General features: G+C 30.3%; 3 protein-coding genes and 2 pseudogenes across 3 annotated transcripts; 1 reads left to right on the top strand and 4 right to left on the bottom strand.

Annotated features, from left to right (window-relative positions):
• Positions 1-14,987: 14,987 nt before the first annotated feature.
• LOC136986684 (ubiquitin-conjugating enzyme E2 H pseudogene) lies at positions 14,988-15,550 on the top strand (annotated as a pseudogene).
• Positions 15,551-20,390: 4,840 nt separating this feature from the next.
• LOC136986683 (high-energy light unresponsive protein 1-like) lies at positions 20,391-26,262 on the bottom strand. Its single transcript, XM_067284261.1, has 4 exons — positions 25,573-26,262; positions 25,428-25,496; positions 25,137-25,226; positions 20,391-20,471 (listed from the first exon to the last, which is right to left on the bottom strand). The coding sequence occupies exons 1-4, from the start codon at positions 26,260-26,262 to the stop codon at positions 20,391-20,393; spliced, it is 930 nt and encodes a 309-aa protein (XP_067140362.1).
• A 1,007-nt stretch (positions 26,263-27,269) lies between these two features.
• On the bottom strand, positions 27,270-41,939 carry LOC136986640 (ragulator complex protein LAMTOR1-like). Its single transcript, XM_067284223.1, has 5 exons — positions 41,803-41,939; positions 37,826-37,899; positions 37,297-37,377; positions 33,633-33,831; positions 27,270-27,595 (listed from the first exon to the last, which is right to left on the bottom strand). The coding sequence occupies exons 1-5, from the start codon at positions 41,839-41,841 to the stop codon at positions 27,503-27,505; spliced, it is 486 nt and encodes a 161-aa protein (XP_067140324.1). The 5' UTR covers positions 41,842-41,939; the 3' UTR covers positions 27,270-27,502.
• A 6,596-nt stretch (positions 41,940-48,535) lies between these two features.
• Positions 48,536-48,654, bottom strand: LOC136986754 (5S ribosomal RNA; annotated as a pseudogene).
• A 4,716-nt stretch (positions 48,655-53,370) lies between these two features.
• Pcf11 (Pcf11 cleavage and polyadenylation factor subunit) lies at positions 53,371-134,119 on the bottom strand. The gene is made up of 21 exons (XM_067284342.1): positions 133,740-134,119; positions 115,767-115,892; positions 101,882-102,067; positions 98,665-98,862; positions 76,327-77,567; positions 73,184-73,350; positions 72,538-72,679; positions 72,118-72,334; positions 71,890-71,998; positions 68,885-69,117; positions 67,808-68,797; positions 64,764-65,050; positions 64,536-64,685; positions 63,440-63,750; positions 63,078-63,342; positions 62,815-62,998; positions 62,656-62,698; positions 62,458-62,558; positions 62,268-62,360; positions 58,339-58,374; positions 53,371-54,962 (listed from the first exon to the last, which is right to left on the bottom strand). Exons 1-21 carry the CDS (start codon positions 133,905-133,907, stop codon positions 54,291-54,293), a joined length of 5,919 nt encoding a protein of 1,972 aa, XP_067140443.1. The 5' UTR covers positions 133,908-134,119; the 3' UTR covers positions 53,371-54,290.
• Positions 134,120-136,701: the final 2,582 nt, after the last annotated feature.

Below are 136,701 nucleotides of genomic sequence, written 5' to 3'. Positions count from 1 at the left end.
AAACAAAAAACATTGGGAGATAGCTGTACACATGCTGCAATTCGAGAGAATAATTACAAATATTTTTCGCATTATTTTTACATAGAATAACCAAAAACATGATTTTCATAATAATGATTGTAATAGTCGAGACGTTTAAGGCGTCATCCTACCGCTCTGGAGAATTCGGAATCGCTTCCAAACAAGCGATCCCAGGAGATTTTACCAGTGATCTGTCCCGGATATGTCGGGCCCCGTCCAGTGATAGACTGACTCACCGAGAATTCGATATCTGTTAATCAAATTGTGATAATTTATATAGATCTTAGATATTTTTATTTTATGAATACGGAATTTTTACCAAGCAAGAAGAGTTGTCTGTATTTCAAGTGTTTGGTCTGATTTCAGGTTAAAGGATCTGAAAAGGCCACCTGGAAATGGGAATTTTCAGGTGGCCTTTCCTTATTTTAATATGTTATATTTCACTCGAGAAAAATAAATTAACTAGGACAACGCGCGACTAGGTCGTATTGCGATAGAATTGAAGCAGAATCGGAAATAAAGAAGATATTCCTGTCCCTGTTAGGCATAAAAGTGACGATCCTTTTACCTGCCGGCCACGGGAGAGGCAATCCTTGAACTGGTCGGGTACGGAGAGACGATTCTCGCATTCGTCAACACGAAGGTTGACGGAAAGAAATTGATGGCGATTGCTTTGTTCGTGTGTTTTGTTTACGTTTCGCGCCTATTTTCTATTACGAGCATCCAATGCTGATATTATTTTTGACTCTAGGTCTAAATTCCGTTAGGCAATCTCACTGGGTACACCACAACTGGGCGATTCACAATGGACGACAGTTAACTGGGCAATCGTTCTCTGGGTGAGAGAAAATTAAAAATTTTTGCTTGTTCAGCAACCGTACGATTTGGCGGACATTTGTTTATTGTAAATATTGGTAAAATGTACATAAATACAAATATGTTTAAGACTTTTCTAACTATGAGTTAATTCCAACTTAAGAAAAGGAAATGTTTTGGAATAACGTACTGTAGAATCGTTAATTATTTTAGGTCAGAACGGTTAACAAACGACATCAAAGAAAAGCATTTCTTCGAAGAACTTGTATACTTTTACTGCTTTAATTTATATTGTATTTAATGTATACTGTAATGTACTTTTATTTTTATGTAATTGTTGTCTGTTTTTACGTATATTTGTTAATTTTGGGGTAGATATCGACTGTTTTTCGCGATTTTTCTATTTACTTGTAAAAATAAATAATTAAATACGGTATGTAATCTGTATGAATACGTTTGTTAATAACAAAATCGTTCTTTTAACTCATAATTTTTAAATAATATATCTTATGAAACCAGTTAATCGTTCTTTAAAAATATATAAATTTATCGAGTAGAAAACCAATAAAAAAAAAAAAAGGTTAATGTGTACCTAGGTAGTCCAAGATGGATGCACTTCTTGTTAAGACTACTAACGCTCCCAACTATGACTGTTGGAAGCGAAACGCGATCACGTGACACCTAAGAAAACGCCAACACCTAACTAAAATTTTTAGATTAGACACTTGTTCTACATTACAGACTACATAAAATCTAAATTAAGTATTAAAAAAAAAAAATACACAATACACACAGTGTTTACAAAAAAAAGTTTTTTACTTACGTTTTCAAAAGATGTCATTGTCTTTTCGTTCTTTTAACAGCAACACGACTGGCATTTGTTTCGGGTTGAGATGTTTTTCTTTTACTCGTTGATTTTACATTCCTATTGTTCTCAGCTTTGTTATTTTTCTTTACTTTCGTTTCCTCCTTTTTCTTTCGGGTTTCTGGGGCAGCAGGCAGTCTCTGGTTCCTTCCATACAGGGATCTTATCTGATCCTGGATATATAAAACTTAAGTGTTTCACAAACAATTGGAAACGTTTTCCGGGCTTCGTTGTATACCATTTAAACAACTTTTTGTACATAAACATATACAGATAGGAATCCGACAACTCTTCGGTATAATATTTAGGCAAATGTTTCCTGTTTTTTAAGATACCCCATAACCAGCAGCGCCGCTAGCTGTTTGAGCGCTCGTGTGCAATACCGATTATGCCGCCCCTGTTTAACTACGACTACCTATGCTGAGCTTGCCAGCAATACCAATTTGCCGCCCCCTGGACGTGCCGCCTGCGTGCGGTGCACGCCTTGCACGCCCGCTTACGGCGGGCCTGCCCATAACCTTTCTGAGTATGTACACCGGTGTTAGGTTCACAAAATTTTCTGAATGATTCACGGTCTTGTGAAATATTTCTACACCTTCTAGGTCATTTATGTGATTATAAGCCCTCCACTCATCAAAGTACACTCATCCGGAAGTACAGTTTTGACTGTACTTCCGGAATTAACGAATTTTGAAATTATCCAATTCAATGTCTCTTCACTCCTGTCGTTAACCTTATAAAGCACGGGTTATCCTCACGACACTCTCCGCCAACTACCCATTTTGTGCCCATCAATTTGCGACCCTTGTCGTATTTTCGTCTGGATTCAGTGGCGTGCCGTCATTGGAAGCGGTGGAAGCGCCGCTTCCACCTTCCAATGACCTTTCCTTTGTATTTTCTAAAATATAAATTTTCATATTTTAACGTACTTTGAATTAATTAAACTTAATATTTTATTATAACTGCATTATGTATCCTATTACAAATTTCTATACTACATGTGAAAAAACGATAAGATTGCTATTTATATTCGAATATCAGTGGCGGAAGGAATGTCGAAACCGGGTCAGCTTCCACGGCGAGAATAACTGAATGGTGTAAAGCAGCCAGAGGGCATTGGCACATGCGCTTTACAGAGCACCAACTCAGCCGGTTTAGCTGATGGAAGCTACACATGTGTAACGTTTCCAACGACCCTTAGCCACTGGGAGCTATCTGACTAAGTGAATTGTTTAAAAATTAAAAATTAAAGAGTATTCGATGTTATTTTTATGTACGTTTTTTTTGCAAAGTTATATTTAATTATAATTTTCTTTTAATTATACTGTAATTATATTGACAGATTTTCAGACATGAAGTCTTTAGAATTTTTATCAATTTTAGATGTTAATAATTTTAATATTATGAAAAACAATTTTTCCAAGCGTGTTTTAATTCTTTAAATTAATTAAGTAAATTATATGAGAAATTTTTTGATTTATCTAAATTACGTAGCGAATCGCAATATTTATATTCGTGTCCGGACTATATTGACAAGTAACTCTTAAACATTAAACATATTATAATTAATGTAGATCCGAACAAAGACGTACTAAAAGAATTATATGATTTAATATCATTAATATTTACGGTACCATCTACCGGTGGGTCTGCTGAGCGCAGTTTTTCGACCACGAAGCAAATTCATAAATTCATACATTGGCCAGGAACACTCACTCGGTCGGAGGGAAAATTGTCGTCGCTAGCGTTGCTTTCGATAGAAAAAGAGCTTTTAAATACGTTGATGGAGTCGACGACCAGCGACTTTTATGATAAAGTAATCAACGACTTGGCGGAAAAAATCACCGAATAGAGTTAGTTCATAAAAAACTAAAAAAACAAGTTTTTCTATCATTGTTTGTATCGTATCAATTTGTATTATGATGTATTATTTGTATTTTAGAACTAAAATACATAAATTGTTTATTTTTGTCATTTCCAGTATTTGTATAAAACTTTTAGGAAATGTGAGGTTCCGGACAGGTCTGTTCCACCACGAAAGACGCGAAAAAACGGTTAATTTACAGAAAAATTTATTAGTTTAAAAAAAACATAGGTAAAAGTCGTTTGTAGTCGGACACCCATTGTTTATCAATCTGCCAGGCAGAAACCGTAAATCGCGGAAGGAAGTCATCCTCTGATCGGTGGAAGATCGAATTCGTCTTCGATTTTGACGTTTCTCGCGCTCCAGGTAAGAGTCTCGTTACGTTTAATAACGAGGAACCAACCACTCGGGAAACGTGATTGAGGGAGAAAGACTAATCAAAATAGATGAAAGAAAGAACGGAGATTGATATAATCTCCGACCAATCGAGGGCACCTGGCACTCGGTTAACCAAAATGCCGTGTGTCAACGCGCAAAGAAAAAAAAAAATTCTCGTCTATTGTGCCAACCTGTAACCCGTGCCATTTCGGATTTAGACCGTGTCCCCGACTCCAACAGAGCAAGTCTACCGTGCCTTACAGACTTATCAATGCCACTGTCCCGAAGCCACCTTCGATCGACCATCGAAGAACTACATCGACGCCCAGAATGTCCAAACAGCCGATTGTCCTAAAGGAAACTATTTCGTACATAGTGTATGTTTATTTAAGTTAAAATAAACGGTTTTTATCAGATACTTGTAGTCTTTCTTTTCCGCCACCATGCACGTACGAATGGAACCTAGGCCATCACTGACGCGCAATTAACTGATTGCCCCTGGAAGTCGGCTTCTTACAGAAACACAGCTTCCCTATCATCAAATGTCACTGCACGCCACTGGGAGAAATAAATAGTTATGTATAGTGATTCGGGGGAAGATGCCTAACATTTTGCTTATGAAGGAAATTAAAGCGATAATTTGGGTTTTGGAGGCTTCTAACGAAAATATCATATTCTTGAGCATGTTTTTCAAATAAAACTTTGGAGTATATGAAAAATAATTGTATATTGTGTTTGCCATGACGACTTTTTTACTGTCTGGCATTTTAGGTATCTCACCCCAAGTATCCAGGTGAAATGCCAAATGCCATTAGGGTGTGACCGTCGGCCATATTGTATATATGTATTTTATTGTATATAGTTGTAATTCTATCTTATTTTTGCCATTTCCTCCTTCATTTGTCTATTCTTTCTTAAACTTTCCATGACCGTTATCGCCGTGGGGCTGGATTAGCAGTTCTGCGAATCGGTAGGGACAATAGCAGGTGTGCGGACTGAGGAAAAAGTGGCTAAGAGAGGGGTCACTTTTCGACTAGATACGAAGAGCGACGGACGGCAAGAGCGAGGCTCGATCGTGATTTCCGAGAGAGGAGAGAAGTGCGATAGTCGAGTTAAGAGCCGAAATATAGAGACCGGCATATTGGAGAACCGGCACTTGTGCTGATTGGGGGGTACGGCTATTTCAGAGGTTTTCTTCCAGAAAATTAATAATTTCTAGACTAATTTGACTCAATCATGTCCAAAACACGTATAATTTGTTGGAAATTAGCGATATAAAATATGCTATAAACAAAAAATTGTCGGAATACTTACCGAGTGTACCCCGTTCGAAGACGCCATTGCTTAAGCACGATGTCGTCGCGGAGCGGTACATTAGATGGCGGACGCGTACGAAGCGTGTCACGTGACATTTCTCGGTTCCCTTCGGTCACGTGACTATTCACTCGTCTTCGGCCACGCCTCGCATCTCTGACGTGTTTCCTGATAACTTAATCTTCTCGCGGAGGAATTAGCTAAACTTTGGAGACATCACGTGATTTAACCGAGCCTTTGAAGCAGTCCCCGGACTACAGGTTGATAAACTTTGCATTAGTTACGTTTCCGGTAATACCGTAACGTTCTACAACAAATCCCCCGAGTCAATTTTTAAAAACTAAAGTAATAAATGATCGAATTACTTTAAAATTCAGATGAAATTCCTGTAGTCCCTAAATTATTAAATAATTATAAAGTTGTTATCTAAATTTACAAAAAAAATATGATTTTATTTTTTCACTAAAGTTATATAACAATATTATACATATAATTTATGTAAGATATGTGACTAATTCCATATAAAGACTTTTGTTTGGAAATAAAATGTTTTCATTAAAACAATAGATGAAACGTGTATTAGATCGGTACTCAGTGTCAACACTTTATCGTTAAATAATGTACAATTAATTTTAGTACTTTCATAATATTTTCGAAAGTTCCAAATGATATCACAGAAATTCACTTGTTAGAATGAAAAAACATGAGAAATGACCTTCAAAATGAATAAAATGAACCTATAAAGGTTACGACAGTTACGTTACAGAACGTATAGTCAAAAATAATAATAAATACAAAAATTAATTATTCTATTATTTTATCATTAACTCATTTAATATGGCCAGTGACATAATAATGAGTCGGTTTCAAATTACAATATTTATTATAATTTTATATACATTATCTATTAAATTATTAATAATATGATATATATTATGATGATAAATATTAGTCAGATGCAACAAAAGATGTCTAATGTCTTCAGATAAATATATATAACTCTTATATAACTCTTATTTTTTTCTTAAGACACGAAAGAGATTAGGCTATTTAAAAGCAGAGTAAAATTATTAGTTATTTATCGAATTATCGTACGTTGTTACATGTTGATTTTAATCCATATTTAAAATCGCATGATGTTTGAGATTAATCTCAAAAGACACTGTGGCCATTTGGCCTTTTTCAGGTGCCACAAAAATACAAAACAAACCAAACATTAGAAAATTAACAAAAAAAAAAAAAAAAAGTGAACAAAGTAATTTCCTGCATTAAAACAGAAAAGGCATAAGTGATCCGTTGTAGCCAAAAACCCTTCGGAAAATTTACTTCGCCCCTTCTTCCCTCTTTTCTTTTTGGTGTATATCAATTATCATTGTTAGAATTGATTATGCAGGAAAAAGTCTTTGATTAGCAGAATCGTTGGTTTTTTTTTTCTTTCTTGTTTTCGGTTAGAACGTTCTTACTTTGAAGATCTGACTGAAAGGGTTTTTCTTATGTTTGTGTTAAATTTATTCTTGTTAGTTATTTCTTGAAAATTTCTACGTAACAAGTTCCAGTATTTTATCATTTGAAAGACTGGGTCAGTTCGTCCAATTGAAAGTTTTGTTGAGGGTTTTAAGAAGTTATAATTTAGACGATGGCAGTAGTTTTCCTTCCTGCGATGATTTTCGAAAATGCTTAGAAGATAACGTTATGCGTTTTAAGTTTTATAAATTTAAAGGAGAAAAGTATAGTTTGCTTTACGTATAAAGTTTTTATGTTGTCGATTTTTTCTTGTTGATAACAATTGGAAGTTGATTCGTAGTAATTGAATTTGATGATGGCTCTCATTAGGTGATTTTGTTGTGTTTGCAGACGGTTAACGATATAGTTCCCCATATAGTTATACCGCATAGAATTTTCGGTTCTGTACAGATGTGATATAGTCGTTTAATCGTATTTATGTTTAGGAAATCCTGTATTTTTCTGATTATGCCAGTAAACTTGGTGACAGTTTTTGTTACATTTTCGATATGTCTATCGTATTTGAGTTTATCATCTATCAAAACTGAGATATCACTTCAAATAGGTCATTCAAGTAGATATTAAAGAGGATGATGATAATCGGACGGTAATTTTTTATGTCCCTTTTAGACCCTTTATTTTTGTATATTGGTATGACCATATTATTTAAATCGGAATGATCCTTAAATATGTTAAGTATCGCACCCTGTAATATGAGATTTTGGACTCTGATATTGTTTTTGAAGAATTAAAAAATGTAGTAGCTAAATTTAAATGCAATAGGGTACTGGGTATAGATCAGATTAGAATACAATGTTTTAAAAGTTTATCTAATCAATCTCTATTAGACTTGTTTAATAAAATTAAAAGAACTGCAAGTTTCTCAAATAACTGGATTGAAATTCTATTCAAATATAAAAGAGTTGTATCGAGAAAAACTGTATCGTTTCTTTTTACGTTTTAAGTTAAGAATCTTATAATCGAGATGGGTTGATAATTATAGTTATATTTTTGTAGATTGTAAAATTTGTTATATTATGTATTTTCTCCTCGTTATGGATGATAATGTCTAATACAACACATAAATAAAATAAAAAATAATACTGAATTAATCAAACACTTTATTGTAATCACAGTTTACAAATTTACGGAAAAATTCTTAAATAAGATGATTCCATGAACTCATTTTCGGATTACCTCTATTACAACGTGAGCCAAATTTAAACTGTGCTTACGGGTACAATAATCATTAGTGCAACTGTCCCAACCACTAAAATGTTTTCTTCTCTTTGAAAGACACTGCCATTCTGATGTGGGACTTTCCTTTGTTCTTTTCTAAATGAAACAAATATAAAATACAGTACTTAAATCAAAGTTTGAGTCTTTATTCGTTTCTTTTTCGGTCTCCTTTTAAACTCTCATATGAGAAGTTCAGTACTTTCTTTCATATAGAATTGAAACATTTTACAATAGTTGCGATAATTGTCTTAATAACTATGCATTAGCATTTCTTAAATTTAGGTTAAGCTGTCCTAAAGATGAGCGAAAGTGGTCCCTATGGAACCATTTTATTTTACAATAAGCAATGGCTTATTTAAAGCTGAGTTTGTCAGATTCAGTCACTAGTTTGTGTGTTTTCTAAAACCATGGCTATTTCAAACCAAGTATTTCCGGATCTTAGTGAATTTCGAATGCAAGACCTTTTTCTTGTCACCATAAATAATAGAGAAACCATTCAGTGGGCAATGGACAACGGTCTACTAAAAAAACATCGCATTTGCGAAAACGGACGTTGTACGACAGGAAATGTGATGCGACTGGAAGAAACGGACAAAACAGACGGGTTAATTTGGCGATGTTCAGCCGGTAGGTCTTGCAGAAAGGTGGGACTTACCGCCGGGGAGCCTCTGCTGGGAAGCTTTATTTTTCTTTCTATTTTTCTTTTTCCTTCTACCTGCCGCACTGCCTCCGCGTGAGCATATAGCAGCTAATTAACTATTAAATAATCTAACGTTATTAATAAATAATTCAAAGCAATAAACTGTAGAATAACTAATTGTAAACTTAACCGCATGAAATGTAACCACACTAGTAATGCGGAATTATAAATTCACCTTCAAACACTGAGTAAACGCAACTATACATCACACAGGACTACACACCTGTTGGAGACTGTGTGGTGGCTACTTGTCTTCTGTCCATAACTTGTTTTTTCTCCCCTGCCTTTTATTATTTGTTATTTTTGGTTCTCCCTAGCTGGCTTAGTGGAGTTTTTCCGGGTTTCCTCCACTATTTTCCCAAATGGGAGCCAGCTCTCCTGCAAGTCCTCCCGGAAGGCTGCTATAACAACCCTCATAGGGTGTTGCATTTCTCCCTTTCAAAATTTTCTTCCAAATTTTGTTGGGCACCATTATCACTGGACTGCTCACTGCAGCTTTCTTTTCCTCAGCTGCTTTGAGTCATCCAAAATACAGGTTAGGTTTGGTTTGGTTAACACTGCATACTGCAACTTTCCTATCCAACTTTTTTCTCCTTGACTTGTAAATCTTGGTAAGTATATTAGCACAAACAACTACACAACATACAGAATAAAGCTGAACACATAACATATAACACGTAAATTATGAGCCCTCACAAGGGACTAGTTTTTCTTATGAGCCCTATACGGGACAATTATGAGCCCACCTAGGGACACCTTCTACTAACAAACGCAAACATATCCCATACATGACACTCTGGGGCCTTTTTATACTCTTCTTTGAGTGGTAAAGGGCCTTAAACCACAAAAAAAAAAAAAAGTATAGTTATAATAATCATCATATTTAAGAAGTAATTACAATAAAGTGTTTGATTAATTCAGTATTATTTTTTATTTTATTTATGTGTTGTATTAGACATTATCATCCATAACGAGGAGAAAATACATAATATAACAAATTTTACAATCTACAAAAATATAACTATAATTATCAACCCATCTCGATTATAAGATTCTTAACTTAAAACGTAAAAAGAAACGATACAGTTTTTCTCGATACAACTCTTTTATATTTGAATAGAATTTCAATCCAGTTATTTGAGAAACTTGCAGTTCTTTTAATTTTATTAAACAAGTCTAATAGAGATTGATTAGATAAACTTTTAAAACATTGTATTCTAATCTGATCTATACCCAGTACCCTATTGCATTTAAATTTAGCTACTACATTTTTTAATTCTTCAAAAACAATATCAGAGTCCAAAATCTCATATTACAGGGTGCGATACTTAACATATTTAAGGATCATTCCGATTTAAATAATATGGTCATACCAATATACAAAAATAAAGGGTCTAAAAGGGACATAAAAAATTACCGTCCGATTATCATCATCCTCTTTAATATCTACTTGAATGACCTATTTGAAGTGATATCTCAGTTTTGATAGATGATAAACTCAAATACGATAGACATATCGAAAATGTAACAAAAACTGTCACCAAGTTTACTGGCATAATCAGAAAAATACAGGATTTCCTAAACATAAATACGATTAAACGACTATATCACATCTGTACAGAACCGAAAATTCTATGCGGTATAACTATATGGGGAACTATATCGTTAACCGTCTGCAAACACAACAAAATCACCTAATGAGAGCCATCATCAAATTCAATTACTACGAATCAACTTCCAATTGTTATCAACAAGAAAAAATCGACAACATAAAAACTTTATACGTAAAGCAAACTATACTTTTCTCCTTTAAATTTATAAAACTTAAAACGCATAACGTTATCTTCTAAGCATTTTCGAAAATCATCGCAGGAAGGAAAACTACTGCCATCGTCTAAATTATAACTTCTTAAAACCCTCAACAAAACTTTCAATTGGACGAACTGACCCAGTCTTTCAAATGATAAAATACTGGAACTTGTTACGTAGAAATTTTCAAGAAATAACTAACAAGAATAAATTTAACACAAACATAAGAAAAACCCTCTCAGTCAGATCTTCAAAGTAAGAACGTTCTAACCGAAAACAAGAAAGAAAAAAAAAACCAACGATTCTGCTAATCAAAGACTTTTTCCTGCATAATCAATTCTAACAATGATAATTGATATACACCAAAAAGAAAAGAGGGAAGAAGGGGCGAAGTAAATTTTCCGAAGGGTTTTTGGCTACAACGGATCACTTATGCCTTTTCTGTTTTAATGCAGGAAATTACTTTGTTCACTTTTTTTTTTTTTTTTGTTAATTTTCTAATGTTTGGTTTGTTTTGTATTTTTGTGGCACCTGAAAAAGGCCAAATGGCCACAGTGTCTTTTGAGATTAATCTCAAACATCATGCGATTTTAAATATGGATTAAAATCAACATGTAACAACGTACGATAATTCGATAAATAACTAATAATTTTACTCTGCTTTTAAATAGCCTAATCTCTTTCGTGTCTTAAGAAAAAAATAAGAGTTATATAAAGAGTTATATATATTTATCTGAAGACATTAGACATCTTTTGTTGCATCTGACTAATATTTATCATCATAATATATATCATATTATTAATAATTTAATAGATAATGTATATAAAATTATAATAAATATTGTAATTTGAAACCGACTCATTATTATGTCACTGGCCATATTAAATGAGTTAATGATAAAATAATAGAATAATTAATTTTTGTATTTATTATTATTTTTGACTATACGTTCTGTAACGTAACTGTCGTAACCTTTATAGGTTCATTTTATTCATTTTGAAGGTCATTTCTCATGTTTTTTCATTCTAACAAGTGAATTTCTGTGATATCATTTGGAACTTTCGAAAATATTATGAAAGTACTAAAATTAATTGTACATTATTTAACGATAAAGTGTTGACACTGAGTACCGATCTAATACACGTTTCATCTATTGTTTTAATGAAAACATTTTATTTCCAAACAAAAGTCTTTATATGGAATTAGTCACATATCTTACATAAATTATATGTATAATATTGTTATATAACTTTAGTGAAAAAATAAAATCATATTTTTTTTGTAAATTTAGATAACAACTTTATAATTATTTAATAATTTAGGGACTACAGGAATTTCATCTGAATTTTAAAGTAATTCGATTATTTATTACTTTAGTTTTTAAAAATTGACTCGGGGGATTTGTTGTAGAACGTTACGGTATTACCGGAAACGTAACTAATGCAAAGTTTATCAACCTGTAGTCCGGGGACTGCTTCAAAGGCTCGGTTAAATCACGTGATGTCTCCAAAGTTTAGCTAATTCCTCCGCGAGAAGATTAAGTTATCAGGAAACACGTCAGAGATGCGAGGCGTGGCCGAAACGAGTGAATAGTCACGTGACCGAAGGGACCCGAGAAATGTCACGTGACACGCTTCGTACGCGTCCGCCATCTAATGTACCGCTCCGCGACGACATCGTGCTTAAGCAATGGCGTCTTCGAACGGGGTACACTCGGTAAGTATTCCGACAATTTTTTGTTTATAGCATATTTTATATCGCTAATTTCCAACAAATTATACGTGTTTTGGACATGATTGAGTCAAATTAGTCTAGAAATTATTAATTTTCTGGAAGAAAACCTCTGAAATAGCCGTACCCCCCAATCAGCACAAGTGCCGGAGAACCCCGATAATAGAGAGAAGAAAGGATAGTGAAGAAAGCCACTATCGTCGGATCCAGGTTCTACACAAAGTATCGATACGTATCCGCCGAAAAGGAGAAAACCCCGGGTGAATCATTCCTTCATTTCTTCTACCTTTCTGCTGTCCTATCTTTCTTATTTTTCCTTAATATTAAGTTAGATTTAAGCTAGATTTAAGTTAGGTTAGTTACGCGTTTACGAGGGACCGATTGTTACGCGCTTAAAAATTAACACACCTCGAATTGTAAATCAGTTGGGATTCCTTAACAACAAGAACCTTATTTGTTCTAAGTGGAATAAAGAAACATTGTTTATTATTGTAGTCGTTGCAGTGTCCTTTTCTGTACGTTTCATTCGCGGGCCGTACTGCCACACTCATATAGAACACCACAAGGGTAAGATAACAAATATAATTGCATAAAATTAACCCTCGAATATCTTAACCAAATTTAATTTATTGCGTATGTAGTACAAAGCACTTTATAGTAAGTGTAACAGCACAGCATATAAATATTGTTAAGTTCCCGCCCGTTCTAACGTGCTCTATAACTAGATGAAAGCTATTTTCAGTCCAAAAACCTTTTTGAGAAGTCCCTATATAATTTCTATGCATATCCTGCAATAAAACGAGAAAACAAAATTTATTAAAAATAGGCATATTGGAATTCAATTAACAAAAAATAGGAATGTTACCCCAAGAAAAATGTGGCATCTTTCCCATTTGTCGGGGTAAGGTGCCTAGTGGAGTCACGTGTTCTAGCATGTCCGATCGAGATCGGCGGTAGCTCACAATGAAAATTTTAGAACCTTAACTCACACATTAATTGTTTTTAGCATGTTTTAATAAATTTTATTTTAACTTTTAGTTTTAAAATGATTCCAGAAACATTTCACAACAAAAACTTCGTTCTTATCTTGCTTTTATTCTTCTCAGATGTAGAAAATGAGGTAACGGTAGCCAACTACAGGTTTCCGCACTCATTATTGGCCCAATGATTCATCATACAAACACATGACAATATCTGACGTCACCGTTTGAAAATATCAAAAAGTAGGCATCTTCCCCCTCTTACCCTTACCCCGAACCACTGTATATGTTACAGTCAAAACCAGTTTTTAGTTAGGATGCGTTTTAACTAGTTGAAACTAGTTTATACTGGATGTCTTTGTTAAAACCCGTTTTGTCTAGTTAAAACTAGAATTTATTGCTAGTCAAAAATGAATTTGAGTTAAAACTAGTTTTAATTAGACAAAACGGGTTTTAACAAAGACATCCAGTATAAACTAGTTTCAACTAGTTAAAACGCGTTCTAACTAAAAACGGGTTTTGACTGCAACATATATATTAATCCAGCATTTTTAACATAAACTACCAATTTGTGCTTTTGTATGTTTTGTATAAAAGTTACATTTTACATTTTTTTTCCTCTAAAATATTTAAAATATTTTAAATTATCGATATTTTATAATTTTTGGTAGAAGTTACTTTTAGGACATTTATTTATTTGTAAATCAAAATACCTAAAAGTAACTGTTTCCTACATCGCATGGATTTGGGAAAATCATAAAGAATTCGTCCATATTTTTTTCAGAAAACTTTTCTTTTACACCAAGGATGAAAATCAGAAAAATGAAGTCGTCGTTTACTTGAAATGTTCACAATAAAAATAATCTACAATCAAAAATATGTACATGTATGTCGTTTTATAAATTTTAAAGCTAAAATCCATTAATTTTAAACGAAAGAAAATAAAAAGAAACAAAAAGGATTGTTTTTTTTATTAATTTAATCATCGACGTCTGATAAAAACGATTTTAACACAGCTGGAAAAACAAACCAATGATATAGCCCGTTTCAAATGAAATGAGTTATGCCATTGGCTTGCTTATTCAACTGTATTAAAGCCTCTTTACCAGGGTCAAGGTTAGCAGCCTGCCGCCCTGGGGGACCCGGGATCGAATCCGGACGGGTCGAAAAATCCCCAGGAATTTTTCGGGGGGTGGTCCGTCTGGATATGTCGGTCCCCGTCCCTCACCACCCGGCCGCCCCATTGTGGGCCTGGCCGAACCCATAATGAGCTTGCTGTAAGAGGGCCTCTTAGTGCCCACTGGGCGGAAAGAGTTACAAAAAAAAAAAAAAAAAAAAAAAAAAAAAAAAAAAAAAAAAAAAAGCCTCTTTACCAGGCAACGCGCCTATAGATTGACGCTAGTTTAAAGATGAGCGTTTAGAAGCGATCCCGGTGGCAGTGGATTGAACTATTATGCTGCACCAATTAATTCTGATTTTCCGACCAATCTATATCTCGTAGTCTGCGATTAAAATCAATTAAATTGTTGAATAGTGAATAATGAGAATTGTGAAGTTGCAATCGATTATGTCCGCCGAGTTCAATGCTATTAGTTGTTTAAAAAAGCTTGACATAAATAAAAAAATTTAAACGTGTTTTTTGCAGAAAAATAAAAAAACTTTGTTGACCTTTTTACAACTAAGAATTTTTTTTTTGGCCAACGAGAGCATATTTAAATGTAATATAATAAAATAGTATATAATAAAAATTAAACGTAATAATTTAATAAAACAAAGAAATATATAACAAAATAAATCCAATTGTTTTAAAATGGCTACGCGAGACAATAAAAACCGAATGAAAATCGATATAATGAGGCTTCTAAATAGTAAATTCGAAGTAAAACAATCGGATAAAATAAATGAACTGGCTGTGAAATTTTATGGGCCGAAAGAATCACTTTATGAAGGAGGAGTGTGGACAGTTAATGTGTATTTGCCCGATGATTATCCATATAAGTCGCCTTCGATTGGATTTGGGAATAAAATTTACCATCCAAACATCGATGAAGCATCGGGAACAGTTTGCTTGGATGCAATTAACCAAAAGTGGACACCCTTATACGATTTATCGAATATATTTGAGTTTTTCTTGCCTCAACTTTTAATTTATCCAAATCCTTCCGATCCGTTAAATGTGGAGGCCGCTTATGTGTATACAAATTCTCTGCAAGATTACATAAATAGGGTAAAGGAATTTATCCAGAAATATGCTAATGAAGAAAACGAACAGGAAGAAACTAGTAGCAGCCAAAGTTTAAGTGATATTTCTGATGATTTAGTAGAATAAAATTAAAGACATCGGTTTTTGGTGCAATATAGGCTTTCGTGTACAAATCAAAATTAAAATGATAAAGTATAATAAATAAATGTGTATAATATTGCTGTTAGTTTTATTTTGCATTTAAATTTTAATACAAGACTTATTAAAATTTGTCGTTTCTATCCTTTGAAGCTTTAGAAGACTTACATAAAAAATATAACGCTTTTCGAGTCTATTTTTTCATCCTTTTCATAGTCCAACTCAGAAGTAACAGCAAATTGGCTTGAAGATATAACTAAATCTTTGTTAAAACAACAATTATAGATTATTAAAAAATTTACACAAAGTTAAAAATGATCAAAACGCAGACCTTTTATTTTAGGATTCGGCGCTTTCACAATAAAACAATGATAACAATTTTCCACAATATCTACTGTGTCTTGTAGCCATAGCATTTTAACCGTTTGGGCTCTGCGCTGATTATTATTATTATCAACTCGTCTCGATTATATATATAGATATGTAAAACCTATGCAAATACTAAAGGTACTGTACTTAATTATAAATCCGGGGTTCCACAAGCTATGAAATTTAATATTTTTAAAATGTACATAGATAAAATTAAAAATAGGACGAGTCAATTACCAAATCGAGAAATAAAAATAGAACAAGTGATAAAAATGTTTTTAGTTAATAGTTATCCTTAAAAAATATTAGAAAAATGGTTAAATTGGATTAGTAGTAATGTTAATAAAAATAGAAAGTTTGAAAAAGATAAAAAATGTGTAAATTTAGTGTATATATATATATATATATATATATATATATATATATATATGTATACCTAAAATACTTGAGAGTTAAAAATATATTAAAAGGAAAAATGAATCTAATACCCGAAAAAATAATTTATTTAAAAGACATTTATTAATATATCACAAATACAAATATTTACTGTCTATGTCTGTAACACAAGTGTCCTATGAACGGAGCTTTTCTACGTTAAAATTCATTAAGATCAAGTATCTCGCAAGAAAATCTAGAAGCCTTCGTGTTAATGTCAGTGGAGGCTATTTTAAATGAAATAGATTCTGATGATGCCATTATTATTATTGCTCAACAAAGCAAACTTCTAAATAAAATTTAATGTTCTAGACTTGTGCTTATTGCAATTTTTGTCAATGCTGTATTTTGAATATATTTAAATATAAATAGAAAAAGACATTTTTTTAATTTATGGGCTGAATCGGTAATAATTTTTTCCACTCAAAAATTTCAAGGCCAGTCGCCCCTGTTTGCAATAAAATTTTTCAAATAAATTACAAAAAGTACATATAATATCTACGTTTACGGAATAAATTACTGAGAAAAAGTTGCAAAATTTTCACTATAAATACATAATTCCTGCTCAATTTCCCGCTACCCGCAATTTGAAATTTTCCCTGAATGATCGCGAGCCTACTTCTTCGGGAGGATGATTGAGGGGTTAGACAGACTGCAAACAGGACACACACATACAGTACAATGGAACCTCGCTTAACGAGCAAAACAAATTGTAAAAATTTACCTCGCTTAACGAGTGATGAGGAGAGGGAAAGTCCCGAATTGTGCGCATGCGGCATGCTCCATCAGTCTGTGTTTAGCACTCGTTCTGCTAACATCTTACAGTGTCGCTTGTGATCTCATATTTTTCCAAACTTCTGTTCATACATATTACTTATAAACATCAATAACCATAGCCCGTTATATAATAAACACGCCAAACGATATGCCAAATTCTTGGGTCATTAAATTTAATGACCGATTCTAAATTAAATTTTAGAAATGTCTGAATTAAAAATTAACTATTTATAATTATTAAATTTAATACGAGATGGAAACATAACTGCCTACCTCTAGTCAAATTAATTAATTTCTAATATTTAATTATAGCATTTACATAACCCAAGAATTTGGCATATCGTTTGGAGTGTTCATCAAACATATTAGCTGTGATTTTTTTTTTGTTTCTGCAAATCGAATTCTCGTTCCAGGATGGTTCATTCCATGCTAGAAGAAAAGACGATGATGATGATTCACGCTCCTTAAGAGTGTATATTGTACAATTTTTTTTGAATAAACGCATCATCAGCGCATTTTTGAATAAACTAATCCCCAACTGCTGAAATAATGGGGAATTCCACACCAATGAATTCAACAAGGTATGCCTCTCACATAGCTCTTTCCAACTCTCTCTCAAACATCTTGAGCTGGTGGAAATACATAAAGCACCCACAATAACACTACTATTAATTTTTGCGATGTTGACTCCTTCCCTACAGCATAGAAGTCTTTGTTTGAACTATAAATCTTACTATCCTCCCCGTCCCCTTTCTCTTGTCACCTCCCCTCTGCATGCGTTTACATTGTTTCAGCAGCTGAGGATTAGTTTCCCTGGTGATGCCTGTTCAACAAGGGCGAAAATGTTTGCATGTATTAAAAAATTGCTGGATTACAGGTTTTTAGAGTTTTTAATTCAGGTATGACCAGTTTTAAGTGGTAGTATTGTATTATTTAAATTTTATTCTTATTGAATTATGATTTGCTTACAAACAACAATATAACATAATGACAGTTTCAACGTACACAGTATTGAAAATATTAAGATTAACAAATCGAAATAAAAAACTAAAAACATCTATGAAACTGTTTTTCTTTTGAACTTTTCCTAATCACTCATTACAAGAAAAAGTATGGCTAATTTAAGGTATCTTGTATAGCAGGGGTGGCAACTTTTGTGTACATAATACAGTATCTACTTTTGATCTTAAAAATGTGTTGCGATCCACTTGTTGTCATAGGCATAGTCTAAATGGAAAGGGGGAGGTGTGAAATACATACTATGTTTATACACTGTGTTTCAGTAGGAGGTGCACTCCCACGAGCTATGGGTAGATAAGCAAAATATATTCAAAGCTATTTTTTTATTTTTTAAATCACTTATTAAGTTTTTGAGATATAAGACCCAAAAAAATAAATTTCCAGACCCAACTTTTGATATTTGCAGCTACGAGTTCATTCCATACAGGCAGTACCTAAAAAAATCTTTCAAGATAGATTTTTAGTAACTTAAAATATAATTTAATTTATCAATTGCAATGTATAAGTTGTGGTACTATTCGTAAATATGAAAAAGTTGTTATAAAAATGCACAGTATGGCTGATAATTTGATTATAAGATTTTCTTTCGCAATTTTTCTGTGGGCCAGGAAAATTTATCATGGAAGAATGATATAAGATTTTTAGACTTATTCTTTGTTAATCTATCAATCGCAAGAGTGCATGTCGTACTGAAACACCCTGTATATCTATCTAGGTAAAAAACAACATAATTATTTAACGGGACAAAAAAAACTCACATCCAGGAGAATTAAAACAACACGAGTACATTAAATTAAATTAATGAACAACATCAAATTATTAACAATATTTATTAATTAAAATTAGCTATAGATAAAGACAAATTTGGAATTTATTTTATTACCTTAATAATAATAATGGGAGAAATAGTAATAATATTGTTAATACCTGTACTAAAGAAAAGAAGCTACCATAGTCATACGGTAGCTTCTTTTCTTTAGTACCAAATATTCAAACTAAATGGCTGTGTTTTTCTATGAGTTGAGTCATAACTGCATGCATACTGTTGTGTTTGTGTGTTATGTTCAAGCATTGTGTTTGGTTACAAGTGTAACACAAAGTAAAGACATCACAAGTGATCGACTTGTTGGCCACCCCTGTTGTATAGTGAGAAATTTCTAAGTGAAATGAAAATTAGCATACTGTAAAATTTCAGTTACAATCAACATCACATCATCAAAAGTTGAAATGTGTAAAATGTCAAAAATAAATGCATCTATTTATAATATTTCTATCTAACATGTTTTTTAATACCTAAGTAAAAAAATTTGAAACATTCTGTGAGGACGAAATAAATATTTCTGTAAAAATACCATTTGTTTCAAATAAGTCTCTGCAGAATATGATAAAGAAATATATTGATTTTAAGTGGTCTTAATTCAGAAAATTTTTTAGAAGTGATGTAAATAATCAGCTCAGCATACACAAAATATATATAATGTTGCATTTTTTTACACAGAAAATATGTTATTCTTCAATTTGTCATGAATTCTTGGACTAGTGATACAGTAGAGCGTCGAAAAGTGGAACCAATTGGGGACTGGGGTCCTTCCAGTTAATGATTTGTTCCAGTTTCCGACTTTGTACGAAAAAATACATTAACCTGTCCGATGTTCAAATTTTTCTCCGTTGCGTATCGCTTCCTGTTGAATTTTTCTCCGTTGCGTGTCGCTTCGTGTTGAATTTTCGTCGATTTTAAGCCTAACGAAAATTTTTATAATAATCATCGAGGCTATCGTATCGTTAAAAATTATTTCTACATTTTGTACAAACAAAATAAATATATTAAAGAATATAAAAAACATGAAAATTATACTTTAGAAGTAAATTTAGTATCAAAAACATTCGATTCAGCACGACACAGTCCGACTGAAAATCGTTCCACTTTCCGGCCATTCCACTTACCGACGTTCCACTTATCGACTCTCTACTGTATTAAAATTATGTAGAATATAACACTATTATTTTTAAACAATTTAGAAATCTTACTTAAATACTGTTGCAATCTATTATTAGCAATTTAATAAATATATTATATCCTGCATTATATTTAATAAATCATTTGAAAAAAAGAAATTAAAATAAAATACAAAATGATGCATCATAAATTTCAAAATTTTTCAACAAATCTTTCTTGCCATTTGATTTAATGAATTTTAATTGAAATATTCCAGCAAGAAAATACTTTTTAGGATTCGGATTTCTTCTCACTTTCAGGTTGTCGAAATTGCAGAAACAACAAAAAGTATGTCAAGATTGCACTGAACACCTATAATTAAAGAGTAAAATAAATTAGAAATAAATTATATTAAACATTAAATTTTTTCCAATTTTTTTGATCGAGTAAATTATTAGATAAATTCTCAATTTTCATGTTACATTTAACAAATTGAAAAAGATGTAATATAATCTTAAAATCTAAAAAAGCATTAAAGATAATCCAAATCATGAAATTTAATAAAGTCATCTATTGCTAAAATTTCAAGTACCTGATACAATTATTACATATTACTTTATAAATTACTGGAAGAAAGATAATTAAGCAAGCATTATTTATGTTTATAATATCTATTCCATCTAATACCAAATTACTTAATATCTAATCATCAATAATAGCAAATTTATAGCCTGATTAAGTTTGATTGAGTAGCAATGTACCGGGTTTCAAAAAGTTTATTATAGATATCTATTATTTTATCAGATGGCCTCCATCACAGTATTGAGAAATTTACATGGGCTGGATAATCAAGAATTTCGTAACTTATGCATGCACACAGTATTTGACAATCAAACAGAAAACTTGTTTAGGAAAAAAGTTATGTTGCATCAGATGGGACCATAAATCATATTATCATATACATGTCAGGCAAAGTGTTAATTGCTTATCCAAATTTGGTAATTGGACCCTCTTAATTGTGTGGAAATAATAAACATAATTGAAGAGACAAGAGAAGATGAGCAAATTCCTGAATAAATCCTGTAAACTTTCAGTGACAGTTCATCCAATTGAAAAAAGTGGAGAATTGACCACACTCTTTTCAATTGGTGACAAGGGTTGGTGGGGAAATTTGAGACAAGATGATGATTTACAACAGAGCCTTCAGATAAAAAATAGGGTTGTTGCCATCCTCACTGCTTTCTATAAATCAACCCAGACAGTTTAAATTGAAGTTACCAACCAAGGAGTTTCATCCTCACAGATTAGATCAAGTCCTCTCAACATCTGCTGAATTATTTTCCAATGAAAACAAAAGAGAAAGAAATCTTGTTGCCTAGTTCAAATCACCAGAGGGAAATGGATAAGTTATTTCTGCTTCAACATTCCAGTAATAATCCAACTTTGTGCAACTGAAAAATTGTTTCATTTGGAATTTTGTGATATAGACAAGATAATTAGTTAAATTAAAATCTGTTATTAAAAGAAAAGAAAGTCAATCTTCTGTCTCCCTTCTTCTAATGGTCATGCAGTTACTGTAAAAAAAGGGGGGGAATAAGACTTACATAATCCAAGTTTGCCAGTTTTTGTAGGTGTTATATATTTATGTCATAAAAAAACCCTATGTCAATAAATATAAAGTTTTATCTTAATATGAAATTAATAACAAAAATTTTTTAGCAACTTCTAGATAATTCTTTTAAGAAATTTTTCAATTTTATTTTTTATTTACTCTGAGGATGATATTAATTCATTCACAATATTTTTGTTTGCACTCAGAATCAGAGAAGATATACATTATAGCAAATAATTGAAATGAATGGCTTCTTTTAAACAGATGTGCTTATAAAACAATATTCTCTCTTGATTAACAATATTATCCTTGTAAGAATTAAGAATTATGATCTAGAATTGACAAAAACTATTAAAACTGAATAAAAAATTAGTTTACTTGAAATTAATAATAGTAAGATTCAAATGAAAAAATTAAATACAGTCAAGCCTCCGAACAATGGCCATTTTCTGTTCCTATCAGTGCCATTGTTCAGAAATTTGACTTTGTAGCAGAAACAATACATTTCAACTAAACTGTTACGATTCACCATGGTATGAGGATCAAGGAAAAAAAGCAAAAATTTTAAAATTTTCTAAGCCTAAAGTCACAACTTTTGATAACATGATACATTTCATCTTTTGGTGAAATCATACCAACTTTCTCATCTGATACATTAATCACTTTTCTCACAATCAACTCCAAAGAAGCATCATCCTAAAATCTGATTGGACAATCCAATCTAAGAATACTACAGTTTAGACTGTTTTTAAGGGTTGTTTTCTCTGATTTGTCAATATGCCTGGTTGCCTATTCTATTTGAGAGTAGTCACATGTTCACCTAGTTTTCAAGATGCATGTCTCCTTGTGGAGTAACCAACTGTTCTTTAGATCACTTGGAGTTACTGAATAATCACTGCTGACTCTCTGGCTGGTTTGTTTCTGGACTCATAGAGAAGTCATCACAATCTGCCAACCACATAAGACATACATTGCCTTGCTGAGGCACATTAATTCCCCTTCTGGAGAACAATAATCTTCCATCAAACTCCTTCCAATCTTCTACAAGAGAATTGTCAGCATAGTACCCAATGTAAGACCTTTTGTCAGATACTTTACTTTGTCAAGGACTAGGTTACAAGGACTGTTTCCCACAACCTAGAATTGGTTTTTGTAATTTTTTCAACGAGGATTCCATTTTTAAGACATTTAATTCATCTCTGCAATGATGACACATGGCTTATCAATTGTAACTCTCTCTATGCATTAAAAATACAATGTGCATGTGTTGTACAGTCTAAAGTGCTGTCAAAGAAATGTTTTATTAAACGATTAACCACGTTGAGTGACTCTTTCAACTATCTCATCATTTCCTTCTCCACCCTCTTACCTTTGTCTCCCATTATGTTTACCACTCAAGTAGCAGGCATAAAGTACAGTACATGGTGTAAAATATTCCAAATATACTTACTTATACTTGGTGACCAACCTTAACTACATGAAGAAAAGTTCCAAAGAACCTCACAATGTTATTTTATACTAATCATAAAATTAACAAGTTATATTAAATGAGAGAATAATCTTAAAACAACTTTAGTTAGTTTTTTTTATTAATGTTTTGAATTGACTTACAATTTAAAACTTTGTTAATATACTCATATAAACTGTATTTTATAACTCATTATAATAAAAATTGAGAAATTTTAATTGTATGCTTTACTGCATACAATTAAAATTTAAAAAGTTTTGCTTAACTTAAACTAAAACTTAACCTTTTACTTAAATTAAAATTAATAAGTTGTCTTTCCTAATCATATAAATACAGTGGAACCTCATACTTCGAATGCTTCAGAGTTTGAACTATGCACAGTGAAAAACTTCCAGCAAGGTGCTTAACTTTACTGGCAACATTTGGTGGCATCATCTGTTATGACATTTTATTAAAAACTTTTTATTTTTAACTGTTATAAAATGACTAAAAGCTTAATTTTGAAGGTAGAGATGGGTTTTATTAAAAAAAATTGTAAATGCTAACAACAAGTAAAATCATCATTAAGTCCAATCCTACTGGAGCTATGACACAATTCCCTTTATCTCCCCATCCCTTTACCTTTAATCACCAAAATTTAATAGCTTTAATAGCTAATACACAAACTTCCCTGCAAAATTTCAGAAATTTTCAATAAAAGACATAAGAGTTATTAAGCTTCAAAAAGGATGAACAAACTTGAGTCCCCCACACCCAACAAACCCTGAATATTTTTTGTATTTCTTGGCATTTCAAGGTTCCCCTGGTCCAAAAATGTAAAAATTTTGGGAGATAATTTTTTTACCAACTACAATACTTTCCCTCTGTTCTATATATAAGAGTTGGGAACTAAAAATGTGGTTTGATACAAACACAATCTGTTGTACACCCAAGTTGTCTCTCGTTCTTGTGTTACATTTGTGTGTTTTCAGTGTTTTCCATTTTATTTTTGACGTATTTGGTTAAATATATTGTGTGCTATTCATAAAATTTAATAGTTTTTCCTGCAGTTTTTCTTCTTTTCTTTGTTGACAGCTTTTGGACATCCTGTACATTTATATTCTTTAGTACAAAATTTCCTGAATGGAACTTTTTAAGCCACATTTGACATGTTCAAATGTGGCTTAAAAAGTTTAGAAGCATCTTTCAATTTCACTTTCCACTATTTCTAATGAGAAAAACTGATTTGGGCTTTGAATGAGTTGGAGTTCAAATGGCTTCCTGCTGTGAATTAGCCTAAATTCAAAGTATGAGGCATCACGTACTTAGGGTGCGTCTATACAGATGCGAACAAGCGAATTTTCTGAGCGAGCAAGAATAAGTGGCGAGAAGAGGCAAGACGCGATAAATATCAAAACCTGTCAGATATATGCGAGAACCAGAAATTCGCTCTCGCCAGCATTATTTTTTGCTTTACGCTTGTGCATGGTTTTCCTTTGCAAAAACTAAATCACTCGCAACCTCTTGCTCGCTCTAAATTTGTGTCTGCAAAGTCGCACCCTTATGCATTTTGAAAAATTAAAATGTCATTAATCACTCTAATGAATTAATCAAAAACTTATCAATAAATGGATCTCTCATATTTTTGTATACTTGATTCATCTTGAGTTTTTGATTTAGTTGAAAATTTTTTAGAATGACTTGTACATTTTTGGTGTTTTATACACCAAAAAGTATTTTTAAAATTGCTTTATTTTAAGAAATATATTATAGCTTTTAAGCAAATTAAAACATAGTTTAAAGTTAGTTATCTACAATCTAATTGCAATGCAACAACGATAATGTTTTCATTTGCAAATTCATCCATACTTTGAGCTTACAGCAATTGATACATTACAAGCTTGATTTAAATTTAAAGATATCTAATTAACTTTTTAAAAACCTTTAATTTTCTTAATAATATATTGTTATCATTTACCTTTAATATGACACCTTTGGTTACAACAAAAAAATCTAAGCATGTTAATCCAATGTTTGGTCCATTTAGTTTTTCTAAGAAAAGTGTCACCTGGAAACAGATAAGATATTAAATAAACTAACAAAATTAAACAGATAAATCATAAAAATCAATTTTTACATCACACTTTTACTCTCTTTAAAAAAATAATATTGAGAGAAACTTACATCTAATTCAAATTGTTTTAACTTTAGAAACTTTAGAAAATTTTCTAAGAAATATATTTTAGTTACATAAAGGATCGATTCTTACTTGCATTTGATGCCGCCTTGGTAATTCAAATCTTAGTAATTTATGAACAACATCTGATGAATCATGAACCTATTATTATAAACAAACAAAAATTGATTAGAAGAAAATCAATTTTCAGAAGTTTCAACTGTTAAATAAAACTTACCGAGATTGTTACTGAGGCTGCGTAGAGAGAGATGATGGTTAAATTCATAATGTCACCAAATGCCCAAAGTCCAATAATTTCTTTTAAATTTTTAACAATAAAAAATTGATATAATAAGAGACAAGATTCTGGAATGCAGACAAGATAATTTATGAAGATATAGACAGAAAAGAATTCATCCATCGACCAGATCAAATCACAAATTTTTTGATGTCTTCGCATAACTTCTTCTAATCTTTTTATTACCTCTTCCACACTACTCATTTTCTCAATATCTCTAGCAATTTCATTCAAGCGCTCAGTTGTTAAATCACAAATTAACATGAAATATATTGTACTTATAACAGTTATGCTTACAGCATAAACTGTTATTGTGATAAGTATTGCATAAGCAACATGAACATTCATATCATCCCATATTTCAATGCATTCATTGTAGATAGATAGATAGAATTTTACTAAACTTGAAATGAAAGTTGCTGCAATTATAGGATAGAGAACAAAACAATAAAGTTTTTGAGTAGTAGCAATAGATTCCATTTTGTGAATTCTTACAGAATCTGGTCTACTACCTGTATCTTCCCATAAGGTAATGAAAATTTCTCTCATGCGCTTACTGCGTTTAGTAAAGCCAAATAAAACTATAATCATAGCATTGCAAAGAGTATGACTGCAAATAACAATAAACATATTACTTATGCTAGACTCAGAATTTTTTTTAATGAACAAATCAACAACTTCAAGCTTAGGTTTGTTAAAAGATAGAGTATATATCTGATAAGCAGCAAAGAAAAAGAAAAGCCAGAGAACCCAACCAATTATGCATGTATTTAGAATTTCAAAGAATCGGCTGTTCAGTTTAAAGATTCTTAGAAATTTTTTTGATTTCTTTTTAATTTTCCCATCCTCTCTATGTAATATATTTGAAAGACCGAGGAGTTTCATAAAAAATACAACCGGATAGAAAAGCTTCCGCCAATCTCTCGAATTTGTTTGCAGACCAAGCAAATCTTTTTTGGGCATTGTAACATATAATTTAGCATTCAAAATAGAAAAGTTATTGTGCTTTGCATTAGTGGTGAGGTGCTATCTTGTTTAATATATAGAAAAAATAAAAGTAAGTCAACTTTACCAATACAAGAACCGTCATATCTGAATTATTTTATCATTCTTAACTTTATATAAGATGTATTGATTTTCTAAATCAACTGATTTATTGATTTTTGAAAAAATCAATACTTGATCAGTGTGCATTTTATTTAATTAAATATTAATTATTGTAAGTTAATTAGCATTATAAAAACTAAAAATTCAGATTTAATTAGCAATTCAGTTAAAAACTAATTATTTTAATATAATTTCATTTTCTTGAATTGTTTTAATTTCAACTTATAAATATTATATAAATATTTTTAAATAAAAAATCAAATTTAATTTTAATCCACTTTAAATTGGTTTTTCTAAAATTTGCAAATTATTTTGATGTATTTAAAGTATTTAAAAAAAAATTATTTGTTTTAGTATTTATGAAGGTAAATCTCATTGTTACTGAATAAATATTCACTAATGATGTGAATATTATTGTAAATATAAAAATAACTTAGCAATTAAAAACTGTATTTTCTTTTTTTTTAATTATCAAAATATGAGAACATAGGGTTTAAAGAGAATATAAAATATAGAAAGTTATTGATAAATTTAATTCTTACAAAACTTTTATTTTACAATTTTTCATTAATAAAGAACCTTTAAGGTATACAAACTGTACATAAAAAACTTTAATATAAGCTCTGTATCTTATATTTACATTTGCAATTATTAAATTTCATTTGACCAGAACAATAGGAACATATATGAACCAATAGCTGACAGTCATCTAAGTTTCTTTCATGCTACTCTCAAAACTTTTACTTCTTCCATTATTCTAAAATTATGTTAAAATAAAAGGAACTACTAAATCTTCTTTGTGATCAATTTTAATTTCTTTCAGTGCATTCAGTGTCTTGTCAACGACATTATTCATCTGGAAAATAATGAAAGATAAAATTCAATATATATTCACACACACCAGCAATAGCAGACTTACTAAAACTACTTTTTAAAGACAAAACAAATATTTTGCAATGAAAGTATAAGAACTGTGTTTGTTTCAAAGAAAAATACTAATAAATGATAATTTATCATTATTTTTCATCAATTTTTAAGAACTTTTTAGAATAAAAAATAACTATACAAAATTAAAAATCCTCTCAAACACCTAAAATTGATTAATAATACATAAATTAAATAATAATATAAAATATGTATAAAAACTGAAAATTAAAAATTAACTCCTGAACTAATTTCACTCTACTGAAAACAATTAGCTGAAATGTTGGATCAACTGTAATGTTGTCAGGAAAGATAGAATATGCATCATAATAAGTGATATTTGTTTAATTTATTTTGAAGTATTTTTATAAGGTTAATTTAAATTTAATAAAAATAAAAGTGTAATAAATTTAAAGTACTTGAGTCAACTTAAACTGCAGTAAAAACAGATTAAAAATCCTTTTAAGTAAAATAATTTTCACTTCTGAATTTTTATATAAACTTGGGATTGGCCTCATGAAATAAAACAATGAAATACAAGGATTATCTGCCACAGAAATGCTATCAATGTGTATTTGTAATTTAGTAAAATGCTATGTGAAATGAAGCCAGCCAATTGGTCAGGCATGAACCCTGAACAAACTACTAGTGTTCAGTGGTTTTATTCACTCAGCCACTGGTGGCCCGAAATTTTAAAAATAAATGTGTTCTTTCATTACAAATTTTTGTAGATAAAGATTCTTATTTATCCAGCACAAAGGGACTGCTTTCTTTTATTAATAATTTGCTTTACTATTATTAATTTAGTAAAATGCTACTTGAAATACATTAATGTTGAAATAAAGATAAAAATTTTCAAATTTCATATTATTACACACAACATTACATACATACAGTATAGTATTATGTTATGCAACATTATGAAACAAAATTAAAAATTATTATACTTCAATAGTAAATTCAACAACTTAATAAAACACCTAGTATTGCTGAGAAAACTTATTTAATCACAAACATTTTCAGCCTAATGGAATAGGCCATCTTCAAGTGACAGGCAATCGAACGTATTTCAAAATTGTATTAAATGGAACGTTCGAAAATTACAAATTCAAAATTAAAGCAAAAATAAATCTACAAATATAAATACTAAATATTATGAAGCCATAATAATATAAATAATATTCATAATAACATGAAATAAAATAAACAAATGAAATAAATGAAGTAAAACAAAATAAAATAAATACATAAAAGATATAAAAAAGTGTTAAAAAGGCATCGAATTACAAGGGGCAGATAGGGACTAAAGAATTTGTATGTTTTGATTTTTCATTTATGAAGAACTTCCATGCCAAAGCTAAACCCTCTGTATCTCTTGCATTAATACAGCCGTCCCTTAGTTTACTTTTGTAGATTTCCATTTTTTCATGTTGTAAAGCTATGATGGGGATCATACAGTCTTGAGAATAGATGTTTCATTCCATTTAACAACTGAAGCTTCTGCTTGCACCATACATGACAAAAGCATGTTACAGTTCCCTTTATTAACGTCATATTTGTGTTCTTTAAGCCTAATAGCTAAATTCCGTTTTGTTACTCCAATGTAGTCCTTCTTAATCCCCAGTTGCCGGTTTTCAAATGGAATCTTATATACCCCCACTGTTTCTTCTTTTTTAAGAGAGAGAATATTATATAAGTTAGGGACTCTTTTACAAAAGAGCCCCTAACTTATATAATATTCTCAGGAATGACAAGGACAAGTTTGTCAGGTATAATATTCTCAGGAATAACAAGTTTGTCCTTGTCATTCGTGATTGTCCTTATATAAGTTAGAGACTCTTTTACAAAAGAGCCCCTAACTTATATAATATTCTCTCTCTTAAAAAAGAAGAAACAGCGGAGGTGTATAAGATTCCATTTGAAAACCGACAACTGGGGATTAAGAAGGACTACATTGGAGTAACAAAATTGAATTTAGCTGTTAGGATTAAAGAACACAAATATGACATTAATAAAGGGAACTGTAACACAGTTTTGTCATGTATGGTGCAAGCAGAAGCTTCAGTTGTGAAATGGAATGAAGCATCTATTCTCAAGACCAGGCTTGGCCAACCCAAATTGTTTCGCGGACCACTTTGATCACGTGTAACATTACGGTGGGCCACAATTTAGGCAAAGATGCTTTTAAAAAAGTAAAACAAATAGAAAATGAATAAGATTTTATTGTTATACCAAGAGTTCGTACTCGCACTTACACATTATAACAATGACACATGCAAATTTTCATTTATTTAATTGTTTTGATATACACATAACGGGAAACAAAAGTTTTAATAGATATATAATATTGCTTAGCGGGCCACATATGGCCCGCAGGTTGGCCAGGCCTGCTCAAGACTGTACGTCCCCATCATAGCTTTACAACATGAAAAAATGGAAATCTACAAAAGTAAACTAAGGGACGGCTGTATTAATGCAAGAGATACAGAGGGTTTAGCTTTGGCATGGAAGTTCTTCATAAATGAAACATCAAAACATACAAATTCTTTAGTCCCTATCTGCCCCTTGTAATTCGATGCCTTTTTAACACTTTTTTATATCTTTTATGTATTTATTTTATTTTGTTTTACTTCATTTATTTCATTTGTTTATTTTATTTTGTGTTATTATGAATATTATTTATATCATTATGGCTTCATAATATTTAGTATTTATATTTGTAGATTTATTTTTGCTTTAATTTTGAATTTGTAATTTTCGAACGTTCCATTTAATACAATTTTGAAATACGTTTGATTGCCTTTCACCTGCAGATGCCCTATTCCATTAGGCTGAAAATGTTTGTGATTAAATAAGTTTTCTCAGCAATATTAGGTGTTTTATTAAGTTTTTGAAAGAAAGCTGGGTTGGATATTTAATTAATTATTAGTAAATTCAACAGTAAACAAAATACGAAATTTTACATAATGCATTCTAATATTAAGCATTTTTGAATTTATGTTTCTATATTAAAAAATATAGAAAAATAAGTTCTCTATAAAACAGATTATTATTCATTTTTACACTACAAATAAATTATATTAACATGACACATTTAAATAATGTGATCTTTAGTTTAAATTTTGTAAAAATAAAATGTCAGGGATGATAATAATGTGATAAGGAGAAAACTTTTAAATTCCATTATAAAGGACAAAATGTAAAATAAATCACTTTCTTCATTTATATATGCAGCAAATAATTAAACTGTACAAAATATAAATTTAATTAATAATAAGGTTTTAATCAGCTTATAATACAAAGTCAAACTAACCAATGCAGTAACTCAATAAAGTAAACACACCTTTAAACCTTTAACAGTGAGTAATGGTTTGGCCTATTAACTTAGTCATGAACATTTACATTTCCCCATCTTCAGGTACATAAGGATAAAAGATAAATGCTAGTATAGGATAGGTAAGACTGGATAGACCAAACAATCAAAGAGACTTAGATATTGGCGGATGGTGTTTTTGAATGATTTAAAAAACTTGCCAGGCAGAGAAAAGGCAATCTTGTCCTGCTATTTAAACATATATTGATAATGGTATTGTTAAAGATTTCATAGTTTTTATTATACTGGCACGAAAAGGGAAAGAAAGAGTTCTAATGCCTCGCTGCCTGCCAATCTACTTTGTTTCTGGGAAGTTCAACAAATAAAGATAAAATAATACTAGACCTTCCCCTTTTGATATTGTCCTTACATTTAGTGAATTTTTGGTTGATGAATCTGGAACTATAGCCTACTTAAGCTGTTTTGATGAATGTGTAATATGGTAGGTGTGTCTAATATTTTGTATTTGTGTAAAAGCTTTTAATGTATTATGTTTGCTTTTTAAATATGTAGTAAGTAGTCTGTCCATATTGCGACCTGATGTTGTAGAAAGTGGCCAAAACTACGAGTATCATCTGTAAGTGTTGTATCTTTAAAAATGTGCTTCCTGTTCTTTTTCAGGTTTACAGCTTAATCTTGTATGGTAATAAAGCCTTCTGTCTCTCCAAACAAGCATCCCAGAGCCAGCAATTTGATGAAGTTTGTCAATAAGGTCCTGGCTAAGATCATTAAGATGGATATGTGGTTTTTCCATACCCAAGACTGCTTTATGTATCTGTGTCTTTTAGTATTGTCATGTCCAGGTCAGTTTTGTATAGTTTAACCACATATTGATATAAACATGTATTGAATAAAAATCAATATATGGTTAACAGGTTTATATAATTGCAATGATTCTTCTTTTTTATAGAATAACTTTGGCAGTATCTGTATTTGTTTGTAGTGAAGATTTAAAATATCTATATAAAACAGCTCCAGTAATCCAAGTAATTTAATTAAAAACAGACAATCTGCTGAAATTATAATAAGGCTAAGTTAATAATTATTAACTTAGCTTTATTATAGCCTAATAATTCAGTAAAATGGCTGGTTTTGATTTAAAATATCTGTAAAGTTTTGCCCTACAATGTTTTACTAAAGTTTGTTTTACAATGAAAAGTCAGCCTTTCTATGAACAACAGAATGTTGTTTATGTTTTGTTCTATTCATGTTTTTCATTAGAGAGGTTCTTGTTCTGTGTATCCAATGCATAACTCTAAAGAAATGAGTACTGGGATGACATGTATTGATTGCTTTAAATGTGTGCTTTGCAATTAATATATAGATATATAAATATATGATGATAATCATATCTGTTTTTATAAAAAAAAAAGAACATACTGATTATTTATTATTACTGACATTTATCATCATCATATTCATCTTTACACTTTTCATCCCTTTTATCAAAGTTTCTGGAAACTTGTAAATTCTCTTTTAATTTTTCAGTTGATGTATTCATCCAGTAAACGATTTTATACAAAATGATGTTAAACTGTCTTATTCATTGCTGATTGGCTGAATCTAATTTACACAATGAAATTTAAACATCTAAATCATACTCAAGTGTGAGATTTAAACACTCATTTTTTTTCTAGGTCATGCATATGCAGTGCCAAAAGCAGTCAAATCATGCAGCAAAATCACTCATGTGGATGCTCAGCTTAAATGATGGTGATTATAACATACAGATCTTTATGGAAGCAATTGGAAAAATTATCAGAATATTTTTAAATATACAAAATTATTATTGAAGAATATTCAAGAAGAGTTAAATATTATATTAGCAATTTTTACTACTTTTGCAATGGATAAAACTATTTACAGATCATCCAAATGCCAACTTTGCAATATTTAAAATATAAATTATATTAGAATTCTTTCATTAAAATGCTAGAAGGGTACACAAAGAGAAATAACTTCTGTATTAACAATATTGATGTCTTACATGAACAATTTTGAAATTATAAAAATATAAAAATTGGAGTGTTTAAAACAAAATCAAATAATGTAGAAAATATTAAAATATTTTGATATATTTTAATCAAAATTATTATTATTTTCCTATTATTCAAGAATTAAAAAAATTATGTAAACAGAATGTTAAAAAAACACATTTAGCATTTATATAGAAAATATTATACACTATAGAGTAAAAATCTTAGAAACAATTGAGTTTTTGATCTGTTTACTAAAATATTAACCATTTCATATATTGGTATTATGACTGACTTACTGACTTCTGTGAAAAAAAAAAAATAATAATAATAATAATAATCTTAAGAAATCTTTATCTTAATATTTACAGAAGTGAGCCACATGTTCTCCTTCCATTTCCATGTACATATGGCACCTTGTTAGAGTCACAAACTCTCAAAAATTCTAGGTATTGAATTATTTATCTTAAATGATTGTGTTTTCAACTTATGTTCAACTATACTGAGGGTTTTACTCAGCATAGTATGAAATATCTACAATATAAATGCTAAATGCTTTCGTTCAACATCTTTTCTAAATTTAATCAAATATATTTCTTCATTTGAAATAAATTATTTACCATTTCTTTTTCTACTGGTGAAACTGGATTTTTTGATAAAACTTCTTCAGGCACAGGAATATCTTCTAATAAACAGCTTTTCTTATTTGATGTAAATGAAGGCACTGTTGAACTTAACCTCTGAGTATATTTTTCAGCCTTATCCATAAAGTCACGACTCTCTTCCATTGATTTTAAAGCTGGTACATCAATTACATTTCTGATAAAATAATTTTAATATTTATTTTCTTAATTATATTAAAATTTTATAACTTAACTATAAATATAACATTTGTGTACAAATTTAGATACACTAAATGATTATATTAAACTTATGTATACTATATATCATAAAGTTGTTATCTCATGTTATAATTTATGATCAGTCAGTATACTCATAATTATGACTCAAGCAGTCTAATCTTGTTTTTTCAGGTGTATAAAGTCAAATATATTATAATAGAACTTATTACATCAAGCAACTAATTATTACATGAAGAAATATATAACTTTTTATATAATATTTTCATTAATCAACACTCCAAAAACTTATTTTAACAGCAGCAGGAGATTAATTTTTATGTGGATAAACATTTTCAACCTAATTATAGACGTGCTTCAGATCTTAAATTTTTTGTTCTATCTTGGAATTTGAAAAAAAATGACATATTTCAAATTTTGAATTGTGTCCTATGTTCTTAGTATAAATATTTACAAATTTAAATCAATTTTATGTAGATATTACAATTGAAATGAACATTTAATAAATTTAAATGAATATTATATAAATTTATGCAGGTTTTATATGTATACTTTTGTAATTAAAGATATTCATTTTCTTGGGTTTTGTTTAGATCATCATAAAATGTTTGCCAGGCACTTGAAATCTTCTCAATTTTAAGGAGAAAGGTAAGATTATGGATATATATAAATAACCAAACACACCAAAAATAAACTAAAAAGAAGCACTTAATACACACAAGCATAATGTAAGAGATGACTTGGGCACACAATAGATGATAGCATTTATACAGTGACAATTTATTTTGACTGCATGCACAGTTCAAATGTAAAATCAAAAAGTATCATTCAGCTCTAATTTCTTTGGAATTTAGTGTTCAAACTTTGAAACATTCAAAGTATGAGGTACCAAAGATCAACAACTGCCGAATTATCGGGCTAGCAAATGGCTATAGTAATATTAATAATTAAAGTTAATTTGCTACTAGAGTTAGGCGTTAGGCGCCATCTCTTGCTAAATTTAATAATTAGAATTTTAATTAAATAATTTAAATAAATTGATGACCGTCGATGGTGGTACGGTAATCTTATATCAACTGGAAGGGAAGATCGGAGCGAAGGTCCGGGTAGCGTAACTGGTAACGTGTCTGCACGGATAGCAGAAGTTGCGGGTTCGAATCCCGCTTCGGGCCGATTCTTTTCTTCCAGTTAGGCCTAAATTTATTTAAATTATTTAATTAAAATTCTAATTATTAAATTTAGCAAGAGATGGCGCCTAACGCCTAACTCTAGTAGCAAATTAACTTTAATTATTAATATTACTATAGCCATTTGCTAGCCTGATAATTCGGCAGTTGTTGATCTTTATATGTAACGGGTTAGTTGTTGTTTATTTATATATGTATGAGGTACCACTGTATGTTACTTCTAAATTTGCATATGGCAGTGAAGATTAATTCAAACACTTGAATGGCATGTTTAGTAACTGTAACTTAGCATCTTAGGCTGCATTCACACTGCCAATGAACATGACCACAGATTCTAAATGATAATTGTTGAGGCAAATGCACCCATCTCTTTCTGTAGCATGTCACTGCATACAGTTGGCACCATTTTACATTGATCGTCAAAAGAGTCATGTGCAAAATGATCACGTAATTGTTCCATTGAAGAATTTTGAACTTTTGTAGAGAGAGGTCTTCTCTCTCCTCCTTTTTAGCAGCTTTAAATTTCAGTTTGTTAACATTAAACATTACACATTTGTTCCAATACAACTCGAAAATAATGACAGCTTGTCTTTCATCATTTTCGTTCAGCATCAAAGCACATTCACATTGTTCATTAGTTTTCACCTTAGTTCATGCACAATCTACATTAGGCTTAGCATCATTCTGCAGCTTTCTATGCTTTTAGATCAGACTCACCTCTGTTTTAAAATTAGATATGCAGAGTAAAATGTTAAGTTTTTGACTTCAACAGAGAAATTTATTACGTTTGTTAAGAAAAATATTGAAACGTTGATGGTAATCATAGACATTCATATTGAGAGAAAAACAAAGTGATTTCCATGCTTTGGGTTCAGGAATTTAGACTATTTATTAAGCTTCATAAGGTCTCTTTCTTTAACACAAGAGATTAGCAGTTCCTCCATCTTTGTTCAAAGAATTGTGGGAAGTTCATGTTGATTGACCAATTCCATTACAACAATGACAAATGTTGAATCTTGGCTAACTTTAGAATGATGAACAACTAAGACGAAAGGCCAACAATAATGACTAGAGTGAACATTTTACAGACAAAGACAAACAATAAAAAATTGCTTTTTGTCATTGTCGTCGGCAGTATGAATGCAGCCTTACTTTATAAAAAGTTCAAAACCCTTGCTTATAAGGAAACCTCTCTCTCTTCTTAGTTTTCTTTTCACAAACATTTCCAAAATTTAATTTATTTGTAAGTTCCCAAACCATTTTTGTATATTAATAAAATAATACAGAATTTGAATATTAAATTACCATATGATTAGTTTTTCTAATAGATATAATATACTGTTTTATTTCTACAAAATTTATATCACTTGTTCATCTATACAACCTCGCATAATGAGCAAAATAAATTGTGAAAAAATGACTCGCTTAACGAGCGGCCAGGAAAGGAGAAGTCCTGGATAGTGTGCATGCTCCATCTAGCACTCATTCAGCTAGCATCTTAGTGTCATTTTTCCAAACTTTTTCCAACACATACTACATATAAACATCAATAACCATAGCCTGTTATATAATAAACACGCCAAACGATATGCCAAATTCTTGGGCTATGTAAAGGCTATAATTTCATATTAGAAATTAATTAATTTAACTAGAGGTAGGCAGTTATACTTCCATCTTGTATTAAATTTAATGACCAATTTCAAATTAAATTTCAGAAATGTTTAAATTAAAAATTAATTATTTATAATTATTAAATTTAATATGAGATGGAAACAACTGCCTACATCTAGTCAAATTAATTAATTTTTAATATTTAATTATAGCCTTTGCATAGCCCAAAAATTTGGCATATCATTTGGTGTATTTATCGAACAAATTATCTGATTTTTTTTTGTTTTCTGCAAATCAAATTCGTATTTCAGGTTGGTTCATTCCGCGCTAGAAGAAAAGATGGTGATTCATGCTCCTTAACAATATTTATTGTATAATTTTCTTTGAATAAACATTACACATAAAATATTTGAGTATATTTTTCGGCGTGGAACGCATTATTGTATTTTACATTAATTTCTATGGGAAAAATTGTTTCGCTTAATGAGTGTTTCACATTACGAGTAAGACTCTGGAATGAAGTATGCTCATTAAGTGAAATTCCAATTTTGTGGTTCAAAAATGATATTTCAGAAAAATAAAAATTAAATAATTTTTTCTCAATTATTATAAAAATAACAACTTACACTTCTACTTGTTTCACAATTCTGCAGAGAGTATCATCATCTGACTTATTAGGAATATTTGACATTTTTTTATCAGAAGTGCTAAAAAAACAAATGCAATAACACTGTATTATTATTTTTAACTTTTAGAAATAAATTTATAAGATTAAACCAAATTCTTTAAAAATACTTTCAGCACATCTAAAACTGAATGCTGCAAATTGTCATCATTTTCAACATTATTCATTAAATTGAATTAAATCACATTGAAATCAATCAGCATTGGTGACTGAGGAAACAATGCACCAATCCGACTATCATGAATTATGATACTAATTCAAACTGAATTTGAGTTTTGAGCTATCTTATCAATAGCAGAGTCTTTATTCCATAGTTATTAGAATATACAAATAGAATACTACTAGATAGAATTGTCATATTTAAAAACAAAAATTGTAAAAGTAATTGTACCATACATGAAAGTTTGATTTTTTTTCTAGTACTCTTATTTTTAATTTAAACTTTACTTCTAAAAGAATATCTACTTTACCCATAATGTTTTGTATCTCCACCACTAACAGGATTTTCTAACAATCTCTTCCTTTCATCTGCAGCATCTTCTATCTTTAAAAATAACAAAATTATTGTTAATTTAATTGTAAGTAATAACTATAAATAAATCAAGTATATATATATATATATATATACTTGATTCATTATGTATATATAAGTTATTAATAAGGTAAAGGCATTAAAGCTTGACAATGCATTAATGGTTGACATTTCCAAGATATTTTCTTGAGAGAAAAAAAGTTTCTAAGAAAAGAAGTTGTTTCTGATGTATTTTGGATGCTGATTTCAGAAAAAATAACCAAAAAATTCCATCACATACAGTTTTTTCACAATATGAAATTTTTGGTTTTCAGTCTTTGTGTTTTTATGAATATACAATTAACATGTAATTTATTTTTGTTCGCCAAAATTCATTTATATATATATATATATATATATATATATATATATCTTATTTTGTTATTTTATAATAAACAATTAATAAAATCTAAAAATGTTCGATACACATAAATAAAAAAGGAAAAAAAAGTAATAAAATAGTGTAGACAATGAGATGAAGTTCATTCATTCTGTCACTTCCTCTTAAAACAGACAGCACTTACTTCATGCATTTCCTGGATTATCTGCAGCCAAAGTGAAGGAAGGTGTCTTTGTGGGTCCAGATATTCGAAAACTTATGAAGGATGAAAAATTTGAAGCATGTATGACAAACGTTGAAAAGGAAGCTTGGAGCTCCTTTAAAGAAGTTGTTAATAAATTTCTAGGAAATTATAAGGATCCCTTCAAACAAATTGTACAAATTATGCTTGAAAATTTCAAAAAATTAGGATGTTCTGTCAGCTTAAAAGTTCATTTCCTGATGTGTCATCTGGACTATTTTCCTGAAAATCTTGGTGCCGTCACCGAGGAACATGGCGAAAGATTTAAGCAGATGGAATGCAGATACAAAGGTAGATGAAACAAGAACATGATAACAGATTACTGCTGGTCACTACATAGAGAACAGCCGCAAGTTACACACAGAAGATCTGCTTCCACACAGAGTTTTCAACACAAAAGAAAAAGGTACTACAAAGCCTTAGAAACTTGACTTTATGCAGCCATTGCTGAATATCCAGAATCATATGCTTTTGTACTAATGACAGTAAACGACTCAGTAATGTAGATTCTAAATATATATGTGAGTATTAAAGTAATTTTTCACACAAAACTTCTTACTTATTACTTTGTTTTACTTCCCAGAAATGTATTTACATGATATATAAAGCATTATTTTTCTAAATTTTCAAATGCAGTTTTCAAAAAACTGTTATGTGATGGACAAAAACGAATGACATATTTGAAATTAGCATACCAAAAATAAAAGTCAATTGCTACTTTGCAAAAATATTTGTTCCCTGAAAATTTGCAGACCTGTGTTATCTATATTAATTGATGTTAATGATTAAATGTCAACTATTGATAGTCCAAATGTCAACTTCTAGTGATTTTTGTTTATAGGTTGTGTCAACTGATAGAAGGGGTTGCACTGTATAGTACAAAAATCACTACTTGGCAATATTTTTAATAAAGTAGTGATAAGAACCCTAGTCATCTTATTTCAACATACAGTATGAAATTGAATTACAAAGCATGCTTCAGAAAACAGCAGAATGTCAAGCTCCCATGCAATGGGAGTCATGTGCAGCACATATCTAGTGATGTCATAATGTCACATGGCATGTTTAGACAGGAAAGCAGAAAGTGACAAAAACTGAAAGCAGTTTTCATGCAATGCTACACAGCATTTCCAGATTGGGGATTTATTTTATTGACTGACAGAAAATTTGAAAAATTTTTTTAAGGTGACATTTCAATTTGATCTTCTTTCAGTAGACTAAAAGATAAAAATTTTGACATGACAGAACATGTTTGGTTGATTGCATATATTATCATATCACACACTATCCATGTGCCAAAATTCATCAAAGTTGATGGGTGACATAGGCATAATACTCCTTGTAATTATTTACTGATTTAAATTGATCATCAATAGTTTGTTTATAGTTGATTCTCAATAAGTTTAATTTTATTAATTTAAATCTTTCATTAAGTCAAATTTTATTTTCATTTGGATGAAACTTCCATAAACTCAATATAATTTTTGTCTCAAGTCAGGATAATTTTGTGTGCGCATTTTGTTAATTCAAAATCCAGCTTTCAGTGAATTTATTTCATATCTAATTTTGTATTTTCAAGGGAATAGACCATATTAAGATAAACTTTAAGTAAAAACAATCATTTAACTATGAGGTAGCATCAAAAAGTTCCTGGACTTTTTGATGCTACTTGTTTTAATAAAACAGACTTTAGGATTAAAAGCTTCTTCGTAAGTTCATAAGCAAACATTAAATTAGTATTAGGATATATTTTCTTTTACGAATTTTATTTAATCTGGCTGATTGCTGATAAGATCTTTAATTAAAACCTCAAATGTTCTGGATGTGATCTTAAATTTTATTTTTATAGTTGTCCTTTATGAAATTGTAGATTCTCAGCTCTCCGATTTTTTACTAGTTGAGGTATTGGTGCATTTAGGACATTTGTTGTCTTTGATGTTTGTGGTTAGGTTTTCCTGCTGTTTTGTTGTTGAGAATGAGAGGGTTTACTCCAATGTTGGGATTTGATTGTTAGTCTTTTGAGAATGTGTGTTTTTGTCTTTTTTTTTTTTCATTTTTCTTTTTCAATTAATCTTTTTTTTTGTTTATTTTATGGGGTTTTATTTAGTGCTATGTCTTCTTTTTGTGTTGTTGGGATTTTGGTGAAGGATTTTGTTTTATTGTGTCATGTTTAATGATTTCTTTGTTTGATAGGATTTTTATCCTGTTCTTTTTTTTTATAAGTATTAAGTTAATAAAACAAATAGTCTTCAAAGCTGTGAATGATGTGAGTCATGCTAGGCTGATTTGAATTTTTAGATTTGTTTTTATTATAATAAATTATATCTATGTTCCAAAAGTAAAATTAGCTTTATCATCTTTGAGAGAGGAATGTGAACAAAATACCTAATTTTAAGAGTTCCTTCCATAAATTCTCCGAGTTGATACATCAACTCAGAGCTTTGAATTATATATATATATAATTCAAAGAATAAATTTCATGATATATATATATATAATGACGGAAAGAAATTTCATAGGCAAAATATGTGTTCTAATTGAGTCTAGTAATTCCAGAGATTTTAATTTTCTAATAACCACTGTAGTTAAAGGCATATTCCTGAAATTCAGAAAAAATAAAGAACATAAGAATACATTATTCTTTAGTCACTTATCCAAATAAACCACATTTTAATTTTTAAATAAATTCTATAATTCATCACTAAATCTTGGTTTAATATTCATAATCAAAAGCCCGATTTTTTTTCTCATCAAATAACTACAAACTTGTTTTAATGAATTTTATATTTTCACAAATTTTCTAAAAATATAAAATTCATTTCCAAAGCGTATTTATTAATAAAATGTATGAAGAAATTACACAGATATAATTATAACTTAAAATTTAGAATTAATTTAGAAACCTTTCGAAAAGATTGGATTAAATTCAATTTAATTCTTTAATCCTTTAAAGTTACGAAAAAAAAACAATGCGATTGCTTCATTGGCACGATAAGCAAGCTTAAAACTGTCCTAATTATTAAAAAAAATAAACAACTTATCTAGTTTTATTTGAAAATAATTGATTACTATACATAAGTTACTTTAACAACATACTATTAATTAAGCTTGTACATTTTAAAGGCTGAAATCATTACAATAATTCAAAAATATGAAGTTTTTTATGACAATCACGTGGTTTCTCATATCAGATGTTACGTTATATTTGACACCGACAACAAATAAAAGCATTGACTTTATATGAAAAGATTTTACTTGATTCTGTTAAGAAAATAATTATTAAAGATTCGATTACCTGAGACGCTTCCTCCTCTTTTGTACAGCAAGATCCCATTTTGTATCTCTCAAACTTCGATCAGCTGATTCACGTGATGAAAGAGTAAGAAAAACGCAGCAGTGTTGCCACATTACAAAAGATTCTTCAATTTTTTTTTGTTTCTTAATATTTTTTTATAAAAGTAAATTAAACATTTAGTATATATATATATATCCAATGCCATAGTAATATGTTAAGAAAAACAAAATAAGGAGCCTAACTCTTCATTTCAACATTAAAACATAACTGATTAACTTAGTACCCAAAATAATCAGTTTCTATTACAATGTAATGAAATTTAACCATATTGCTAATAACATTACAAATCAGTATAAACGGGCAATTATTTATAGTGACATCGTCACAATGGAGGACTGCAATTTTCAATCGTTTTTAAGGAAGGCATAGAGAGTGACGAGTCCTCTTGGCGTTCGACGTTACTTTCTATTCTCCTCGCGAGGTCTGCCTCTTCGTCCTAGCTCGCGAATGCGTCTTTCGTCTTTCAGAAGTCGGAACGGGGAAGAATCGGAGGAGAGCGCCGCCGGTTTTGTTGCTGTGGGTGGCTGCGGTTCCCTTGGCCTAGGCGGTGATCCTCTTCGATTTTCCCCAACTCGTCCTTTGCACCCGGATTCGACACTTTTCACCGGACATGACCTCTTTACTCGGACGTGGCCTTCTCTTACCCGGATGTTCTCACGGACTTGTCTCCCGAACGTGACACTCGATCGACGACAACGGATTTGACCACCCGGACTTGACACGTTTCTTCACAGGACGCGACATTCGGCTGACCTTTCTTCCCAAACAGCTGTTACGAGGATTGAGCTTCCAGTTGAGGTTAGGTTAGGCTAGGCTAGGTCCTTCGCTCTCCTCATGACACTGTTCGGGAAGAAAGACTATCTGATAATGTTGACCTTAGATAATAAATGAATGAACTTCTCGTTTTCTCACTGTCTTTGTGTTTTGTAGGAACATTTGGGAGGGAGATACTTCTCACTTCCCAACTTTACCACCAAGAGGACCAAGTGGCCATTTATCGTACAAATGAATATTTTCCGAAATCTCCGATGGTAAGAACTCTTTCGTTTCATTTTTAACACATGTTATTCTCGTATCATAATTTACTGTTTTTCTGTTTTTAGACATGCCGAAGACGTTCTTCGATCACACACACACGCACGGACATAACATCACTGTACACGAAGATATACACCGTTTAACCTTTGCTCGAATTCTCGAATTCACGCACTTACACGTCAAGCGCCTCGTTCTCTGTAATTCCACATAATGAAACAACCCGAACACTCGCGTCCGACCCTTGGGTCCTCGTCGCGGAAAGTGGAAATGCCAATTTTAAAGATTAAAACACTTCAAATTGGCGGCCGAAGGGTCTCTGGTAATCACACATCTTACATGGATTAAATGGAATTTTACACATTCGCATCAATAATCGCTTTGTGATGAATTTTCCTGTTACTAAATCTCTGTAAATTTATTATGGTAAGAAATTATTTGTGCACAAATCTCGCTTGTATTTCAGTTTTGCTAAATCTTACTTAGGATCATCATTTAAAGATCTTCATGCTCATCGTATATTTCATCACACTTGCAATATGGCAGCTGGGGATTTTTTGTTTTTTTGTTTTGTTTTGTTTTGTTTATGGAGGGCCTTTTTAATCTTATCCATTGTCGGTTTCTGAAGATCCACAATTTGGGCTGCCGGACTGTCTTGACACACTAGGTACAGATCGCCCCGGGTTCTTCAACAGCCCGAAATTGATGTCAGAGCGGTAGACTGAAGTTTTAACAGCTCAAACATCCGGCCGTCACTTTGCTATATCAGGTGTTGAAAGTATAACAAATAGCGACACTTCCATATAAACATTTTATTATTGTACGCAGGACACTTGCACATAAATTGTGTTTAGTTGGTCTGCAATGTACCATATCTCTTACACAATATATTATTTCGGTGAGAAATTGACACCATTTTGTTCACGGCGCGTTTTAGGATCTTAGTAGCCAATTATTTCTAACACGACCGGATTTCAACAAATCTAACCAAACTTGGGCCAAAGGTTATACATATAACATAAAGAAAAGATGGATGGGAGGCCGACAAAGTCTCGCTTGGAACGACTCGGGGCCGGTTTTGGTAGGTACGCAGTGCGTGCATGAACGCTGGCGGCCGATAGTGCACTAAAAAATATAATTTTTTATACTGTAAATGTAATAATCAACTGGCTCCTGCCGGTCGTTATCTAACTCCTTTCGGGGGAGAATTTTTTGAATGATGTATAGTTAATCTGCACATGCCACCCCTAAGCTTTCTATATTTGGTCTCGAGTTTCATGTATCGAACTCCGTTCTCGAGATTAAGGAATTTATAGGTCTACATCTTTTTTTTTTTTTTTTTCAAATTGCAGCCCAATTTAAATAAACAAAGAGATGTGTTGTTAATTTAAATAAATTTTTATATACACATATTCATATACTAAATAAGAAAAATTTCATTTTAATTTGTAGCTTGTATTTCACGAAGGCGCAGAAAGGCGCCTATTGTCAACGGGGAGGTTTGATTTGAACGGGTCGGTCGTGGGATTTGAATTTACTCGCGTTCAGCATTGATAGGGGCGGTCAAATATGTGTAGCACGCAGGCGGCTAACAGTCCAAAACATGTCCTGGTGGCGTCGACAAGAAAAGGTCAACATCCGCCTCCCACATATTGTAGTATTTTCCATTATCAGAAACAGCTACCGTGAGAAACTAAATTCATTCCACACTAAATAAATGTTCTAAAAACTGAAATAATTTCCTCAGGCTACAAAGTATTGATTAATCATACCATTTATCTTGGCTCCAAGGGTGATCACCTTAAGCAGGTCCTACTGTCATATAAAATTTCAAATTATATGCCTGCAAAGACTTCAACTGAGTATAAGTTTATTAAACGTTAACTAAATATCTAATCAAAAATATTAGTGATGTAACGAATATTCGGTTACTACCAGGTATTCGGCCTATTTTTCACTATTCGGCCGAATACCGAATACCTAAAAACAGGAGTAAGAAATAACGAAAACACAGTGAATTAATCATTTTAGTAACTTTTATTAATGCTGAACATTAAACTATAATTATTAAAGTTAATAAGAAATAGCATCTAACTCTAGTATTAAAGCGCCCTCCAGCTGCTTAACTAAATTACAAAGGTAGACAAAATTGGGGTTTCTATACTTGAAGTTTATTGTTTTTCCGGTTGTAAGAGACATGATAAGATCGAAATTTCTATTCATCTTTATACGAGAATATTAGGTTTTTGCGTACATATTGACGTTAACATCAATGTACGAGTATATGCAGGGAAAATCACGCAATTTGGCCAAACTCTTAATATTAACTTTCGTGGCAACGCAACAATAAAACTCTGTGTACTAACAAATTGTCAGAGTTTTATTGTTGCGAGCGGTCGTTGATTGTTAATGCGAACGGTTGGATTTTTAGTTCGTGCGGTCAAAATTTTCTCGTTTCGAGTGTTTTTCTCAGTTTTGTTTCGTTTGCGTCGATTTTATCGGTAAGTACAGACTACGATGTTTCTAATTTTACGTATTTTTTGAACATTGTTAAGCCGAATATCACAATTAGTGCCAATGATTTTCCGACGAATCTCTATTTCCATAACAATTGATCGGTCTTGACAGAGACGACGGACGGGGTCTTTCCACTCATTTTCACTCTTCGTTAAGCCCAAATCCAATGGAATCTAAATTAATAAATACATTACATTGGTATTAGCGCGCTATAGTTTATATACGCATCATATTCCATATGATATTTGCACTGTTATAGTGTGAACTTTAATTAAACAGAATAATTCGAGATTATTCGTCTAAATTTTCACAAATGTTTTGTGTTAGGCAATGGACAGAACTGTACAATTTGTAGAAACTGATTTCTATAGCGAACATTAAAAATCGTTTGAAAGTTAAAATTACTATATTTAACAGAGATTTTATTATAATATTCATTTGTGACTTTTCGTTATAATTAAGACGATATTTTTAAAATTATTTTTTTCATTAGAAATCTTACAATTTACATAAAATTAAATTAACAAAACGAATACGAGTTGTATTTTCATAATAGTCGTTTCTTTCTTTTGCAGAATGGAAAATTTCAAGCAATTAAAGAAGTGGCGCACCTCGGCAGATGGTGAGGAGGAGGAGGAAGGCTCTTCGTCGTCTTCCGTTCCGTTTCCGGTGATTCGGGTGCTCCCGAAAGATGTCGAGGAGAGCGGAGAGTGCGTCAAACGGGTGGTCGTCATTACTCCCGACGATAGCGCCTCGACTGTGGTCGACTACCTGGGACTGCGATACCCGGAAGTTGCAGAATGGACGGTGGAGTGTCGAGGGGAGTCCAAAGTGGTCGTGGAAACATCCGTCGAGCAGAAGAAACCTTGGTGGAAAAGGCTCTTCTTCTGCTGCATAAAGTGAATCTTCTCTCTTCCGAGATCACTTCCACCCACGTTCCACTTTTCACCGGATATGACTCTGCCACCCGAATACGACTTTGTCACCCGGAAATGACGTTTCACCCGGCTACGACTTAATTTACTGGACTTGACATTTCATCCCTGATTGGGTTTCTTCGTTTTCAATTGACGGACAGACATTTCTGCACTGGTTGTACAACTTACTTCGATTAGATTAAAGTCTGATGATCTGCAAAGTGACAACCAAAACATAAAGCAATGTTTTTACCAGCTCAAAGACTCTGTTAATTGTCTATAAATGGACAAGGCAACTTATATTGTACGGACATTCACACTGTATTTAAACCGGTGTTCGACTGTCATTGTAGTCCGAACCAGAATTATAATTACTTCAACAATTCAATTTGTAAATCGAATTGTCTGAAGTGTATATAAACTTTCATATTTAATAAATTTTAATATGAAATTTAATTTTAAAGATTGGCTATTTATCAAAATAAATATTAAAATTGCACACTTTTAGATTCATTAAAACGTTTCTACTTTTATCAATATTTATTTCCATCCCTGTCATCGTTTAGGTTTACAATAACGTGACTATTTTTAATATAGAAACGGGCGATAAAGTAATTAAAATGAGTACCATAGTTTTGCAATGAATTGGAAAATATCGGGAATTCACCAACAAAACTGCTCTCCCGCTTTTACAACGCCGAATTAGTGAATTCCGAAGCAAAAAGGCCGTTCTGCAGTATCGCAGTCACACAGCGCCAAGTGGAAAATTCACTGATACACGAATCAAAATTGCCGATCTCTCCCTCTATTAAACGTCTGTAGTAAATGTGAATATCTCGTTCGAAAGATACTTGTTTTCTTAGGTAGCGTGCAAAATTTCGGGTTTTTCTGTAAAGGGATTGCCGAAATATAACCAGTTGAAAAGTGCAAAGATCTCCATAAAAGCTGTAACTTTTCTCTTTCTTATTCATTTGGCGGTGCAGATGCTCCTAGAGAAAGAACACCGCTGGCTCTAGAGAGGTCATATTTTAAACTTAAGCCTTTCTCGTTATCAGTGAGGTGCTGGCGAAACTTGCGGGTGGATAAATCAAACTTGGCGGGGTCCTATCCCTTGCTTTTATCGCTTCTTAAAATAAAATTAATCCGAACGAATGTTGTTGTTCAGAATAACAAAAGCTCAAATTTATGCAAATTAAACTTTTTTGTAGCGATTACACTAACAGCATATTGTGGGTGGCCGTCGTGACGCCCAGCGCCCTCGGAATTGTTGGTCGTAGCTGCCTCGGGTTTGAAACTACAAACTATAGGGATTTCGGAAGTTCGTAGCTTAGCAAAACCTTATAAAGTAAATCGTAAACGTTTGTAAATTAAACGGTTTCCATAAGCGCTGTAAAGTTATGCCCGATTTTAAATTAAGTTTAGGCTACTATCCTTTACAAAAGTTATAATTTTGTGTAACTTACAGATACCATTTAAACATTGTAAATAAAAAAGAGTTTATTAAAAGATTGCGGCCTGAAATTTACTGCAAACCAAAATTTTCGCCATGGCAGTATTACCGTCGCTCTCCCTCCTATATGCTTAGTATCCAGCAACTATATACAAATTCTATTTAATTCTAAACCCACATTATTATTTCACATTTAATGACTTGTGTATTTTTAGTAAATAAAAAAATATATATGTGGGGTTTAGACGAGTAACATTCCTAAACCGTTAAGATTTACGAGGGTTGCGGGGGAGACGAGAACGACAAAGGGGAGAAGTGGGAAAGACGACAGTTGGTGACGGCGCGAAAGGAAGAAAGAACGAATGACGTTACGATGAAAGGACAAAAGACGTTACGAAGAAGATTATCGTTCTATCAAGACGGTTGCAAGACTGTTGTCAATTCTGGTTCTCTCTATTTTTATCTCAATCACTATTCCCTCATATATAATAGGCTATTGCTTGATTTTGATGATAGCCGAAGTATGTTCTTTTACACGTAATAAACGCATTTAAACGCGTTTATTACGTGTAAAAGAACATTTTTTAATTGATACTTACCGAGAAGTTTTAAAACAATGTACAGGAAGCTAAAGGTTACAGAAAAGAAATGTTTGCTTGACATAATGTATTAAAGAAAAATTACTGCGCCAAGTGATAAATTTTATTAGACGAAAGAAAAAGAGATAGGTCGAAGAATGAAAGTAAAAGAATAGTGACAGCAGCACCCGGTATTCTCAGGTCGTCTCCGCCCCAAGTACTGAGCGGGCCCGACGCTCCTTGATTTCGGTGATCGGACGAGAACCGGTATTTTTAGCGTGGTATGGTATCTGCCCGAGACAAATCGCCTGCACAGTATCACTTATGCATATTCGTACCCAATTTGCGCTTCGAATATAGCTTTTTGTCCTTTTTCCCATCACGTTTTACTTTAAACCAGGTTTTCTTAAAGCGTTCGATATTACATCGACGGGATCGATGGGGAAAAGTTCATTAAAAATTGACAATATCAGTCAATTTTACTAACTTAATAAGACTTATTATATATGTAATATTATAAATAATAAACAATCTAAAAATCCCACTAGCAATTCTTTTATTCGTCACAACGTCGGAATGTTAACTTTTTCATTTATTTAATTTAAAATCTCCAAACCAAATCAGTAGTGGCTTGCCCCTGTACGTCATACTTTACCTTTAACAATAGAGTCATCTATCTAACTGCTTTAAGGAAAAAATTTTTCAATTGAAATAACGCGACTTCCGGTTTGCATCGGAAGTTCGTACATACTTGGTACATAGTCGGGGTCTCCTGCTGCCTCTAAATTTCCGTATCTGATCTCGTCTTTCATCTATCTAACTCCGTTCTCGAGATAAGGAAAAGACAGGCGGAATTTTCTGATTGCAACTCAATAAGCGTCTAGTTTGCTTGTCCTATTATAATTACGTAGCTTAACAGTAAAATAGAGGGTGTCAGTAAACTCAAACAGTAAACTTATCACAAAATTCCCCTAAAAACGGTATTGAACTTATAGAAAAAATAAACGGTATTGAACAGAAGGGAAGTCGCTATCTCCAGTGTGGAAGATACATAGTATGCTCGTTGCTTAAAGTCGTAATTCAACGAAGCATTTCTGCTTTTCATTTATTTAAGTATAACTCACCTCTAAGTGCATCAGAAGACCATTGAAATTAACAATAGGAAATAAATTTTATAGTTAATAAGGAAAACGTGTTTTAAATTTCTTTTATTCACCTAACACGACGCAGTACTTGTAGTCCAAATAAAATATCAGCGTAAAGCCGTAGTCACACCTTGCGATATCCAGCCGCGCAGGCAACTGCAACTGTTCTCGTTAATTAGTTTGTGTAGTTATGGCAACGCAACGCTTGGGCGATCTGCCTTTCGGGAGGTCTTTTTTAAGGGTAACTGGCCCCTATTCAGGTGTTACAGACGTAGAGAAAATCCGGAAAACTCCACGTGGCCAGCCCGTCCGAGCGAGGCGCGAACCGACCGAATTCCCGGTGTTCAGGAAACGAAGACCGTTTGGCCACTGGTAGGCCCTCGTTAATTAGTGGCCCTTCGAAAACCGGCGCGACTGCAACCGTAACTAGAAACAAAAAGTTTGGCGTATTCAAAATATCTGCGCGCAGCCAGCCCCTCTGTTCAAAATTTCAGATAACTTCCGGTAGCTGCCAGCGTGCCTCCAGCATCTTTTTCGGTAATCCATTCACCAGCAAACAAGATAGCAGCCACCACGAGGCTCGTAAGAGCTCTATTTTGAGTTGACAATTTTGAATTTAATTTACTTTTTGATAAATAAACCCTGAATAAATGAAATAAGTTTAAAAATAAATTTAACGTAACGCGGAAGTCCCATCATTCACCATTTTTGTTGTTTTTCTCTCCCGAAATTCCCGGCAGTCAGCGTTTGTGTTCTGTAGAAAACGCCAGCGGAACGTCACTTCCGGAAGTATCCCACTGGATTGATGCCGAGATTTTGAATACGCCCAATGTGACTATGATAAGACGTGCGCAATATGCGCTTGTTGCAGTTGTGATCGTCTGCGCGGCTGCAAATCGCTAGGCGTGACCACTGCTTTACATAGATACTTTCGGATTAGAAAATCGGAGAGCATCAAAAACTACTGTTAATAGAGGCCAGGATGCCAGATAAATATCTTTTACTATAATCGTGTTCCGCGTTGAATAAAAAAAAAACTTCATTGACATTGGCTAAATAGAAATTGAGAAAAGTGAGATCGAAGGTTTTCCCAGCAGCAAAAAATATACGGATGAAACACTTTATAGGAAGTGCGACTACACTGCCTATGGTAAATAAACCTAACCGAATGTTTTCTTTGCCATTTTTATGTTATTCTTTATCTTTACCCTCTCTTTTTCAATGCCAAGTTCGAAAGATAAATGCCATAATCTGAGGGGAAGAAATCCCCTCAGAATATGGCAGTTTGTTCTACAGATTCTGGCTTCAAATACGCCGCTAATAGCAACAGAACGTTGCCGCTCCAGTTGGATATTATAACTCCATGGAACACACGACCAATTACCAGCACTAGGCCATTGGTGGAGTGCAGAGCCCTCAAACCTGTAATTTTGAAAACACTAGTATCATAGCTAAAAAAGCTGACAGCCAAAATTTTAATCGAAATGTGATTTTGACAGTTTTAATGGGATTCTTTCAGTGGTGGACTGGCTCACCGAGAAATTGGGAATTTTCCGGTGGACCGTTTTACTTGTTAGTCGTTCCTTGTTTTAATAAAATGAAATGTAGTATACATTCTATTCAAGAAAAATAAATTAATAAAAAGCGCTGTCTCCCTATCCATTGTATTAAATTTTAAAAACGTCATATTCCAATTCAGGCCATAAGCCACCGCGGTACGGTCCACATGGACAGACATTTGGCTTGTTGCAAACACGGTCTATTACTTGAAATTTTAAAATGACAGCTTCAGGCTCGGACGTGCGCGATTTGTCATAGCCTTGCTTCGTGGTTTAGTAGTTTTAAAATAGACAGATGAATCTTGAAAAAATGAATACCGAAATCACACCAGAAAGTTTGTTCTCTTTTGAAAATCCACTTTTCACCTAAAATTTAATGTGATAAATTAACTGGAAAAATGTGATAGTCAGGCGAATACGTCGGTAAATAAAAAGATAAAGATATTCCCCGTTTGGATATATGCAATGTTTCTATAAGACCAATCAGAATGGGAGAAAACACATTTCATAATACAAACTGTATTTTTACTCTAAACACCCATCTTTTAGTTCTAGGTATGTGAGATGTGTAGACGATTACCCCGAAAGTCCTGGAATATTTCGACCCGTTCGGATTAAACTAGGGAACCCCCAAAGTGATAGGCTGTCACCTTAAAGGAGCTTTTCAGAGAAAAATTATTAAATTGAAAGCCAATTTTATATACAGTAAGACCCCGCTTAACGCTGATTCGATATAATGCGATCTGCTCGAAGCCTTAAAAGCTCAAAATTCACGCTGATTTAAATTATCGCGGCATTTCATTGATTCATATATAATACGATTATTTACGAACACGAACCAATCAGAAAAAAGTGGCAAAAAGGTGTACTTTCCTTAAATCTATGTTTGTTAATTTTGGAAAAAATATAACATCATCGATAACATAGGCAATATCGGCTTCGCTTGGCAAGAATTAACTGATAAATTGCACGAACGAAGTGTGGAAGAAGTTATGGCTGAAGATATCCAAGAATTCTCAACGAGAAGAGCCTAATCAATACAGCAGGACTAGATGTAGACGAGCAGGATATTGAGAAGTTACAGCAGGTTTCTGATGAGAGCCTTACCAACGAACTTCAAGAACTGGCAGAACAAGGAATTCACATAGAACTGGAAAATAGAGATTCTGAAAACGAAGAACCCAAAAGATTTTTCTACAGATTTCCTTAGTAAATGTTTGATAACGATAACCGAAATCGTTGATCAAATTGTAGCGAATGATCCAGATTTTGAAAGGAGTGCAAAAGCAGTATATTAATTTGTATAATAATATAACTTTAATAAAATTAAAGTGAAGTCTGTTTATTTTTGGTCGCGTTTTCCCCTATCCCTATTTAATCTATGTTAAAATGACCTCGTTTAACGCTTTGTCGTCTAGGAACGCATCCCCCGCGTTAAGCGGGGTCTTACTGTATATCTAAACTGGGTAAATCATCATACCTATTAAAATTATATTATTTTTAGCACATGATGTTTCCGAATAAAAATTATTAGTGTAGTCACTTCGGGACTCGCCTAAACTAATAAATAAATTCAACAATTAAGAGAAAATTTTGGTTTTATTGACAAGTATTAAGAACACGCTAAAATAATGTGTAACATGATTTATTAATTAATAAATAATTCGAGTAATATTGTTTATTAGACTATAACGATTACATCAGCCACTTGTTGGTTGAGAACATGTGCTTAAAAGACCTATTTATCCATGATGATGATGATGATGATGATGATAATTGAATTGTGATTACAAAAAGCAAAAGTATCTATATTTTAGCTTGTATGATTATGGACCTGCTAATTTTGATAACTGAGATAACATTATATGTGTTTACAATAAGTAAATTCTATATTTCCAATTAAATTATATTACAGTATTTAACTTCTATATAATTAGTACCCTCTAATTCAAACAGCAGCAATTGTTAATTAAAAATATTAAATTACAAAGTATCGTTAATTGCTATTCTTTTTCACCGATTATTATTCTTATTGCCAATTTTATCACGCAAAATTATGTAATATCCAAAATCAAATTCCATATTTTTTTATTTTGATATCTAATACTTTTTAGTGCCCACTAAGTGTTTTAATTATAAAAGTCTAACAATCGTGTAAACTTACAAAATATGCAAGAACAAGATTAATTTTTGTTACGTGTTGCTCTTTTCGTTAAGTACATATTTTCGCCCGAATATATTAATAAAACTAAATTATATATACACACACAAAACACACGAGAATAAAAACAATGAAACAAACAAAAGTATTTTCCCAAAACCTTTATTTTGAACCGTCGAATACAGGGAAGCCTGTAAAACTTCAGGCAGAATGTTGTCATCAGTTAGTATGCATTATACTCAAGTATCGAATCACGACAGGAGATAATCCCAATTATTCAATTCCATTTACAACAACACCAAGTTGAAATGCAATCGTCTAGAATCCGCATTCAGAATCTAATGCTGCTAAATATTACGAGAATATCACAATGTTATATCATGACATTTAAAAAATTTATTAGTCCATCAGTATATGATACACGCTAAGCTGTAATTGTTTAAACAAAGTCATCAAAAAAAAAAAAAAAACAAACAAAAACAAAAAATAGCAAGAAAGAAAACACCAACATACAAAACAAGTTCGTTTTTATTTGTTGGTACACAATTTTTTACAACGTTTTTTTTATATATTTACATATGATACACCATTGGTCAAAAATGCCTTGTAATGTGGATGAAAAGGCACGTTTTTTTGTGTTGGGTTGGTGTATTTACAATGTGTACAAACTCATTCACATTCACCCATTCATATAAGCAAATATATACATTCATACATATACACTCACTGGGCTCACCTACATCACAATGATGGAGAAAAGTGATGATAGTTTATAAAGATGGAAAATAACCAGACATGATTCCAAAATGCTTTTTCCTTTTCTAAGAGCATTGCATAAATTAAGTTTCAAGCTTTTTACAGATAAAATTACATATTCCTGAGACGTAACAAAAATCCCCACTCACTGGTTAATTATTCTGATGACTAGATGCAGGCAGTTACTGCTTGCAATTAAATAATTAAGCCCGTATCAGTGGACAGAAACTGGTTTCTTAAATATCTTCCATTTTTCTGTTGAGATTAAAATGTTTCTTGGCACAATAAAATTTTCACATCTCATGAGAAATTACATTATCGAACAGAGACCAGATAACTCTTTTCCTCTTTGGACTGGAGGTAAAACTTTAAATCTAGGATCGGGAGGTGGATATTCCATCTCTTTTATTTCCTCGCATTCCGTGCTTTCTGTTGTGGGAGGTTTGGCATTAGAATTGGGAGAAGCTGGTAACGCTATACTATCTGCACGAACTTTCATTACAATACCACCAGATTTAAGAATTATTTTTTTGGCCTCTGGCCTTATTTCCTCTTCTTCAAGAGTAGCTTCACTAGTCAAATTACATAATTCCATCACTGGAATGTCATTAGGTGTTTCTTCCTCAATTGAAGTTTCATCTACTTTTATTTCTTCAGAAACAGATTCTTCATTCTGTTCTTTTTCAACGTCTTCCTCTTTTTCATTATCCAATGGTTCCTCTTTAATTACAACTTCTACACTAGTTGTTTCTTTCTCGTCTGATATCGTATCTTGGTCAATTGGTTGTGTGTCAATGACACTGTCGTCTTTTTCCGTAGTTTCTTTGCTTTCTTCTTCGTCTTCTTCGTCTTTTGGTTCCTCTTTGATTTCTTTTTCAATACTATCATTATCTATTTCTTTCTTGATATTCTCTACACTTATTGCTGCTGCTAATGGATCTGTTTTGTGAACCTCTACAGGCGTTTCTGGTGCTTCGCTTGCCTAAAAATATATCATAAAAAAAGTCATTAAATTCTACAATTAATGTTAGAAAAAACAAATGCAACGAGTATTTTGAAATCCCATTATAATATTTAGTTGCTACTTTCTTAATTATTATATGAGAAAATAATAAACATCATTGTAAGGTTCAGTTTTAATTTCAATTTCTTTCTTTTGAGAATTAAATCTATGATTTACTTGAAATCAAAATAACTTATATGCCCTGGAAGTTTTTCTAATATTAGAAAATTAATATTAAATCTAAACCTTTTTAAATCATTTTAATACATATTATATCTTACTATATACTTTCTTTCATAAAATATGATATAAATACTTAAGGAATTTGATTATTATTAGTATTTAATTATTTTATCAAAAATTTTTCATTTAAATACAAAATTACAGCATAATTATCTGCTTTATTATTTTTTAAATTATGAAATTATAAACCCAGTTAAGTTTTTAAGATAACATAATAAAAAAAACAACATATACTGATTTTAAAAAAAGGAAATAAAGATTCCATATAAACAATTTAAACAAAGTGAAATTCAGACTGAAAAACTAAGTTTATTTTATATCAAAAACACGTGCTGATGGAAGAATAGAGATTCCATAGCATGTATAATCTGTTTAGTAAAAGCCCAGAATTTTTATTACTCTGTTATATTGCATTTTTTTTTCTGTCTCCCAATAACAAGTGGCTACTGTATTTCCAGTAAACCATGAATACTTGAAAAGTCTTTGGCTTCTGTAAATAATCAGTCATGAAAGATGATGTTCTTTTATTAAGATTATTCTGGATGTTTTCAGCTTCCTTCTTTTTTGCTTCCTCTTTCTTTTGAACACTTAACACTAATAAACATCACATGTGCTGCTTGTACAGTACTTCATGTTCTTGCTGTTAATAGCCTTCTCCAGTTTTTTGTTTGCTGCTTCTAACAAAACCTGTCTCATGTATTTCATTTTCTTCTATATTTTTCTGGTTTAAACTCAGCTGCAGTTCCATAATCTTCATGTTACGAACAGCTTTCTTTTGTTGTTCTTCAAAATATTTCTGTGCTCTTTTCCCCTGTTTCTCTTATTCTTTTAACTTCTTTTCATTTTCCAATCGTTCTTGATAATTTCTATGCACCGAGGAAGCTAATTTCAGTCGTCCTTTGTAATGGGTACAAGTGTGGGCTTTGGTCATACATGTTTAGTCCCTCCTTAATAATCAAAAGTGAATTAAGCATTCTTTCCAACACTGATGCTCTCTCAGGAAAATGTGCCCAGCGTAAAATTGACCCTCTCTCTCATGGAAACGAGATTTTCAATGCTGATTTTACTAATTTGGCTATACTGGGATATTTATCATTATCAGAAACTGTTTATTTTTTAATGCTTCGAGATGTGTAAACATTGATTTCAAAATAAAATAATATATTATTTGAAATATATTTATTTCAAATTAAGTAAAATAATATTTTATTAATGATTTCATAAAGAACAAGGAACTTTTTCCTGCAGATGAATAAAAACCAACTTCGTCGCAACATTGTTAACCTTTTGGGAAGCGTGTGAAAAATTTTCTAACAAGCAATCGCGTGTTGTACTTTTTACAACATTTCGAATACTTTAATTTATTTGGTAAATTTTATATGTAAATATGAATTTACATTTTTGTTTACTTTTTTAGTCTCTCAATTAATGCACAATTATAATCAGCATAAGAGAAAAGATTAAAAAATGGATATTTCCAACAAGTAATCACACATTTTATGAAAATAATACTTACTATATGGAATAATTATAGTTGTAGCCAATTTAAACATACATTTAGGAAGATATAGATGTGATTTAATGTTAACAATATGCTATGAAATCATTAAAATAACTTTATTTAACTCAAGTTTATCAAATTATTTAAAGATAAATCAAGTAAAAAATATTTTTGGATAACGTAAACGACAACAACTCCATAACCCGATTGTTAATTAAAACCAAATAATCTGCCAAATTATTGGGCTATAACAAGGATAACTAAATGGTCAGAATCAAAATAATTTGTCTAGTGGCAGGAGGTTATACTACTATTTCCTGTTAATTTTAATAATTATATATTTTGATTTTTTTTCTTTTATGTAATCATATATATTTTGAACTTAAAAGTAGCAGCAGTGTTGTCAGCTTGAGAGATTAATCCCTCCGCATAGTGTGTTTTCCCGAGCAAAAGGATTTTAGTGATTTTCATAGAAAACAGCCAAAAATGCAGGGATGCTTAAAATACTTATTTTTAAACTCCGTAGAAAGAAATGCAATGCGAAAGAGGTAGATTTTGGCAAATAATGAAAATATGGCATAAGTACATAACTTTACTCAACACTGGCTTCTGAATTTGTAATGAGAGGGATTTTTTAAGTGCATAAAGGATTCTTTTTAAATACGTGAAATAAATTTTTGTTTTCTATAACCTAACAACACTGAGCGGCAGTTGCAATTTTGAATCCCGCTCAGGGCCGTGTATTTTCTTCCAGAAAATTCTATTCCGATAGTCCGATAATTCAGCAGATCATTTGGCTTCAAAATTATTTTTGATTTATCCCACATCCTAATTAGGCACCAACATTCGTACATACAGAAAAAACTTCTGAATTTTTTTTTGCATTTCTCAATGATTCTTCAAGGTCCAAGTTCCAAAAATGTGAAAATATTGGGAGTGATTTTTTGACCTTTGCTATACTTTCCCTCTGTTATATATAAGGACAGGGAAAGTAAAAATCTGCAATGGGATTTAATCAACTTGGAAGAGAGATAAAGATACATCACCATGATTCTAACTATCCAAAATAAATTATAGGAACTAGAATTCAGTTCAAACTAGTATGATACACAGTCAATAGTCAACATAATAGTAAGCTAATTATTACCTTATAACTATTTGATCAACCTTTTTATACTAAATTAGAACATTTTTTAACATTTCAAATTTTTCACTTTTGAGATATTTAAGATTTTAAAATCTCTGAAAGTTGTTCAAGAATATCAGCAACCTTAATATAGTTTTAAAAGAAAGAATGCAATAAGAAAAATGTAAATATAAATATAATTTTTGCTACTATCATTAAAATGGACAAAACTAGAATAAATATTAGTTTGATTTTTAAAAATAATAATAATAAATTTCAAAAACTTTATAGTATTCTTCTAGATAAAAAATGTGACATATTCAGGTGTTTTCTGTAAATTACAAACTAAGAATGTTTTCATCAAATATCAAGTTTCCAATTCCATAATAATAATTTTTCAAATAAATATGTAATTAATGCATACATGCAAATAGTATTCAGATGAAATAAGAATTTCAATTGTAAAATTAAAGTTTTAATCATACCTTTTTGAAGTCTTCATAACAAAGTGGATGATAAGGCTAAAAACCAAAATAAAAAAAAAATATTTTAACATTCTGTAGATATGTAATAAAATCATTATTTTAATGATTCACAAAATTTGGCACTATAGTTGAACAAATATCAATCATACTGCTTTGTAAAGTTATCAAACTTAATTTTTATTTTAAAAACATTTTATTCAAAACAGAACAATCATCCTTTGAACTAAAAAGAACTATCTATTTAAAATTCTATATCATTTGTAAAATTCATTAATATTCCTTAAAGTTTTACCACTTCAAAGTAATATTAAAATATGTACTAATATTTGAACTAAAAACTAACAATTTTAAGAACTTTAAGACTATTTGCCAATCAAGTTTATTCTGTTTCCCTTAAGAGTCAACTGATAACTTTCTTTATATTTATTCTGTCTAAAACTGGCTTCCAGCTAATCTGCATGGCTATAGCTTTGTCAGTAATGATTTTGATAGTTTTAGATAGAGTATAAGTGTACATTTGTTTTGGAATTCTAGTGGTGCTTCTTGTTCTGATAATTGGTTTTTGCAGTGTTGAAGATTTTATTTACTTTGCAATCTATTAATGATCCAACCTTCACGGAAATCTCTTGTTGAATGTGACTAACACTGTCTGCTAAAGATTTGGAAACTGCTTCACTGATTAAACTGTTCAATATGTTGACATCATTATTGGGATGGTGAGCCAATGCACGGATAGTCTCATCTGCTAAAACAAACAGATCATTAGCAGCTTCACAAATTTTGATTCTGTGTCTTTTGAGAATAGCAGAGCTGCATTCTTCTGAACAGTTAGGAAACTATTGGACGTCGTTCTGGCTAAGTTTTTTGCAGATGAACAAGATGTCTAGGACTGGGCTCTCAGTCCCACTTTGACTGGAAAAGATGGGCTTGCGATCTTAAGGCCCTTAAAACTAACTTAAACTACCTTATAAACAAACTAGACAGAATCAAAAAGAGAAAAAAAATGAGAGAACTTGAAATCAAAATACTGCAATGCAGTATAAATAGAAAAACCCAAAAAACTTGCAAATGAGACAACCTAGGAAGATGGAACTAACAGGGGAAACAAAACACCTAATAAGAGAACAAATTACAAAGGGAAACTCACTACAATAAGCAGGAACGAGGAAAAAGCCAAATTACTAACACCAAAAAAGCTATGAAAACAACTAAACAAAAAAAACTAACCTAGTATGACCTAACTATGTCTCTAGAACCTAAAACACTAACAAACAACCCAGAAAAATTAGAAATACAGTAGAGAGTCATAAATCGGCACCCTGGTAATCGGAATCGCCGGTAATCGGCACAATTTTCAGTCAGACTGTGTCGTGCTGAATCGAACGTTTTTGATACTAAATTTACTTCTAAAGTATAATTTTCATGTTTTTTATATTCTTCAATATATTTATTTTGTTTGTACAAAATAAAGAAATAATTTTTAACGATACGATAGCCTCAATTATTATTATAAAAATTTTCGTTAGGCTTAAAATCGACGAAAATTCAACACGAAGTGACGCAATGGAGAAAAATTCAACACAAAGCGACACGCAACGGAGAAAAGTTTGAACATCGGACAGGTTAATATATTTTTTCGTACATAGACCGTAATCGGAATAAATCCCTAATCTGAACAACCCCAGTCCCCAATTGATTCCAATTTTCGGTACTCTACTGTAATAAAAATACTGCAATGCAGTAAAACCAGAAAAAGCCAAAAAACTCTAAAACTAATAGGCTGAGAAAAGCCAAAATTGGAGGAAAAACTAAACACCTAATACCCTAAGTAGCAACAAAAGAAGAACTATCTAACTTAGACTTAATTTAAGAAAAAGACTATCTAGCAGAAAACACTCTATAAACTGAAAATTTGTAAGAACCAATAAAAACGAGAGAGTAAGTGATTAGAAGCTAACTAGAAGTAGAATTAAACCAATTAAACCAAAAAAACTAACAGTTTTTGCATGGCAAAGCCAAAACAGACTGAGATGACTAGGCTTAACAGCTAAGCCTAACGAACAAAAACTCGCAAAAATAGAAAATCTCGCTATTTGAGATCGAAAAATTGATTCAAAATCGATGCAGTACCACTAATACTAACTAGAATAACAAAATCAGCAAGAAAAAACACTTAATAGATCACAAGAAATGCAAAAGTTGACCTCAGCAAAAAAGCTCACCAATACAAGCAAGAAGCAGGCAGAGGAATCTGGAATAATGTTACAAAGGAAAGCTGAGGATTTTGCCAAACAACTTGGCCATAGCAAATTTAAAGCCAGCAACGGATGGCTCAAGAACTTTAATTAATTAACAGTAACACATTATCATCTTCAGGAAACTTTGCAGTGAAATTTCATCTGTATCTCAAAGTGTTTGCAAAGAGTGAATCAAGCTCCCTTCTCTTGTTCAAGGCTATAAGCCAATGGATGTCTTCAATGCAGATGAAACAGACCTTTTCTTACCAATATTTACCAAACAGAAAGCTACAAATAAAGTACAATGTGACTGTACTCTTAGCAGTTAATCAAACTGGAAGTGAAAAACTTCCACTACTAATGATTGGTGATCTGCAAAGCCAGAGTTTCTCAAAAGTAAAATTGTTTCCTATAACATACAAATCAAATCAGAAAGCTTGGATGGCAAGTAAAATCTTCAGTGTCTGTTTGAAAGGAATCGACAAATCTATGGGTTTAAAAAAAAATTTCTTTTTTCATCAATAACTGCAATGCTCATTCCAACCTCCCTACTCTAAAAAACATTGTTATAAAGTTTTTCCCTCCAAATATCACATCTAAGCTGCAACCTCTCAATCAAGAGATCATTCAAAGCTTCAAAGAGGGATACAGAAGAGAACTGGTTCTAAACCTTCTAGAAGCCATCGATGATGGCAATACCCTTCTCACTATCAATGTTTTGGATTTTATGAAAATGATAGACTATGCTTGAAGAATGTTACAGAAAAGACAATTAAGAACAGTTTTCTAAAAACAGGGTTTAAGCAAATAAACAATGAGGAAGAGGAACAACAACAAAACACCATTGACATGGTGAAAGACAGAAATCAATGAAGTAAATTTGGAAGAGTGGATAATCGTCAAGAATATACTTAATCTAGACATTTCAGTTGAAGAGTTTTCAGATGTAAACAATTTCCTGGTAACACTCAGAACGTTGACAGATACAGAGATCATGGAAAATGTGAGAGGATATTCTGACAATGACAAATTAGAAGATCAGATAGATTCACTTAGTTATTACAACAAATGAAGCAGAAAAGACCACCGAAATGTTGAGAACTTTCCCTGAATGTAAGGAAGATAATAGTCAGGATACATTTGCAGCTATTGCTTCTTTCACAAAAAGTAGGCATCAGAAATTATTGACCAACTATTTTTGCTAATGGATGTCAAAAACGTTTTACTTTTACCTAATACAGGTATGTACTGTACATGCTGTTGTATTAATAAAATACCACACCTCAAATCAAACCTATTATTGTTTACTAATATAAACCTCTATATCTGGAAACCTGTCTATCTCAAATTTTTTTTCTTGTTCCTGTGAGATTTGAGATAGACAGGTTCAACTGTATAAAGAAAGTTATGAGCTGGCTCTTAAGGGAAACAGAATAAACCTAATAGGCAAATTCAAGACTTTATAGTTCCTAAAGATGTTAGTTTTTAGTTCAAATATTAGTATATATTTTAACTTCAAATATTACTTTCAAGTGAAAGAGCTTTATTTATTCTTTAAGAAATCTTAAATTTTACAAGTAATATAGAATTTTGAAAATATTATTCTAAGCTATAAATATTCTGAAACTTAATTTAAATAGATTGTTCTCTTTAGCTCATAATTAATTGAATACAAATATTAATTTTTTGAACCTGATCATCAACTCTAATTGCATATTTCAAATGCCATTCTTCTTCTTCTTCAACCCAAAACTGTTCAAAATGTTCTCTGCAGACAACACAGGACTAAAAATAAAAAATTTTTAATTAATGATTAAGCAAACACAATGACAGATATCTTTTATTACTGAAAATGTGAAAATTATATGAATAAAAAAATTACATTCTTCTCTTCATTGTCAGCTGCTGGAACACTTGGAATTTCAGTTTGATCAGCTATTTGAAATTGTTCTTCGTCAGCCTGTAGTTCAAAGAAGCTACGAGCTGTATAATAAAGATAAAATTTTTAAAAATCTCATTAACAATTAGTTTAACAACAAAAATCTCAATTTTAAAAGCAACAACATTTAGTTTATCTAACCTCGTTCTTCCAAATCTTCAATTTCTTCAAACTGAATCCAATCCTAAAAATAAAAACAAGTACAATCAATTTCCATCCATTTACATTAATAAATTAAAATTAATTAATTCTCTAAATTTACAAATAAGAATCCAAATAAGAGAAATACAATAATATTACCTCAACATCATAAAACCATTTCCTAGAGAATGCTTTCTTGGCACCATCTTTTTCTCTGCGATTGACTCTAAAATGCCAATCTAAATGTTGGCTGTATCTTTCATGCTGTCCTTCAGTAAACCTTAATCCACAAGATGCACATTGTGCACCTCGATACAGTGCAGTAATTACTCCATTGTAACGTCTGAAATATCAATAATAAAATAAATTTTTTGTAATTTTTAAAATTATTTTGAAAATATTAGTTACTGTAAAAGACTTACGCTTTAAGACTTTCATTAGTGAATTCTATTGGTGGGATCTTTTCTTCACTTGCTGGCTCTTTAACTTCTTTTTCCTCAGTAGATTTATTTTTATCACCACTTTCTTCTGAATTAGAAGTCTTTGACTCTGGAATGATACCAGCAGCTACTAACTTTTCGAATAAAGTCTGAACATCTAATGGAGGTAGTGCATTTGTAAATGTTGTAGAATTGGAAACTTCTGTTTTTGGTTGAATTGAGATTGCTTCAGCTATATTAACAGTTTCTGTAATTAAATGATATATATTGAGATTAAATTAAAGAGAAATAAAATTAAACTTACTATTATAGTATTTAATTAATAATTTAAAACACTTTTATACCATTTTTATTAGATGCAATTGCTTCATATGGAACTTCCTGAGAACTTTCAGTATTAAACCGTTGTCCAGATGTGGGAAACTGTTGAGGATATGAAGGTAATGGTGGTCCTAAACCTAATGATGACGAATGTTGATTAAGATTAGCTCTTAAAACAGATGGTGGAGCTGGCATATCTGGATTTCCCATTAACATAGGTCTAGGAAAGTTATCTTGATGAAGACGTATAAGCTGTCTTGGACCTAATCTTCGATGAAGACCAAATCCTATTTGTTCTCTAAGAGGAGATGAACCTCTCACTGGAAATCTAGGACTAAAATTTAAAAATACATAAATATTAAATTTCAATCAAATTTTAGTTGTAAATTTAACAGTTTATAATACCAGATTAGGAGGTAACATTTTTATTTTTAATACAATCCAAAAGATTCGCTAGTAAAATTATATATATATATATATACTGTAATTATCATATAAAATATATTGCTAAGATTATATTTAATTTAACGAAAAGTATTATTTGTTTTATGAGAAAGTACTGTTTCCGTACTGTTGTATAAAGTATAGTATAAGTAGACCATTTACTGGAATCAATTTTTAATTATATTTTACATATTTTTAATTGTTTTTAATCAGAAATGACATGTCATAAGCATAAGATAAGACATTTTGTTTCCCTTCAAATTAACCATTACTGCAATAGAAAATAATTGTGACATGACTGTTAACTACAAGTTACTGCTATTATATTTTAATTTGTATTATACATTTAATAATATTTTAATATTGAAAAGTTAAATTTCATATAATAAAAAATGATTTCTTGCTGTTTCAATACTTATGAAAAATGCTAATATTTTAGAAATGTCCAAAAATCCATTCTTTTCTGAACATTAGTCTGAGAAATAGATCGCAAGGATTTTAAATTTTTTACATAATTCTAAAAAAAATCCAATTCAGAAAAATAACTGTCAAATTCCAAAAGAGTGTTTCAGAAAAATAAATAGTGAATACTTTTAAAATTTTTTATATGCTATACTATTTTAAATGTCTTATAAATCACTTATCAAAAAATTTATAAGAATTTTTTAAACATACATATTGTGATATGGAGGACGAGGTGGTGGACCTGGTGGAGGCCTAGGTGGAGGAGGAGGAGGTGGACCCTCACGATAATATGTTGGATATTCCTCATGATGAGGTGGACTTTCCCAGTTTGGTCTAAATGGAAGACATCTCGGTCCACGTCTACAAAGATCAAAGATATGTTATTTAAAATAATCCTAATCAGTTTAATAATAATTTTTGAGAAAAAGTTAAACCTACTTAAAATCATCTCTCCAATCCCATCCATCACTAGCATGTCTCCTATCTGGCCAAAGTGAATTTCTGTTAATTTGTGAGGCCGATATCCATTGGTCTTTTCCATAAGGAGGTTTACCTGGAACAGGGTGTGTGGAATGAGGTGGAAGAGGATCATCTCTTCTTGGACCCATTAATGGTTTAGGAGGATGAGGATATTCAGTCCATCTATTCTCTCTTAAAACTGGCCGTCTTTCCATCACTCCTTTTCCATATTGACTTGGTTCATTCCAATCCCACTGTCCATGTTCCTATAAATTAGTTAAATAAAATTTATTAGTTAAAACTTATCTGTGTAAAAAATTTATGACACTAAAAAAAATTAAGATCAAAATTTTATAAATATCAAAACTTAATCCATCTTAACAAAAAATTTAAAATGAATTAATAATAATCAGGTTTATAAATAAAAATGTAATAAAGACATACATCTCTATTACATCTATAACTGATATAAATAGATATATAACATATTAATACATATTTTTTTTCTTCTTTTTATAATTAAACAAGTTAATTATAAAAATAAGAAAAAATTATGTATTAAATTATGTAAATTAGAAGATAGGTAAAAGAAAAAGACAAAAATTCAGTAAAAAATGTAATAATATAAATTTATGTAAAAAGTACAATAGATAAATATAAAAAAGAAATATTTTATTATATAAATGCTTTTAAAAAACAAAAAAAAAATTTTTTTTTGATATGTGAATGAGATTAAGAAAAACCTGGTGGAAACCAACATCACCAGTGAAGGCCAAGTGCTGTTCGGTGCACTGTCGGGAAATTTTAACTGTAAATATGTGTATTTTAAGAGAGAATGTGTATTAGTTAGCACCTCTTTACTAAATGTCTTAAGGAAAAACATATGTTGTAATTTACCATTACATAAAAAATTTTGTAATATAGAAAATACATGTTCATATTCTATTATAGAGCCAACAGAAGAGGGGCGTATGCCCAAAACACGTAATGTGTAAGGTATTCCTGAATAAAGAGTGACATTAACAATACCCAGTTTCTACCTATGCACCCAGTTGTAAAATAAAGAATAATTAAAAGAAGTCACAGTTTTGGAATAAGTCAACAATAATATTTTAATCTGATATTATAACTTTAATACTTTGTTTTAATATTTTTTCAAATAAAGCACATATATTTGAAAGCATCCTATTTCCATTGTAATAGTCCACCCTTATTGATTATCTGCACAATGTTCTATAGGCTTTTTATTTAAAAATTTTATATATTCTCTGCAGACTACACATGTGATAAGTAACTGGTAATTATGTAACTCATATTCACTACCCCAGAAACAGGAAATCATTAGGGGACATGCTCTCATTAAAACCAACTAATTATTAGAATCAGCATTGCCATGCTGCTACTTTGTGAGTTTTTCATGATTTGGGAATTAAAAATGGATTGTGAGAAATCTTTAATTTTGTATTTTTCAATTAACTGGAATTTAGTTTTGAGGAATATCTGTTACTAGGCAAGTATAACTGCTGTTTTAAAATGAGGTCCAAAATATTTTATCTATTTTAATCTAAATCTGTCCATCAGTTAGCTAGATAGCTGAGCAGTTAACGTATCAGCCGACCACTCCAGAGATATGAGAATGAATCTGAACAGGTTGAAAAATCCCAGGAATTTTTTGGAAGGTGGTCTGCCCCAGATATGTTGGACCTTGCCTCTTACCACCCGGTCATCCCATTGTGGGCCAGGTCAAACCTATGATGGACAGGAAAAAAACTCTCTCTTAGTGCCCACAGGGTAAAAAGAGTTTTAAAAAAATTGCTCTGGTGACAGGATCTCATGATTCTACTTTTAGTGACGTGAAGAGATACATAATGAGAGTGCTAATAAGGGAATGCATCAACACAATTAGACAATAACAATGATAAATTTGATAGTCAAAATTCCAACTGTTTCCAAGACATTTAATGTGAATGCAAAAGTGATTTCAAATAAAATAACTATTGGTCAGAAAAATTTTTTTAATTTAATTTACAAATAGTCAACCCTGAAACTGTATTGTGATACTGAATTTACTAAATTTCCTATAAGAACTGATTAGTCCAAAAACACTTGCCTTGTCAAACACCATTACAGTAGAGCGTCGATAAGTGGAACGTCGGTAAGTGAAATGGCCGGAAAGTGGAACGATTTTCAGTCGGACTGTGTCGTGCTGAATCGAATGTTTTTGATACTAAATTTACTTCTAAAGTATAATTTTCATGTTTTTTATATTCTTTAATATATTTATTTTGTTTGTACAAAATGCAGAAATAATTTTTAACGATACGATAGCCTCGATGATTATTATAAAAATTTTCGTTAGGCTTAAAATCGACAAAAATTCAACAGGAAGCGATACGCAACGGAGAAAAATTTGAACATCGGACAGGTTAATGTATTTTTTCGTACAAAGTCGGAAACTGGAACAAATCATTAACTGGAAGGACCCCAGTCCCCAATTGGTTCCACTTATCGACGCTCTACTGTATTTCATAAATTTCTGTTCAATGAATTGCCATCCAAAACAATTCTAGCATTGTCAATGGTGTTTGATAAGGCAAGAATTGATTTGGACTAATTATTCTTGTAAGAAATTCAGTAAATTAATTAAATTTTTTGCTTATAATCTGCACACCCTGTTTTGACACATTTTAGTAGATGGTCCATAGATTATTGCTGTGAGAATAGGTTAATACATCTGAGAGTGAGGCAGTCTAATACTTATGGTCATGGGTGGTGGTAATTAGTCCAATAATAATCAGGTATAAAAGTAAATGTTTCTGAATGACTGAAAATATATATCAATGATTATTTTGAAGTGAAAGTGTTTTATTTAGTATTTCATTATTTTAATGTAGAAAACAAACCAATAAAATATTAATATAACATGACAATTATTTGCCATTTCACTTTAATTAAAATTCAATTCATATAAATCTATATTTCAATAAATTATTCAAAAAGATTAATTATTAACATGAACTTACTTGTGAATCCCATTCGATATGACGTGAACTCATTGTAACATCTCTGTCATCCTTCTTAACTGAACTAGCCACACTTGTTTCTATTCTAGATGGATTATCCCACATTCTTTCTTGATTCCAATATGGAGGAGAATCTCTGTAGCTACTATGAACAGTAGTTGGATATCTTTCATTAACAAGTCTTTTTACAGAACTAACAGGACTGTTTTGCATTCTTGTTTTATCTACAGGTTGTTGGGTAAATTCTTTCTCATCTAAATGTGTGTGTCGTTTTTCTTCATTCTGTTCTGAATGTTCTCTTGTGGACGGACTTCTATTAGGACTACTACTCTCTGCAGTCAAAAGCACAGGTCTCCAATCAATATCTTTAAAACTTGAGACTGGAACTTCTTCTTTGGAACTTTCTCTATTATTTTGGAGATCTTGATTAATACTAAGATTTTTTTCAATCATATTTTCTTCTTTCTCTGCAACAGATCTCATATCTATATCATGTGATATATCTTCAACCAAAGAATCAGATTTTCTAAAATCTTGATCTTTATTAGAATCTGATTTCTTTTGTTTTTCAGATCTTAAATCAACATCTTTATTTACAACAGAATTATTTGAATTTGACTGCTGACTATCAGTTTTCGAATCTGATGATTCAATTTTATTTGACTCTCCTTTTACATTATTTACTTTCTTTGATTCACTTCCTGAAGATGCCAAATCCTTTCCTTGCTTATCATTTAAAAATGCAAGATCTTTTAACAGATCTTTTCTAGATTCTTCACTTATTTGAACATTAGGTGGTGGACCTTCAAGATGTATTGTATGAACTGCATCATCTAGAAACAATTTAATTGAAGGTCCTCCAAAACGAGCTTCATATGGATAATCATCAATATATAATTCTCTAGATGGGGCTCCAAATTTTATGGTGTGTTTTTTGCCTTCAATTTCAAATTCCTTAACTTCACCACCAAATCCTAACAACAGAGGTTCCTTAAAAAAGAAAAGAAAAATTTGTAAAGAAATAAATGTACTGTATATTATAATGTATATATATGTATATCAATTATAAAGATTTACCATATCATCAATGAATACTTTTTTTGGAGCTCCTTTAAAACTAATCTCTCTAGGATCATCATTTTCCATCATGATTACTCCAGTTTGACCGACAAAATGAATCTTTCTCAACTGTTTGTCTATCACAATGGACCGTACAGGAGGAAGTGAAGATTGATCTTTTAACTTTTCCTCTTTAATGACTCTCCTTGTTTTCTCTTCTTGCATCACATCATCAGAATCATCTTTGACAGCTAAACATATATAAATATTACATTTTAAAAATATTTTAAATAATATGTTTCCAGTTTAACTTTTCTGGCAATTTTTATTTGCTGATCTAATCAACTAAAAGAAAAATCTTTATTTAAAAAGATGATAAAGCTAGATTCTTCAAATAATAATAATAGTAGTATGGTAAAGGAGGAAATTTATAGAAATAAGTAATTATACATGAAAAGATTATTATTATAATAAATTTTTGACTTATAAAAAGATATTAAAACATGACAAAATTCACACTGTTTCACTATTCAAGTTTAGTAAATATTTCACTGGTCAACAAGATTTACAATAACTATAGACTAAACTGGCAACGAAAAATTCTTGCCTGTTTTAGTCTAGAAATCTAACAAAAAACTAATGACAATAACTTATTGATGATAGAAAAAATATCTGCATTTATTTATTTTTCTTTCATTTACTTATTTACACAAATGTATGCTTTATACATATAGCCCTTAATTTACACGAAAAATTGGAATATTTTTAGGAATAATAAAATAGGAATATTTATTGTTTTTTTGCATTAAACAATCGTATTACTTTAAAATCACTTAAAATTACTAAGTAAATCATGATCAATCTGTGAATTTTCATTTTTATCTGGTGATAATTAATACAGGTGGCTTACATCTTTTACTGACAGCTGCAGTTTTTAAAAGTTAAAATTCTGTGGCTAACTTTTAAAACTTTTATTTAATATTAGTTTTAATTTTTACTTTACAAAATATTTCAAATAAAAATTTTAAAATTAATATTAATTGTTTATGTGAGGAATTACTATAAAATGCAACATGGAAAAATATGTTGTGAAATACTCCAAAAGAAACTGAGCAGGGCTACTAGTATAATGCCAACTGGCGTAGTTAAATTTTAAAACATTTTGCAATTTTAAAAATGTTATGTTGATGTGAATAAGATTTTTTTTCAAAATACAGTGAAACCTGTATAAACCAGAATAACATGGTATTAAATTATTTTTAGTATTTTTTCTTCTTTTAAACAACACCAGATAAACTTACATTCACTTTTTGTAGTAAAATCACTTTCACGTATGTAAAAAGACTATTACCATATTTAATTCAAAGTGATTCCAAATAAAGATGGAGGTATTTGAATACAAAAATTAAGAACTATTCAATTACAAGAAGTTCTCACTGTTCCCAAGAACTTGTTCTAGGTATATAAATACTAAGTTATTGGATGAAATCCTTATGAGCTTAACCACAACAGCTAAAAAGCCAATTCAAGAACCAAGAACTAGATGTTTCATCATGCTATTGAAATTTCTAACTGCACTACAGTAATACAGAGACAAAGTTATTCTGTGATCTCGCTTCTCAAGAAATTTTGGTACCCTAACTAGTCATTTATTCAATCTGCAATTATCAGCATGTTTATCAACTTGTTCTTTGGTATTATTTAGTTACTAACTATTCCATACATGGCAAATTGGCAGCACTGTGTTACCTTATTTTCATTGTTTTCAATATATTACATTTATTGCTTGTTCTTCAGAACTTGATTCGCAGAGTCATTTAGATTATCAAAAGTTCTCAACTCAAAGTATTTGATTCTGTCCCTGATTAATTCCAACAAAGAGTAATATTAACAAACTCCTTAGTCCATATGTCCTCTTTTTTTGTGACCTTCATTTCTCTGGTAAGGTTCAAAATCATTCTCAAAGTAGTTTGTCATGCTCTGTGATGACTGTTATAACTGGAGGTGAATTTATTTATTTGCACACACATGAAATCTTAATTTTCTGCTTTATTCAAGTTATTCAGGTTACATTATTTACACCCAAAAACTTCTTCCATTTTGCATTGGACAGATTTCAGGCCTATAGTAAAATTTAACACACAAAATCACCCTGTTCTGAAGAATTTCATTTCGACTGGTTTCTATTTTATTCAAGTTCTGCTTTAGACAGATTTTATTGTGTATTCTTGTATTCTTCCTAAACCCTCACAATTAAATTTTACACCCTCAATTTGAGGGCAGGTGTTAATGAATAAACTAGTCTGAAAATAAAAACAAAATGCAAAAATTTACAAATAATTGTAATTTAAATGGTGTAAGTTATCATTCTTCAATGTTCATTGTAATAATTTTGACTGTGTTTAATTCTATTAAATTCTAAAAAGTCTAATTACTCTAGAATTTTATTATTATTATATAAAACATAATTACCCTAAAACCTAGAATACAGGGCCACATCATATATAAAGTTATATTTGTAAATTTCATTGCGTACATAAGATTGCCATTTTCATGAAAAACCTGATTACTAGTAAAAATTGTAACTACAGTAAAATAAACTGATAATAACACAGTAATATACAGGTAAAAATACTGAGTTTAAAGCTTTGTGAAAATTGGCAAAAATGACCAATAAAATGTTGTACACGTAATGTTAGTAAATAGAACAGTGAGATATACATAAATAATGTTATTCCTAATGCTATTTCTTTCCTATTGGTTTTTATTCTGGAGTCATACCCAAAAACTTTGGCTATAAGTTGAAACCTATATACAAGAACAGCTCATCCATGTAAAAGTCAACATTATTTTTACAACTTTCACTTTTGTGGCCTATAGCCAAGGTTTTAGGGTATTTTAGATTCTATATATTATTTGCTTAATATTTTCTAAATTACTAAAATATAAAATATATTGGATAAAGTTATTCAACTCATATATGCTATTAGAATTGTGATAATTTAAACTTTAATTATTCTTACTAAAATTTCCTTGTGGTCGTTTATCATTTATAAAATCTGTTCTTCTTGATGTTTTATCATATCTCTCATTTAAGAATTCTTTATCTGGAATATTGAACCTAGCAAAATTCTAGACAAAAAAGTAATAATTAAAATTAGTACAAAAATTATATTTTAAAATAATATACTTGTGCATGTTTTTATACATTTTGTTCTGAAACTCAAATTATAAAGATACTTAAAAGTTACCTTTTTAGGCAAAGATTGAAAATCATCCAATCTTTTACGATCATAAAGATTCTCAAGTTGAGCTCGTAAATCTTCATACTGTTCATTGGTCATTCGACCTGAATGTAATTGTTGTTCTGCTTGACGTAAAATTTCTTTTTCATTCGCTAGCATCAGTTCCATTTGAGCCTTTACTTGCTGTTGATCTCTTCCAAACTGATTATAATGACTTTTAAATCTGAAATATATTAAGATTATTAAGAATATTTTCTATTCTAATTCTGCAATTTATTTCAGTCGAGAAATATTTTAATGCAAAAGTCAAAATACTGTATAGTTATAGCTTAATATTGTTTCAATTATTATATTTGTATAATTTTTCAAATACTGATATTTATTATTTATAAAAAATGAAACTAGTAATAATAATAATAAAATTACCTATCAAAGCTACTTTGCTTAAAAAATCGATCATTTCTCATTCGACTACGACGTGGCCTGCCAAGACTATCATAACCATACATACGCGGATCACCGACATGAAAATCAAATCTTTCTTCTTGTTCTCGCTCTGACATTTTATCTATAAAAAGTTTTAAAACAGTATAATCAATTTATTATTTTGCTCTAAAATAAGGTATTCAGAAAACAAATTTCGATGTGTTCTTAGATTTATGACTATGTATAAGAGTAGAATCAATTTGTAAACTAGAACATGGATATCATCTGCTGTCAAATAGTTATTTTTTCAGAATTATTACAACTCGGAAAAATTAAATAGAAAATAACTATAGTGTGAATCAATTTTAACTCAGAATTGGAATTTGAAATGGACATATAACTTGCCCCGCCACATAATCCACATTTTTTTATTTATTATTATTTTATTATTAGTATAATTTGATATAGAATAATGTGCAGGTTATTCCATATCAAATTAGACTAATAATAAAATTTAAAAATTCTCAATTTAATAATAAAAATTATCTATTAATTTATTATTATATGAAACTTCTGCATATATGTAAAACAAAATAATTAATATGTCTTGTCAGATTCAAATAATTTTATTACAAAAATATTTTACCTATTGATCCATCCATATTTTCTCTAGATGGCCTCAAAGGACTCTTAAATTCATCTGGATGAATAGCTTTGTATTGTGCCCAACCTTTTTGCTTAACATTTTTGTCTAGATTTATATCAGACATTTGGGAAATTTGTCTGTAATCCTGATCTTGAATTCCAAATAAACTGAAAAGTAATGAAAATGTTTCAAGTTAGAAATTAATATACACATCACTAATTTCCATGTATCATTCTCATTTCAATTATATTATTATTATGTTTTTATTCGAAATCAAATATAAATCAATTAACATAAAAGTGTTATCATACCAAATATCAAATTTCTTCTGTGTTATTTACAGGACAAAAATAACTCTTTAGTTTAAAATTTGTCAAGAAATGTTTTGAGTCTTTTATGAAAATTTTAATAATTAAAATTAATTTTCAATTTGTTTTAGTAACAGCTAAAAAAATCCTAAAAGTAGGATTCAAAATCCAAACGTTTGTATACTGGAAGCCATATTACTAAAATATACAATTTCATAATATTGTTATCAGGTTTACAGTAATCAATCCTACAATAATTAATTCCTGTAAACTGAAAAGTCCTGTTTAAATCTTATTCTATGTTAACCATTTAGACAATATTAAGATAAAAGAAAAATTCTAATTATTAAAAATTCTTATAAAATAATTTAACCTATCTTAAAAGAAAATTTTAAAATAAATAAATTTTTAGCCTAGAAAAAGCAGAGAGAAAAGTCAATAATGTTAGTAACTTAGATTAGTTATTAAAAAATTAACATATTTCAATAGCAACACAAAAATTTTAATGATGCTCTTAATGTAAGAAATATAAAAATAATTAGAATACCATCATCTCATATTATTATTTAGTTGTTCATTTAACAATTATTATAAAACTAGCAGATAGGCCCGGCATTGATCGGGCAAAAGTAATGATAGCGAAGATTAAGATTATTATGTTATAGTCAACCTTTTCCTAAGATGCAAGAATTGAGTTCCCCTGTTTCCAGACTAATTAGAGAATTTTTAGGTGGGTTTAAAATATTTCGATTTCCTGCAAAAATGAAAATAACTGCATCTGCGTCTTGCACGTCGCTTTCTCTTAACACTTCCATTGTTGATGGAAGTGTTAAGACTTAATCCTGTCCCCCCCCCGTGGAGAGGAATTTCGAAAAATCCCTTCTTAGCGTGCGTTCTCATGACGTACCCTAACTGTGTACCAAATTTCAACTTTTAACTCCTAACCATTTGGGCTCTGCGTTGATTATTATTATTATCAACTCATCTCGATTATATATATAGATAAAAACATTTCATTTTCAGTTCATTTAATTTCACAATATACACTTATTGACAAAAAGTTATGCACCAAAATAGAATCATTTGATTCCTGCAAAACAACATACATTTATGTTTCAGACAATTATATAAGTAACTACAGTTCGGGTCTGATTGTATGTCAAGTAATGACACCAGAATGCCTGTAAATTGCTGTCCTATAAAAAGGCTTATAGAAGCTCATCATGTTCAGAGTTTTCATTTTACTGTTGTTTGAAAGTCTTCAAATGTACAATGTTCTTTACTGTACAACACAGTAAAGAACATTATGCACAGCTAACAAGAGTTTAGGAAAGCTAGGGAAAACAGAATGACTGTTGTGCCAAACTTTAAGCCATCTGGCCATTCTGATCTGATTGTCAGGTGGTGTTGAAGAAAGTGGATACCACTAGAAAAGGTAACTCTAATTGTAAGACAGCAGTAACAGCATCTGACAGAGACAGGCAGAAGTCTCTCTACAAAATCCTCTCTCTTCCTGTACCATTGGATTCAACTAGCAGAGACAAATTTGCATGCAAGACAATCACTACGCATCCTGTCATTAGCATGTCAACATTGCTGCCTTTGTTTGTAGTGATGCTGAGAGAGAGAAGCATGGACTGCTGTGAACTGGCAGTACATCACCTTTAGTATCAAATCCCAGTTCTGTTTGGGAATGAACCACCATGTTAGAATGTGGAGGACTATTGATAAGTACTTCAATCCCACCTTTGCTATTGACCAGCATACTACTTCCAATGCTGGCTTTCTGGTCTGAGAGAACCAGCTTGTGTGACGGTCACCTCTAGTAGTGGTATAAGAAACATTGTTGAAATGGTGGTATACCCAGAAAATTCTGTACCCCCATGTCTTGCCTTTTATAGCAGGACTAGCCATTTTCCAACAAAATAATGCTTGGCCTGCTCAGTCTTGAGATTTGTCATCCATAAATCATTTGTGGGACCAGATAGGGACACCAACATCAGCCATCTATGAGTGTAATGGGTTTGCAGCAGCAGTTGCAACATCCACATGCAAATATTACAGAAGGTATATAGGCACCATGGGCCTCCATGCCCAACCTTATCACTGCATTTATCTAGGCAAGAGAAACTCCTACAAAGTTACTAAAGATTCCTTTAAACTGCAGCATTGTTGCATAAGATATTGTCCTTTGTAATAATACTGTAATTACCGTATTTTACGGACTATAAGACGCACTTTTTTCTTCAAAAAATTGCCTCCAAAATTCAGGTGCATCTTATAGTCCGTAGCGTCTTATAGGTATTTTTTTTAAAAAATTGCTTAAAAATTAAGGCGCGTCTTAGTCCGTAAAATACGGTACTTATTGTCGTCATTCACATAAATAAGGTTTTTATATCAAATAACCTCTTTCTTGATGTATAACTATTTTGTCAATGAGTGTATACAAGTTTCTTGTATTTTTATATAAATAACATTTTATAAAGTTAAAAAGCTGTTCTCATAAATTCAACATTTGTTGATATATTCATAATTTATAAGTAAAAGCATCAAGTTCAAGCTCCTCAAGAATTTAATCTTAATTTCAAAAAGTTTTTGATAATTAAAAATATTTATAATCAAACTGTAAAATAAAAGCAAATTTAAATGCAAAATATTGTTTCTACAATGAACGTGCAGTAGTTGTGATAAAATAGGAGGGCATTATAAGTTTAAAAAATTTTCTAGAATAATAGATTATTAAACATTTAGTTTTTTTTATTACAAACTATAGATACAATTATACTTTTTCAAATTTTTATAAATCTTAAAACTTATAAATTAAATATAACTTACTTATCTAACCTTCCTTCTTTAGCTTTTTTAATTGGTGGTTCTTCTTCATTTTCTTTACTTTCTTCATCTTTCAAAAGTTTCTGATCTAGTTCTCTCTTGCTTACTGATTTATGTCCTTCGTGTGATAGCTTCTCAGTGTTACCGGATAACAATCTTAAATCAATATCTCTAGTTGTTTGGTCTTTTGTACAGGAGTCACTTTTCTTCATAATCACATTTGATTCACTTACTCTATTTTTTACTTCTTGATTAAGTTTAGATTTATTAGATGATTCTTGGTTATTTGATCTTACATTATCTGATCTTTTAGAATGTTTCTCAGTTTTCTTTAATGGTGAACGTGATCGCTCTCTTTCAGAAACTTTTCGTGTTTGTTCATTTTCATCAGATTTAATAACTTTTGATTGAGATTTTGTGCTTCTGTGGACTTTTGAATTATCACGTCTTGAATTTTCTTCAGCTTCCCAATTATTTTTGGCCATTTTATCCAAATTCCGCCTCTTTCTTGTTTTGGGTTCAGAATGTTGAATGTTACTTATTTCATTTTCATTTACTCTATCTTTTTCTTTAATTACACTTTTATTTATATTTGCTTTGTTTTGTGATATTTCCTTTTTCTCTCTAGACAGTTTATCATCGTCGTGTTCAAAATTCTTCATCTTTTTAGTAGATGTATTCTTCTTCCCTGAAGAAACTTTCTTAGGACTTATATTTTTTTTAGACATATCCTCATTGTTTTTCACATCTTGGCTGTCATCCTTTTTTACTTTCTTCCCAGAGATTTTTGAATTCTCACTAGTCCGTAAATTAGTAACAGAATGTTTAGGAATATTACTTTTACCTTCAGACAATGATTGAGAATTCATATTTTTATTCCCATTAGTGCATTGTGAAACAGAATTTTCAGTTGATGAAGAAACTATTTTCGTAAGTACATTATTGTTATTACTATTATTATTTAACTCAGATTTTGCAGGAAAAGATGGTAAAACAGAATGAGAAGAACCAAGTTTCATTTGCGAATTAGGTGTATGAGATGTATTTGTAAAATTCATTTGATTACTTTGAGGGTTTTGTAATTCTGTGCCTATCCTCTGTCTGTTTCCAAATGACATACCAGTAGGTGTGGAATTTTGACCAATAGGTGAAGCTGTTGTGCCAGGAGTCATCTTATGTAACCGTGGATCTCTTAAACTAATTCGTGGATCCAATCTAGTTAAGCGTGGATCAACAGAACGAACCTGAAATGGATAAGTTAATAAGAATATATGTTTTAAATGCATTATAGTGCATAAAAAATAAATATTAAATATAGAAATAGGCATTTTATTAAAAATTAAAAAATTGCAAATTTTCTAAATATGGTAGCAAACCATTTGAAAATAAAATGGTTGCATTCTTCTATTGTTGAGTATTTTTCATGTGATTCAGTTCTAAATGGCATGTCCTAGAAGAAAAAAGAAAAAGGAAAATTTTGATAAATTAGTATTATTTGATGATTAACACACTATAGCTCAAGGGCAAATAGGCTATACACCCTATACAGCAATATTACCAGTTGAATGGATCAATCGATGAATTTTTGTTAATGTATAATTTCACTGTATGTTAATTTTCAGTGTTGAAGAAAGTGTCAAGATTCTCATTGAAACTCATATTTAAATGCATATTTTAAAATTGAATGTTATAATATAGAATTAAATATGTAAATTCCACAACTGGATTTATAATAAGTCAGCATTACCAAGTTGATTTTAAATGTTAATACATGAGTAATTCCTTCCTGTCCTAAGTATTTTGTCAAATCTGAAGACAAAACTCAGTAATGGCAATTAAATGAATTTATACTGATTTTGGATTCTGTTAATTTCTTTTTAGTCTTTAAAACAGTTCATAATTCCTTTATAAGTATTTGTATGTATATGTGGTAGATTAAATAGTTGGAAAATAGAAGCGTAGAAATAGTGAAATTTTTAAACATTTAAAATTTACTATCATGAAATTTGATACCAATGAAAACTAAAATAAATTATTACTGCTATTACTGTAAAATAATTATTTTTCTCCTCTAAATATTTAATATAGCTGAAAAAAAAATTAGTTGTAAATATCTTGGGAATCAAAATCATTCTCTGAATTTTGAGAGGAATGAATGAATGTAAAGAAAAACCTGGTATATAAACAAATTAAGGCATTTTTATAATGCTGTAATGCACGAATACAAAATTTATATGAAGTTCAATTAACACACTAATCCAGTTAAAGCAACTGACATCTAATCTAAATTTTCATTAAGAAATAGTTTTTATGATCATTAATACAATGATCGTAAAAACTATTTAAAATATTTAAAACTACCGGTATAAAATATATTCTTACAAATTTCCATAGTGTATATTTAATTAATAAATGTAATTTATTTTGTAAGCATTAAAATAATTTGTTATTTTTTGAATGTAAGCAACTTATTAACAATTATATGTATTGTAAATAAAAACATCAATTAATGCATCAATACTTTGTAAATTTAGTAAATCTAAATGTCTATTTCTGATGTAAACAGTGTTGTTTTGTTGCAAAACCAGATAATTAAATAATTTCTTTTACATGTTAAAAATTAAAGCATATTTGTTCTATGAAAAGATGTATAGATTAATTACATTTCTTTTCGAAGTGACTATATCTTCAAAATATCAGTTTTACTAAGTTTTATGATGTATAAGCAATTTCTAATAATGCATTGATATTGTATATTCCAACAAATTGTATTAATCCTGTTTTTTTGAGAGAATAGTAATAATAAAAACTCTTAGAACTTTTTCATGTTGAAATGATTTTCATGCTAAAATTAAGAAATTATTATTGAAAGTTAGATGAATCAAAATAACATGTCTAAAAATTATTTTTTGATAATTTATTCCAACTCATCAATTGTACTGTTTGACACTGTATTTTGAATTGATAATGTCAGTTAACATCTATTTAACATACCTTCAATTATGTTCAGTTTTTTAACTTTCTTTAATTTAAGAAAAGATAGTTTTTGAAATAAGTATTTTAAAAAATAAATTTACATAAATTACTCATTGTCTTTCAATTTGTTAATTGGTATATTTTTTAAAAAATTTAAAGATTAGTGAACAGTCTTATATTTGTAGCATTGTGATAAATATAATGAAGTAGGTTTTGTTTTTAGCATTTACTTCAGTTAAGTGATTTTAAAAATTTGCTTTTTTTTTATGTTACTTATATAATTTAAATAACGTACAGTTTTGCAATTACCAATACATAAATTATAATTATTATTTCTAATGAAACTGTTGACCGCTACATGGATCAATGCTGAAATATCAATCAACAAATACAACAGTATGAGCTTCTTTATTTTGTTTTATTATTTATTAGTTAATGAATTATATTTATTTCAGTTGTTAATGCTGAAATAAAATTCTTTATGTGAATTAGCTAACTTTTAAAATTATTTGTAAATTAATAGTTTAATTATATTTCTGTTTTAAGTTATACAATAAATATCAATTATATACGCAAGAGATTTAAAATTTTGACCTTTTAAGAATTATATATTTATTTATTAAAACCAGATAATCAGATATCTGTTGCATTGTTTATATCAGGGGTCACCTAACTACAGCCTGCAGGCTGGATCCAGCCCACGAGGTCAGTTTATATGACCTGTTGTTGCACTGTGCCACAAATAAGCTAAAATATAATTATTTATATGGAAATATCATAGATTGTAGATAAACTTACTATGTAAAAAAATTAAAATAAGTGTAAGTAAAAATGCCAAAATTGGTCCAATCTGATTTTTGCATCTGACAGTAATATAATTTTTAGATAAATCAGTGAAATAAAAAATTTGGTGACTTCTTGCGACTTTGGATGTCAGAGCACTTTTTGTATAAGTACCTGCAATAAAGTTTCTAAGGAAAGCAATTATGAGCTTGCTGCAGTGATCGTGTTTGTGTATTGGTAAATAAATATGTTGGTCGTCTTTATTTTTTGTGTATTCAGTGTGCTGTATCGAACAAAATGGTTATACAGCCCATATTTGACATTCTCTCAGTTATCTGGCCCGCTGTGAAAAAGTTTGGTGACCCCTGGTTTATATAATAACAATAGATTTAAAATATAGGAAATGAAGGTGTTATATTCATAGTAATTCATGGGCACCAGTTTTTATATGATTTGAGCAATAAATTTGTAAGCTTCCAAGTAACAAGTTTATTTAAAAAACAAAAAATGCAAAAACAATTACAGTCAAACCTGTTTTTATGCAGAGGATAGGACCAATAGAGTTTTTAAAAATTTTACAGGAGTCAATTATGTTCCAATTTGATTGAAATTTTCATACACCGCACAAAAAAAATCGCACAAAACAAATCGCACAGAAAAAGACCGCACAAAAACAGGTTTGACTGTAGTTTTGTTTATATTTTTATAACTATTAAATGGAAAATTTTGTTTCCATAGAACAATATTCAAAAATAAAATATTTTTTAAAGAAAGCAATCAAATCAAAATATGAAATTAATTCTTTTAACAAAAAAATTTATTTTACTAATCTATTTATGCCATTGTACTGAATAAAAAAAAAAGCTGCTACAAATATTTAAATCACTGTTTTTAAAGCTATCTGCATAGAAAAATGTCCAGGTCAATTAAAAAGTGGCTAATCTTTTTCAATATTCTAAGATATATATATGTGTAATCTTAATATTAAATTACTATCTATTAAGTTTAAAATAAATATAAAAATTTCTGAACTAATTTTATTGTGTTTATAATTTTTTGATGGATATCACTGAATAAATAAAAATAATATTTCACTATCAAATTAAGTTATGAGATTTTGTAAATTTTTTAAAGAGCAAAAATTTATATTTTATTTTTTATAAATATACTGTAATTTAGTATTTTTTTTTAAATCCATTTATGTTGTTTTAATGCTTATCAAATTAATAAATAATGCATGTATTATAAAAATTTTATCTGCAATATATACGTAAGTAGAAAATTAAACAGAAATGTAATTTAGGGTCAATTTATATTATCGTTAAATGTTGAGTAAAATATTTTTTAAGTAGTATTTGGCTAAATATATGAATTTATAAATTTTCTAAGCAAATTTCTAAATCTATATTAATTTTCCTAAATAAAAAACTTTACTTTACATCAAAAATAACATGTTAGATAATTATTCAATTAATACTACAATATTTAACATATCAATGTTAAAATTTTGTAATTCTGTTATTTAATTCTGTACACTTCTACACAAACTTCTGTTTTCAAAGGTAATTTAAATACGAAAATCTTATAAATTTTAGCATAATATAAGCTTCTATATAAGAATTGAAAAATAGTTCCTACCAGAAACACTTCATATATGTTTAGATGAATTTTCTGTAAAAATTTTAAATTTTTAACAAAAAAATCTCATAAACAGTACTTTTATAAGTTTTGCTTAACCTTTCTCTTTGGTTGTAGGTAGATTTTGGCTTTAAACCAGAACAGAATCTATCCATGACTAATATAACAAATATGATCATTAGAAGCTGTTTTTAAAATTATCTTCAAATAGTAACAAAGAATTTTTCTTAATTCTTTTTTTTTTTATAGTGATTGTTCTCTTTAAACATAAATAATGTACTATTTATTATTTTTGAAAAAATTAACAATTTAGCATTTATATTACACTACTAGAACATTTTGAGGCAATGACAATATTAACACGAATTTAATAATTTAATTCTTTTTCTTTCAAAAAACTAATAATTTTATTATATCCATGAAAGTTAAACTCTTTACATTTATTCTCTTGTTTGTTCTGTTTGTTAAACTTAATAGCATAATTCTCAATAGTGAGAGAGATGCTTTTACCTAAATAAAAAAATTTTTTTTTTAACTGAAGAAATTTTCTCCAGTTAAAAAATAGAATGTGTAATTAATAAATAATTATAAATTGGTAAATTTAAATAAGTAATATTAAAAAAACAATTTTAATAAAAATACATTTTAAAAATTTAGAACAGATTTTTAAAAATAAGCTATTATTAAAAACTATGAAATTGTGAATTTAAGAAAGTAAGTAAATAAAAGTTGGTAATTTAATTTATTCGGTAAAATTTGGTTATTTAATTTATTCAAGCGCATTATCATTATTGCTGACTGTTTTGTATTATTTATCATATTAAAATACAATAATTTAAAAACTTAAAATGACCTCAAAATAAAGATGAAAAATATGCAGCTTATAATTAAAATGTTCAATAGTAATAGTAGACGAAATCTGTACTGATTTAAAAGATCAATAATTTAACATAAAATTGTCTCGAGTCACATACCGAAATAATCATTACTGTCATAATCACGTACTGTATTAATTGTTCTAAATCCGATTTTAAGTTATTTGTAATAAATAAGTTGAGAAAATGAAAGAACACACACAGAAGCAAATTTTTATACTTTTTTATTATATCACTGTTCTTAGTGAAATAACATTGTAACAATAAATTATAAGATTGACAAATATTAAAATTACTGAAAATGAAGAAATTCTAATTATAAAGTTTTAAAAAAAATTATTTCTTATAAAAAATTTAAACTGTTGCTTAATTATTTAGATATAACAAAATAAAGACATTTGTTATATTTTAAGTAATTAAGCGCTATGAAATACAATTCATTTATATTTCATATTATTTTAAAATAAAAAGCGATATAATTTTAAATAGTACGTAAATTATATTTTAAAACTATTTCATTTCCAATACAGTCAAACCTGTTTTTATGCGGTCTTTTTTGTGCGATTTTTTTTTGTGCGGTATAGTTGGCGACTAGTCTCGTGCGATTTATGTCTCATGTTGACTTATTATAGCTAAATAAACTTATTATAGCATAAATGAACTTATTATAGTAATATTATTGCATGAATATGCAAAAAATGAAATAATTTATTTTTTAAGTCAACAAAACACCACCTGGACAAAAATATGTAAAACAGACGATAGACCAGATGATGCAGTCAAGCGCTGACATCTGTTGTCAATAAATTCAATTTCGTACGGTTTTGAGTTATTTTCTATGTGAGACTTTTTTTATGCGGTCCCTATTGTCCGCATAAAAAAAAAATGTTTTTTTAATTGTGTTGCGAAAACTATTTTTTATAGCCAGTCGTGAAGTTTCGAGCAATTTTTTTATGCGTTTTTTTTATGCGATCCCTATCCACCACATAAAAACAGGTTTGACTGTATTTAGAATGAAAAATTTCAGTTTGTTATATAATGGAAAGATCTTAATATAATTTCAATTAACATAACAATTAACCTTTTAGATACTGTGACTAATGATAATTATATTATACAATTAATAATAATTATATGATAATGAAAAAGATTCTTCTATATCTAATTTTATTCCATGTATACAAGTTGAATTTTATATTTATTATACAAGAAAATAAATAAAAACTTAAATTTTTGGACCATTTAAATCAATGTATACTCTAAGATTTTTAATGTAAAAAGGATATGAAAACTGATTCTGCAGTAGTTCTTGGTTTATGTATTTTTAAAATAAAAACTAAGAAAATAAATGACAATATTACTATCTTTTCAAGAAACACTGTAACATAAAAAAAAAATTCCAAAATTTCAAATTGGAATGTTTCATTCCAATTTTGTAGTTTGAAATCCAAGGCAGTTTTAAACTGAAAACATTTGTTCATTAAATGCATTTGCTGGAAAAGTGTACATGGTTTTGATTTAAAAAAATGATTTTAATTTGCAAACATCACAACACACTCTTAGTGAAGTAAAATATTTGACTTCAATAAGAATCGATTGATTGTTTACTTCTTTATGCTATGCATCACTTTTTCTTCCTGTAATTCTATGAAGAATCTTTTACCTCCCCAAACAAATTGATGTTAATGACACCTTTTGTACATAATTTTTTTTTAATGATTTCAGATAAATTATTGAAAATTCTTCACTGCTTATGTTTTAACAACTCTTACTTAAATATACATGTTGTAACCAATACACTTTTAACTTGATCTTATTTGAACTGAAGCAACAATTCTTATTTACACTAAAAATCTTTACTCTATATCACATTACATCTATTCCTAAACATTTTATCTTTTATTGAAATATATTTTTAGCTAAAAAGCATTTACTATATCTATCTAGGCAAAGTATCTATAAATATGCAATTTTCTCATAATGTATTAGACAGAAAAGACATTTCAAAAATAAATACCACATAAAGTTGGTGATAATTTTTTATATTGTAAATGTAATAAAAAATTTAGCAATAAATATCAACTGTTGAACATTATTACTGTATTTACTTGAATATAAGACAACCTCACATATAGGACAAGATGTGACTTTAAAGATCAAAATAAAAAAAATTAGATTTATTAATACAATTTAATTTTATTTCATTTAATCACAAATAAATTATCAAATGCATGTAAATGAACACACTGTCTGGGAAAAATTACTGGTATCTTAAACTTTATGGAAAAATCTTGTAAAATCAACAACATAATTTGTTCACGTAAAGCTGGATAATCGAGAACAAATTTTTTGCCAATTAACAGTCGAATCCACTCTCCGTCAATTTCACTTATGAATTTATCCAAATTCTGATTTCCAAATAATCATTTGTTTTCACGTGGAAATAGATTAAAACTTATATCAAGCTTCTGTGTGATTTTAAAATTTTAATTTGGAATTTAATTCAAAAGCTTTGCTTTCTCTATTGCTATTCATTTTTACTCCCGACAATATACAAGAACGATTTAAACGACCCAGATAAAATACTTTTGTTTTTAAACACCAAAGGGTGAGCATCCGGTAAAAAACGCGAATATGCGGTTCATAAAAATTATTGCAAAAATGCAAAGAATCCTTCACTCGCACATATAGAACAACCTAGGTTTTTGAAGAAGTGAAAAATGAATAAAAACTTCCGTCTTATATGCATTTGCAAGTAAATACAGTATTTATAATGTGTCTCTTGAAAAGAAAGACTGTATTCACTCAAATAATCTGCATACTCCAGTAAGCTGAAATCCCAATTTTTAGATACTAGTTGAATAAAAAGCTTGATTAATTTACTTTATTACATATTTAACTAATGTTACTAATTTATGGTTTAACATAATAGTAATCATTCCTCTTTTTTTGTAACATTTCATATGGCAGAACTCAATTTACAAGTCTTCATGGTATTAAAAAATAAAAATACTGAGGAAAAAATAAATTGATTGTATATCTGATAAAGATTAATTACCTGCAATTTGTACTAACATATTTTATAAAGACTTACTAAATATTAGTTAAATGAAAAGAAGACTTTTTTATGTTGTTTAATTTGAACTGAAGATGAAAAACTGTTAATAGACCAATAGCTTAAACTAAGAGGAGTCATTATATTAAACAAATACATCCAGTTGATAAATGAAATTTATCACTAGAAAACTAAGCAAAATGCTTGAAAACTGGAAACACCTTAAATTTCTTAGGCTGTGCCACCAAATTTTGTTTTTTCAAATAAATTGTGCATTCTGACTTTTTTGGGGGAGAAATGCACAAATTATTCAAGTAAATACAGTTCACATTTATAAAAAAAAAGTTATCAATTATTTACTTATTCATAAATTATTTTTCTATTCTATTTGATTAAAATTTAATTCAATAAAATTAATCATTATATATATTAAATAGAAATATAAAATTTGAATATGTATATTCAAAGGTAAAAATATTTGTTTAAAATATAAATTTAAAAAGTTATAATCATGGCTTTTAGCTTATATTTTTATAAATTCTACATTACTGAATAAATTTATTAATTAGTCACAGTACATAAAAGATTTAACACAAGCACACATTTATCTATACATACATACATACATACATACAGGAACATATCTAAATATATATTTTTACTCTTTCCAAGCTGAGTAAATATAGCAAATTTGATCATTTTATTTTAGGTTCTTTTAATCATATAAGCAAAGCATTAAATAAGGTTTCATTATAAAACTCAATAGAATTTTCGATATAATTTGTTTATTTTTCATGTGATATATTTGTTAAAATGAATTTTAACAGAAATTTAAACAAATACATTTATTTTAAATTTCTAAAAATTACTAACAGGTTGAATTGTAATAAGTTTGTTACATAATTGAAAAATGTAAGTGACATAAAAGAAAATCAATACAAGTGCTCTTTGATAACCTAAACAAGCAAAAACAAAAAAGCTCCCAGATTTTACAAAAAAAACAAAAGTTAAATCAACAGTTTATTTTAAAGTCATCAACTTTAGAGACAAAACTTAAATCAAGTAATTAAATATTTAATTATCTGTAATGGATCAGCAACCTTTTAGTAGTGTTGTGCTGAACCTAACTTATAGTGTTATTCCCAATGCTGACAGGATTCTACCAATTTTGTTATATATATTATCAAAATTGGTCCGAATATAATGGACTTCAAAAATATATAATTCAGAAGTTAAGTTGTTAATTGAATTATGTTCTTGCATGTGCAGCACATGCATAACACTTAGATGGCAACACGGAGTGTAAATGCATGCACTGTAATACATGCATGCACTGTATGTGCATGCACTGTAATATACAAGCAAGAGATTCATTTTTAATGTACCACACCCTGCACTGAACTATGGCTTCCATTTAAATGTGTAATTAATAATTAAAATATAATTTTTACTACATTTCTATTCAATCAGAGTGCTACTAAAAATCATTCTGTGCGCCATGTTTGGCACACAGAATGATTTTTATAGGTTGCTGACCCCTATCTATAATATCTTAATAAAGATGTCACCACTATTTTTTTAATAATTAAAAATCATCCTGATTCACTATCAGCAGATTTTTAGAACAGCAACTTACTATATTGTATATTTTAAATCTTAATTCAGAATACTTTTTTTGTGTACAAGTCTAAATTTAACAAACAATTATTTAATTTTTGATTTCATCTAGTTAGTTTGATTTCATCTAGTCTAGTTTGATTTTTTCATCTAGTCTATTTCATCTAGTCTAGTCTAGTTAATTTTTGATTTCATCTAGTCTAGTTTGATTTCATCTAGTTGACAACTTTTTTGATAATACTACATTAAAATTGATCTTCAGTATTAACTCTTATCCTTAATATTTATAGTGTATGAACCAAAATTAATGCATAGCATTACTGAACAATTTCTTAAATAAACTATTTGTCTGATATCTTAGTATTGTTATTATATGTGCACATGTATGATAAATTATTAGGCAAGGTGTAAATTGCTACTAACTTTTTAGTTTTTCAATCATATTATTTATTAAAGCTTTTTAATATTTTTATTTGTAATTATTTGTTTAATTTGTTAAAACTATACTAATCTTTATGTAAATATAGTATATTTGAATTCAAAGACAATTATGTTGATAAAAAAAATGGCATTGTTCCAAACTGAACCTGCTATAGATGTTCAATATAGAACTCCTTAACCTGGTGCAAACCACTGAATGTAGACAAAAATGTTTGTTTTTAATCATTGTAAATTTTAGTATTTAGTAGATAGTTCCAGCTTTAGAATTAACAAGTTGAAATGTTTTATATTTCATTTTAACCAAATGTTTTAGAACTTACTAATTCTCATAACATTAAATGACTGTGATTACAATAAGTGAATTCTATCTTATAGCGTGTTTCAAAATGATTATAATTTCACATTGTTAAACATATTTCATAAATTGTCAAAACAAGACGTAATTTCACATACATAACAAAGCTGTCCAAGTTTAAATGTCAGTGGGTAACATGATGCTGGCTGTCACAGATGTTTCATTTGAGTTCCTTTGCTACCCTGCAAACATCAATGCAGTAATTAACTGCATCCAGGTACATAGTACTCAAAAAGGATGCATATTTAGATGCTTATGCAATATGCACCACACAGTTGTTTTGGAAATTGCAGGCTCACTCTAGTCGTAGACTTATGAGGGCTATGCTGAAAATATTTCATAATTCTCTCAACACTGGTCTCAGAAATTAAAGGTCTGCCAAGCAATTTACCCTTAGAAAGACAGTATGTTTGCTGATAATTCTTTAGAAAATCATGTACAAAACTAATGTTGCATACCCAACACTGACCTACTCACATGAAACTATAAGATGCAAAATGCTTTCTCCTCACTACTGGCATCCATTTTAACAATTAGTCTGCCTGCCATCTGGCAGTAGAACTATGAACTATTGAATCTGTTCATAAATAAACTTGAGAATGTGTTCCAATGTATTTCACTAGATATTCAATCACTGGTAATGTTGAATTCCTGATGGAATTTGTTGTTGTTATTCGAATAATTTTGAAACAGTCTGTATATAAATACACTACGTACAAGGGATGTTGAAGTCAAACTGGGATTTTAGTCAAGTATAGGACTTTACAGGTATTGGAAAGGATACTAACATAACTTTACTACTTGTGGTAGTAAGTGGAAAGTGTGTCTTATTAGTGGTAGGAAGCATGCCCATCACAGACCAGTCACATGACAGTTATTCAAAATAATAGACAACAGTGTTAGTGCTTGCATAAAAGTGAGTTGTGATGAAGTTTCTTGTAAAAAAAAAAGTGTAAACCCCATGGATATTTACTGAAGACTTCAAACACAGTATAGTGATAAGACACTCAGCCAATAAGACATTTGAATGGTGTAAATGTTTTAAAGATGGCCACCAGGGGTCCATGAATGATGATCCTGGCTGTGGTGGTACCAAGCCCACAGCAACTGTTCTTGTGAACATCCAGCATATGGAATGCCTGATTCTAGATAATTGACACACAACCTGTCATGAAACTGAACAAGAGACAAATCTTTCATTGGGAAAGTAAACCATCATTCTCCAGGACAACTCAGCACAACTCAGAACGCATATGGTTCACCATACTGCATGCACATTTCAGTAATTAAGCTGGAAAGTATTGCCACATCCCCTTGAAGCCCAGATCTTGCTCAGAGTGATTTTCACCTATTTGGACTCTAAAAGAGTTCCTGGAAGGTCTGTATTTCAGCACTAATGATGAAGCAAAGCAGACTGTCAGAATGGTTCAGGCAAATTGACAAACTTTTTACGCTGAAGCTTTCCAAGAATTATACACTTATCTAAGCACTTAAATTCTGTAATAAATGTATAAATGTAGCAGGACAGTATATCAAAAACACAGCCGTTTATTGCTAATATTCTAACGTTTTCGGTTATTTTTAATAACCTTTCTCAAGAACAGTTACATTCGAATGCGGTCGTAAAAATTTGAACACGTCGCCAATCGAAAACGAGCTTTTGAAATGGTTCTATTCTCGATCTCCTAATAAACGGCTGTGTTTAAAAGGTATACTAGAGTCTATAGTGCAAATCTACGCAGTCTTTGAAGAGTATATAGTATATCAAAAAATAAATGCAGTTTCCACTCCTTGACATTTGTTGTTTTATTCCATACAGACAAAAGTCCTTGTTTGACTTAAATCCCCTTGTATATCAAGAATAGAAATTTTTTTTGAAAATGTGCACTAATGTATACACATTTAATTTAAGAAAAAAAATGCATATCCAAGCTACAATGACTTAAAAACTACATTCAGTGAAATGAAGTAATTTTATGTTAATATACTGTAATTTTGAGCAGATAACCTGTGGATTATCTGTGGTTGAAAGAAACATTAAAGGGGATTATGTGATGGGGCAGATTATATGCTGACTTTAAATTCAAAACACAAGTTAATGTTATTAACACTATGTAATGGGCCAGTGCAGAAAACAAACATACTATACCAATAGTTATCTATTCATATGTTTGCAAGAAATGATGCCAAGTGTTTAATTATACTTCTTACAAATCAGCCCTATTTCAATGGAATTAAGATTTGATTTTTTAATAAATACTTACAATTAGGATATAGTTTAAAACAAAATAAACAATTCAAAAAGAATTAAATTTTTATATGAAAATTATTTATGATAAAAAAACTTTAAGGAATAATTTTAGTATTGATAATAAAATTATTTTCTGGGTTTATTTTATCATTATTACTGGACAAAGGAAATTATTAATAAAACAAAAACACTAAATTGTATTTATTAATTTTTACACTTAATTTTGTATAACTGAGACAGTTCATAAAAACTAGGAATCAAATTGGGGTTGCCAGTGAGTTTAGAGGTGGATTTCTCAGTAATGATTTCCCTGTTAAGTAGCTAAGTACTGTAACATGCACATAAGGCATCTTCAACATGTGCATTAGTGAAGACAATACTTAACTGTATCCTTGTGTATGTACACCACTATACTAAGCATTTATTGTTTTTGCTAATGTGTGAATGAATTAAAAGTTATTTAATACTTTAAATTTTACACTGATGTTAGTTTAATTAATGTAAAATGGTTTTTACATTCCAGTTTAAAAGTGCATGTGCAACTGCATGTTTGCATATATCTATTCATATTATTGGCTCTTCCATTAATATTTTAAACAATAAATTAAAAATTTCCTAAATTTTTTTTCTCATTTCATACAGATCTTAAGCCTATTTTCTCTACCTTTTTTTTTTCTTTAGAATTAAGCACAAAATTGCTATAGAAAACTTATCACACAGATACACAAGATCTCACTCGACAGTGTCAATTCTTAAAAATAAAAAAAAATATCAAAGTTTTTGAGTATCTAGAAATTATAAAATCAAGGAAAATAACAATGAATTTAAACACTGGTGTTGTCATCAGTGAAATCTGGCAACCATTACTACAAAAATAAGAAGAGTCCATTAATTCTTTTTACCTCTACGTCTTTAATGTTTTACTGTTTTGTTTTATATTGTTTATTTGGACCTTGTTATACTGGTTATTACAGGACTTATTATACTGTGTCATTTATGATTAGCAAAGTCCTATTTATAAACAAGTTCCAAGTAGACAATATAAAAATAAGAAGAGTCCATTTTAAGATGTTCTTTCTCCCCCTTCCCCCTCATTTTATTAATTCATTGTACCATATGACAATCAGCCTACCTGATAAATGTACAATGAAGCATTTTACATCTTTTATTTTAACCAGTTTTTATTGTTTTATTTTAAAGATTTTATCTTTTTATCTGGAAATTTTTCTATATTTTAGCTAGCTATATCTTTTCAGTTTTATAGGTATACCCTTTTATCACATTTTAATAGTATTTATAGATAGTCATTTTACTGTGTTTTTTAAAATTTATTTTAGTTTCACTTATTATCCCTACATTTAAATACTTAAGATATTCCAGTGGTTACAATTAGATATCATTCCAAGTAATTTTTATATTTTTCTAGGTTTTATGTGTAAGAAATAACTAACTGTTAATTTTGTCTTCTGTAATTTCTCCTGTAGTTTTCATATTATATATTAAGAACTGATGAGGGGCAAATGGCCCAAAATGCATTTTCTTTCACAAAAAATAGAAAATAAAGTCTACTTTTTCCATCAAAAAAAGTGTTGCTGTTTTATAAGTTCTCTATAGCAATTCTCTATATTCTTTCTGAACAGCATTGTCTTTCCATATGGTATATTGTCTTGAACTATTCTAATCAAACTGTCTGTAGACTGTAAAATAAGTACCATTCCATGTTAATCTTTTCAGTCTGTACTCAATCACTAATTTTTTTCTACTGTATTTTTGCAATTGTCCAGCATGTTGGTCTATACGGAGTCCATGAAATCACATATTTCCATATGGTAAAAACTGGAATTCTAGTTAATCCCAGGGAATGCTGGCATGCCAGTTTAAGTGAGGTTATACATCCCTCTCTAGAAGGTACATGAAAATAAATAAGTTTTTTTTTTTCTAAAACCATAAAACAGTTATAATTGTATTTTTGATATAATGCCATGTTTAATTTCTGCATTTTGTCTTCTTTCTAAAGATGTAAAATACTCACGGAATGACAAAAGTGCTTTTTTTAATGTTTATTTTATTATAATTTAATCAAAAACAGCAAAAGTAAACATATCAAATTTCAGAAACCTCCTGTAAATTATCTCAACTTACACCAATTAACATCTACTTTGTGTGAAATTTGAGAGGAAGGAGTTATTTTTAAGGTCAGGGTAGTTTGAGTGCAGCCTGCTCTAACAAATTATCACTATTACTACTAATGTCAATAAGCTGCTAATTGTTTTACTGTCCTATGAATGAAAACTCTTCCTGATTTTAAGTCAGTCAAATTACATTACAGTAGAGAGTCATTAATCCAAATTGCCGGTTATCCGAACGATTTTCAGTAGGACTGTGTCGTGCTGAATCGAACGTTTTTGATACTAGATTTACTTCTAAAGTATAATTTTCATGTTTTTATATTCTTCGATATATTTATTTTGTTTGTACAAAATAAAGAAATAATTTTTAATGATACGATAGCCTCGATTATTATTATAAAAATTTTCGTTAGGCTTAAAATCGACGAAAATTCAACATGAAATGACACGCAATGGAGAAAAATTCAGCACGAAGCAACACGCAACGAAGAACAATTTGAACATCAGACAGGTTAATATATTTTTTCGTACATAATCTGTTATCCAAACAAATCACTAATCTGAACAACCCCAGTCCCCAATTGATTCAAATTAACAACTCTACTGTATTATTATTTTATTGCACTTGAAAGAATGTTTTCTTTAACATTTATTTAACAACTAGTTTTGTTAAATATGATTAATTTAATTTTTTAGTGGCAGTTTAAACAGCATGTTGATGACCCTGGATTTTCCTGCATACTGTTCTCTCTTCATTACATGTGACATGCCAGTCAATTCACAAAAATACAGTATATTATATTATACTTTTCTCAGATTATTTCATTTCTTATTTTATTTTTGCTCTTTTGTTTCATGTCATTCTTAATGTTTTCATTTCAGTAACATTCATCATTTGTGTACTATTTTGATGTTTTTATCTATTGCATCTGATTTGTAAATTAATATCAAACACGTTTTTATAAATCATTACCTTAATCTCAGTCCTAAACTAATTTTAGACCATATTTAGCCATTCAAATATGTTGATATTCCAGAAACTAAAATAGCTTGCTTTCTAACTTTTCATTTTATATTCCTGTCACTTGTAATTGGAACACCAAGATATAAGGATACCAATACTGTTTGGTATTTGACCATAAGGTTGTATTTTACAACTGAAATGTTCTTAGGAGATTGTTACATATTTGCATTTTCTTACTGATATTTTAAATCTAAATCTTTCACAAGAGAATACAAACCTGGTTGTTGTTGTAGCAGGTCATCATTATCTGAAAATATTGTGTTATTGGCACAGCAAACTACAGTGCATTCACATTTCTTTCTTCAATCTTGTAATCTTTTGAAATCTTATATTATTTCATCCATTACCAAATTGCACATAAAAGGATCTCCTAAATATATGCTTTAATTAACCAGTATGATCCCATAATATTTTTCTCATTTTATTATTTCTACTGTGACTGTAGATATGGATACTTTTAATAAAGATAAAATTGTTTGATAAACTGTTCTTTTCTAAAATGCACAGAACATGTTCAAGCTAAGTTTTATTAAATATCTTCTCTATTTCAAAGCAGAAAATCTTACATTTTTTGAGACATTATTTTGTTTTAAAATGAATATACAGTAAGACTCCGCTTAACGTGGGAAATATATTCCTAGATGACAAAGCACTAAATGAAACAGTGTTAAATGAGGTCATTTTAACACAGAGTAAAAAGGGAAAAGGGAACACACAACCAAAAATAAACAGATTTTACTTTAATTTTAAGTTATTTTTATATTAATTTGCATAATAACATATGTTAAATAACACACAAACACATGCACACAGAAATGTAAAGTTCATTTTTTGTGATGAAGGTTCTGGCTCTTCTGAAATTCTTGATTTTTTTGCAATGAAGTTGTCGAGTGTCATTTGTTGTTTTTTTTTCTTTCATTAAGAAAATATTGGTAGCAGGAGATTACATCCAAAACGCTTCATCTTGCTTTGCACTCCTTTCAAAATTTGGATCATTTGTTACAGTTTTATCAACAATTTCGGTTACGGTTACTAAACTTTTACTAAGGAAATCTATAGAGAAATTCTTTGGGTGCTTCGTTTTCAGAATCACTATTTTCCAGTTATACCGTTATACCATCTTTTTCCGAAAATAAGACACTGTCTTACTTTCTTTTTTGGTCCAAAATACATGCTAGGGCTTATTTTCGGGGGAGGGCAAAAATAAAAGTATATTTATATATTTTTATTTAATATTTATTTTACACAGAATACAGAAATTTAAATTTATTCAATTACAGTCATGTCATCTCTTCTGGAACATCGTCATAAATAAAATTCTGAATTATATTCTGATTTTCTTCCAAATCCATTTCCTGTTGAATCATTGGTCCGAATCTCTCATGTCTTGCGATATAGCTATCGTTAAATGAATACTTCTTGTCTAAGTAGCCTGTTCGTAGTGCATTGGAAACATCACTATCAGTTACTTTGTCCCATGAATTTTTTACCCAATTCACAACTTCTTGTAAGCCTGGTTTTACAAAATTACCTCGATGATTTCTCACTATTCTGTTTTCAATATATTCATTGATTTCCATCCGCAAATGATCCTTGAATGGCTTGTTTATTGCAATGTCAAGTGTCTGGAGGTAACCAGTCATTCCTGCCGGAATCATTATTTGATCAATCTTCCTCTCAGCAAGAAAGTTTTTCATGTCTTTAGCGCGGTGAGTACTGGCTGAATCCCAAACTAGTAAACCTCTATTCTGACCCCTCAACAGTGGCGGCAGCATAAAATCAACCCAATTTCTTATAACTGCTTGGGTGCACCAGGCTTTTTCACTTTCAATGACATAAATTCCTGAAACACGTTGAATCTGGTCTTTTTTACCTTTAGTGATTAAAAAGGGCAATACTTTCTTGCCATCTAGACGAATCGCCAAAATACAGGTAACACGTGCACTATCATAACCGGTAGAAGGAACATAAATTGACAAAGAAGCCTTGTGGTGAACTGTCGTTTGAGCTTCTTGGCCTAGGAATACCGCGGTCTCATCCATAGCAATCATGTTGGAGAGTTGGTATTTCGAAAAATCGATGCCATCAACAAAAAGCTTAAACGCAAGTGCACGCTTAACAACTTCATTGTCTTCCAGCTTAAACAATGTTGTTGATCTCCTTAGAGACAGTTCATATCGTTTAAGGAAGTTGTCCAACCAGTGTGACGATGCTTTAAATTCTTCTGTGGATATATCAAATTCAATTGCTGTTTCAAGGGCAAATTTTTGAATATCAGCCCTGCGCACAACCAAAGCCATTGCTCTCTTGCCTGCAATCCATTCCCAGATGCAATCTTCCAACTCAGAAAATAACTGCCGACCTGATCCAACTCTGTGTTTTTTCTCATTTCCTTGGTCCACCAGTTGACACAGGTAATCGTAGTCTGCACGCCATTTACAAACCATACGGAGATCCAGCATCTTCTCTTTACAGAATGCTACAAGATTTACACCCCTGGAGTCTTCCACGATTCCCTTTTTGTACTCGACGGAATAGCTCTTTCGTTTTGTACTCATTTTAACTGGGGTTAAAAATTATTCACTTTATTTTTAAATAAAATTACGTATGAGGAAATAATCAGACTTACAAGACTGAAATGAATGAACGTTGTATACCTGCACTGTCGCTCAATGTAGACTGCTGCCTTATGTTGTATTTTTAACCCGGGTGGTCGCAAAGGTCAACAACCTATAGAGGTCGCTGCGGGTCACCATGACCCCAAAGAGCAATTATCTCTTAACGCATTCTGAAAAACTGAGTAACGCCAATATGTTCCGATAATAACAATAAATTTAGGAAGCTACTGTGAGTCACATCGGTAAAACTTAATTATTAACGATTCAGTCGATCATGAAATAGGGGGTGCGGGTCAGAATGGGTCATGCGACCCCTCCCGGGTTAAGATAAATTCCAAGAATTAATTTGAAACGAACTGTAGAGGTAAACAATTAATTTCTCGGAATATTTTGTTTCAAACATTTCTCTGAAATACGAGTATTAGGAAAGCTAAACATATTATTACTTATACTTAATAAATCAACAGCATTTTTTAACGAATTCTTTTTGTCACATTATTTTAACTAGGGATTATTTACGGGGATGTCTTATTTTACAAAAAGTTCTGAAAATCACAATAGGGCTTATTTTCGGAGGATGTCTTATTTTCAGAAAAAGACGGTACATGAATTCCTTGTTCTACTAATTCCTGAAGGTCATTGCTGGTAAGGCTCTCACCAAAAACCTGCAGTAACTCCTCAGTATCCTGCTCGTCTACAGCTAGTCCTGCTGTATCGATTAGGTTGACAATTTGGTGAGAATTCTTGGATACCTCTGGCCATACCTTCTTCCACACTCTGTTCATGCATTTATCAGTTAATTCTTGCCAAGCAAAGTCGATATTGCCTATGCATCCATGATGTTATATTTTTTCCAAAATTGCACCACACAAACATAGATTTAAGGAAAGTACAGCACTACAATGAATTGCCACCTTTTGCTGATTCATTCGTGTTCGGGAATAATCATATTATATACAAATCAATCAAATGCTGTGCTAATTTGAATCAGTGTAAATTTTGAGATTCTTTTAGGCCTCAAGCAGACTGTGTTATATCGAATCAGCGTTAAACGAGGTCTTATTGTATATCTATGTATATGTAATGTTCTATTATTAATAAGATAAAGCAAAATAACATTTTGTTATCCAAAATCTCTATGGAAATCATACACAAATACTTAATATTTTAAAATTATCTTTTTCTAAACCTATTTCGTTTACCAAACTGAACAGCTACGCTTTTAGTCATTCAGTGAAGTAAGAAAATGGAAATATGATTTTCATAGAGTTCAGAGTCAGTTGTCTGTTTTTACATAAATCACAGACTATAACATTTATTACAGTTTATGAAGTTCCTAATACAGTAGAGTTCCGGAAACGCAACTCTTGATAAATTGACATTTCATAAAACTCATTATGTTGTTCAAAAACAAAAAACATGTAATCTAATTTTTACATCTATAACTTAATCCTGAGATCAAATAAATTACTGATATTTATAGCATCAGTTCAACATGTTAACAAAGAATATAACCCTTTTTCCAATATGACACTGCAAAATGCTATGATGAGAAAGTCACTAACTTGAAAGATGCCACTGAATAGCTAATAGTTTTTTAAATTTAAATACATATAAAAATAGTCATTAATTAATGGTACTTAGTTAATATGTATATGAATTTGCCCATATAAAGCATTTACAAAAATTTTGCTATTTAGACTAGAATAATAAGTTTCTCTCATTTTACTGTTAACACAGGAATCTATTAAACTCATTGTTTTCAGTAACTTGCCACCTTCTCAGTCCACATTAAGTTAAGTTTGCGAGACTACTTACTAAAGTTTTGCAAATATTTTGTTTATCTGCTATAGTGAGTTAAGTTCATTTAACTTTAACTTCAGAAAACACACTTTCATTCTAATGATGAAAGTACATGTCAACAAAAACATATTTAACAATTAATAACTTTAAGAAAAATGTTTACTTCATTCTTAATAAACTAAATAGCAAAATGTACCCAGAACACTTGTATTAAAGTAAAATAAATAGAAAAATAGACTGATCATATTGATATCACTGATGTAAAAAGTTTATAACATACTATTTTCTATTATTACTTTTATTTTTATATAAACTGGAAGGCTTATCATTACACTAGCATTTGAAAGAAATTTTTTAATGTCAGTTAATAAATAATTCAACCTATGAGCAATTTTTATATATATGTCAAATTAAATTGAAAAATTTCAAATAATTATTGTGACTTAAAATTAATTTTCAACTACTCTGCTTGGAAAGAGAAATATTAGATGAGGCAACCCATCTCAAAATGATTCTGATGGAAGCACAAATAAATACTGTGCGATTATTTTTAAATAAAACTTTATTATTTGTATTTAAAATCTCTATTTACCAAAAAAAACTAAAAATTTTGTGAAGAATATTCCAAATTATAAAGTTATTCTCAGACAAAATGAGGTCAGAGAAATAACTACAAAATGTTTTATCATCATCATTTATTTTCATTTATAGATGTGTTACCTATCTACAAATTCTTCTTTGATGTATGATGAGTGATATTTGTATTTACAACCAACCTCCTTATCATGCATGTTTAGTAAACGTGTTTGCTCTTCTAACTTAGCCTTTGTTTGCATCAGTTCCAGCTCCAATTTCTGTTGTTGTAATTTTAGTAATTCTTGCTGTTTTGCCCAAAGCTGTTTTCTTACCTCCTCTTGCAATTCTTCTTGAGATTTAACTTCATTTTCTGGGATAATTTTTGTTGGTTGTGGTGACTACAAAGATAATAATTTTAAATCAATCTCCCAATCTAAACAAAATAATAATTTTTTTTTTCTATCAATGAAAACCTTTAATATATTAAATTTAAATAAAAAGAAAAGAAAAACTTTAAAGACGTCATTGCAAAAGAAAGAAACAGAATGAAATTTAAGCAAAATATTACATATGAGCTACTCTTCTGACTTAATATTGGTATCTAATTGTGACCACACCACCTTTAACCTGTCCCGTGTTATTCCCGACATATCTCGTTTCAGCATCAGAATGTTTTTGAAACTAGATGTCGTTAGTCATTATAATTTTTATGATAAAACTAACTTCCGAAATATAATTTTCTTTGTTTTTACATTTAATATATCTATTTTGTTTGTGCAAAATAAAAATTAATTTTGGACAATACAATAGCCACGATTATTTTTTCAAAAACATGTAATTCTCATTAGGCTTAACATCAACAGAAATTCAACACACAATGAGGAAAAATTTCAACATTGGATAGGTTAATCATTAAACAAACTAGAATTCATGTAATAAATTTTGCAATAATACTATTCAGTTGAATTAAATTCTTGAAATGAATCCAGATATGCATTATATTACCAAAAAGATCTAAGTTATATCTAGATCATTGGTTCTCAACAGGGTTCCACATGGACCCCTAGAGTCCATGTAACATTACTGGGGATCCACATAAAAAAAATACCAAATTGGGGGTTCACAATGATATTTTAGTGGTCTATAGGGTAATTCTACTTCAGAACAATTGTTTTACTGAGAATTGAATTTCTACAGTATATATTGTCAATTTCTTTATTACTCATTTCTTGCATAAGAGTTAAAATATAAATTATTTAAAATATTGAATACGTATACAACATATATATCTCGTTGACAAAGGTCAAAGAGATTATAAAGCTGGGGTCTGTTAGGAGAATTTTATACCATCAGCATCATCACTTGACAATGACATTTCTGAATGTTTTGCATCAGTTTGTTCCAGATCTTAAAGATTAGGGAGGGAGGCTATAAAGTTTATTGCTTCCCTCCAGTATAAAGGTAATCAGTTTATTTTAACCCTAACCTTCAGTTCTGTGCAAAACTCCATCTTGACAAGGTAAGAGGTATTAAAAGTGCTAGTTCATAAATATAGTAGTTACTTTTTCTGAAATTCAGAGCTTCAGTATTAAAATATTTTTCCAATTTGAAACAATGTAACAAAAAAATATAAGGTTTTTTTTTTCTGTGCAATGTCTATGGGGGTCCACAAAAGAAATTAAGAGGAAAAGGAGTCTGTGGGTAAAAAAAAGGTTGAGAACCCCTGATCTAGATGATGATAAAACTGCAATATCAAATGTTATAAATTAATATCATATTTTATAAAAATGCTATACACAGTAAATTATTATTAACAAACTATAAAGAATTAAATAAAAATATAAATTAATACAAAATAAAATCATTTTGAAACCACGACAGAATTTGTAAAAGCATACTTTGCAAGTATACAATGTAAAAAATTAATCATAAAATTAAATGAAGTCTATTAAATTTTTCAGTTATTGTTTTTGCTTAAATTTTATTGGTGAAACTTTACATATTAACAAAAAAATATAAATAGAATAAAATAATTTATTTTTATATTACCAATTTCAGACATTTCAATCATTAGACAAAAATTTATTTTCAAACTATGATATTATATTCATTTTTTCTTAATACAAAATTGATAATTAACAAATAATTATCAAATGTTATATTATATTATACTAAACAATGCATCTTTAATAATTAATCTGCAATCACGTGTAGTTTTTTTTTTTTTAACAGACTGCATGCATAAGGCAGCAATTTTCTGTTAATTTTTGCACAATTATTCTGCATGTAATTGCCATTTCTTAAATTTGATAATTCTGAAAAATAATGGAATGTGTCTTCTCTACACACAGAAAATTTCAGTGTTATATGTTATTTTGTTTACAGAACATTTTTAACTCTTCTCCCATAAGAAGCCTCCTAACCTTTGCAACAGCAAGGACTAATATGAAACAAGTTCAGATGAAAATGAATGATGAGACATTTGAAGAGTTTCTCAGAATGACCAGAAAACCATCCAATTAAATTCTTGACCTGAAGATGAAGTCATAAAATGTTGAAAGTGTTATAAGTAATAAAAATTGTTTAACACTGACAGACAATAGTTATCTCATTCTTTAACTGGATAATATTTTGGCATGGCAAAGCTAAATGATTTTTCTGTAAGTTTTAGGTATGAAATAAACACACAAAATATTTAAACTGTTGTAGGTCACAATGCTCCAGGCCTTACAGAAAAGCATTCAAGATCATAACAACTATGTCATTACATCATGCTTAGCTGACAAACATCCCTGATATAATGACTACCTCTTCCAGCAGTCCTGAGAGACATGGTCAGATCTATCACAACTGCTGCATGAGAAACCATGACATCAGGTCACTAAAAATGACATTAGAGTGGAAAACCCTTGCCTTATGTATGTGATCACGTAACAATAAAAAAATTGTGCACAATTGCATGTGTAAGGTGGCAATTTTCCACAACAGTATTTTAAGTATCTGTGATAAGCATAACAAATTTTTCAACTAAAATTTTTACACAGTCAAATGGATATAATAACATATAACATGAGATAACATGAGATATTATGGAAACACAGCTAAGTAAGTCAATTTGGTGAAAAATTCTGGCAAAAAGACTAGTAGTGTACAGAAAATTGCTGCTACCACCACATACAAGCATGTGTTAAGATCTTGTAACTATAAGGAAAATTTTATATTTAATTTTACATTTAATTTTTTTAATAAAAATTAGCCTAGATGTAATCCATCAAAAATGAAAGATGAAAAATTAAACCCATCAATTTTAAATAAGCATAGAGCTGCAGATGTACAGCTATAGGATATATTTCTAAACATTTATATTAAAAATAATATGTTAAATGCTTCTTCAAAGAAATTCACATAAAAACTCACCTGTTTATTTTCAAAAAATTTTGGATTGACATGAATTGTTTGCTGTGGTGGTTTTTCTGCTGTAATTGGCCATGCAGGATCAATAGCATTAACTCTAGCATCAATTGCATACAACTTCTTATTCGGAAATATACCATTCCACGTTTGTCTTAATTTAAAAAGTTGCATTCGTGTCTTTTCGTCCACCTATAGCAAAATTGAAAATTCAAAAATTATTCATTAATAAATCTACTGTTAAAATAATTAAATATATAATTTTTTAAAACTACAGCTATTTGAAAACCCGAGTTTGTTTAATATTTGATATTACAATTCTACTCTTTTCTGTAAATCAAATCGACTTAAATTAAAATTTTCTATGGACAAAAGTTATAATAAATATTTAAAATAATATTATTTTTAACAAACAACAACATTACAACCTGATACATTATAAACACAAATTATTTTAACACAGATAAAAATTTGAAATTCTTTTGTCTAGTTAAATGTAATACAGTGGAACCTCGGTATATGACCTTAATCTGTTCCTGATGTTTAGACTTATACCGAATAGGACGTATACCAAACCAACCTTTCCCATAAGAAGTAACATAAAAATGATTAATCCGTTCTCATGTTAAAAAAAAAACCCTCTTGATATGATATATTAATGGGGTTGTAAAATAATTTAAACACTGTTTGAGCACATTAATTAAAAATTAAATTTTATTATATATTTTTAAAGTTATTACAGTATATTGTATTATATTATTAAAATCATTAAATCAAAATAAAATCAAATCAAATCAAACTCTCCTTAATACTAATAATCTGTTTAGAAATTGATTAAACCCCTTTCGCAATGTTAGCAGATTTAATATCATCTTTATTTTTCACGATTGTCGATATCGTCGTTCTCGGAATACAGTATGCAACAGTTAAATCTCAAACACCCATGCCACCTTCATATTTCTCAACAATCTCTTTTTTCAGTTCCATTGTGATTCTAGTCATTTTCTTTAGTTTTCTGTTGCTTTTCATTTGCCTTTTTGCAATTCATGATTAATAAAAATAATAAAATTTTACTTACAAATTAAAATCAGAAGAAATTTAACAAAGTTATAAACCGTGGGACCGCAAATGTCTAGTCTGGTCTAGTACACCGATAGTGCTACTTGTTCATAGATGGTGCATATAATTGAATTAAGTCGTAAACCAAACAAAAGTCGTATACTGAGCAAAATTTGTTTCGTCCAAACAGGACGTATTCTGAACTGGATGTATTCTAAAGCAGACATATACCGAGGTTCCATTGTATTACATTATTAGCAATGTAATCAGTTCCTATATCTTCCACAATGATATGAAATTCTTTGTGTTTAATAGTTTAAATATATTAAACTACAGCAGAAAATTTTTATAACTGAACTATTCATGGATAAATTTTTTTCTCTTACAGAATAAGTGGTTAATCTAAACAAACAACCTAGATAAAATGAATCATTCTGATTTTTATTTCATTTATATTAATAATATATAATCATTAATAAAATTATATACTTTATATTACACAAACAGAATATAATTATGAACAAAAACATTTTAATACCTCAAATATCTTTTAAAAAATGAATTTCACTTTTTATCAACAAATTATTAAAGTATTTACGATTATCATCAGAATTAAAATTTTTAAGTAGCTGTTTAAGTTTTTTACATATGGATGTGCCAATTGTATATTTAAATGGGTTTGTTTTAAAAAATTTTATCTGTAACTAGTGGATTCTCTCCACTCACCACAGACTTTGCCCACTTATTCAAAAATTTTATAACAATTCACCAATTCCCAATGTCACTGTTTCCATTCTTTTGTTGGACACAGTAGGTAGCTCAACCCCACAGGTTTCACCCATTTATTCCCAATATTGACTATTCATAGCAGAAATTTCATGACAATTCATTGATTCCCAATGCTAATGATGTTTTTAATAATGGAAAATCATTTGCAATAATTTAAAGCTAAGTATTTGATATAGAGTAAATTTAAATGTAACAAACTTTTTATATTTGTTTATTTCAGCATAATACAGATTAGGGTTTCTCATTTCCCGGTCTTTTGTTTGTCCAGGGATTCCGGGATAAAAGTGAACTGTTTTCCGAAATTCCAGGAAATCCCGGAATATAATTAATTATTTTTAAGATATAAAATAAATCTTAAAATCGAATGATATAATTATTTTTTATTTTTTAAAGTAATTTAATACGTTCTGCAACCTCCAAAATCATAATATTAACAATGCTGTGTAAAATATATATTAAAAATTACATTTGAATTATGTAGAAATTTTCACAAATAGAAAAAATTTATTAGTTTGTTGGAAACTGTTTACCAAAAAATACTTTTGAATTGAGTTGAAATTTTAAAGAAAAAATGAACTTAGATCAAACTTCTAACTTAAAAGGTAATTTTTGTGTTTTAAATAAAACATAATACAAAATATTATTGTAAATTTTTATAAGATTTTGAAAACAAACGATGGTCAATACTTCAATCACTCAATCTGGTTATTATTTTAATAATGAAAAGTCCTGCTACTGAAAATGCCCTTTCCAATTCAATGGATGTGGGTGTAATCATCTTTAATGCATTTACAAAAAGACAGATGTTATGTGTTTTTTCACCCGTAGCATCAAAGATTTCTAGTTCGTTTTTGAGATGCATTGCAATACTTCTTTTGCTCTCAAGTATTCTTGATTTGTCTATCTTGGCTGCTTTAATACCGGTATCAAGCTTATAGCCCAATAATTCAGCAGTTCATTTGGCTTTAATAATCAGGTTTATGAGGAAAAACTTCATACTTGCATACTTTGTACTTGATTCTATTCTTGCCCAATTTGCACAACCTGGCATAATGCAGTTATTGAAGCTACTGGACATGCTTCAAAATTAAGACAGCATTGGCAAACTTATTCAAGATATTACAGGTTCTGACAAGTAAAGAATTTTCAGAGTCCTGCCACAAATACATGTTGATTATTGACAATCTGTGAGATGTCATAACAAGCAAAAATTTAAAAAACTAATAAACGGGCTTAAAATTAATAAATACAGATATATTCTGACAGTTTATGAGTTAATTATACTTTCTATTTGCAAAATTTTCTCAACCTTAACAAACAAAAAAAAAAAAGTGAACTTTTAAGAAATTTGCGGGATTTCCCGGGTTAAAAAAAACAGCCGGGATCCCAGGATCCCATTTGAGAAACCCTAATACAGATCAAAGAATTACAATTTAAATTTATTTAATATTGAATAGAATTGCTCAGCCTTTCTATAAACAGAAGAATTTCATTTTAACGGATTGCTTCGGCTACCGAAAATCATCTGCTGTTCTGAGAATCTGTTATGGATAATTCCATGGAAAAGTGGACATTCTAGGGTAAAAATTTTTTTCACTAAATAATACATTTTTTTGTTCCTATGATATTATCATATCTTGAAACATAAAAAAATATATATTTTTGGCAACAGTCAGTCACGTAATCAGGCGCCATCTTGGATTTTTCCAGAAGTTGTTCTGCAGCACATGGTGACTAAACATTTGAGCATATAAAGAAACTATTTTCTTCTGTTACTGTGAGAGCCTGGATGACTTGTTGATAATAGTAAAAAGTAAGTATCTTTAGATTATAAATCCATGTAGAAAATATAATAATTTAGAATCCTTGTGGACATAATGGAAATGAAATGGATCAGCTATTAATCTGTTACATCTTATTACAAACTTCTCTACATCTTGGTCATTAAGTTACTGAAACCTTTGTAATTACACATTCTTCTAATAATTTTCATCACATTTAAATATAACCTCATGCAAAGATGATTGAAGTAATGCTTAGGAAAAATTATGCATGTAACTGATGTAACAAGTGCATTGTAACGGATGTAACAGGAGAGGTTGTTACATCGGTTATATTATGTTTCATTAATTTTCTCTTTTATTTAGATGGCAGATTTACCAAAACCACCTGGCAAAAAAGTAGCAATGACAGCTGCAGAGAGGATGAGAAAGTATAGGGCCAAGATGAGGGTAGAAAAAATAGTTGAAACAAAAAGAAAAAATGCAGACGACCAGAAAGCTCGTAGACAATCCTGGACAGCTAGTAAGAAACGCTCAGAGGCAGCAAAATCAAGAGAGAGGATGAGAGCTATGAGAAAACGCAAGAAAGAACTTGATCCTAATCCAACTTGTCCTTAAATAAGAGCCCTTCAAAGTCTTTCATCACTCCGCAGTCATATGGGAAAGCAGTCCGGAGAGTAAAGAGAGCTTTACCAGTATCACCAAGAAAGCAGAGATCAATTGTGAAAAAACTAGCAGTTCAGTATGGAATTGAAACTAAAAAACAGCCAAAGACATGAGACAACAGTGATAATAAGACCAAACGTTTGGTTGTAGCATTTTATGAGACTGACATTACATCACGACAATGTCTGGAAATGAAGGATTATGTAACAGTTTGTAAGAGTGGTACCAAGAAGACAATACAAAAAAAAACGATGAATATGACTGTGATGGAGGCACAGACTTTTCAAGCAAGACCATCCTGGGGTTAAAGTAGGAAAATCATTATTTGAAAAGTTAAGATTTGCACATGTGAAATTATCATCAGACAAAGACCACAATATTTGCTGTTGCAAGTATCACAAGAACTTCCAGTTACTTTTAGATGGATTTAAAAATGCTGGTTTACTTACCTACACTTGACGAGATTGTGAGAAACTCTGTTTGCATGTGGGTACAAAGTTGTTGCCTGAACAAATACACAAAATGTGATAAGCCTTTGTTGACCAGTTGGTGGGAAATGTTTCATCTGATGATGAAATTATATACTATCAGTGGGATTCAGAAAATAAGAAAGAAGCCATAACGTCTACTGCAAAATATGCAGTTGAAGTTCTTACTGAACAGCTGACAATGATGAGGCATCACTGCTTTATTACAAAGACACAGTTAAGAGCAATGAAGTTCCTAAAAAATAATCTGAGCACAGAAAAAGCAGTGATGCAGGTAGACTATTCGGAGAACTTTGCGATTCGACAGCAGAAGGAAATAATGGCTGCTTACTGGGTATTTGAAGGGGTTACACTATACACTTGTGTTATAACACAGAATGGTTCTAGCACAAATTATGTTGTAGTGAGTGATGACTTGCAACATGACAAGTTTTCAGTGTTTTGTTGTAACCAGCTTAGAAACCAACCAAACACCTTAAGTTGCTGAGAAAAATTTAATAAATAACAAACGTGAAGCAGGCATTATTAAACCTGTACATTCACCGACTTTAGCGTTATGCGCCGAAAAAATTGAAATATTTAAGAGCAAATTACATAATGCCTGCATTAATGCCAGGGATGCTGAAGGGTTGCCTTCGGCATGGAAATATTTAATTAAGAAGTTTGATAGCTCTTAATTTAATGCCTTGATTTTGTTATCACTGCATATCTTATATTTGTCAGAATTTCATATAATTTATTGATAAATGCATGTCTTGCATTTATTAGAGTTTCGTGTAATTTATTAATATTTACTTATTTAACCTATACATATTTTTTATATTTTTTGTTATTTATATTTATTTTTTACTTTCTTATATGTATAATTTATCCGTTATTTTATTTTGTTTGTATTTAAATTTTTTGTTCCATTTTGTGTTTGCATTCGAATATGTTTAACCTGATGATGGCCAACCGGTTTGGCTGAAAACGTTTGTTATTTATTAAATTTTTCTCAGCAACTTAAGGTGTTTGGTTGGTTTCTGATTTAATTTTGCTGAGTGAGTTCACTTCAATGTAACCAGCTTATTTTAGAAGAACATTTGAAGAACAATGCACATATTTCCACCCTCCATATATGCTCAGATGAAGCTCCCAGCCAGTTTAAGAACAGGTATATTGTTTCTCTTGTCTGTGAGCCAAAGACTGTTCATCCCAGTTTGAGTTCCATCACTATGACTTTTTTTGGAACAGCTCATGGAATGAGTCCAGTTGATGGTGTTGGTGGCACAATTAAGACAGCTGCATGGAAAAGTATTCTTCATGGGAAAAATGTCATCAACAGTACAGAGGAGTTCTTTGAAGTAGCTAAAAAATGTATCTGACAAAGTTAAAGTAGTGTTTCTCTCAAAAACAAAGATTCAAGCCTGCAGAGAAGAGAAGAAACCTGAGTGGACAAGTGAAAATGTTCCAGCAATTCCTGGGATAAAAGGTTTGCACTATTTTCATTAGGAAGCACATCTGATTTTCAGTGCTGTGAAATTTACCCCAGGGAATTTGTGTGGCCAATGAAAAATGTGTTTGCACATCCAAGCTCTACTGTTGGAGACTATGTAGCAGTTTAGTATGAAAGCATTGAATTTTATGGCACTGTAAGTGAAATAACTGCGAATGGAGATATGCTGGTCAATACTATGCAGCCTACTAGGGAAGATTGGGTATGGCCAACTAGAAAGGATGAGATATGGTATGAATCAGAAAATGTAATAAAAAAAGTTGATCCTCCTGTTCCTGTTAACTCTAGAGGGGTTATGGTTTTTAACTGAATTTGTACAGTACATTGGAGTTGTAGGTTACATCTGTTACATGTAATTATCACATGACCATCAATAAATGAATAATTTTATAAAAGTTCCAATGGTTTTAATTTTTTTCTGATACTGTGTTATATGTTTTGTACGAATTGTGCAATAAAAAAATGTAAAGTTTCAGAGAAATTTGGCACTTCATTAGTTACCAAAAATGTAGTGTCCTTTTCATGTTATATCCGTTACAAAATTTTATAATCAATTTTCACCAAAGTTTATTAAGATAGAAAATGTAACTCACTGTTATATTATTTGTCCTAGTTCACACAACAATGCTACAATAGTCTCTTATTTTTAAGAGCAGTAACTTTTTCACATTAAATGAGATTATTGAAAAATCTGGACTGTGTATGTTACATCCGATACAATGGAACATCCCTTATATTGCAAACAATGAGTTTTCCGTACACCCAGGAAAATTTTCATTTTTAATCCCTATATATAAGAAATACTAGTACTTGAAATTATTCAGTCTCTTGAGATCTCTATTTTTTATCCTACAGAAACACATATGTTTGTAGCATACATGTGTATGACAAAGCTGATGAAAATTGTACTGTACATACTATAAGCATAAAAAGAATTTTTAAACAAATAACTTCGTCATTTGTTTAAAAAAACCCAAAAAAAAAAAACATATCTATCTTGGTTTCTTTTGATGTCACTTTTCTATCTATTAAATACAACACTGCTTGATATTAGCAATGTCATGCACAGTACAGCCTGTTTGTTTATGCTGAAACTTGTCAGGAAGGTCTTTATGACCTGGAAGTACTTGATGGCCTCACTAAATTTTGGCACTACACTTGGACCAGCATCACTGGGTGACTTCTCCTCTATTATATCAGCCAGCTGACTCTTTTCATACAATTCTTCAATTGTACATATCCTAAATGTAACAAGTGCATCATCAAACTACAAGTTTCCAGAAATAAATATCCCAAATATTATAAATAAATAACGACTAACCGTTACAAAGCTATACATCCACAAGAGCCGAATTTATTTATTATAGCCAACTCTAGCCCGATAATTCGGCTCTTGTGGATGTATAGCTTTGTAACAGGTTAGTCGTTATTTATTTATATTTATATGCCTTGCCGGGGTTGCAATGGCCGGTTGAGTGCCTTGGGAAAACGTGGGCACTTGATGTGTCCCCAGCCGGCATTGTAATGACCGTCGATGGTCGTCGTGTTAGCTTATATATACTGGAGGAGGCAATCGGACTGAAGGTCCGGGTAGCGTAACTGGTAACGTGTCTGCACGGATAGCAGAAGTTGCAAGTTCGAGTCCCGCTTCGGGCCGATTTCTTTTCCTCCAGTTCCAAATTATTAAAATTATTTATTTAATTTAATTATAATTATTAAGTTTAGTAAGAGATGGCGCCTAACGCCAAGCTCTAGTGCCAAATTGTCTTATCCCAAATATTAACTAAATGTTGAAAAAACACAAAGTTTACAATAGATTTGGGATAGGAAAAAATCCATTATTCTGAGAAATGAATGCATAAAAGAAGGTAAAATTACATTGATTTGACAGCACCTGGGAAAAAATCTGTTATTCTGCAATCCGTTAAAATGAGATTCTACTGTATATATGAGCAAATTTTTTTATAGCAACATTGTAATCTACCAATGTATGGAAAAAATACAATATTAGGATCTAATGTATAATGTTTATTAAATATTTCACTGGAAATAAAAAAAATAGAGAGCAATTTACAGTATAATCAAATTATTAAAAAAACTAGAAACACAATACAAGTAAAAGTAATGTTAATGAAATCATTAATATTGAATAACGTTATATAAAAAGGCTTCAAAATGCATTCAGCAGCTTTTATGTATACTGGACTGTCTGTAAATATGACAAAAACTTTTTCAGTATTCTGGATGTATCAGTCTTGTCACAATATTAGGCCTTTCTAAATAAATCTTGCTATTACCTCTGCATTTGGCCTTTCCAGAAATTTACATAAAAGAAGATGAATTTTTAATGCACTCTTTTCCATCAAATTTTCCTATTGCCTTTGAAGGATGTATTGTCTGTATGAGTCTAATTTCATCCACAGCAAATCATATAGCATTATCACTAATTTATTTGTGGATTTCTTCAAGCACTTTTTGGTGAACACACAAAAGATAATTCTTCCACAAAGTTGATCCATCAGGAAGATTCTGCTTTGCAAATTTCTCTACATACTTCCTAAGCAAGGATACTTCAGTTTATGCAATTCTGTATTGCACCTTAAAAAGGTCTTTGCTGTATATCTAGGAAAAATATGTTTCCTTTCTCCTGAGGTTCCATTTTTATGAGCAATATCTGGAATTCTATCCTGTTGACATGCTTCTTGCACATGATTTTCTAAATGAGATTTCTTCATGCACACAAATGCACAGTGACACATCTGGCAGAACACTTTTGAGCTCTCCACAGTGAAAACTCTCTCAGCTGTCTTCACTTTGCTCAACCATATCAGCAAAAGTTGGGAGAGAGAACTTTTTTGTTTGCCTAGCAAATATAAAATCATGAGGCTGCACACTTCACACTATTACCCGGTCTTAATGATCAATGAAATGATTTTCACGCCAAATACTGTATAATAAAATGAAGAAAACACTGAGATTGGCATTATATGTACATTTTTTTATTCCAAGCACTTTTGACGAACCTATAGTCATCATCAGGCAAATATGCAAATTTTTAGTCAATTTCATATTCGCCTGATGACAACTATAGGTTCATCGAAAATGCTTGTGATAAGAAAAATGTACATATAGTGCTTTCTCTGTTTTATTATACCAGGTCTTAAGATGAAATGTCACATAATTTTTGAAAAAGTAACCAAAAAGTTACTGAATAAAATTAAAGTAGCCCAAAAGATATCCAAAACACTAACAATTTTTATTTTCATCAATTCAAAAAAAAAAAAAAAAATCTGGTGTGTCTGCTTTTGTTCTGGAATTGTGAATGGGTTTTTCAGTACCTACAATATCATCAGTGACTTCATATGTGACAATATTTTTCCAAAAATTATGAATGTTCTTTAAAAATTTGCAAGAAAATCCAATAAATTGAACATTTTTGTTTATTTTAATTCAGAAAAACATAAGACATTCATTTTCATCAGTTAGAAGCAAAATGTGTCATTTTCAGAATTCTCAAATAAGTCTGGAAAATCTGGAACTGTTGATGACACATACTGTACAAGTCCATTAAAAATCAAAACGTGATCAATGTTTTAAAAGCACATGGCTTAATTTCACACTATTTTACTTTTCCTTTTAAATGTTGTTCAGGTATTATACACATAGTAAATTTAAACTTCTTTGTTAAGAACAGTACACACAAATTTAGTTGTATGATGTTAATTTTTGCCACACCATACTTTCGTGATGACTATAGCAAATCCATAGTAATTGGTATCACTGCTCATCTAACATGTCTTCCATTATTGCCATCATCATTCTTCCTGCTCTAGTCTTAAAAATGGTTCTTTCTGCCTTCTATCCAGGACCCTTCTTGCTGTTTCAACTAAAACTTCATTCTTGATTTCTCTTCCATTGATATCATATATACCCTTGCATTTATCATGTTTTCCTTTCTTTTTTCATTCCTCATCCTACTAAAGTGTGCACTCTTCTTCAATGCTATCTTCCAATTTATCATTTTTTCTAGTTTTATAAAACTTTGGTCTCTATGATTTAACATAATGCAATGGGACCTCTCAGCCATTTTATTTCCCTCCTTATTGCCAGCTCTTCTCTTTTCCATCAAAAAACTAACCTATCAAATTCTCTTCTTACAATTCCATGTTTCTGAGTTTTTGAGAATAATAATAATAGTATGAATTCCATGGTTGTGGCAAAAAACAAGACAAACATATATTTAGTTCCAAATGGGTTCACCCCAATTAACCATACATCAAGAACATTTTGATGTACACAACTCAAAGCAAATACTACAGTTATAAACTTGAATAGTTCTACATTTGATCAGAACATTGATTTTACTGCATCCAATCTGCAAATCCACACCATTTTAGTATTTACATTCATGAAAGATCACTTATCACAAGACTGTTTTCTCTTAGATGAAACTACCATTGCTTTTTGTTCCTCTCAATCTTGACATTGCAATTCTAAATCTGACAAACCACTTTAAAACAATATTTGATTCTAGCATTCCAAAACCAAGTGTTTCTTCCAATGAACTCCTTTTAGAATCTTTCTTGAGTTTGCATTCTTTCACTCCATGTTTGATGCTCCAAATACTTTCTAATTTATAACTCTACAGGATCAGTCTTTGATCCTAGCACTCTGCCATTCTTCATAAAACCCTTAGCTCTTAACTCTAAAAACACTCATGGTGAAAACTATAGTGGACAAAACTAATGCGGCCCACCAGTGGCCAAGCGGTTCTGTTCCCTGAACACTGGGAATTCAGTCATGGTTTCAAACCTTGCCAGGACAGGCTGGCCACATGGAGTTTTCTGGGTTTTCTCCATGTCTGTAATGCCTGAATAGGGGCCAGTTACCCTTAAAAAGGACCTCCCAAAAAGCATTCCCCTACGCAGATCGCCCAAGTGTTGCATTGCCATAACTTAACAAAACAAATAAACAAAACTAATGCTTTTCCAAAAGTATAGGAATGATAGAAAAGTGCTGCAAAATAAATAAATAAATAAAAAAATTTAAAAGATGAGATTCAGTTTGTTGTTGAACATGTTACATAAAATGATATTTGAGTCATATTTCAGAAAGCAGAATACAAGCAAGATACAAGCAGAAAGATACAAGCAGAATAGAGGAAGGCCAATGACTCATCTACAGAGAAAATTTTAACTGAATTAGTAATTTCTTATTACTAATAAAGAGAACTGGATAATAAAGAATATTTCACAAATTCAAGAATAAAAAGCTTTACAGGATATGCTGACAATATACAGCAGTGGTTCTCAAAGTGGGTGCTACCGTCCCCCTGTGGGCAGTGAGTAAATCTAAGGGGGCAACATGAGGCACTGGAGTACTGCATGGTACTGAACAGTAACCATAGGAGAGGGTTGTGGTCACTGACAATCTTTCCCTTTCCTCTGTTAATACAGATAAGAAGAAACATTGTGTTTAATGGTTCCAAATGCAGAGAACAATGCAGGTAAATGTGAGTATCATAGAAATGCTATTCTAAGAATATTTTCAAGCTTTTCTCACACAAGAGAAAATGGGTTAGGAGCTTTGGGATACAGTTGGGACACTGAATATAAGTTTACAGAACCAAGGGGACAGTGGCTTGAAAAAGTTTGGGAATCACTGGTTTACAGAGAAGAAAAGAGTAAATGCTAAACATTTTATTGATATTTTCAAGTAAGACAATAAAGTTAAAGTTAAAAATGAAACAAGAATTGAAAAAGATAATTCTTTTTTGGACAGTGGATTAACAAATGCATTGAAGAATATAGACAAGATTATACAGAAAAGACATTTTTTGGACCAATTTATTTACCTGTATTTGAATGTATTTGAAAGATCTTTACACATATTGAATAGCAGCAGCATTTAAAAACCCTTGTTAAAATAGGGCTGGTTTTGTCACGAACATGAGAGTTCTTAAAATTAAAGTTATGGGTTTTACAAAGAATGGCAGAGGAACATGGAATTGCAAAAAGAGAATTTGATAGATTAGTTTTGTGAGTGGAAAAGAGAAGAACTGACAATAAAGAGAGAAATAAAAAGATAGCAAAGTGCAATGTTAACTATGAGACAAAAAACTCTATAAAAAATAAATCATCAATGAGTTGCTCAACTTTCCTCGCAACATTTAAAATTTTGGTAGTGCCATCTGTTACCATATTTTATTTTTAAAACTTTTTATATTTTTAACTATTATAAAATGGCAAAAAGCTTAATTTTGAGGGTAGAGATGGATTTAATAAAAAAAATTGTAAATGCTAATAATTAGTAAAATTGTCATTACGAGCAGAAAATAAAGACTTTTCTGAATGGCATGTAAGATAACAGCAATAGAGAAACAGTGGGAAGGTCAAAATTGATTACAGCAAAAAGAGTAAAGAGTAAGAAAAAGAATGGGTTTTTTTTTTAATATTTTATTGAAGAAAACAGTACGTGGTATTTAAATCCATGGTTTTTCTGCTTGGTTGGTTGGAATTCAAAAGATGAATAAATTAGACTTTTAGAACTAGCAGACTTCCAAAGAATTGAAATTTTTTAATACACTCTTTCGTAGTTTTAGCTCCTGATGATGCTCATAAAGCCTTGGAACTGGATGTAAGAGTTTTTTGCTTTTTGGCTTCTTTAAATTTCATTTATTAAAATTATATAGATGAAAAGGGACAGTGAGTAAATAATTCCATTATTTCTAGTAATACTACCAAAAACTCTGAAGACTCAAATCAATAAAATATTTTAGGCACTGCAAAACATTAAAGTTTAATTCTCAATACTTTGCCAAAATACCACAGCATCTGTCTAATCAGTTAATTTAAGCATCATCTGCTTATTTTTCATTATTATTATTAATTTGATTCCTATTGTTTTATATTGCAACACAGAAACAGTATTGCAAAGCAACATAAAATGTCAGAGTTTGTCAATCAAGGCTGTCATAAGCAGTGCCCCATGTGCATTCATACAATGTACTATATACTAAAAACTTTACATTTTATGCTTAAACTATATTTTATTACAGAAATGTATTAGGACCTACAAATTTATTTGTAAGTACAAATACATTTCTAAAATGTTTCTTAATTAAAGTCTTACTTTGGCTTCATTAATAATTTCCATTTGTTTTTATAACATTTTTGATATACAGGAGGTACAAAAGTAGGTATACAGTTGTTAGTATGGGGAAAAAACATACAGGGAGAAAATAGGAAGAAAAAACATTTATTTTTATGTACAAATTACATCACAAATAAGGAATACAAACTAATAAAAGATAATAAAAATCCCACCAAACATTTGTAATTCTCAGATTCTCAACTGTATACCTACTTTTGCACCACCCATGTATGTACTTAATATTTCATTTTCCACTACATATACAATCATATTAAATGCAAACATTTTTTAATTCCATGACAATTTATTTGTATATTTAATTTTATTTTAACTTATTTGTGGAAAAATTTTCAATGTTCATTATGTAGAAAAGAAATTTCATTATATTTATCTACTTTATTATATATATGTGTGTGAAACACATATCTCAAACAACATGAATTATTTAATCACACACTTACCTTTTCAAATACAGAACAAAAATTGGACACAATACTCTGTGTGAAAAGATTTAAATATTGTCTTCCAACATTTTTGACAATAGAATCAATCAGATACATCACAGGTAATTTTATTTCTGGTCCAACCTAAAAAGAAATATTGATAAATTTCACTTTTAGCAAAACAATTTCTTTTTGAAGTATTGCATTAAATAGAATAGCATAATAAATAAATATACAGGTAAATGATGTTCATAAAAAAAAGTTATATTAAAAAAAATTATCCTGACATTTACAGTCTTATATGAAGGATATTTAAAATTCAACCCGCAGCTGTTAGAAAAAACAAGTGATTATTTATTTTGACATCATCACAATACTGAGCTGCAATTTTTCATCATAATGTTCTAAATTCTTTTAGTAGTGTCTTGCCCCTGTACATCATACTTTTCCTGTAAGCAATAGAGTTATGCTGGTTATCTATCTCTGTTCAGAGGAAAATTTTTAAATTGAAATAATCTAACTTCTGGTCCAAACTGAAGTTCATATATAATTAATCACAACCTCCTGTCCCTAAGCTTTCCACATCTGGTCTTGTCTTTCATTTATCTAACTCTGTTCTCAAAATTATGAAAGGACAGACAGGCAGATGACAGTGGGAATTTATAGGTCTATTTTTCAAATTTCATCCAACGAAAAAGGAAGAAAACAGTTTTATTATGTATAAAAGTTAGCTACATATTTAAGTTACTTCTCAACATAATTGCCCTGTAAATTCAAGCACTTGTCATAGCATAGGAAAAGTTTCTGTATTTCCTAATCAAAGAATGTTCATACCATAGAGTTGAGCCATTCATTTATATTGGGTTGATGCAAAAGTTCGTCCTGTTTTTTTGAAAAGAATTGAAGAAAAATTTTATTTACTAAAACTTACATTTAATCAATATAGTATGTGCCATTCTGTTCAATGACCTTTCTCCATCTCTCCGGTAGTTGCATAAGCCCATGCTCATAGAATTTCTGAGATTTTTGGCTAAAAAACTGATCCAGGTGATTTTTCAAGTCTTCCAAGGAAGTAAAGTTTTTACCATCTAAGCTGTTTTGAAGTGATCTAAATAAATGGTAATCAGAGGGTGCAAGGTCAGGAGAGTATGGTGGATGGACCAAAACATCCCAATCAAGTTGTAAAAGTTTTTGTCGGGTGGCCAAAGACAAGTGTGGTCTAGCATTGTCTTGATGGAACACAATGCCCTTTCTGTTGGCTAATTCAGGTCACTTCTGGTCAATTGCTCACTTTAATTCACTTAGTTGTGAACAGTATTTATCTGAATTAATGGTCTGATTTTCAGATAACAGCTCATAATAAATGATTTCCTTCCAGTCCCACTAAATGCATAGCATAACCTTCTTCAGATGTAAACAGGCTTTTGCACTGGTTGAAGGGGAATCTCAGTGCTTACACCATGATCTTTTACGCTTAACATTATTATACACAATCCATTTTTCATCCCCTGTAATCATTCACTTTAAAAATGGATCGATTTCATTGTGCTTCAATAGAGAATCGCAAGCAGAAATTCCATCTATCAAATTTTTTTCTGTTAACTCATGCGGCACCCTTACATCAGTCTTGCTAACTATTCCAAGCTGATGTAATCGCCTTGACACTGTTGACTGATTGATTCCAAGAATTTCTCCAATCTCTCGACTTGTTTTATGTTGATCACTTTCAATTAGTGCCAATATTTCGTTGTCATCAGCCTCGGCTGGTCGTCCAGAACGTGGTGCATCGCTAAGATTAAAATTGTTTTCACAAAACTTTCTGAGCCAATTACGGCATGTGGAATCATCAATGGCTCCCTCACCATACACAGAACATATCTTCTTTTGTGTCTGCGAAGCATTCTTGCCTTTTCAAAAATAAAAAAGCATATGTCGGAAATGCTCCTTATTCTCTGCTATTTTTAATGCTTAACAAAATTTAAAAAACACAACTAAGTAATACAACTTTATTCTCAAATACTAGCCAGATCCCTTTTGTCAAACAACATCAAAATTTTACACATGTGAAAGAAATAACACTTCAGTGTTGCGATGCAAAGCCAGCTGGTGCTAAAAACAGGAGGAACGTTTGCATCAACCCAATACCATCTATCAGCTCCTCATTCATATGCATTTCTAATCAGACCTTCATTTGCAGGAAAAGACGAAAATCACTAAGGACCAAGTCTGGGATATATAGTGAGTATAAAAACAGGTCCCAACAAAACTGCTGCAAAAGCAGTTTTGTTGGGACCTGTTGTTTGTGAAAACAGCTGTATGTAAGCATGTATTGTCATGTAGAAACCAAATGCTTGACAAAACATTCCTTTTCATCTGTTTTGAATAGTTCTATGCAGTTTCTGAATTTCATAGTACATCTATGAAGTTATTGTGGTTCCTAGTTTTTTGATTTTTGTAGTGAATGTGTGTGCATCCACTGCTGAAACTTCTTTCATTTCCACATTGGCAAACTTCACTCACATTTTGTTGCTTGTAACAAACTTGTCAAGAAATGTGTCCCAATCATCATGATACCACTGCAAAAATGTCAGGTTGGCATTCTTTGGATTTTGTAAACATTGGTAAGCATTTTTATCACCTGTTCTGTGGTAACCAAGTGAGTGTGTGATAATCTCATGGATATATAATAGTTTGAGACACTTGAGAGAATTCTAGTGAAAGTTCAGAAATTGTAAAGAGATATTCATTAACCCATTTATTGACATCATCATCAGTCACCATAAACACAATGCTCTTAATCACCTTCATCATACATGTCAGTAGTTTGTCAATCACAAAATTTTCTATAATATTCCCTAAAACACAACTGTCACACAAATACAAGTCCAAACATTACACTCATTCTGAAGTGGATTTCAGTCGCACTGTGTCTTTAAGCTTGTGAAAAGTGACTCCACAGACTCACACTATGTGGGAGATTCAATATCACCATACATTGGAATGATTATAGCTTGATGAAACTTAAACAAAATGGTTGGACTTATCAAGTGCAAAATCTGATCACTGTTATGTAATGCACAGGTGCCATGTTTCCAAGGTTACAGGTCTGCACTTATTCAGCAACCAGAGGTTGATTTCCAAATAACCCTCATATTTGAAACAAAACTATTTGGGCATCAGAAATCTGTTGTAACTGTGATTAATGCACTTTTTCTTCATATATATAATTTAAATAAGTCATTAAAAATTAATCAGATTTAGTGATGATGGTAATAAAATTCAAATTTTTCTATGCTCAAACTACATTATGAAATTAATATGAAAACTACAACATTTTAAATAAAAATGTAGTTTTCATAATTCAAATATAAAATTAATAAAAATTGCTAATTGAATTGGTAATTCATTATTTTTTAAAGAAAAACTAGTTGTTTAATTTTAAAGACTTCGTAAAGTTTTAACCATTTATTATAATTAACTTTACACTCAAGAACCTTAAAAGTCCAGTAATAACACTTTAATAGAAAACTAACGTTTTAACCGTATTCCAGTCGTACTCCAGTTTGCAAACCAGTAAAATTCGAACTTGGAATACAAAGAACAATATTTACAAATTATTTTTAAAACCTATGGAACGTATGGAACAACATGTTCAAAAAATATTTTAAAATCTATGGAACAATCTAAGTGCGTGTATAAAACTTTTATCCATGCATGTTACCATGTCGATAGAACTGTATCATACCATAAACAGTAAATACAATAATGTGATGTAAATAAAGATACAGAAAACAGTTGCTAACTGCTGGTGTTGCCCATTTTTTCATAACAGTACCTCCATGTGTAGGAAACATTAATGGCATCATTTGTGTTAATACAGTTGCCATGTAAACCGGCTTTGTAAATGTCTAATGCCTCAATGTTTTAAAGGTGTTCAATTCGATGTGACAATCTGGCCAGTTTGGCTTTATGGAGGTCAGCCTGTATGTCGGGGTCTGTGGCGTAGGTCCATATGTTCCATAGATTTTAAAAATAATTTGTAAATATTGTTCTTTGCATTCCAAGTTCAAATCTTACTGGTTTACAAACCTGAGGAAGACCAGAGTATGGTTGAAAACATTAGTTTTCTATTAAAGTGTTATTACTGGACTTGTAAGGTTCTTGAGTGTAAAGTATATGCATTCCAGTAATTATGTAAGAAGTTGCTTTAATGTATTATAATTAAACAAATAAAACAAATTTTGAATTGTAACTAAGATCAATTTCACACCTATAATTTTCTGATAATTAATAGTTTGTTTCATAAGATAAACGAAAACTTTTAATATCTGATACTATTGAAAAACCTAAGCCCAAGAGATCAATAGTTGGTTTTTATTGATATATTAAATTACACAAATTTCAGTGTTTATAATAAAAATTCTAGCAATATTCTAGCAATTCCTATTTTATGAAGAATGAGAAAATATGATGTATCAAACAAATTTATTTTCAAAAATTTCTTCTGTAATATTCCTAATAAAAAATGTAATCATCATCAGACACAAGAAAAAGATTATCAACAACAATCAAAACAACTTGATCGAACATTAATCTCTATAAATACCGTAATATAAAAACATACAAGAAATTACAAATCTTACACCAAAATTGTTTACATTTTAATCATATGTTTTTTTAAATCTTGAAAGAACATTTCTAATTATGCTATTTCTGTTATCCTTAATTACTACTATTTTCATGTTTATTTGGAATAATCTTTCAGGATATTTATATTCACTATACAAACGTAATAAATTACAATTGAAACACTGGCAATCTTGCACTAGTTTATTTTTTTTTCATTTGTATTTAGCAACTAACAATATTGAAACAAAGTTTTAAAAAAAAAAGAAAATACATAATTTATTAAGGTAATTGAAATTTCATTTAATAGAGAGTAAGTGACTGTTGAACAGTATAACATAAAATACCAATATTTATATCAAAATTTATTGGGATAAATAAACAAAATAATGTAAAGATGACTAAAATTTTCAAAACTGCAGACCAAAAAAGAAAGCTTTCCAATTTAATAAAAATTAAATTTAATTAGCTAAATAATAAGTTCATCTAAATATTTATTAAATACAGTGGTACCATGTACTGTACGTACTTCAAATGACTAATTTTGTACACTTCAGAGTTCAATCACCAAATTCAACAAAAATTTGCCTTAGATTTCGAACAATGATTTCAGAGAACGAACTGTGCATGCACTGAAAAAATTTGCTTAAACCATAAACACAAGTCATCTCTCACTCTCACATTACTATCATCTGTTTTCAGTGCTTTTATCACTTCATTTTTGGTATATTTGACTATATATATTGTTTTTTTTCCATCAATTTTTAACAACTACCTAAAACTTTTCTTTCTGGACTTCTTGAGTGCCCTGTAATTGTTTATCTTAGTTCAAAATTTCACAAACGGAACTTTTTAAACCACATTTGACATGTTTTAAGTTTAGGAGCACCTTCCTTCATACACAATACAAACCTATTTGACTGTTTGTACAATATAACAGACTTTCAAAAATTCATAGAGTGACATGCTGGATATGCTTTTAATCTGAAGACATTACAACTTGATTTTATTCAAACAAAATACAAAGTAAACAATTTAAAATAAGCTTCCAAACAAAGAATACAATCTCTGATTAGCAATGCATTAAATTTCATGACTGTTACAATTAAATGACTCAACTAAGTTAAGTAACTACAGCTGTTAAACATAGAAAAAACATTATGCTTAACTCAATATAACTTTTACTTATTAACTATGAAATCTGAAAAGGCAATGAAAGCAACAAAGTCTAAAAGGAAGGTTGTAGTATCAATAATTGAAATTCAAAAGGAACTTATCACAAAACATGAAAGCTGTACATATGTGACAGATCTGATGGCCATGTTTAAGATGCCAAAGTTCACTGTGTGAGACCAATAAATGCAATTTTCAGTTTATTATACAGTATTTACATATTCTATCTGATGTTTTTGTGTTTTGATTTATTATTACAGCATTTAATTTGTTATTTTTACATTAAATAAAGTGTATTTGCAGTTTTAAATTTATCAAAATGGGTGTTGTTTGAGGTCTAAAAATGAGTTAATTCACTTTTCATTATTTCTTATAGGAAAAATTGCTTTGGACTTTGAATGATTCAGTGTTCGAACATCCTCCCGGAATGAATTAAATTCAAAGTACTAGGCACCACTGTATTTGGTTAAACTTTTTATTTGATAAATATATTGACAAAATCTTTTAATAATAATGTTATTATTTTAAATTTGTATTTTAATGTTCTTCTAAAAGATTTATTTCTGATTGTTGTTATTTTCAAATTTAGATTTCATAACCAAAACGGTAACAAAACCTTGAACCAAATTACTACATATTAAACCAGTTATGTTTTTGCAGATCAGATAAATCAAACCAGAATAGAAACTGGAACAAAAACTCTAAAGAAACTGAATTTTTTTTCTTGCAGTTTGAATTCTTGCTTACAGCAAAGTTTTAAAGTAATTTGAATTCCAAAAATATAAAAATGTTTGCCAAAAGTCTGTTGATGTAAGTTTACTTTATTCAGATGATTAAAAGATTAGATTTTGGATGCAAAAGATATCTGTATAGTTGAAGAAAGTCAAATTAGAAAAGAAATAGTTTGGCATCCACAAAAAATTTATTTTTTTTAATGTGAAAATTTTCTACCAAATGGATAGTCACTTATTAGTTACTAGAATAATAAATCTGAATATGTTACAGCCTTTCTTTTTCAACATTTACAATTAGTAGATATATGAAAACAATTTTTAAAAAATATAAAAATTTCATGAAAAATGTTAATTACAATAACAAATAAAAAATTTTATACCCTATTGTAGTAAAAAAAAAAACAGTCTATATATATAGATATTTTAACTTTTTTAGCATCAGATTTAAATATATAGACCAACATCGTTTATTTTATTTTTTTAAATGTGTTTTCTGTTCTGTTTTTTTTTTAAATCTCGAATATCAGTCAAGTTGAAATTATAAAAAAGAAACAGTTTTGCAGATTAGATCCTAAAGGAGTAAGCAAGCATCTGCTGTTGCAAAATAGGAAGGATTTAAAAACATTTTAATTTTTGCTCCCTATAGAAAGCAAAAGCCAGAAAATTTGGGACAAAAAAAAAATCATCTACCATTTCTTCTATCTTGTAAATCAAAAACATCTTTGGATATCCAACTCCTTAAAATCAAGAAACACTGAATTGAAGCCTAAATTTAATTATTTTTAAAGAGCACTAGCACTAGTTTTATGGAATGTAAAATCAGAGTAAATATTAAATGAAAAAAATGTTAAAATGGGTTTTCACTGTATATTAAATAATAAAATAATAAACTTAAATAAATAATAAACTTAGAAGATTTCTGGTTTTATTAGAGCTAAAAGTATACACAAAATCAAAGTACAGTGTGTCTAAAACTCTGTCATGTTTTAGAAATTTATTTTTAAAACAGTGTGAAATTTAAAGACAGTTCCTGCAATAAAAGGCAGACAAATGCAAACAGTTTTAGTCAGCACATCACAACACCTTTACATGTGCACCATTCATTATCTGAGCACATCTAGGCAATTAAAATTTGTAATTTTTAAATGAAAAACTATTCTATTCCATTTGTTCTACAAACTGACAATGACCTAAATCAAGAATAACAAACATCATAAAACCCAATAAGTATACAGAAACATCCAATGATCACCTAAATGATCGAGCTAGTTAAGAGATGGTGCCTAACATCTACCATTACTTCATTTAATTATTTAAAATTAGTGAAATTGTAGCTTGATCATTTAGGTGATCATTGGATGACCTAAATCAAAATCAAAAACATTTCTAGTTGGCTTTTCCAAATACATTCATTTGTTGTTGGTGAAAACTTGTGTTTGATTTAAAGGGTAAGGCTATTAGCTGGTGTTTTTCACCATCCTACTCTTCATTGTCATCTTTAGTTTAAATCCACAATTTTGTAAAGGACTATATTATAAATTTTTAAAAATACACAAGCACAAAAATAAAAGCCTAAAATAACAATGCAAAAGAAAATGAAAGACTGAGCTCTTCCGTGTACTTTGAAACTCCCTCTAACAAAAATTAAAATTTTTTTCTGATAGATGACATTGTACAAATGCAGAAATACAGAACACAAATTTTGTTTGTTTGTTTGTTTTGTTAAATTACGACAATGCAACACTTGGGTGATCTGCCTAGGGGGATACCTTCCAGATGTTTTAAGGGTAATTGGCCCCTATTCAGGCATTACAGACAAGAAGAAAATGCCACATTGCTAGCCCTTCCTGGCGAGGCACAAACCCATAACCGAACTCCCAGTCTTCAGAGAACAGGGGACCTATTCTGAGTAGTATCGTTAAGCTAACGAATATGATAAAAACCTGTTTCTATCGGAACCACATGATTCGCGTTTAATCAACTGTGAAAATGCTATTCCGAGCCATACGTTTCGTTTTTGGTGCCGATAGCCACATGCGATAACTAAGCTCTTGTTATCGGTCACTCTCGAGCTGCCGTTAGGAACGTAACGAAAGTGAAAACAACATGGTGTCTTTTGGAGTAAGAATGATTTTACTTCACGAGCAATTGGAGAGAGAGTTATTAAACTATGTTGTTGTATTGCTTAAATATAATTACTTTAACTGTTTATGAATATTGTATGAATATTGTAATTGCCTTCTTATTAAAATTTAAAGTAGCTATAGCATGAACATTATTTCTGAAATAGGTTTCATTCGCATATGTTTAAATTAAAATGATTGACTATAAATATATAAATATATGACTAAACTATCAGTTACTTTTTGCCATCTTTCTGGATGTTTTTGTGAGCCGACTCCATCGGAATTCAGACGGTCGGCTATTTCTTGCCACAATTTCTGGCGATCTTTTACGGTAAAGGGAGCATCTAACTTCCCTGACATTAATTTTGGGTTTTCTTCCATAACATTAGCGAGCATCTCAAACTGGCGACTTGTAGTTCGCTGACTTCGTTGTCCTTTCTTCGTCATTTTAAAACAAAACTATTTCATTAGCACTGATACACGACAATGCTAAAACCACGTGCTTCGCTTAGAAAATGACGAGTTGCAGTCACGTGACAAAAATACAATGTTAACTAAACTGTGATTGGTTAAAGCGTAATAGCTGTTGATAGCATGGAACCCAGATGCATCTTGACCAACTACCTGTAGCGAAACCCACTTAACGTGGAGCACAGAATAGCGATTTGTCTAAGGTTCGTTAACTGCCTTTCGCTAAGGGAACTTATCGAATGCCCCGTGTATCGCTCTCGTTGAGTTATCGGAAGAGCTCAGAACAGGTCCCCAGAACTGCTTGGTCACTAATGGGCCATAAATTTTGGCTTTTGTATCTACATTTTCCTGGATTCTACTTGCAATAGAATGATTTCTTCCATTCTGCTCATAGGTTCCATCTTTCGGAGAACATTTGTTAAGTTAATGTTAGTAATGGGACAATTAATCAAAATTGGAATTGGGAATTAAAAAAATTGGGCATTTTCCAGGAATTGGAATCAAGCAAACTTTGTTATGATTTTAGATTCTTAAAAAGATTCTTCCACATTTAATAAGAAAATTAATTATTTATTTCAGTTGAAGATTAAAAATTTTTAAAGTTACAATATTAATTAACAATTAAGTATTAGTTTATTGGAAACTTTCATGTTGACAAAGCAGAGGGTAGGCAATACCCCATATACAAGATGATGTCTGTCACGACAGACTTTTCTTTCATGTAATCAGAGTGAAGAGAGACTACACTCAGTTAGTACTAATTGTCCCCATTTTAGGATAGATAGGGTGACATTAGAGTTGCCATCCAGCCAGCACTGGGCTGGCTTAACCAACAATTTCAAATCAAGACCAGTGGCAGGAAAAATATAAAAGTGTTGGCAAAACAGTCTTTGTTTATATTTTAATTGAAAAAATATTATATAAAATTATTTTTAATATTTAGTATGTTTACTTATAATGTTAAAACTTTCTCGTTATAATTATGACAATTTTTGTTACAACTCAGATGACGCTGTAATACGTTAATTTTCAAATGTGATTTGCATAATTCTAAGCAAAAATACTTGTTTGTGCTAACTTTACTAATGTTCTGAGTTTTAAAAATTGATTTTGCAAGATGAGTCAGTCTAGACATTCATAGCTTGAGTGAACAAATTCAAAAATTGATTAACTCATGATATTTGTTCTGCTCGATGACTCATTTTCCAAACCTCATTCAGTGTTAAATACAATGAAATTAAAGCATTTTTAAGGCATTTAGCTTGAAAAAAGCATGAAAAATGTGCATTTTCTCATTTACTTTTCTCCTCCCCACTGTCGTGATGACACATCAGCCAATGTTGCAATTTCCAAAAATGGCAATCCTAGATAACATGATGAGATATTTCTTTGATTAAAAAGGAATTATAAAAGGGAAGCCATAGTTTCTTTTAAGGGCAGGGATGGCCAAACAATAATAACTATCGACTAAATATCAAATTTTTGCCCATATTGAATAATAAAATGTTGATACTTTTAAAACCGGATTATTCGAGTAATAACGAATTGCCTTGAAATTGATATTTTCAAAATGTCATGGAGTAGCATGGAATTTTCACTGCACTAGTTATAGCAACACTTGATTGAATTTTACCAAAATTAATGTAGAGAACATGTAAATGCAATAAATGCAATCGTGAAGTTAAAACAACAAATAACACCAGAAATTTATGGTCACATTTAAAACAGTCATACTGTTTATGCATTCTTCAATGATGGTGATTTCCAAGTGTCATGATCAAGCAATAGCGAGGTTGAGGCCGAAGTTTTAAACACGAAAACGTGTATGTTGAACGTTCAGCACCACTTTCCTGTAAGCCTAGAAGTTTGGCAATGGTGTTTGGAAAGTCAGTAGAATCATGCTCGACATTCCAAACACCATTGTCACCATTTCTAGGCTTACAGGAAAGTGGCACTGAATGTCTGACTTACACATTTCTGGCTTCAACCTCGCTAATGATTGTAACAGATCTAGCACTTCCAGCCAAAAAAAATTTGTTTCCCTTGATCTGCAACTTGTGGTCCACAGATAACAAGTTGAAATCCACAGACATAGTCAACAGTCAACTTTCTGATATCGATTAATCAGTATCAAGTAATGTCAGTTAGTCATTAGATTATTCGATTACTCCAAATCCAATATCAGCCATCATTATTTAAGGGTAGTTTGCAATATTAACTTTATCTGAAATAAGATTACAAATTTGTTTTGTAGTACACAATAAAATCATGCATATCTACATATAAATGGAGAGTTTTCAGTTTCTTTCAAAAGATTGATTCTGGATTTCCCAATCATTTTCCATTCTTGATGTTTATTGATAAATGAATGTACCATGTTCATAATGTAAATCACTAATTTTTCTAAACTAAAATAAACATTATAAACTATTCAAAAGAACCAGAATCAGAATTGAAATCAAATCTGGAAAAATTTTGGTATCATCCTATCACTAAAGAAAAATATTTGAACTTTCCACCACTCTAATGTTTTCATATTACTCAGGTTCTGGAATTTGCAGATTTCACTGTATGATTTTCTGATTTTTTTAGATGAGTAAGGAAGTCTTTTGTTTTTTTATTTATTAGCATTTGAATATAGAAGTAGCTTATGATGATGAATGATACGAAAACTGAAATAAATGACATACAAGTTTCATTTTCATATATATCTTACCAAAACTATAGGAATTCATAAATTAAATTAATAATTTTATTAATTAATTAAAATTAATTAAAAATAGTAATTTATTCATTATACTGCATAAGTGCCAATCATTCAACAAGTAACGTAGATCATAAATCTAATTAGTCATAATTACAGCAATTTATGTAGGTAATCTGTTTTGTATTGAAAACAATTTGAATATTTTGAAAGCAAGTGTGTATTATGTGATAAAGGTTATTTGCCAATTTTTACTGCAATTGATGGCCTTGAAGGAAAACCCAGCAGTTTGTCATCATCAATTTTCATGAAATTTTGTGGATGTGGTATATTTACTTGTACTTAAACTCTACCAAAGTTGCAGGACCACTATTCAGGCATTCTTGAGAAAATTACATTAAAAGATTTTCTACAACCATTAATACCAATATGGAAAACTGATTCACAAAGTCAGTGTAGTTGGATTAATTATGGCATTACATGTGAAGGTTTTGTTTTAGGTTTGATCCCTGTATGCAAGATTTTTTTACATTTAATTGAAATTATGTACAATTTTTATGCCATTTTTAATTATTGAATATACACTTTATTTTTCATTATAAAATATCAGAAAATTAAAAATATATATATTTTAACCAATGCAAGCTGGTGGTATGCATATATATATATATATACAGAGTGGGCCAGCGAAAACGAAACGGCAGAGTGTTCGTGTTTGTCCAAGCAAAGCGCTCGGACAGGTCGATTTTACTCTCGAGGGGACATCTTTTGCAATAAAGTTTTTGCGATTCTGAATATTAACTAAACAAACATTTTTTTTCGAAATAAATGCTTGTTTACTTAATACAAAATAAATGAGTTTTTAAAATTTTTTGTTGTCTGTTGTATTCAGAATCGCAAAAACTTTATTGCAAAAGATGTCCCCTCGAGAATAAAATCGACCTGTCCGAGCGCTTTGCTTGGACGAACACGAACACTCTGCCGTTTCGTTTTCGCTGGCCCACCCTGTATATGCATACCTTCAGTTTGCATCAGTTATATATATATATGCTATAAATATTGCAATGGCTATTTCACAATAATATGACAATACTTTGAGTAGTATTCATCATAAAAACAGTTAAAACAATTATTCGTTGCATCATGCATGTATAACACTACTACTTCATTTGCACAATCTTTACATATTGTTTTAACAACTAAGGGTGGAAAATAAACTTCATTAACTATTTTTTAAAATATTCTTTTGTGTGTTATGTGAGAAGCAAACCATGCATATTTTAACGTCACAGAAAACTGGTTTGCTCAATTGGTTACAGAAAACTGGTTTGCTCAACTGGTCACAGAAAACTGGTTTTCTCAATTGTATTTTAATACCATCTCTGCAATTGGCTACTTCTCTACTGATTTTAAAGAGAAAGCTACCAACATCATTGTCCATCTGCTGTTCCAACAAAATCTCAGGTCAGCTGAAATCAGACATGGCAGAATATTAGGAAAACCTATTCTGACCTTCCTGCTTTCTCTGAGTGTCTCCATATTTTCCTTTACCCAGTCTCTACATTTCTTTCTTGATGTCCTCTTGGTCTTTTCCCCTGTAATTGCTTATCAAAAATTTCTCTTGGAAATCTCTCTCCAAATCTTTTTCTTGCACCCAAACCATCTCAATCTAGATTGCATCATTATATTTCCAATATTATGCACTTCTAATCTACTTCTAATATCTCTGTTCCTTATTTTACCTAATCTTGTTTTTCCCACAGTAAATGATACTGTTTTGAAACAGGTAGAACATTTCAAATATCTTAGAAGTACACTTCTAAAAAAACAGGACATAAACAAGAAATAACAAGAATAAGACAAAGCCAGATATTTTATAGAAGTGTATCTATCCTTTTATGGGATAATGAAGTTCCACTAAAATGCAAAAAGCTTTTTTATGAGGTCTATTTTGTGCCTATTTTGACATATGCTTCAGAAACATGGATACTAAACAAGAAAGAAAAAAGTAGAATTCAAGCAATGGAAAGGAAATAACTACAATTCCGTAATTTTTAATAACATTTTTAACCTGTCTATTAAAATAAACATTGCAAAACTGAAAGAGAGAGCACATTTTAGTAGAATAATTTTTAATTGACAAAATGGAATATCTTTGTCATCTACAAAGATTTTGTTGTATATTTGAGAATTTGTTTGATCACCCCTTGAATCTATTAATAAAAACTATTCATGTTTTACATATGGGTGTAATATTTTAATTAAGAAGTCTATAAAAACCTACATTACATTAAATAATACAAAATCTGATTATAATGTTATAAATACTTTCTAACAATGGAATGATCAAAGTAAAAAATATATTTTCAATGACCTTAAAAACTGTATATAACAAATTTGAAAATAAGAATAAATTACAAATGTGAAAAGAAATGGTTTTAATGGATACAGGGATTAAACCTGAAAACAAAACCGCCATCTGTGCTGCCTTAACTAATCATACAACACTGAAACTTCATAAATTGGTCTTTTTGTATTGATATTAATGGTTATAGAAAAATTTTGTCACAATTTTCTCAAGAATGCCTGAATATTGGATCCTGTGGTTTAGTAGAGTTTAATTACAAGTAAATACAGCACTCCACAAAATTTCATTGAAATCAGCATTACAAACTACCAAATTCCCCTTGTTAATGGGGAAAAACAATACATATAACATTAAAATTTTCAAGAAAAAGGAAGATTTGTGTTTCAATTCACTAGTACTTTAATATGCAGCATTTTATTATGAAATGTATTTCTTGAAGTATGAAAAAAGGACAAGATGTAACAACATTTTTAATATTTTCGTCTCCCTTTCGAAAATATTTTTGTAAATTTTCTAAGTGTAAACTTATTGTCTTGGTCATTTTATCAAATAAAAGCTATTGATTGCAAAAAGATATCCTTGTTCCCAAGAACATATGTTAGATATTCATAAACTAGCATTTACAAACCCAATGTACATACATACATAATATACTAATAACTACCGGATTATATCAGGTATGTGCAGAAGATTGTATATCACATAGGTTCAACATGACAATTTTGTTAAAATACAGAGATTCAAATTGATATTGTCAACCTTATAATGTAAACCCAACACAATTTTTCCAAATTATGCAATTCACAGTGAGTAAATATCACAAAATAATCATACTCTATTAATTATAGAATAAAATAAACCTTTCTTTTTACAATTCTTCCAAATGTGCATTAATGCCCTGAACCACCTTTTTAGCTTCTGCAAGAATCATCAGCTTTTTCTTTAGTTCTTTCACCATTTCTGCAGCAGTGACCTTCTCACTCCACTCTTTCTCTTATCTTATTTCTCCCTGTTTATGAGCTTCCATAGTTTCCTTGTATCTCTGGGTTGCAATTCAAGTTGCAAGGATGAACTATTTTGATATATCCAATTACCCCAATCTACTAGCTGCCATGACTTTATCATGTAATTTCCTGTAAGCTATAAAAGTCTCTTTTTTTCAGTTTTCCATTAAGCATTATTTGTTGATTAAAACCTACATTCCATATGAGTATTACCATGCATTATTATTAAAATCATCTTCACAAATGTTTCAAATTCTTTTACTTCAGCAAATTGATGTGACAGACTAAGCCAGAAATAATTGAACCTGTCATGCTATCTGGAGTAGTGTTTAACCAAATCACAAATTCCTGAGGATGACAAAATGAGAAATGTCGTTGTATTGCTTAGCAATTTTATTTTTAAATTTTATCATTTATCCAGTTATTAGCCATAAGAGTTTCTAATGTAATATTTAGCAGTTTTTGTGCTTTTTCTCTATTCATTTCATAAACTGGATTTATACTATGTTTGCACACAATCCATGACTCACTTTGATCTCGATTAACTACAATCTGGATTGTGACTGTTGCTAGTCGAACGTTGTGCTGTTCGCACAGGCAGTCTGCTTGAGAACAACCCGGCTATTACATGTGATAATAAAACTGACATAACTACGCCGTAAGTCACGAACACCAACAAACAAAATGGAAGTTTCGGTTAGAAATAAATACAGTACTTTTTCTTGTCATTTATCTAATAATAGACAGATGTCATCGTCTCTCCAAATACAGTATCTTTATTTATTTCTCTGTTGATAGCCCAACATGTGTTCTGCCACCATCTTGTATTTTCTCGCGTGCGTGGGATTGTGGGATCTCTCTTATGACTGGATCTAGTTTCAAGAACTCTCTTGAGTCAATCATGATTGAAACGGTCGAGGGAAATTGCACCAAGGCATAGTCGCCAACCTTGGTCACAATCTAGATTGAAATGCTCGGTGCGAAGGGGATATTAGGCGTGACAGTCCCTTGGTCAATTTGTATTTCAGTAGCAACTATTCCATCAATTTGGTGGTTACAATCTGTAAGCAGTTTGCAGCCTTTTCAAATGTTTAATATCACTCTGTCAGTTACTCCCTTTATTCTAACTTTTCTAAGTTTCCAATCTTTAGTGGCATATCCAAGTATGTACTGTGCAGAGATTCTCTGCTTTGCTAAGATCTACATCAGCAAAATTTTCTTTTAATACTTTCTCTATTTGAATATACTATATTTATAAAACTTACAATTTTGAGAAATTAAAAATCTGTACATATTGGTGTTTTTAAACATTCCGAAGTAAATATAAATATAAAATATCTAACTAGGAGGCTTTGTCACTTGTTTCCAATATAGTCTATTCATAACAAAAATTTTGATTCATCGATTCCGGATGTTGTCAGTTTTCTTTTTTGTGACAGAAAAAGATTCATGATTTTAAGCTGTTTTATAGAATAAATTAACATGGAAAATTTGTATCAGAAAACATGAGAGTTCATTTCTTTTCCCACTTCATATCCAGTCCACATCAAGTACAGAATTTCTGATAATACTTTGTATATTTTTAATGCAATACTGTGATTAGTATTATTACTTATGCTCAGAAAAAATAATTTGATAAATTAACAAAATCTGTTTTACAATTAAAGTTATCATTAAATAAAAAGGTACAAAGCTAATAATGTTGGCTAATAAACGGCTGTCTATAAAATTCCATAATCTGAATATCTCTGCTTCCAACAATGTCAGATTAAAAGTATTCTGTATATTATTTCCAAAATAATTTTTGTCACCTAACTGTTCATCGCTATGTTTATCACCCCCAAACTGACCATCGACCATCACAAAGCTGTTATACATCATTTTAATTATACATCAAACCACATGATCATCTTTTAACCTCTTAACAGTGAGAGACGATTATAATCGTCCAAAGCAATCGTGTGGCAGTGGTGAGGGACGACTATACTCGCTAAATTCTTTTGGGGGTATCGCCAAAAACTAGCCAAAAACTACCGCGAAAAAGAAATTCATATAAAAAATAAATTATGTAACAATAAAAAAAAGACTTTTTTTTTACTAGACAGAACTGTTTACAAAATCTTTTTCCGAAACGGTAATGAGAAAAAACGCTTGAAAATATACTTTAAAAATTTTCCACATTTCTTCACAACAGTGGAACAGTCAGGTGTGGGGCTCCCACAACTAAGTGGGAGCTACACACCTGACTGTTCCACTGTTGAAAGGTTAAGACCAGATTGGATAATGTCATATTTAGAATTATTAATAGTTGTTTTTCTCATATTCATTTAGATTTCAAAATTACTATCCAATAATATATTATTACCATAAATAATTTTGTTTTTCTATTTGTATTCTAAAAAATGGATAGCAATTTTAATATTAAACGTCTATGTTCATGTTCATATATTTATTTCAAATACCTGTAAAAAGCAATTATGTGTATCTGCTGGTAGCATCCAAATACTTTTTTATTTTCCAATTATATACACCTTCTATATTTGGCTTTGAAAATAATTCTAATTTTGTATATGTAGATGTATATAGTTAAAATTTTATGTATTCAATCTTAATAGATCAATAAATACAAAGTAAATTATACTAAATTAACTAATTACAAGCTATTGAAGGCATATATTAGCACGATCATATTAATCGAACGACTTATTACATCTAACATTTATATTATTACAAGAGAAACTAATGGTTTTATATTATGATAATAAAAGCGACATTCAAATCATACCTTTTGAAGATGACTTTCAATTACTTTAACAATTTCTCTGGCATTTTCTAAATTATCTTCAGCTAACATCGTCAACATACTGATCAATGGCTTACTATTGCAAGTCAAATCCGCTAACGAAGAACGGTATTCTTCATTAATATTATCTTCCTCCATATTACTATTCATGATTAGAAAAACATGAAAATAATATTCTTAATGAAATCCAAATAATTTAAGGAACTACAACCATTTTACTTATGGTCATTTTTCCATCATTCTTCCTGTAACAACATGGCGTACTAATTTACTACAACAACTGGGTCAAGTGACAAGTAACTTCCAACGCCATTGGTTCACTGGCAAAGAACGTAATACAATTTCATGTCTTTTGACCAATCAACGTCTACATGACAATGCCATTTCCAGATAGTTCTCTTAGCCAATAATATTCTAATTTAGGCTATTCTAGTTTAAACTAGTTTCGTATTTCATAATATTATAATAAATATATACAAAATATCTTCTTTTGGTTTTTCTGTTGTTAACGACAAATAAAAAACAAAACATTTTGTTTTCATAATTCGGTTTAATTATTTCACTTTAATATTTAATGTGTACAATTTATTTCAGAATAAAAGTATGAAAAAACGCATCCTATAATACTTACTGTATATATAATTACCCTACGGTGTATTTTAGAAGAAACAGATAAAGCGTGACCTTTTTTAATAAAATATAATTTATAACATTCCATTTGTATTTTAGTTCTAAAATTAATCCTTTAGAACAAACAGTGTTTCCCAACAGCGGCAATACAGCTAACTTAAACTCTGGACAAGTTTCAAATTGCCCCCCTTAACAATCAAATTGCCCCCCTGTGGGGCCCACGCCCCACAGGGGGGCAATTTGATTGTTAAGGGGGCAATTTGAAACTTGTCCAGAGTTTAAGTTAGCTGTATTGCCGCTGTACGCCATATTTATTGTAAATATTGATTTAAGTTAGTTTTAATTTTCTAGAACTTTCCTTTATAACCCTTTTCCCTTGGGGTGGGATTAACAATTCTGGGAACCACTGAGAACAAAGAGATGAATGAGGCCCTGAGGCCGATGAAAGAGGAGAAAGAACATTCTTTGCCCAGACCTCGAGGTGGGCAGACGTGAATTGTGGTGTTACAGGCCGCGTTTGGCAATGACTGGAAAGGTCAAGAGACTTTGATGAAAGGATTGGGTTTTATCGTGGTTATGATAAAACAGTGTGGCAATTAAGTGCAAGAAAAAACATCAATGAACATGACAACGAGAGACTTTCCAAAAGAGTTCAACATATATGTTGGGGGGGCATAAGAATTTTAGAAAGGTTTAGGTGGGGCATAGCACAAAAAAGGTTGAGAAACACTGCTTTAGAATTTAATGTTTACAGATTTTTTGATTATTTGAGATATTCTGCTGTTCTGCTATAATTGCAACTTGCTATACGTTTATATTTATTACTTCAATCTTTTTACTTATAACTGATTGTAAAGTCCAGTTTTCTTGCATTGCAGATTCTTTTCTCTTTTCGCTTTATGTGTTATTGTTTAATTAACATTTTATTAAATGTTTTCTTTATATTAAGAGCCGATTAAAAGTTTATCATCATCCTGTTCACAGCTTTTATTATTTTGGGAATTGAGAACGGCGCAAAAGATACGTTCTTTTCCAAACTTTTCAGGGAGATATAATTAACCGGAAACAGAAATGCTTTGATTGATCCATTAAGATAAGAAGATCCATCAGATAAAGGATTATCAGATAATCCTTTGGCCTCATGTTTAACAACCTTCAAATTGCTTTAAGCTGGTTAAGTGGTTTTGTTTATCAGTGTGGCTTCAAGCAGCGATGTAATTAGCCTTTTATGCACCTGGTGCGAGCATCTGTAACCACTCCCCAAAACTTGGTCCAGGTCATTTCTGCGCCCCCCTGAGGTCTACGCCCTGTGCCTAGGCACCGCTGGCTGGCTCCGTCCTAGTTACGGCACTGGCTTGAAGTTAAAACAAAGATTTAAGAATTATGAAGTACGATTCTTTATTTTAGTTGAAGTTAGAAATCTTCTATTCAAGCTTTTAATATAAAAGTACATTGAAATAAAAGACTGTTGAAAAATTATGGGAGAAAATTCCACAAAAAGTTGAAAGATAGAAATTTTCGTCAAACAATCTTTTTTTAAAACTGAATCCTGCTAGATGATAAAAACTTTATATTCACTCTAGTAAAATTTTTAAATTTCTTTGTCGAAGATTTTTTTAAACTAGAATTATCTTATCTATTATTCTTTTCTGTAACAGCTGAAGCCAAAACTTTCTCTTTCCTTTGCTTGTATGTGCTAATCATTTTCATATAATAGCAATGTAATCATCATTTCTTTTAGTCAATGATGTTACTGAAGGTATTGCTTCATACTGTTCAGTAACATCATTGACTAAAAGAAACTATAGATGCCTGTAACTACAAATGTAGTTACAGGCGTAGTTATAGTGTATTTAATATGTCAAATAAACAACTTTTAGTTAGTTCTGATTAAACTCTATTTTATGATTATTTTTATTTAATTTCACAAAACTATTGGTTCGCGAAGTAAGCGCTGCTCTAATACGTCTTGCATCCACAGGCAAGGGCGTCGCCAGAGGGGGGCAGAGGGGCAGTTGCCCCTCCATAGACATGCGAAAAAAATTATTTAAATGCTAAGTTATTTATTGCCCGATTTATAATTCCCGCGCGAAAAACCCAAGAAGATTATGTTTTAATTGAAATAATCTTTTTAAGCTTCTTAAAATTTATGAATCGTTTTTATTTTACCTACATACAATTCATATCCTCTATCAATTTATATCATCTTGCCCCCCCCTGGCCCATTGGCTGGCGACGTCCTTGTCCACAGGTATTATAAAATATTTTTATTTCCAAACAGAAAAAGTCTCTATGTAGTATTGGTCATATATCT

Source organism: Centruroides vittatus, unplaced genomic scaffold (genome assembly GCF_030686945.1).
Source record: "Centruroides vittatus isolate TY-2023 unplaced genomic scaffold, ASM3068694v2 scaffold_1167, whole genome shotgun sequence".
NCBI lineage: Eukaryota > Metazoa > Arthropoda > Arachnida > Scorpiones > Buthidae > Centruroides > Centruroides vittatus.
This window is presented reverse-complemented; position numbering and strand designations above follow the sequence as displayed.

Bases quoted from the DNA above. Each gene is read 5' to 3' on its own strand.
- LOC136986683 (XM_067284261.1), bottom strand. From the start codon at position 26,262: ATGTTTATTGTTATTTGCAGTCATACTCTTTGCAATGCTATGATTATA. The intron at 25,497-25,572 runs GTAAGTTTTATT...TTATAATAATAG, and splicing joins CAGCCTCAGTAACAATCTCG to GTTCATGATTCATCAGATGT. The intron at 20,472-25,136 runs GTAAATGATAAC...CTTTAATTATAG, and splicing joins CCAAAGGTGTCATATTAAAG to GTGTTCAGTGCAATCTTGAC.
- Pcf11 (XM_067284342.1), bottom strand. From the start codon at position 133,907: ATGAATAGTAATATGGAGGAAGATAATATTAATGAAGAATACCGTTCT. The intron at 115,893-133,739 runs GTATGATTTGAA...ATTTCTTTTTAG, and splicing joins TTGAAAGTCATCTTCAAAAG to GTTGGACCAGAAATAAAATT. The intron at 68,798-68,884 runs GTAAATCTTTAT...TTCTTTTTTAAG, and splicing joins AAGTATTCATTGATGATATG to GAACCTCTGTTGTTAGGATT.
- LOC136986640 (XM_067284223.1), bottom strand. From the start codon at position 41,841: ATGGGATCTTGCTGTACAAAAGAGGAGGAAGCGTCTCAG. The intron at 37,378-37,825 runs GTAAAGTAGATA...TTGTTTTTTTAG, and splicing joins GGAGATACAAAACATTATGG to CACTTCTGATAAAAAAATGT. The intron at 27,596-33,632 runs GTAAATAATTTA...ATTATTTTCCAG, and splicing joins CACCAGTAGAAAAAGAAATG to ATGAATAATGTCGTTGACAA.